Below are 144,179 nucleotides of genomic sequence, written 5' to 3' on the forward strand. Positions count from 1 at the left end.
TCCTGGTCCCTGTGAGGGGCGAGCCTGAGCTCTGACATTTTTGTTATTCCCCTGCTCAGAAATGTGAGCGCACATGTGTTTCGAGTTAACTCCCAGATAGACAGGAGCGCAGTGCGCATGCCCCGGCGTCCTTCGGGCCGGGCCTGAGCTCGGGGGCTTTGGATATGTGCGGGGTTATCAAGGAGTCTCCCCAACTCACTTAAAATGAGTAAAGCGGGGTGCAGCAGTGTTGGGGTGCAGAGAGAGTGGAAGACGAATAGAAGAACTTTGCGTTAGAAGTTTTAGGTAATTCACAGAAATATTTGTCTAACCACAATCTCCCGCGCTGATTGGAGGGAGGGAAGAGACATAAAGAGAGATAAATCTGACTGTCTCAGAGTGTCTCTTGCAGGCTGTGATCTATTTTCAATGGCCTCTCTGTGGGGAGGGGTTTGGGGGGAGAGAGAGAGAGATCTGTGTCTGTCCCAGAGTGTCTCTTGGAGGCTGTGATCTGCTTTCAATGCCTCTCTGTGGGGAGGTGGGTGGGGGTGAGAGAGAGATCTGTGTCTGTCTCAGAGTTTCTCTTGTCGCTCCCTTTCTGTGTGTTGCGGGCCTCTGTCTTTTTAGGTGTTTTAGTCTGTCTCTTTCTGTGTCTGTCTCAGAGTGTCTCTTCCTACTCTCGTAGTGGAGGTTATATGGCTCTGTCTTTTTTTGTACTCTCCTCAATCTCTCACTACACCATCCTTTCACTGCTGCACTCTCTCCTCAGCCTCTCCCTGCACCATCCTTTCACTGACGCACTCTCTCCTCAGCCTCTCCCTCCACTGTCCCTTCACTGATGCACTCTCCTCAGCCTCTCCCTGCACCGTCCCTTCACTGATGCACTCTGTTCAGCCCCCCATTGCATCGTCCCTTCACTGCTGCACTTTCCTCAGCCTCTCACTGCACCATCCCTTCCCTGCTGCACTCTCCTCAACCTCTCACTGCAGCACTCTCTCCTCAGCCTCTTCCTGCACCGTCCCTTCACTGATGCACTCTCTGTTCAGCCCCCCATTGCATCGTCCCTTCACTGCTGCACTTTCCTCAGCCTCTCACTGCAACATCGCTTCACTGCAGCACTCTCTCCTCAGCCTCTCCCTGCGCCATCGCTTCACTCTCTGCTCAGCCCCCCCATCCAGGCTGCAGCCCTCACTCCTCCACTGCACCATCACTCACTGCTGCACTCTCTCTCAGCCTCTCACGGTACTGTCCCTTCACTGCTGCACTCTCCTCAGACTCTCTCTCTACCCCGTACCTTCACTACTGCACTCTCTCCTCAGCCTCTCCCTGCACCGTCCCTTCACTGATGCACTCTCTCCACAGCCCCTCCCCGCACCGTCCCTTCACTGCTGCACTCTCTGCTCAGCCTCTCCCTGCACCGTCCATTCACTGATGCACTCTCTGCTCAGCCTCCCATTGCACCGTCCCTTCACTGCTGCACTCTCTTCAGCCTCTCCCTGCACCGTCCCTTCACTTGTGCACTCCTCAGTCTCTCACTGCAACATCCCTTCACTGCTGCACTCTCTTCAGCCTCTCCCTGCACCATCCCTTTACTAATGCACTCTCTCCTTAGCCTCTCCTTGCACAGTCCCTTCACTGCTGCACTCTCCTCAGCCTCTCACTGCACGGTCACTTCACTGCTGCACTCACTCCTCCTCCCCACTGCACCGTCCCTTCACTGCTGTACTCTCCTCAGCCTCTCACTGCATTATCCCTTCACTGCTACACTCTCTCCTCAGTCCCACTGCACCGTCCCTTCACTGCTGCACTCTATGCTCAGCCCCCCACTGCACCGTCCTTTTACTGCTGCACTCTCTGCTCAGCCCCCACTGCACCGTCCTTTTACTGCTGCACTCTCCTCAGCTTCTCCCTGCACCGTCCCTTCACTGCTACACTCTCTGCTCAGCCTCTCCCTGCACTGTCCCTTCACTGATGCACTCTCCTCAGCCTCTCCCTGCACTGTCCCTTCACTGCTGCACTCTCGTCAGCCTTTCCTTGCACCGTCCCTTCACTGATGCACTCTGCTCAGCCCCCCATTGCATCGTCCCTTCATTGCTGCACTTTCTGCTCAGCCCCGCCCCCCATCCAGGCTGCAGCCCTCACTCCTCCACTGCACCATCACTCACTGCTGCACTTTCTCCTCAGCCTCTTATGGTACCGTCCCTTCACTGATGCACTCTCCTCAGCCTCTCACTGCACCATCCCTTCACTCTCTCCTCAGCTCCACTATACCGTCCCTACTACCTCACTCTCTCTATCACTACCTCACTCTCTCTTTCACTAACTCACTATCTCTCACACTACTACACTATCTCTCATTCACTCTCTCTCTACCTCAATCTCTACCTCACTACTCAACTCTCTTTCTCACAGCATCACAATATCACTACCACAGGAACTATATCTCTCTAACACACTACTTCACAACGTAACTCTCTCTATCTCACTACCTCACTCTCTCTACATCACTACCTAACTCTATCTATTACTATCTCACTATCTCATTCTCACTGCCTCACTATATCACGACACACTCTCTCAAAAATTCACAACTCTCTCACTACCTCACAACTTCACTCTCTCTCTCTAACTCACTGCTTCACTCTCTCTATCTCACTACCTCACACTCTCTCTATATACTACCTCACTATTTCTATCTCACTATCTCTCTCTCACTATATCACGACACACTCTCTGTAAAGTTCACTACATCACTCTCTCACTACCCCACAACTTCACTCTCTCTATCTCACTACCGCACTCTCTCTCTCTCTCAAATACACTAACTCACTTTTACTCTCTCATACACTACCTCACTCTAGCTCACTACTTCACAACATTGCTCTGTTTCTATCTCAATACAGCACAACAACTCTCACCCTCACTACCTCATTCTTTCACGACCTCTTTATCTCACTACCTCACAAACTCACTCACTACCTCAATCACTCTCTCTCTCACTACCTCACTCTTTCTATCTCACTAACTCACTTTCACTCTCTCTTTCACTACCTCTTTCTCTATCTCACTACAGCACAACATCACTCTATGCTTATATCTCACTACCTCACAACATCCCTCTCACTACCTCACTCTTTACTACCTCACTCTCTATCTCACTACCTCACTCTCTCTCACTACCTCACTCTCTCTATTTCAGTACCTCACTCGCTCTCTCTATCTCACTACCTCACTCTCTCTCTGCTAATGCAATAGGTATCACATATGCAAAAAACAAAGCTAATGCCAATACAAATGACAATGCCATTTATTTAGGGATACAAAAAAGATAAAAAAAATAATGAGCAATTCTAATAGCTCTACCTATAATATTGCCGAGACCATTGCATTGTAAATGCTTGTTTTGCATGGTACACATGTTTATTGTCAGAACTGTAGGTTTTACACATGATGCGCAAGGAGGGTGGTGGTATACACAACGTTTTATTGTGTGAATCCTCTATTCACCATTTTCAAGTATATATAAGCTCCCACCACTTTCCCTTGCAACCACTCATTCTCCAGGCATTTGCGATTCAAGTGTGTGCTAGATATGACCTGGTCACAAAAATGCTCACAAGACCCCAGTGCACATGCATATCTACACACTTTCTGTAAGTCATGCCATGACTGACCAAGTGGTTTCAGAGTTCCTGCAAAATATTTCTGCTCCAAACTAAGGCTTACATGCCAAAATGCTACAAGGCCTGAGGAAATGGAAAAATTATATGAACTAACGGTAGCCCAAAAATTAGCATCCATGCAGGATTAATATCATGCACAGGTGTACTTGTGACAACCTTTACCATGGATCCAACATACATGTTCCAATTAGAGCAGGGGAGGAATTGAACAGTTTATCCTGAGTGCACACATCAAAGACATAATTTCAGATTCAAAACAAACATTTTTGAATTTATAAATTAATGTAACATTATTTATTTATTGAAATATAATGAAATAACTTTTAATTAATTTTGAACATCACTTTTAATAATTATTAATGCAAAATAAATTTTTCTTTTACTTTAGGTGGAAATTTATTTTTTAATTTAAAGTTCAGAAAAAAACATTTAACATATCTAAATTAAAGGATTAATCCAGAATTAATTTAATACGGCTGCATTATTTTGTTCTACATTTAAAATAAATATATACAATGAATATACGTTAACATTTTAAATAAAAATATTGCTATTAATTTCTTATAAAATTGAAATGTTTTTCATTGTCCCTATACTTTACAGTAGGGAGATCTGCACCCTAACTGTGGCCTCTTCCTGTGGTAAACTATAGATAAAAGTAAAAAAAAGTTCATTTAACAAAAAATATATAGTAAAGATATTTTTATGTCAAATATTACATCATTTCATAAATTTAAATGTAGAATAAAAAGCCATAGCAATACAAACCTAATTTTGAATTAAATGTTTATTCAAATAAATTAAACTAAATAAAATGTATTTTTCTAAGGTTTAAGTTAAGAAATAAATTCATACCTGAAGTGAAATGTTTTTATTGTGCATTAGTAATCATTGAATGTGAGGTAAAGGACAAATCAAAATAATGTAAATATTTTTTATTCAAGTTATTGTTACAATAATTTATACATTAAAACATTGTTAAATAATTTTTATTTATATTTATGTATATTTTAAAATTTTTACATAATGTAATATTTATTTCCTATGGGGTTTTATTCTAACTCTCTGCCACCATTATTTTCCATTGGGTGATGTTGCCGTAGCAGTGGTTGGCCATGCATGGTGCCGCACTTACTCCATCTCTGAGCTGGAGAAATGTACTATTGTTTTAGATCACTTTTTGGTCATAGTCATTTTAGAAGTGCAGTTTGTGAATAGCAACAGGCTTACTCTTCCGTGGGTGAGTTCTTGTCCCTCCCTAAACCCTTTCCTCATTACACCTCCCTAAGGCTCTCCCTTTAAGCCCTCGATCAAGATGTCGGATGGACCTGAGTCCGTCCGACATCGTTTGTGAACTGGGACCGAATGACCTACTGTTATCAGTCTCAACCCAGCAATTAGGATGCAACTGAACACTTTTCGGTTACATTTCTATTCTTTACAATGGGAGCATGCATTCTGACCAGAATCAAGGTGCCTGCCACTGGGTGTAGGGATCAACAGGGGGGCACCATAGGTGCCCTGTTGCCCCCTAGGCCACCATCAGGAGGCCGTGCACCCATGGGGCCCTGCTGGGGCCCCCCAAATGGGATTACTACAGTCTTTCTGTGTTGGAAAGGCCGGCACAGAAAGGCTGTGGGAATCTGCCATTGTAATCCCTCAGGCAGAAAGAGCCACCCAAGGGATTACTGGAGGCTTTCTGAATGGCAGACGGGCTCTCTGAGCCCGTTGGCAGCCATTCTGAAATCTGATTCGGATTCCTTTCAAAATAGGTTGGTCGAAAAGGAATCTGAACAGCCAATTACGATGCCGTTCGGCATCGTAATTGGGCTCTAAGTAGTAAGTATGCCTCTTTGGGAAATAGTCCCACACCCCAGGCCGGTACCTTGAGCTAATTTGTTGGTTTGTTAACAAAAGAAAACTTGAATGGATAATGTAGAAAGGTGGGACACAGGAACAGAGAACCATAGTGGTGGGTAGACACGGGCCTGAGTGGTGAGCATTTGGGAAGTGATTATAGTGTGCACATTTTTGATAGCCAATTGAAAAGAATACAAGAAAGGCTATCTTGAAAGAAAATCCAACAGCATTTTCTAAGCTGGAGAAATTACCAATTTTTTACATTTGATGGCACAAATTGTCATATTCCAAGTGTGATATCACGAGGTTAAATATATAGCACAATATAGTTCACGCAAAACAGGTGAAAAGAGGAAAGCTTACTTCAATAGGTAAAACACAATTTCCTCTTCCTCAATCCTAATGATCGGTTCATTATTTAGAGTTAATATAGTCATGTGTGCTGCCAATCTCAAATACCACTAATATGTCTCCGTTAAAAATTTATAAAAATTATGTCTCTATTATTTACTCTACTTGATTGCATAACATACTGGCTCACCTGTACCTTGAATTGATACATTGGCATCTTTCTAGAAGAACCCACTGACCTCAGAATGTCCTTTTGTTTTGTGGGAATTTACATTTCTCAGACTTTTGCATACAGAGGGGCAGATTTCTCAAACATTCATGTAACAAAGCAAGACACCTTGCTGCGCTGCACTACATGAAAGGAAGGTGGCAGGAATGCCCCATATTTAACATTATTTGGCGCATTCCTGTCCTCTCCTTTCACTGGTGCACAATGTACTGCCTTGCGCCAACACAGGCACCCATGCGCCATGGTGCAAGGGTGCCTGCGTCGTAGGCAGGATTGTTTATGTGCAGGAAGGGGCACTTTCCTGCCAAAAAACAATCATCAGAGGCATTTTCCTCTTTCTGAGTGTTCTGCAGAATGCAGCACAAATAGAAAAGGAAAATAAGCTGGAGAAATAAAGATAGTTCTCCTTGTTGAACCTAGCTTTGGACGTAAATTTTTAAAGCATTCTCCGGTTTAGCAGAGCTGGTAAATATGGGAATGCACCAAAATCCATGGGTGGATGTGTGGTTACAGCCCCACTACACCCATGGCACACCTTCCCAAGGCAGAGTACCGCAAGGCAACAACTTGTCCTGCCACGCGTTATTCCAGATTTACTAAGCAATGCAGAGCCACACATGGTGGTCTTCCGTTGCTTGGTAAATCTGGCTTAGGGATTGCGTTGCCCTTGCTATAGCCTGCTTGATGCAAGGGCAACACAATTCTTTGATAAATCTGGCACAAACAGTCGAACTACTATTGCCCCATTTTCTGGCTTTAAGTGGTTTTCTAGTTATTGTGAGTAGACTAAGATGCCAACCTGATAGACCACAACAAATAGATCAGAGTAGTCTCTAGTGTCTCTGTAGGAAGGTAGGATCCTTCTGCATGGCTACCTCCACTTCTTGCCTGGTGCTAAGCTGTTTTTGACTAGTTTGACTGGGATCCTGCTAATCAGGACCCCAGTCTCTCTGCTTTCTCCCTTAAATTGCTGTGGTCAGTATTAGGTACATTCCAGATTGGATACTGGGGTACCTAGTACATGGTATCAAGGTACCCATGGCATAGGTACCCCAGAGGTTCCCTATGGGCTGAAGCATGGATTATGCCACCCATTGGAGACCATTCAAAATGCAACTACAGGCCTTCCATTACTGCCTCTGTAAGCTGGTGCTAGCACCACTTATGAAAGATATTGGTTTCTTATATCTAGGGTCACTACACTTAATGTCACCCCTATAGCACGCCATGTCAATCCTGAAGGCAGGGTTCTTGGTTCTAAGTGTGAGGGTGCCCCTGCATGAGCAGGACACCCCTACAGCACATGGAGTCCATTCTCCCAGGTTGTAAGTGAAGCAGCCATATACCATATAGAGGGGCACGTGATGACCATCTCAAAATTGTCTGCAACAAATCCTATCACGTTTGATATCAAACATGTTGGAATAATACCCCCACACTGGAAACGGTGTGGGTAGTATGATTCCAAGCACTGGAAGAGCCCTCCGTTAAACTCTCAGTGCTCCCGGTAACAGTTTTCTAGACCCGGACAGCACAACATGGCTGCTTCCGACCAGAGACACAATTCTGTCCGCCTCCTGCTGTGCCAAACTCGAGCAGGGGAAGGCAGAACAATAGGTATTCTGTCACAGGGGGGTATGACCACCTCTCAAACCAGATTTAGTGTATTGGGACCGGGTGGGTGCGCTTGCCAGCGCCAATTAGTCTCAGTTATTGGCTCCTGCTCTGGCACAAAACTAGAGAAAGGACATGGGAGTAACTTCCTTTCTATCCAAACCCTCCCCTGGGAGGCACCTCTGAATCGTGCCAATCCTTTCTTAAGGGTACTTAAGGGCTTACCTGTGGGTGGGTCCCTAGATTCTTCGTGGGACATGATTCATTTCAGACACCACTTCAACTTCTACCGTCTGGGTACTCTGGACTTCGCTGGACTTCGTTTGGGCTCGACTTCATCCCCCTTTCAGTCTGCTGCATCGTCTGTGCACCATACAGGAACCATCCAAGGCCTGTGGGCATCCAAGACACCTGAAGGACTCTCCCTTGAAGTGAAGGAGTCACTTCCCTGCATATGCAAGCACTGCAACTAAGCTGACCGTTCTGCTGATCCTGAGCTCCTACGGACTCCAAAAGATTTAACAACACAGGTGGTGGTTCTCCACAGCTCTTGAGGCCTGCCCTGCCCGCACACCAAGTTTGAGGCCAGTATCCCTCATGGGAGCCCAAGGGAACCGAACCCCTGTGCACCGCGTTGCCTCGCTGTTGCAAAGGCTTGTTGACTTCCTTCCACCAAGAACTTCAGGCTCCAAGTAGCCCCTACCTCAGGCATCTCCAGTGACCAGAATCTTCGTCCACAACCAATTGCTTGCACCGTGGTCCGCATCTTTTGGTGAGCTGCTTGAGGTACTCTTGCGACTCCAGTGCCTCCAGCCTGTGGGTCCTGTTGAGGGTCTAGACTGTATCTCACACCAAGGGCCAAAAGGAAGTATATACTACCCAGACTGTACTGTACTACTTCCGAAATAGCTAGCCTCACACAGTGTACAGGGTAGTAAAGAAAAGAGAAATGGTGGGGCACTGCAAGTGTTTGAAATAGAACCCTCACTCACCCTAGGGTGACATGCTTAATCATAGGGTCCCCTCCACACACTGGGACCGTAAGGTTCCCAGTGTGGGCTACGACTTTCCCGCAGGAAAGGAGCAGTTGTGTACTGTAGCATGTAAAGTACTAGTACCTGCGGGGCAGAGTGAAGGGAAGAATGCTAAAGAAATGAGTGTATTTGAAACTGTTGAGGGTCACCTTTCTTTCTTTTGGACTCCCGGATTGCTCAGGGCATGCCCTGATACCCCTGCCTGTGGTGAGTCCCCTGGAACTTGCTGGTCCCGACATTGCAGCTTCTTCGACTTCTAGGTTGTTTGCAGTTGCTAAGGCTTGTTGGTGCTACGGACAGACACCGACCCCTCAGCACTCGACACCTGACGTGGAACAGAGTCAAGGTCACAATCAACTCTCCTGCAACACCAGACATAGGTGGGCATTTTTATTCCAGGTCACTCCGGAGTGACATAGACTTTTTCCCCTCTGCTTGCAGGTACTTCTCATCCTGAATCCACCTTCGGATTCCACCGGACACTTCCTCCTTCTCCAGCAGCGGCACTTTCCTGAAGTCCTCCATTGGGTTTGACGGCGGTTTCCGACACCACTTCACACCTATACACCCGGCTTCCCTGGTGTAGGTAACGTGGGTACTAGGGTATCCATTGGTGTGGTAGCTCTCCAACCTTCTGTCTTCCATGGGGTTTCTTCTGTCAAAAATCAATGCCCTGTGGGTTTATTTTGAGCATTCAGATCCACACTATCATGCATACACATTATTATCAACCATACACTAATTGCATCACCAGCCTTAATCTTTTATCAAAATCAATAAAATAAAATAAAATTTTTACACATATATAAAAAGTGAGTTTTAGAAAAATGTATAGGCACTAATAGTAGAGCAGAAGCTCACACCTCCACCTTAGACGAATTGTGTGGGGTAAATGTGGACTGGACAGCCACCTGTTGAGGAGGAGTCATGATCCCCCTATTCCATTGATGACTTAAATTTCGGATTGTGTTGGGAGATCGTTTATGGTTGTTCTAAGCCTGAAGAAGGTGGTCTATCAATTCATGCCACCGAAACGTGTCGCTTTGCTTTGAAAAGGGCACCCAAGAGACTACCTGGTTCTACCAGGAGAAAGCAATTTTTGGAAGAGTGCTGAACCAGGGTTATTGAGTTCAGTTTCATACACTTGGTGTGCGCAGTTTGAATCTCCATTTATGTGATGTTTATTACCATATTGTAATATTTTCATATGTGGTTATTTTTAAATCATGTTTTAACCAATGTTGGCATTAAAAGTGTAGTAAACGTATATGCATTTTTCTGAGACTCAATTTTTTATATATGTGTAAAAAATGTTTTTATTTTATTGATTTTGATAAAGAATACAAGCAAAAATTAAAAATATTGTATTTTTCATAACACATTCCTTTGGTTTCCATTTAAGGCTGGTGATGCAATTAGTGTATCGGTGATATTAATATGTATGCATGATAGTGTGGATCTAGATGCTCAAAATAAACCGAAAGGGAATTGATTTTTGACAGAAGTGTCTATTTGGTGTCCTTTCCCTTTGGGGAGGAGGACCCCTCTCCTTTCTTTGTGATTTCATGAGGTTTCTTCAGGGTCCAATGGGAAGGGTCCTTAATCTTTAAGACTGCAACCGCGACTTACACGTTGATTTGTATGGAGAACGCGATTGTGTTCCCACACTGCACGCTAGCTCCGTGGTTCTACTAGTCTCTCAACTTGGGTGATTCCTTGAGTCTCGAGTACTTCTACATCCTCTGGACATTGTCTTGGCATGAGTATATGGTTAGTCCCCCTTGGGGTCCACTGTTTATTCTGTGCTATTCACGTGATTTTAGGCAAAGTATTGTGTGCATTGTGTTTATCTGCAGGTAGGAGATATCTAAACGTGTTAGAGAGTAATATATAATAAATACATATTTTTTTAAATACCTTTTATGTTTCTTTTTCATTTAATCTATACATATAAGATTGCATTCTGGTAAAACAAGCTGCATTATGCTCCTTCTGGACTAAGGCTGAAGGCTGCTCACCACAGCTACCACTTAGAGAGCTTTCTAACGTTGTCTAAGACCTCTTAAATCACCATAAGGGTTGTCTGGACTGGTGCAGGGTGCCCACTTACATTAGCGAGCACCATATGCCAGGCCTGTCTCTCACAGTCTCCAACAAGTCAAATCCAGCCTACTGGTAGCTCACAGACACCTTCAGAACAGCTTACAGCCTTGAGTTCGTTTTAAATGCACACAGAATCACATTTTCCAAATAAAGTTAAGAAGGCTATGTTTATTTTACATTACTATCTTCAGGCTGCAGATAGCAGGGCCTGATAATGAGCAGTGCTGGAGTCAGATTTATGACCCAGGTCACATAGGTGAAGAATTGAATCACTGAGGTATTTAAATCTTAAATAAAAGTCCTTGACAAGTCAATATTGGAGTATAAGAACACAATTATATTTCTGAATGCTTTTAAATGGGATAAAATTAAAATGAAGCTTTAACTTAATGATTGAGTTAATTCTTCATTTAGATTTTATCCCATTTCAATGTGTTGCATTCACAAACGGCAGGCCTCTTGATCCCAGTAGCCAGTAGACACTGTGCCATATTTAGAACTGAAAATACTGTCCTTTCTTTCAACTGGTTCTATGAAACATTGAGTCAATTAATTTTTCTGCACTTTTAATTAAGCCAATTAAGTCTTAGGGCCCGATTACGATGCCATAGGAAACGGCTCCAAACCTCGGTCAAAGCCGTTCCTAGGGCATCACAATCTCCTGTTTGGAATAATTTCCGACTGAACCATTTTGATGCAGTTGGTCGGAAATTAATCCAAACAGGATTTCCAAATGACTTACAATGGGCTCGGAAAGCCCATCTGCCATTCGGAAAGGGGCCTGTAATCCCAAGGGTGGCTCTTTCCGCCCGAGAGATTACGATGGCAGATTCCTACAGCCTTTCTGTGCTGGCCTTGTCGGCACAGAAAGGCTGTGGGAATCTGAATTTAGGGGCCCCCATGGGTGCAAGGCCGCTGGATGGCAGCCTACCCTGTTGGTCCCTGCACCCCATGGCAGGCACCTTGAGCTGCCTGCCATGGGGTGCAGTGATGAACTGCACCTCAGTTCTTTACAATGAGAGCATGCAGTCCAGTCGGAATGCATGCTCCCATTGTAAAGAATAGGATTGTGACCAAACAGTGTTCGGTTGCATCCTACTTGCTGGGTTGGGACTGACAACAGGAGGTCGGTCCCAGTTTTCAAACGATGTCAGATGGACTCAAGTCCGTCCGACATCATTATCGGGCCCTAGATATTTTATCAAGTATGTTTCTTCACTTTAAATTCCTCCTTTAAACAAATGGCTGTTTTTTTATGTTACAAATATGGCACTGTGTCTACAGGCCACTGGGTGCAAGATGCCTATTATTTGTAAATTTGACACTTTGAAATGGGACAAAATTTAAACTCTTATCTCTTCAGTTTAATTTTCTCCCATTCCAAAGTGTTGCATTTACACAAAGCAGGTATCTTGCTCCCAGTGGCTGGTAGACACAGTGTCATATTTATAATAGAAAAATACAGACATTTTTTAGTGGGAGAAATTTAAATTGCAGATAAAATGTTTCATATTAACATTTTTTGCAGGACATTTTTCTACACTTTAAATTTCTCCCATTTAAAAAATGCTTGTATGTTTGTGTTATACGTGTGACAGTGACACATATGGCAAAACATATGTCCTGTGCCACAAGTACATACAACACACATATCCCATTCATACGCACACATTCATACATTCCCTAAAGACCACGCTCTCCCTGACACACATGGCAGCCCTGTCATAGGGCCCCTGGTCAAAGTATTTTGTTCAAACCCTAGTCTCTGGCTCTATGGACATTAGGCTTAGATTTGATGAAAATAAGTGTGTGGGTGTCTGGTAACACTGCACGAGTGGCTTGGCCTTCAGTAGCTTGCAATGATTTTCAGTAATCAAAATTAGCTGCCACTACAGAAAAGGTTGTAGACTCTGCTCTAGAAAGATCATCATGAACTCTCTAGAATGCCACTACTACATTAAAAAGACCACAGTGCGCATATTTATACTGAAAGGACTTACTCTTGTACTAATTTGTTTCTGATCATCTCCTTAACATTTGCTTGGCTACAAACTCTTTGAATGTGTATATTTTAGACCAGTGTAGTACCTAGTTCTTGTACCAGTAATTCAGCAACTATAGTTTGTAACATTAAAATACGGGTGGCATATTTCTTCTCACAATGAAGGGCAGAGCAGAAGATAAACTCTGAATAATCTGCTTGTCTTTAATCTTATTCAATTACAGTTAAAGAATGGGATTTTCCACAAAATAATTTACTGCAACATTCAAGGAGTGTAACATTCATGGGGAAGATGTGGGGCAAACTTGCCTGCCTCCCTACCATTAAATAAAACAATGTATTTTTAATATGCCTTTGGAATGAGCACTTTTGTCATTCGATATTGCTTTACAAATGTGCTGTTCTTTGGATGTACAGGACACCACAGATATTTTTTCCAGGATGACTGTCATGATTTCACTGTTTTGAAATGAAAATAGGAACCTGACCTACCCAACTAAGGGGGTCATTAGGATGATGGGCGGACTAATCGGGGTAAGGGACCGCCCACCAAAGGGCGGGGGTCCCGTGGGGGGTATTAGGATGAGCATACCACAGTGGTGGGCGCATCATACATGTTTAACATTGCGGCGGGCGGTGTTTACACCAGCACCAGCCGCAATATTAAAAATGTTTGTGATGCATTTGCATAGACAAAGCGGCAGGCACCGCGAGGTGCCTGCCGCATTGTGTATGCAAATGCAGGGGGGTACTACAGGTACCCCCCACGTGAACCCCCCCACCTCAGCTTCACCAAGGGGTCCTGCAACGAACCCCCAAAGTGAAGACCGCATGCTTTTCCGTGGCGGCATTGGCGCCACGGAAAGGCATCTGACGAATCACATCCTGATATGGCTGGCGGCGTTTGATAGATACCGCCACCATATAAACCCTTTTGTGTCCCGGCTGCAAGGCAACCGGGGCAGAAAAGCGGCGGACGGTCCTTCCGTCCGCCACAGACCCCCCAGCAATGGTAATATGGCAGGGGTCATTGCAGCAAGGATGGCGGGCGGATCGGCCCCGCCAGGCCAACGGTGGCTACTTTAAATAGATTGCACTCAAATATTTACAGAAAGTGTGTAGACATGAAATAATTGACTTTGGGTCTGAAAACCACCAGTTTTTGATGGTTTCCAAAGACATTTTTGGTAGTAAAATGGAAGCCCTCAATACTTGACTTCTTTGAGCTAATGTAGTGCTTCTTATCCTGGGGTCCGTGACGTCTACTCAGGGGTCTGCAACTCTCTTATAAAATTAAATAATGTTAAAAGTATTCAATTAAAATTAATAAACTATATAGAAATATGGAAAAAAAACATTGAAAATGTGAGAAAAAAATCTACATTTGATTACGAATAGGGCTCCTGGTTTTATAGTATTTATTTTTTGACATTTCAGTCTGTATTTATTCATATTTATTTTTTACTAATTTCATCTGTATTTATCCTTATTTATTTTGGGTTTTTATGGAAAATGAAGCTGAATTTGTATATTTCCATATTTACTTAACTGGTAAATATGCACTCATGCTTGGATGCCTACCATATTTCAATGCTGTAACCCAGTGGTTCCCAAACTTTTGACTCCTGAGGACCCCCATTGACTCACCACTGGAAGCCGGGGACCCCCCAGCAAGTTGTATGATTTAAATTTCAAAGATTAAAAGAGTAATTTGAAAAAAATAAACACATGTGCACACAAAAAAATAATTGAATTACTAGGGATTTTAGTATTTTATATTGAAAGAGTTTGCAAAAAATGAAAATTTTAATGGGAAGGTTGGTGCTGCATCTCTGTGATTACCTTTTAGCCCCTTCGCTGCTAGGCCTTTTCCCTCCTGTGCTAAGCCTTTTTTTGGCTATATGGGGTAGTGCGTGCTTAGGCACCTGTAACTTTTTGACCACATAAGGTATCCACACCAAATTTGCGTCCTTTTCTTCCAACATCATGGGGATTCTAAAGGTACCCAGGGTTTGTGGATTCGCCTGGGGGGTCCCAGAAATTAGCCAAAATGCAGCTAAATTTAGTTTTTGGGGGGAAAATGGGCTGCAAATGAAAGCTTCTAGGTTTTTCCCTGCAAATGGTATCAAAAAAGGGTTTGTAGAGCTGAAATCACCATTTTTAGGGAATGGCAGACTTTTGTCGGTAAACCAACATTTTTTACACAGTTTTGACTTTTCTTGGGACATAGCCTATTTTTGCTATTTTTTGTGCTTTCAACCTCCTTCCAGTTAATGGTAGAAATGGGTAAGAAAGCAATAATGTATCCTGGAAAGCTATACATTTTAGAAAAGTAGACAAAATTCTAAATTCAGCAAGGGGTCATTTGTGTAGATTCATCAAGGTTTCTTTCTAGAACCTAACAGTTAAATATAGGAAAAATTGAAAATTAGTTGAAAAAATCAGCTTTTTGTGTCAAAGTTTTTACCTGTAACTTCTTCTAATTATGACAGCTCTTTGAAAGCAATATACTGTTACATCTGCCGGAACTTACTGGTTGTAGGGATATATAGAACTTGTAGGTTCACCAAGGACCCGAAGAACCCAGAGTCAAAAACTGAGCAGAAATTTGCAGTGGCATTTTATTATGTACCGGGTATATAGCAATTATTGTGGGAAAAAGTATACATGGAAAAATTGGTGTGAAAGAAATCTATGTATTTCTGAAATGGGAACAAATTATAGAGTTTAGAAACAGTAGATATTTGCATATTTTCGAAATTTGGAATACTCATACTAGCATGAGCCTTATCGGTCATTTTTCAAAATGACTTATTTTTTACACAATGTCTTTCATTTGGAAGGCAGAAATGCATCAATAGGTAATAACAGTTGCTTTACAAACCTGAATTACCCTAAGTCTCCCGATAAAAATGGTACCTCACTTGTATGGATAGGCATAGTGCCAAGACAGGAAATGGCTCAAAACCCAACGTGAACACACCACATTTTCACAATGAAAATGACCCTTTTTTTGGCATAGTGTCTAGCGGTAGTTTTTTAACCCTAGCTCTGCCGGCACCTAAGGAAACCTAGCAAAACTATACATTTTTAAAAACTAGACACCCAGGGGAATCCAGGATGGGGCGATTTGACTGCCTCCCACCAGGAATCTGTTACCCAGAATCCCTTGCAAACCTAAAGAAATTGTCAAAAAAAAACATTTTACCCACATTTCTGTGCTGGAAAGTTCTGGAATCTGCGTGGATCCACAAATTTCCACGCAACCCGCGTTCCCAAAAGTCTTCCGAGAAAAATGGTACCTCACTTGTGTGGGTCGGCCTAGTGCCCGCGACAGGAAACGGCGCAAAATGCAATGTGGTCACATCTCAATTTTGCAGTGAAAAATGACCCTTTTTTTGGCAAAGTGCCTAGATGTAGTTTTTAAACCCTAGCTCTGCCGGCACCTAGGAAAACCTAGCAAACCTATACATTTTTTAAAACTAAATACGCAAGGGAATCCAGAATGGGGTGATTTGACTGCCTTCCACCAGGGTTCTGTTACCTAGAATCCCTTGCAAACCTAAAAACATTGTCAAAAAAACAAATTTTTCCCACATTTCTGTAGTGGAAAGTTCTGGAATCTGCGTGGATCCACAAATTTCCACCCAACCCGTGTTCCCCAAAGTCTTCCGGAAAAAATGGTACCTCAATTGTTTGGGTTTGCCTAGTGCCCGCGACAGGAAACTGCGCAAAACTCAACGTTGTCACACCTCAATTTCACAGTGAAAAATGACCCTTTTTTGGCTGAGTGCCTAGCTGTCATTTTTTAACCCTAGCTCTGCCGGCACCTAGGGAAACCTAGCAAACCTATACATTTTGAAAACTAGACACCCAGGGGAATCCAGGATGGGGTGACTTGACTGCCTCCCACCAAGTTCTGTTACCCAGAATCCCTTGCAAACCTAAAATATTGTCCAAAAAAACTAATTTTCCCCACGTTTCCGTGGTGGAAAGTTCTGGAATCCACAATTTTCTTACCACCCAGAGTTCCCCCAGGTTTCTTGATAAAAATGGTACCTCACTTGCATGGGTGGGTCAAGGACCTGGGACAGTCAAAGGCCCAAAACCTATTGAAGCGGCATCAAAATTACCTATCACAAACCAACCTGGTTTTGCATGGGGGTCCCATGATTTTTTGGCCCGGGGCTCGGCAGCCATCTAGGGAATCCTACTGAGCCCACACATATCTGTAAACTAGACACCCCGGGGAGTCCAACAAGGCATGGCTTGCCTGGGACCCCCATCATTCTCCTACTCAGAATCCCCTACAAACCTCAAATGTTGCCTAAAATGTCATTTTTCTCACATTTCTGTGTGGGAAAGTTCTGGAATCTGCGTGTATCCACAAATTTCCTCCCACCCAGCGTTCCCCCATATCTCCCGATAAAAATGGTACCTCACTTGTGTGGGTAGGTATTGTGGCTGCAACAGGAAATGTCCCAAATCATACTGTGGAGACGTCAAAATTACCTATAGCAAAACTACCTGAGATTTTGGCCCAGGCTCAGCGGCCATGTTGGGAACATTTTTAAAACTAGACACCCGGGTGAGTCCAATGAGTATGGCTTGCGTGGATCTCCCAACATTTTCCTACCCAGAATGCCACGGAAACCTCAAATTTAGCTGAAAAAAACATTTTCCCCCTATTTTTGGGTAGAATCACCAAGCGCCAGTACAAACACACTGCCAGCCAAGCGCCAGTACAAACACACCGCCAGCCAAGTGCCAATCAAAACACACCGCCAGCCAAGCGCCAATCAAAACACACCGCCAGCCAAACGCCAATCAAAACACACCACCAGCCAAGCGCCCGTCCACTCACACCGCCAGCCAAGCGCCAGTCCACGCACACCGCCAGCCAAGCGCCAGTACAAACACATCGCCAGCCAAGCGCCAATCAAAACACACCGCCAGCCAAACAACAATCAAAACACACTGCCAGCCAAGCACCAGTTCAAACACACCGCCAGCCAAGCGCCAGTCCAAACACACAGCCAGCCAAGCGCCAGTCCACGCACACTGCAGCCAAGTGCCAATCCAAACACAACACCAGCTAAGCGCCAATCAAAAGACACCATCAGTCAAGCGCCAGTCCACGCACACCGCCAGCCAAGCGCCAGTCCAAACACACCGCCAGCCAAGCGCTAGTACAAACACACCGCCAGCCAAGCACCAGTCCATGCACACCGCCAGCCAAGTGCCAATCCAAACACACCGCCAGCCAAGCGCCAGACCACGCACACCGCCAGACAGGTGCCACTACACGCACACCACCATCACATTTAGGAGTTTTTTTTATATAAATAAGAAAACACAAAAAATTGCAAACAGATACAAATCTACTAACACAAAATCTGCAACTAAACACACTACCCAAAATGCCAACCTTGAAACTGAACAAAAAATATTAAACAGTAGAGGCCAGGCTTCACTTTACCACTCATGGATGCTCCCAAAAATTATTTTGCGTGTGGTACATTCTAAAACAAGGAGGCACACACAGACCGGGATTAGAAGGACACTTGGGGCAGTACATATGAGTCTCCTTCCGCATACCTCTTCACCAACAGACTCTACATCTCCTACTGGGAAAGTCTTTTGAGGGTGTGGGAGGAATGTGATCAGCAAGTGGCGATCTTTCAATTTAGCAACATCCTCCCCCACTCCAACTCTAGGAACACTTGCCTGATCCACTAAAACAAGGCAGCCTATTACAGACTCCTGAAACTTAGTAAAAGTCATCTTTGAATCAGGACAAGAATCCTGGAACACAACAAAAGCACTGATGGCTTCCTTAGCAAGCCCATCAAAAAAGTGAAACCCAAGAACTTATTCATCTCTTCCAGATTTGTGGGAGTCTACCGGGTTGCTCTAGAGTAGGGCTTAAGGCTGGCACTGTTGACCCTAAAAAACTGTCCGGCATACAAAGTCTGCTCAACAATCACTGCCAAAAATGCATCATCCATAAACAACTGAAAAAAATGTATCGGCAAAAAGTTTTCAGTATTCACTCTACATCCTGGGACACCATTAAAGTCTGTCAATGCCGGCTGCACCATCCCTGAGGCAACCCAGACGCAGCACTTTCAACGGGAAGCCTTGCAGCCCCATGCTGCAGCCCAGATGCCTCTCGCCGCACTATACCAACGGGAAGCCTTGCATCCCCAGATGCCTCTTGCCGCACTACACCAACGGGAAGCCTTGCAGCCCCAGGCTGCAGCCCAGATGCCTCTTGCTGCACTACACCAAAGGGAAGCCTTGCAGCCCCAGGCTGTAGCCCAGATGCCTCTTGCCGCACTATCGGCACATCAACGTCCTACTCTAACACAGGCACTTCATCTGCACTAAGAGTCGCTTCATTCGCACAGACAGTAGCTTCATCATCCGATGATGCCATGTGGAGATTAAACTCACTGCCTGAATCTTCCCCTCCCACCTCTGCCTCGGAATCAGAGTCAGTCTCTGGACCATGTTCAGAGGAATACTCAAAAAGCATACCAGCAACCTGCTGAGCAGTAATCCTGCAGCTAGCCATTGTCCTTACTAAGAAAGGAAACTGCACAAACAAGTCAACAACAACCAACACTGTGCAAAATAAGTAAGTAAAAAAAGTGTACCTTTATCACAAAGATCAATATACTCAAAAACTATACGATTCACTTGCAAGAGATCGCTACACTCACCAGCACCTATTCTGCAGAGAGACAGCAAAAACGATATCCCACGATATGCACTTTTGTGCATTTTCAAAGTTTCATGTTGCGCACACACATGTGCACAGATCAATTTCAGGGGTGCAACAGGGTGTCCTTTGGATACTCCTGCACCCTTGAAATCGCATTCTCAATTTGCAATTTGCTAATTGCGGTTCGCAAATTGAGAATGTCTTCCCATTCATTCCTATGGTCCTCTAGGCCCATAGGAATGAATGAGGAGGTATTCCTTAACTGTGACTCGCAATTTGCGAGTCACAAATAAGGAATTTGAAGAATTAGCTATTTTTTGAGCGAGTTCTTCTTGCATAGCATTTTGCGATTCCTTATTTTTCGCTAATAAGGAATCGCAAAATGGATGCTTGATGCATCTGGGGGTATATCATTACCCAATTGGTCAATCTGCCAGATGGGCATTCTAATAGGGCTGTGCAAAAATGGAGTGAACTTGCCCAAAGGATTGGGTGAGCTTGTCCGAGGGCGTGGCAGAAAAGAGCAGACAGAAATATGCCCCCATTGCAAAAGAAGTAAATCCCTGGTGCCTAGTAGGGTTTTCTGCCCCCCTCCCGCCTAGGGCAAAAAGGCCACAAAAAAAGGGGCAGATCTGTCCCCAGGAGGGGCAGAAAAAACATTAATCAAATTTATCAAAAAAATCTGCCCCCTGGGAGCCCAAGGGGTTGCTTCCATTTTAATTTCAAATAAGTCCCTGGTGTCTAGTGGGGTATTCTGCCCCCCCTGGGGGCAGATGGGCTAAATACACGTGCCGATCTGCCCCAAGGGCAGAATACACATTCAAAAAATGAGGCCCCTGGAAGCGACCCTTCCGCAAGGGGTCACTTGCAAAGATCTGTGGTTCTAGGGGGCTTTTCTGCCCCCCCCACCCTGGGGCCAGAATTGCCAAAAAACCAATACAAACCGTTCCCGGGGGGGGGGCGGGGGGGAAGGGCAGAAAATACTTTTACATATTTAAAAAAAAATTAGGGGCCTGGAAGCGACCCTTCCCCAAGGGGTCGCTTCCGTTTTTATAAATAAAAAATCCCTGGCTGTAGTGGGCTTTTCTGCCCCCCCCCCCCCCCGGCCAGAAACGCCAAACAACCAAGGCGATGTGGTCCCAGTGGGGCAGAAAAGTCTTTAAATTATTTGCCCTCTTTAGGAAGCGACCCTTGCCCAAGGGGCCCCTTCCTTTAGCTAATACAAGGGCTCCCTGGTGTCTAGTGGGATATAGGCCAAATACATGGGTAGATCTTCCCGGGGGGGGGGGGGGGGTGGGGGGGGGTTGGCAGAGTACAAATTTAAAAAAAATTAGGGGCCTAAAAGCTAACCATCCCCAAGGGGCCGCTTCAGTTTTTATAAATAAAAAATCCCTGGCTCTAGTGGGCTTTTTTGCCCCCCCTCCCGGGGCCAGAAACGCCAAAATGCAAAAACCGAGACGATCTGGCCCCAAGGGGGGCAGAAAAATCTTTAAATGATGTGACCTCTTTAGGAAGAGACCCTTGGCTAAGGGGTCGCTTCCATTTCAACAAAAAAGCATCCCTGGTGCCTAGTGGGGGCATTCCTGCTGCACAATCGCGACGCTGTGCGCGATCGTACTGCGGAATGCCCTGTATTGAGATATCAGGGGAGAGGAAGCGCTTCCCCCAGGGGTTGTGCTCATGACGGAGCGGTTCCGTCATGAGAACAGCCCAACCGATGCTCCTGACCGAACCCCTCCGTTGTGAGCATCGAAGGGGTTAAATGGTTACTTTTATTTCGCAGTACAAGGCTCTTGCTCCTGGCAGGGCAAGAGTGGAACCCCAAAGCAGCCCTGGCAAATGTTTTCAGACCTGTCCCCATATAGTGCACAGCAAGTGCAGTGAGTGAGGCTGATTTAGGATACAATGGTGCATTCTACAACACATTTATCATTATATATACATTATATATTGAATTGTATTAGCTTTTAAAGAATAGTAAACGATGACCTTACTATGCACCAGGATACAACAATCTTTGTTGGGGTTCTTCAATGATTCCCTTAGTATCACCCTTCAACAGTGCCTCTCATTTCTCCATAGCACATCTATCACATGTATTTCATTTGTTTTATAGCATCTCTCATACCATTGTAGGATTTCAGAGCACTTTACATCACACACAAATAGAGACAATAAATCATATTTGTAAATCAGTGTAGAGAAAATGTTATAAAAAGCAAAGGGGACTACAAGGTGTAGGATTCACATGTCATTCATACTGGTAGGCATTTTTAAAGAGTGCTTGGTATGGAAAAGCACAAACTCAGGATTCAGAACCCAACACAGTGGTTAGCATTGACTTTAACAATAAAAATGTATTTCCACCCAAATAAACCCCTTTAGCAGTATCAGGATAATGAAAGACTGGGAAAACGCATATATTACTAACTTGTACCATGCAGTGTGTAAGTAGCTCTTTGATGAGAGTTTATAGGTCACTGTGCAAGATTATGATTGTCTCTTATGAACTGAAGAGTAACAAAAGAATCTCTGTGATAAAAGAAGTTAAATGAGCTGACCTATGCACATAAAATACTGTTTTTTACAATGCATGGTACGTATTCTTTGCAGCAGGCTTATTAACCCTCTGCGCTACATTAGATAAGTCAAACCTGCCACTGGACAAAACTTTCATCTCTCTCCAGCAGGTACACTAATCACTGGTGTTATCTTGACACTTATTGTTGCTCAAAAACTGGTAATTCTACAAGGAATTTTGGAGTGCTTTAAAACTGCTGCCTGAGGACCTCCTGGGAATGTGTCACGGAGCCTGGGGGCCCACTGACCCCAGTTTGGGAAACACTGCTGTAAACACCAGCAGATGATACATTAATGCGTTTATAAGAAAATACGCAAATTTCAGTATTAAGATTGTGTATATCTACTGCTTTTAAAGCCTTTTTACTAAAATTTGTTTCAGTTTTAGCCCCCTTACCTACCAATCCACACAGCTATTGGCCTGGCAGTCATGGCAGACAGTATTTTGAATAACTCAAAAAAACAACTCAATTTCTGTTTTTATCCACATTTAACCCCTTGTGTGATGACGACGGCTCCCGACCGTCCGACGTTACGGTGGGTGTGTGCTGACGACGGGCGCAGGCCGTCCAAATCCTGCCCAATAATTAAAACCCACGAACAGCGCAAACATTTCCGCAGCGCGGAAGGGGTTAAAAATACAGACAAGAAAATAAATGTTTTCTGTCTGTATTTATCTACAGAAATTAGTAAAAACAGAGAGCCTTAATTATGAATTACACAAAATATTTCAAAATGTGAACATCTGTTTGGTGTGTACTTGTTTTCGTACCTTTGTTAATTGCTTCAGGTCCAAATCATAGAAATTGCTTTGGCTGGGTGTCCCCCGGCTTCCAATAATGACTCAGTGGGGGTCCCCAGATACCAATAATGAATCAGAGTGGGTCCACAAATGTCAAAAGGTTAAGAACCACTGCTCTAAGTACTCTTTAAATATAACTTTATTTATTTTGGTCTAAGTTTGACTTAGCATTCAATACATGGTATTCATCAGCCTGTAAAGAGTTTAAAATCCTACCAACTGAGATTTCTTTCTGGGAAATAGTCTTGATCATTGCAAACTGTTGGACCCACAGGTAGTAGAACAATGGTGGAATTTAAAACAATATTGAGCAGTTTGCTCTGCTAACTAAATCCTTTTCTACAGGTATTTTCATGTGACTTTAGGGCACAGATTCGTGTATGTGATGGAGTTTCCCATGACTATACAAAAATGAACTTGGTTCCTAACAATGTACATATAACACAAATCATGCTGTATGCAGATAAGAAAAATATCTTGTATGGTTCAGTAAATTGTTTGCCTTGTTTCTAAGCATCAAACTTGCTGACAACTGCCAGAAAATGAGTCTCTCTCAATTTTATTAAGCAAACTGTTTTAAACTCATCAGCAGGAAACTGCAATCAAAAACTTCAGCATGCATATGAGGACCAGCTCAGCAGCAGGTTATTTACACTTTGCAAGGACTGTTTAGCTTACACTTTTAACCTTAATTGGGCTCAGATAGGAAATCCATCATCAGAGTTCATGTGTCTCTAGCACACAAAAGCATAACAGATCTAGGGCACACGCGAACTGAGCCAACATTATTACAATGTACTAATGTCACGGTGGGTTATGCAAACAAATTGCAACTATTCTGTCTCCAAGTCTGCCAGGGTTCCCTTAAACGAACTTTCATGATGAAGCCTATGCAATGTTGCCACAGGTCAGCACAAATAGTAGCAGTTCTCGACACTCCTGCATAACTATGCACCAGTGGTTTCACAGACATGCCTCTGCATCACTTATACATTGTCCAGAGCAATTCCATTAGCAGAAATAGGCGCACTCTGTCCTTTCTAAACTAAAGTCAAATTCTAGTTTATGAACTCAGCAGCCGGTAAGTATTCACTTTGGTCATCAACATGGTCTCCGAGTACTATAGATGGGAGCACCGGACAGTGTTGTCTTTTTTAGATCAAAGCCAAAAAGACAGCTCAGCTGTCCGGTTTGCTAAAAACATCCTGGTGACATTCTGAAAGCTTCGCTCCAAATGCATGCCACTCATTGCTTACCATTGGATTTGTAACTCACATTTGCTTGCTTTCTATTTGCTGGCTTTATTTGTTTGAGGCTGACCAGCTCTAGTTTGCCCCTCCCATGCAGCATAGCCCATTTATTATATTCTTCCATGAATGCTCACTTTCTGTAAACAGACCTTTAAATATTGTTCTTATCACATTTGCTGTGTGTAAGAAGCTGGCCTGGTATATGATGTCCACTTATGTAAGTGGGAACCCTGCACCGGTCCAGACAACCCTTATGGTGATTTAAGAGGTCTTAGACAACCTTAGAAAGCTCTCTAAGTGGTAGCTGTGGAGAGCAGCCTTCAGGCTTAGTCCAGAAGGAGTGTAAAGCAGCTTGTTTTACGAGAATGCAATCTTATAGCATAGATTAAGTGAAAAAGAACCACACAAGGTATTTATAAAACAATTTATTTATTATATAATACTCTCTAAAACATACAAATATCTCCTACCTGGAGACATACACAATGCATAGAAATTAAGTAAATAGCACGAAATACAAAGGGGCCCGAGGGGACCAAACGATATACTAAGAAAGTGGTATAAGAACCACAACTCGGATCAAGACAAGGTCAAGAGGACGTAGAAGTGCTGGGGACCCAAGGAACCACCCACAGTGAGTGACTAGTAACCCCACGGAGAACATGTGCAGTGTACAAATCAATGTGTAAATCGCTATTGTAATTTTAAAGATTAAGGACCCGTCCCAGTGGACCCTGAAGAAACCCAGTGGAATACAAAAGGTTGGAGGGCCACCCCACCCATGGATACCCCAAGACCCACATTACCTGCACCAGGGAAGCCAGGTGCATAGGTGTGAAGTGGTGTCAGAAACCACAGTCAAACCCAATGGAGGACTTCATGAAAGTGCCACTGCTGAAGAAGGAGAAAGTGTCAGATGGAATTCGAAGGTGGATTCTAGTTAATAGGTACCTGCAATCAAAGGGGACAGTGTCTATGTCGCTCAGGAGGGACCAGAATATATAGAAGACTAATGCCCACTAATGTGGAAAGTTGCAGGAGAGTTGACGAGGACCTTGACTCCGCAGAGATGAGGACCAGGCAACACTGAGGAATGTCAAGGCGACGCTTTCCTCAGGATCTGTCGTGAAGTTATAAAGACCCACCTCTCGATACCTCCAATTCCGAATGTAATTACTACACAGAATCTTGGAGTGATCAAGCGGGGGGGAAAAGGGAGTTAGGAAGGGGACAGCAGGGAAGGAGATCTGGAAAGGAAAAGTTAGTAACAACACATTCCGTAAATCTAAATTGGCTTTGGAACCTAGAGCCAAAGCTGAATTATTCTGCAAAAACCTGTTGCTTAATCACAGACACTGAAGATACATTAGACTTCTTGATAATAAATACCAAATCTTTCACAACAACCTTTTCACCATATTGTTATTCTCTTGTGAATAGCGACAAAACATTCTTATCATAATTTTGTTATTCTCTTGTGAATTGCGACAGATTCTCTTTAAGCAAAAACAAAACTCACTCCTTAGTAAATAACCTCTTTACCAAAACTCTGTGAGCAAACCAATACAAAATCACACTGCTATATTTGTCTTCAGATATAGCTAAAACTCCTCTTGACCTTTTCTCCCTAAAGACATTTCAAAGAAAGAGTTGCGCAAAAACAAACAGTTTTAAAAATGAATGCACGCGCTTTCACATACTTTGCACTTTTAAGTTAAACATCTCTTGCCAGCAACAAGATGTAAACGCAGTTTTCAAAGAGCAAAATATATCAATGATTTCACACTTCTGTGCTTTTAATTATTCCTCATTACATAAACTATTAGTTTTATCAAATATGAATCAAGAAAGTATACTCAAAGGACTTTAGCGCCGAGAACTAGGATTGATAAGTCCTACCTGTAGAGTACGACCTACTCTACTACCTTTGAAGGACAAACGTCCCCGAAATGGCTCTTCCAACCGATGACCTTGCACAAGGAGCAAGCTGGATACTGACACGCCCCTTGGAAACGATCCTCAAGGCCTCCGATGGAATCCTTCGTCAAAAACAGCTGGGACTCTGCAAATGGGAGAGGGAGCAAGAAGAGAACACAGCCACTCCCCAGACGATTCCAGAATAGTGAGCACAGGAGACAGGGCGCGGTCGCGTAAGCCAACGTGCTTACGGCGCCCACGTTTGCGACCGGGCTACCAAACCTCACGCATTACGCGTGAGCATGCCAAACCTCACTCATTACGCGTGAGCATGCCAAACCTCACTCATTACGCGTGAGCATGCGAAACTTCACGCATTAGGCGGAAACATAGCAAACAGCAGCCAAAGGACAGGAAAACCTGCACAAACCTACAAACAGGGATGCAACCTAACAGCACAAGCAGGTTTAAAGCACATCAGCCACCAACGCCCTCCCAAAGAGGACTGATGCATTTTGCCACAAGGGCAACTCCGAATGCAGAGTGGGGCGGGCCCTAGACCACAAGCCACCCTAGCCCTGACATTACACCCCCCTCCCAAGAGTGGTCTAGGGCCCGGCTTTAGAGGGTGGAGGAGGTGGAAACGGCGCACCAAGCGTGGGGCATGAACATTCGCAGCCGGCTCCCAGGAATCATTTTCAGCACCGTATCCCTTCCAGGAGACAAGATACCACAACCTGGAACCCCGACGTCTAGAATCCAAAATGTCTCGCACCTCATACTCCCAATTACCATGAACCAAAATCGGAGCTGGACGGGGAGCCAGATTCTGAGTAGCAGGTTTAAGGAGGGAAGTATGAAACACTGGATGAATTCTTAGAGACTTAGGCAACAACAACTTGAATGTCACAGGGTTCACCTGTCGAAGAACTGGGTAAGGACCAATGTACTTAGGTTGAAACATGCTTTTGTGCTTGAAGTTCAAGTTCTTGGTAGACAACCAAACTTTATCCCCAGGGGCATACACAGGACCTGAACGATGTTTTTTGTCATATTGCTCTTTGTATTTCTTCTTGCTTTGCAACAAGCGCTCCTGAATTTGACGGTGAATAGCTTGCATGAGTTGTACAGAGTCTCTAACTGCTGGTACACCACCATCATCTTTAGCCATAGTCAATGGTATGGCGTTAGGTTCATAGCCATAGAGTGCCTGGAACGGAGAGGAACCGGTTGATGAATGTGGCGAAGTGTTATACGCAAATTCAGCAATCCAAAGCAAATCCAACCAAGATTTCTTAGAGTCCGTAACATAACACCTCAAGTATTGTTTCAAAGTTTGGTTCAGTCTTTCAGTCTGCCCATCAGTTTGGGGGTGATAACTAGTGGACATGTTGGAGGTGATGTGTAGATCTTTACACCATTGCTGCCAGAATTTGGAAGAGAATTGAGACCCTCGATCCGAAAGCAATACTGAAGGCAGTCCATGTAAGCGCACCACATGTCGCAGAAATATTTGTGCTAACTGTCCCGCAGTGGGTAGCTGTTTACAAGGGATGAAATGAGCATATTTGGTTAAACTGTCCACAACCACTAGAATTACAGTATGGTGTTGAATTGGTGGTAGATCAGTAATGAAGTCCAAAGAAATATGTTTCCATGGTTCAGTTGGTGTCGGTAGAACCTGTAGAAAACCTTTAGGCTTAGTGTGATCGGATTTAAATCTTGCACAGATCTCACAATCATTAGCCATTTTCAGCACATCCTTTTGCAGCGTTGGCCACCAAAACATCTTTTGTATTTTCTCCACAGTCTTCCGAGGGCCTGGATGCCCGGCCATAGGATGTGAATGTAACCAGTTAAACACAGTTTCTTGTAATTGCAAAGAGGGCAGATAAACTTGTTTTCCATGGAAAGGTATCCCTTCTTTGATGGTTTGGTTAGCATTGGAGTTCAACCATGATTTCCACAGAGAAGAAGGAAAGTTTTCATGAATATTCTCCAAAAATTGGTCTGCCGAAAGTACATTAATTACTTTGCCTGGATCGATTATTGGTTGAGGAGTTCCTTCAAAGCGATGCAAAGAAGAGTCTTTTCTGGACAGGGCATCAGCTTTCTTGTTGTCTTGGCCTGGACGGAAGGTAATTATGAAGTCATATTCGGCAAAGAACATCATCCACCTGAGTTGTCTCGGGGTCAACATTCTGGCTGAGCTCATAAACTGTAAATTTCTATGATCAGTGTACACGGTTACAGTAAATTTCGCTCCCATTATGTAATGTCTCCATTCTTTAAAGGCTTCTAGAATAGCTAATAGTTCTTTTTCAGCTATTACATAATTTTGCTCTGCGGGATTTAATTTTCGAGACATATAAGCAACCGGATGCATTTGTCCAGTGGTGTGATGTCTTTGAGAGAGGATGGCTGCTATAGCTACATCAGAGGCGTCAGCTTCAATGATAAAGGGTTCCTCCACATTGGGATGCATGAGAACTGGAGCTTCAGTAAAGGCCTTTTTTAACTTCTGGAATGCAAGTTCAGCTTCTGTGGACCATTCAAAGTTCACCTTCTTTCTCAACAATCGTGTGATGGGAGCTACTACAGCAGAAAAGTGATCAATGAAGCGGCGGTAAAAGTTTGCAAATCCCTAAAAGCACTGAATGTCTCGAACAGATGTCGGAGTGGGCCAATCAGCAACAGCCTTGATCTTTCTGTCTGTCATTTTCATGCCAGTTGGAGTGAGGAGGACTCCTAAAAATTCAACTTCATGAACATGGAAATCACATTTAGATAATTTGCAGTACAAATTATGAGATTGCAGGGTGCTCAAAACCTTTTTGACGTGACCTTCATGTTCAGATTCAGAATCTGAGTAGATCAAAATATCGTCTATATAGACAATAACAAAGAGATCTAGAAACTCTTTCAAGGCATCATTCAAAAAAAACTGAAAAGCAGCTGGTGCATTGCACAGCCCGAATGGCATCACCAAGTACTCAAACAATCCATATCGGGTTTTGAAAGCAGTCTTCCATTCATCCCCTTGCCTGATACGAACCAAATGGTAGGCTCCTCTGAGGTCCAACTTAGTGTAGATTTTTGCCTTTTTAACTTGGTCCAATAGAACAGGGATGAGAGGCAATGGGTACTTATTTTTGACTGTGATTTTGTTCAACGCCCTATAATCGATGCAAGCCCTCAATTCCCCATTAGCTTTCGGAATGAAAAATAAAGGAGACGCTGCCGGAGACTTGGAGGGGCGGATGAATCCATTTTCAAGATATTGATCGAGATATTGTCTTAGATGTTGATTCTCTTTTTCAGATAAAGCATAAATGCGACAATTTGGTACACTAGATCCAGGTACAAGATCGATTTGACAGTCATAGCTTCGATGAGGAGGAAGGATGGCTGCCTTAGCTTCACTGAAAACTTCTGCGAAGTCCTTGTAAACTTTTGGTAACAATGTTTCTTTTTCCTCAGCTGTAGCCAATTGACTCAGAATTGGTTTTGAGGTATTGAGACAAGACGAATGACAAAAATCAGATAGGAAAACCAGTTCTCTCTTTCGCCAATCTATGGTTGGATTGTGTAAGCAAAGCCAAGGCATTCCTAAAATGAAACCATACTGGGGTGCTTGGATCACATCAAACTGAAGCTCTTCCTTATGTACTTGTTGCTTAGCATCTTCGCAGAACAGAGAAACTTTAGATGTTTGCATGGTTACTGGACCTCCAGCTAGAATTTTTCCATCCACAGCTTGCACTATTTCTGGAGTCTCTTTTTGTTCACAGATGATTCCTAAACGCTGGGCTGTTTCTAAATCTACAAAATTTCCTGTAGCTCCAGAATCGACTAAAACTTCCATTTGGCATGTTTCATGAATTAACCTGATTTGTACAGCTAACCTGAAGTGAGCTTTGTAGTTAGAAACGCATGAGTTCACAGAAGGGAAGGCAATAGTACCCAAGAGATCTCCCTTCAAACATCTTGGGCCAGTTAGTTTTCCGATTTTGGATCTGTTTTTTCCAGAGCAGCTGATTTACTAGAGTTAGGAAATTTTCCCTTTGGTTTCGTTAAACAGTCCTTCACGAAGTGACCTTTTCGGCCACAATAAAGGCATTGTCCATTCTTTCGACGATTATCTTTCTCATCTTTAGACAATGGTTGTCTTAAAGTTCCTATTTCCATTGGCTCTGAACCAGTTTCAGAATTTGCAAATTGAGGCCTAGATTTAGCTTCTGATCTCCAACTTGGTTTATCCGTTCTTTTTTTATCTGATCTCCGTTCAGAGAGTCTATGGTCTAAGCGCAGCGTAAGATTAATCAATTCAGAGCAAATTACAGGTTGGGGATCAATTTGTGCCAGAACATCTTTTAGATCGTCCTTTAAACCTTGATAAAAGAGAGCTGCTCTTTTTTCCTCTGGCCAAGAAGTTTCAGCGATTAATCTGTTGAAATGAGACAGATAAGAAACAAGGTCCCTATTGCCTTGTTTCAATTGAAGTAGTTCTCGATCAGCGGACAGAGTAACAGTTCTGCGATCAAAAACTTTTTCAAATTCCTCCACAAATCGTTTCCAATTGTAAAGCAAAGTGTCATCTTGTCTGACCAAAGGAACTGCCCAGTTTGCGGCATCTCCGGTCAAGTAGGAAATTAAAAACGCAATTTTAGACTGTGGGGTTGGAAACGCAGTAGGTCTACAAGCAAAATGCAACTCGATCTGAGTCAAAAAAATTTGCACCTTGGAGGGGTCCCCAGAAAAACGTTCAGGAGCTGCCAAAGGAATTTGAGGGGGCACAGTAACAGCTATGTTTGTATTTCCCCTACTAACACCAGTTTCTTGAACCTCTTCCGGAAGGGGAGTATTCTGTAATTGAATATTTTCTACTTTAGCTGCTAACAAAGCAGTTACATCCATGGTTTCCTTTAAATCTGCTTGAATACGCATGATTGCAGACATTAAGTCATTGATGGTGGTCATTATGACTTCACGTACAGACCAGGAGGAAAAAATAATTCGTGGGCTCACTATTCTGTCAAGGCGACGCTTTCCTCAGGATCTGTCGTGAAGTTATAAAGACCCACCTCTCGATACCTCCAATTCCGAATGTAATTACTACACAGAATCTTGGAGTGATCAAGCGGGGGGGAAAAGGGAGTTAGGAAGGGGACAGCAGGGAAGGAGATCTGGAAAGGAAAAGTTAGTAACAACACATTCCGTAAATCTAAATTGGCTTTGGAACCTAGAGCCAAAGCTGAATTATTCTGCAAAAACCTGTTGCTTAATCACAGACACTGAAGATACATTAGACTTCTTGATAATAAATACCAAATCTTTCACAACAACCTTTTCACCATATTGTTATTCTCTTGTGAATAGCGACAAAACATTCTTATCATAATTTTGTTATTCTCTTGTGAATTGCGACAGATTCTCTTTAAGCAAAAACAAAACTCACTCCTTAGTAAATAACCTCTTTACCAAAACTCTGTGAGCAAACCAATACAAAATCACACTGCTATATTTGTCTTCAGATATAGCTAAAACTCCTCTTGACCTTTTCTCCCTAAAGACATTTCAAAGAAAGAGTTGCGCAAAAACAAACAGTTTTAAAAATGAATGCACGCGCTTTCACATACTTTGCACTTTTAAGTTAAACATCTCTTGCCAGCAACAAGATGTAAACGCAGTTTTCAAAGAGCAAAATATATCAATGATTTCACACTTCTGTGCTTTTAATTATTCCTCATTACATAAACTATTAGTTTTATCAAATATGAATCAAGAAAGTATACTCAAAGGACTTTAGCGCCGAGAACTAGGATTGATAAGTCCTACCTGTAGAGTACGACCTACTCTACTACCTTTGAAGGACAAACGTCCCCGAAATGGCTCTTCCAACCGATGACCTTGCACAAGGAGCAAGCTGGATACTGACACGCCCCTTGGAAACGATCCTCAAGGCCTCCGATGGAATCCTTCGTCAAAAACAGCTGGGACTCTGCAAATGGGAGAGGGAGCAAGAAGAGAACACAGCCACTCCCCAGACGATTCCAGAATAGTGAGCACAGGAGACAGGGCGCGGTCGCGTAAGCCAACGTGCTTACGGCGCCCACGTTTGCGACCGGGCTACCAAACCTCACGCATTACGCGTGAGCATGCCAAACCTCACTCATTACGCGTGAGCATGCCAAACCTCACTCATTACGCGTGAGCATGCGAAACTTCACGCATTAGGCGGAAACATAGCAAACAGCAGCCAAAGGACAGGAAAACCTGCACAAACCTACAAACAGGGATGCAACCTAACAGCACAAGCAGGTTTAAAGCACATCAGCCACCAACGCCCTCCCAAAGAGGACTGATGCATTTTGCCACAAGGGCAACTCCGAATGCAGAGTGGGGCGGGCCCTAGACCACAAGCCACCCTAGCCCTGACAGGAAGACCAAAAGCCATGCACGAGCTGTACCACGTCTTATGTCGAGTGCTGAGGGTTCAGTGTCCGGTAGGATACCCAACAAGCCTTGGCAAATGCAACCAGCACAGAAGTCAAAGAAGATGCAATGTCGGGACCAGAAAGGTCCAGGGGACTCACCAACAAGCGGGAGAGTCAAGGTAGGCCCAAACAATCAGGGGAGCCAAAAACAAGCAAAGATGACCCTCAACAGGACCCACAGGCCGGATGCACTGGAGTCGCAAGAGGAACTCGAGCAGTTCACCAAAAGATGGCGGCCACGGTGCAAATGACGCATGTGGACGGAGACTTTGGTCACTGGAGATGCTGGAGTTTGGGGCTACTTGGAGCCCAAAGATCTTGGTGGAATTAAGCCAACAAGTGTTTGTAACAGCAAGTCAACGGCGTGCACAGGGGGTTCTGTTCCTGTCACTCCCACGAGGGATACTGGCCTCAAACTTGGTGAGAGGGCAGGGTAGGCCTTGAGAGGTGTGGAGAACCACCACCTGTGTTGCAGAACATTTCGGAGTCTGTAGGAGTTCAGGATCAGCAGACCGGTCAGCTTGGTTGCAGTGCCTGCAGATGCAGGGAATGGACTCCTTCACTTCAAGGGAGATTCCTTTGAGTGTCTTGGATGCCCACAGGCCTTGGAAGGTTCCTTTATGGTGCACAGGCACAGAAGATGCAGCAGACTGAAAGGGGGATGAAGTCAAGCCCAAACGAAGCCCAGAGCGCCCAGACAGTAGAAGAAGTTGTGTCTAAATTGAATCTTGTCCCACGACGAATCTAGGGACCCACCCACAGGAAAGCCCTTAAGTACCCTATGGGTTGGGACAATTCAGGGGACCCTCTCAGGGAAGGGTCTGGACAGGGTGGTAACTCATGTCCTTTGTCCAGTTTCGCCCCAGAGTGGGAGCCAACGTCTCCCAGAGCTGATTTGAACTGGACTATGCATGGGGACACCAAATGTGCTCCTCATGCACACAGAGTTCTGCTGGCAAGCACACCCACCCAGCCCCAATACACTAAATCCTGTCTGGGAGGCAGTCACACCACCCTGTGACCGAATGCCTATTGTTCTGCCTTCCCTTGATCGAGCTTGGCTCAGCAGCAGGAGGGCAGAAATGTGTCCCTGGTCGGCAGCAACCATATTTTGCTGTCCGGGACTAGAAGGCTGGTAGCAGGAACACCAGGGACCCAACAAAGCTCAGTTCTGAGGGGTGGAATCATACCTCCCACGCGGTTACTAGTGTGGGGGTATGATTCCAACATGTTTGACACCAAACACAATAGGGTTTGTTTCAGCCGTTTTAGAGTTGGTCATCACGTGGTCACAGAATGCCACTCTATGTCGTAAATGGCTGCTGCACTGAAAACCCAGAAGAATGGACTCCTTAGGCTGCAGGGGTGCTCTGCTCATGCAGTGGCACCCTCTGACTTAGAACCAAGCACCCTGCCTTCAGGATTGTAAAGACCTGTATCTATAGGATTGTAAAGACCTATATCATAAATAAGTGGTGCATGTACCAACTTACACAGGCTGCAATGGCAGGCCTGTAGTTCCATTTTGCATGGCATCTCATATGTGGCATAATACAGGCTTCAGCCCATAGGAGGCCTCTGGGTTACCTATTCCCTGGGTACATGGGTACCATTTACTAGGGACTAACAAAGTTACCCCAGTATCCAATCTGGAATGTACCTAGGTACATAGCATAACAATTTAAGGAGAAAGCAGATAGACTGGAGTCCCGATTAGCATGATCACAGTCAAACTAGTCAAAAACAGTATCACATTTAGCAAAAGGTTAGGGTAAGCATAAGAAGCAGATCCTACTTTTCTACACAACCCCCCACCAAACGTAAGGGGATGAGACTAATCTTGCCCAGTTGAGTCTTCATTTTCTAAATGGAAATTTTTGGAGTGTCCATCTGCATTGGAATGGTTACTCCCAGGTCTATATTCCACTGAACAGGCCATCCCCGGTAGGGAAATGGACCACCTCAAAAGTTTAGGAATTTCACTCTTTTTTAGCCATAGGAGGGGTTTATGGTCTGTCTGAACAATTAAGTGAGTCCCAAACAGGTATGGCTTCAGATTTTTCAGGACTCAGACCACAGCAAAGTCTTCCCTCTCTATAGCTGACCAACGTTTCTCTCAGGGGGTCAACCTTTTGCTGAGAAAAGCTACTGGTTGATCCTAACCCTCTGCATTAAGTTGACTACACAGCCCTTACCCCCAACTTAGATGCATCTGTTTGGACAATAAATTGCTTGGAGTAGTCAGGACTCTGCAGAATTTGAGCAGTACACATGGCCTGCTTGAGATCATCAAATGCCTTCAGACAGCTAACTGTCCACTGAACCTTCTAGGGCATTCTTTTCGATTTAAGATCATTGATGGGAGTCACTAAAGACCCATATCCTTTAACAAATCTTCTGTAATACCCAGTCAGGCCCAAGAAACCTCTGATAGAGTCTGGGTAGTTAGAGCAACCCAGTGCATTATGGTCTGGATTCTGCTCTGTAGTGGTTGAAATTGGTCTCCACCCACAAGGTGGCCCAGGTACACAACCTTGCTGTGCCCTATCTGGCGCTTAGTAGCCTTGATAGTGAGGCCTGTTTTCTGCAGTCTCCAAAACTTTCTTCAGAGGGACCAGGCGATCCTCCCAGGTTGAGCTAAAGACAGCTAGATCATCCAGATTTGCTGCACCATAGGCTTCCAGGCCTGTAAGGACTTTGTTCACCAATGTTTGGAATAAGGCGGGTGCATTCTTCAAACCAAAGGGCATCACAATAAATTGAAAATGCCCAATAGGGGTTGAAAATGCAGTTTTTGGTTTGGTATCCTCAGCTTGTCTAATTTGACAATAGCCAGCACTGATGTCAAGTGTGCTCAAGAACTTGGGCTGAGGCCAAAGTATCTATCAGCTCATCTGCTCTAGGAATTGGATAAGCATCAGTCCTAGTGACTGCATTGAGCCCCCTGTAGTCTACCCAAAAGCTGATCTCTCTTTTATCACCATGGGTGTGAGGTTTGGGTATCAGGACCACTGACTAGCCCAAGGGCTATCTGGGGGTTCACTTACTCCCAATTCCAGCATCTTTTGGACCTCTGTCCTGATGCAATCTCTGCTATGGTCAGGCTGCCTGTGAATCTTATTTTTAACAGGTAGACTCTCACCTGTGTCCACTTCATGGGTACACCAGGTGGTCTGACTAGAAGTCAGAGAGAACATGTGCCTGTATCGATTGATGACCTTCCTGCAATCAATCTGCTGTTGGTCAGTGAGGCTGCCTGCCAAAGCTACACCATCAACTGACCCATCATCAGGGTTCTGCGAGAGATCAGGGAGCGGGTCACTCTTCTTCCTGTCCCTCATCAGTTGCCATGAGCAAGCCCATGTCAGCCCTGTCTACAGAAGGTTTAAAAAACAAAAGAAGAGAGGTTGAAGTCTCTTATAAGCCACTTAGATGGAGCCGAACGACTCGTGGAGTTCGCACCCTATTTGGGTTTGAAAAGAAAGCCCTCACACACCGACCTGGTCAGTGTCATGCTTCATCATCGGGCCCCACCGAAGAGACCTAATGCCTCTTCGGTGTGCTGCGACGCCAGGAGACTGCGGAGCTGGTTGTGTGAAGTGGGTGTGTTGTGAGGTTAGCTTAAAATTAAAAGTGTCTAAAGGGTATCTAAAAAAAGTTTATTAATGATCCCTAGGACACAGGTAAAAGGTTCTATGTGTCTGAATTTTAGTGCCAAAGGTAATGGATGGTTAAATTCAGATTTAATTTAGTCAACATGTTTCAGCCTTAGGGGTGGTTTTAATTTACCTAGGCATTCGTCAGGACAATGATAAACCCCGGCGGTATGGACTCTCTAATCGACCACCCTAACCTGGGGGCGTGAAAGTGAAAAATTAATAAAAAAGTGATAAAGTGCATAAAAATGGAAGAGAGGGGTGCTCATTCCAAAAAAATCACCCCTAGTTATGGAGTATATCAGCACTTTAAAGTATGGCGCTATCTGCACCATGGGTCTCAGGAGGGGGGTTGGAGTGTCCCTGGCACATTGCCATCAGCACTCGCAGCCCGCTTGTACACCTAGTACTTCCTCAAACCGGACCCCGACCATCGTCGGGGTCCGGTTTGAGGAAGTACTAGGTGTACAAGCGGGCTGCGAGTGCTGATGGCGATGTGCCAGGGACACTCCAACCCCCCTCCTGAGACCCATGGTGCAGATAGCGCCATACTTTAAAGTGCTGATATACTCCATAACTAGGGGTGATTTTTTTGGAATGAGCACCCCGCTCTTCCATTTTTATGCACTTTATCACTTTATTAATTTTTCACTTTCACGCCCCCAGGTTAGGGTGGACGATTAGAAAGTCCATACCGCCGGGGTTTATCATTGTCCTGACGAATGCCTAGGCAAATTAAAACCACCCCCTAAGGCTGAAACATGTTGACTAAATTAAATCTGAATTTAACCATCCATTACCTTTGGCACTAAAATTCAGACACATAGAACCTTTTACCTGTGTCCTAGGGATCATTAATAAACTTTTTTTAGATACCCTTTAGACACTTTTAATTTTAAGCTAACCTCACAACAAACCCACTTCACACAACCAGCTCCGCAGTCTCCTGGCGTCGCAGCACACCGAAGAGGCATTAGGTCTCTTCGGTGGGGCCCGATGATGAAGCATGACACTGACCAGGTCGGTGTGTGAGGGCTTTCTTTTCAAACCCAAATAGGGTGCGAACTCCACGAGTCGTTCGGCTCCATCTAAGTGGCTTATAAGAGACTTCAACCTCTCTTCTTTTGTTTATCGCATATAATTGGGGACTAAGAGAGTGTTCCTGAACTTCCCTATCTCTCCCATTGTTATCCTGTACAGAAGGTTTAACCCAGTTAACGTGGAGCACCCTGTGCGAGCTCCTAGGCGTCCCAAGGTCCACCAAGTAGATGACCTCACCTTTCTGCTCAAGTATAATATGGGGTCCACTCCGTTTGTCTTGGAGAGCTTCTGGGGCCACAAGCTACAATACCCAGACTTTCTGCCCTGGCTGATAAACAGTCAGAACAGCCTTTTGGCCATTTCAAGCTTTCTGTAATTCTTGACTTGCCTTAAGAATTTTGCTGGCCTTCTTCATGTACTCAACCATCCTGGAGCGGAGACCCAGTACATAGTCCACAATGTCTTGTTAAGGTGGTTTGAGAGGTAACTCCTTTCCCTCCTTCACTAAACACAGGGGACCCCTAACTTGATTCCCGATCAGAAATTCAAAAGGGCTGTAGCCAAGCCCCTTATGTGGGACTTCTCTGTAGGAAAAAAGAAGGTAGGGCAACAGAACATTCCATTTTCGCCTAAGCTGTTCATGCCTTTGAGGGTTTTGTTGAACCTTTCAACTAACCCATTGCATTGTAGGTGATAGGGTGTGGTGAACTTATAGTTCACTCCAAACTCCTTCCACATTGCAGTGATATAACTTAACATGAAGTTAGTAGCCTTGTTGGTTAAGACCTCATTAGGGAAACCCACCCTGGAAAATATTCCCAGTAGGTCCCTGGCCACCACAGGGGCTGTGGTGGTTCTAATGGGTATTGCTTCTGGATACCTAGTGGCATGGTCCACCACTACTAGTATCTAACGGTGTCCAGATGTTGTAGGTTCATGAGACCAATGATATCAACCCCAACCCTTTCAAACGGAACCCCTACCACTGGTAGTGGTATATGGGGGGGCCTTTGTGGTACCACCTGACTTACCGCTGGCTTGGCATGTGGTACAGGAGCGACAAAACTCCTTGGTGTCCTCAGACATGTGAGGCCAGTGAAAGTGAGCGGCAAGCCTGTCCCAAGTCTTACTTTGGCCTAGGTGTCCTGCCAAGGGAATGTCATGTGCCAAGGTGAGTAGGAAGCCCCTAAACTTCAGAGAAACCTCCTGATGCAACCAGGCTTGGGGTCTCTACCCTCTGAGTATAGGAGCCCCTCATCCCACTAGATCCTGTGGGATTCACGGATATTCCCAGCAGCTTGCTGTCCGAGGGGTTCAAGAGAGGGGCAGGTTTGCTGCTCCAAACTCAAGTCTGCCCTGGCAGGGGCCCCTGACCCCAATAACTCAACCTGATCAGGTTCAAGTTAATCTGAGGCAGTTCCTTCACATGGACTAAGAAAATCTCCATCAGGAGACTGATCCTCATTCTGAGTCTGGGGAAAAGTCACAGTCTTACCCCTCTTGCTCCTTCTCTTGGAAGGCACCTGGTCCATTGCTCTAGGCCCTGTTCTGTTAGTCCGTTTTGCCTGTGACTTGGTCACCGCAAACACAGCTGCAGAGATGCCCAGCATTGCTGCATGAGCCCTAAGTTCCACTTCAGCCCAGGCTGAAGTCTACAAATCATTTCCCAACAACATTCCACTGGTAGGTCTGAGCTAACCACAACTTTCTTAGGGCCAGTTACACCACCCCAGCTGAAATGAACAACTGCCAAGGAATGGTAAGTCGTGACATAGGCTGCAGTCTGTATTTGCCCATATTGCCAGGACTGCCAAAAATGGTGGCAATATCCATGCCACCATCACAGACCAGCATAGCCTGAGCTGGAGTTCTGTTTACAGAGATAGCACCAAGGTTTTGTTTTGCCATTACCTTCGTTGGATTGTGACTCCCTTATCTGGAATTGAAATGATGGCCTTCTGGTGCTAGCTTTCATGAAATAACCATCATCACCAGCACATAAGTTACAGCTGAGGCGGTCAATTGAATACGACTTTCGCCCAAACAGCGAAACGTATAGACATAAAAGGAAAAACGGCACAGTATTCTCCATCTGCCTAATTCAAAAATACCCCACAATTATCCCCCAAAATACTTCAAAGGTTTTTGCTGCTTTGCCTTTCATGCATGTTGCTTGCTAGGGTCAGGAAAAGATTAAGAGCAGTGCACTTTGTAAGCCTTAGGAGATTATAATCATATCAAATTTGCATCATCAACGAGGAGTAAGGGTAGCATTTTGAAATACCGCCTAATTTTTGATTCAGACAGTAATTCAGATGCCCATTTCTAGCCTAAACTCAGTTTTGCCTTGACAGGCACTTGTCCGTTTATGAAAGGTACCCTGTACATGGTTATACATGGTGATGTTGGAAAAAGTAGTCATAGCAGTTGCAGAGGCAAGACATTCAGGCACAAGGCTCTCTTACTCTGTCCAAATATGAAAGAACGTCCCATTTGGGCATTCTAAAGAACTATGGTACATGTCTGATCATGAAAATGTCATCCCCCTTGTGGGGGTTGTCTCCTCAATGCACAGCAAAATGTTTGTTGTTTCCATTAAATCATTTAAAACACGTTGGTCTGATTTCATAGATTGAATGTATTCATTTTAAATGTTGTTTTGCAATCCACATTGAGTCAAACTGAAGATGGTGGGACTGAAAATTCCAAAATTATATTCCAAATTGGTCGTCCCAATCACTCCTCGCCAAGCAAGAAGTAATCTTTGAACCTGTACACCGAAGTTCAATATTCCCCTGATGAAGGGCTCCCAGTAGCCCGAAATGCATTGGGACGACCAATTTGGAATATAATTTTGGAATTTTCAGTCCCACCATCTTCAGTTTGAATCTATATGGATTGCAAAACAACATTTAAAATGAATAAATTCAATCTATGGAATCAACGTGTTTCAAACATTAAATGTAAACAATGAATATTTCGCTGTGCATTGAGGGGACCCCCTCCCCCCCCTAAATGAAGGTCTATTTTCATTAGTTACTCACGCCCAATGATCAGTGAGCGATACCCGATCTGCACACAAAGTTACGAATTTCAATCTAAAAGAGTAAAAGTCAACATTCAGAATTCAGATGTGAATGAACCACTGCCTTGCACATGTCTGGTCATCTCACTTATGCATAAGCACTGTAGAGTCTGCGCTTATCAAAGAAGGTAGTTAAGCTATGTTCATTCTGTAGCGAAATCAAGGAGTTTGTAACCTGCTTGGAAAAAGCTTGTGTTTACGCCAGACTTCAAAAGGCACCAGTAGAAAGCTGGCTTGCAATCAAGTTCACTAGCATTTAGGTGGAAGTCAGTAAGAGCTAGAAGCCTCAGGGAGTAACAGAACAGCAAATGGGTTGAACTCCAAAGCAAGTGTGCATGGGACAGAAAGCAGCAACTATGCAAACAAGCAAGTCTATGCTCTTTACCAAGAAGAACTATAGAGTTAAGAGTAGTAGTGTCAGAAACGGGAAAGAAAGAGCTTCAGAATAAATACTAGATTAGAACATCACTTGCAAAGAAGGGGTAACGGCTGGAAGTTTTTTTATATTCTGGTTACGTTGAAGTTTATTAGAACGCTCAGTGCCAGCTTCTTCTCCCAGGAGCAAACAAATACCATTGGAAAATATACATATTTCAAGCTCCTGTCTGCTTGAGTTGTGACACAACCATGGATTACTTTTTCACATATTCCTTAACAACGAGGACAGAACGACGAATGTGTCTGAACCAAGCATTCCATTTACAACGAAAATCTTTACAATAACTTGCCTTAGGGGCTGCTGGACTTTGGAACAGTATAATTTATTATTCCCACTCCAGTCAACTTAACAGTAGGGATAGCAATGGACTTTAAAATCCAACGCTGGTTGACCGAATGTATGTCGTCGTAACAACTTATGTTGTAAATGTAATGTATGGTTCAGACGCATTCATTATTCCGCCCGCGATGCAAAGGCAACGTATTGTTCGGTTGCCATTGTTTTTGCCATTTCCTGTCTGCATGTGCATGCTCTTGAATGCTTAAACGACAGAATGAGGATCTTGGATGCTGCCGACACATATTCATGTCGCTCCGAAACGTGATCTCTCCCTTCTCAATGTATCTGCTTTGGAAATTGATAAAATGTCCCTCGAATGTGAACGGAATTGAGAAAATACAGAATATCCACTATAAAAAGAAGTTGTATGTATGAGCAGAGTACGACAGTGCATTAAATCTTGCTGGCCTTGGAAGCCATTTGCTCTGCAGCAGGACTAAACATCGATGGCAGGTCTTTTTTTAATCTGCCAAGCAATACAATACAAGTGAAATGGCAATAGGAGTCCTAGCTTTGTCTTTTGCATCGGGGGTCTAGCAACTTTTATATAAGACGTTCAGGTAGAGACTTCTGACATACTCAAAAGGCATTTTCCGATACCTAGATTTCCATACTGAAGACTTCATGCAGAAGGTGGCCATGGTGACACTGATGCCACAAAACACTGACGTGTTTTGTTAGGGGTTTAGCATTTTTTAAGGTGGGGTTAGACTTTTTGGGAGATAGGGATATACATTTTATGGGTTTTTTTCGTCAATAATTTCATAACTATCAAACTGAATTGTTAATAACATTCACCAGTGTTTTTTCATTTACATTTTTTTGGGAAAGATTTCAAATGAGTGTCGCAGTCATTTTAACATACAAACCTTAATTTTGAAATGAGCCTTCATAGCTTGTAAAAAATAAAAATAAAAGAATTGTCAAAGCCTGGTGGTGGCTGCCAGCCTTTTGTTTTTTTCAAGTCTTGTTTTCTCATATGTAATGGTTTTTGTATAATATCATTGTTGGGCGAACTCCCTGGCACCTGTCAATATAAACAAACATTCGCTGGAAGAAAAAAAACTTGTTGGGGGTCTTATAGAGCATACATTGCCTCAGCAGTCCCTGGCACTGAAGGAAACTTCTTTGTGCGCCAATGTCTTCCTTGTGAAAGAGCAGAATGCTCACAATTAATTTAGCCACAGGAGCCAGGCTGTGTGCGGTAGTGCGCAGAAGTAACATGTGGAAGACACAACTGCAGACAATGGTATGAAAAAAGCTGGCTGAAAGGCCTTATAAGTGAGTATAATATAAACGTTTAGTAAACTCAAAAGGCCTTGGTTAATAACAAAACCAAAACAGACCTAACAAGAAAATAAATCTTAGTAGAAAGGCTGAATTCCTCTGAAAACTGTCCCACAAGAAGGGCGGGAATTTACCCAACATACTTAACTGGACAGTTACTGAAGATGAGGCAGGGAGAAGCGTGGTCGGGTGACTTGCGTCCTTGCCTTTTGTGGCCCAATGGAGCCAGAGCGTTAGGCATAGGGTAGTTCATCGCAGATTCAAACACAATCGACATGGAATACATATTTTGCCCGAGAGAGACCGGCCACTATCAATAACAGTGAAATGGAAACACCGACACTTCCTTGTGTGTAATAAACATAATTTGATTTAAACTATGCTTTTGCAAATAATGTAAAGACTGGCTGTTTCAAAGGTTCACGTATGTCATTTCACAACATATCTGGTTTTGCCTAGCCCAATCTAACTATAGCCCTTACGTTTTTCTTAACCCACCTTTTTCAGTATTGGCGTTCCAAGTTAGGTAACATTCTTTCATACATGTGATGATAGAAATTATTTGCATGCATTGCTGAGCAAGGTGGGTGCTGCGAGAGAGCAGTGCATTGCACAAACCTCCACCCTAAAGCCACAGACTGTGTACACGCCCATTAACAACGATGCCTTCCAGCAATATGGGAACCCTAAATGTTTCACACCCTATTTGGAATGCAAAATTGTAGAAAAAAATGCTTAGAAATACAAAAAGCAGTACAGGATGAGGCAAGCTTCCGATTCAGCAATCGAGGTAGACACAAGCTCGGTGGAACAAAAACACAGGCTGGGACACATTTCGTGTACGTTGTGCAATACAAGTGTTCTTTCAGGTGAAATGATTCTGTAATCCATTTATACCCATATGCTTTCTGCATTTATGAGCAAGTACTTCATTACAAATGATGCAGCTTTTGCTAGTCCTTTTTTCTCTTTCATTGCACATTATACCCCTTCACGCCTTGCTTTTCCCTATCCGTTCAAACGCTGTCCATCTATTGGTGCTCAGCATCTTTACTCGCACTAGTCCTACCCTACTTTCCGCATTCCCCCCTCCAAAAAAAGAACATTTGGCTTAATTTTTTTACCACTGCAAGCACTACCTCTTATTGCAGCTTTGTCAGCATTCTTCAGATCTCTGAAATCAAATCATTTTTGCTGTGATTTTTCAGTTGTCCGTTTTTCACAGTCTCAAGTACTTTATTTCAGGTTGTTTTTGTTTTCCCCTACTCTTTCGAGCATGCCACCATTTTCCTAGAAGGTATGATTGTTTTGCATAGAATCTGCTTTCACTAGTTCACAACACGAACTATTCTGTAGCCTCTGCAGAGGGTTCGTCTTTAGATAACTACACACCACACAGTTCCTTCTAATGATTTCAATTTCTAATTCTTCCAGACCTATCTATTGCCTTTGCCTGCTACAACATTTTTATTTCACGCTTAAGGAGAGAGTGTTTCTTGGAGTTCTCTAACCTACTTATTGGCCGACTACAAAAACTTGCGTTTCAAAGACATCCAGAACGTCAGCAGTTTGTGATGAATTGGAACTGTAAAAGAGTAGTGTTCCATACAGATGAGGTTAGGACTGAAAAGCTCCCACCACCAAGCTTCTGCCTTTTAAACCTAGAAAATGGCTTCAGATCTCTTCTTTTGGATCAGTCTATGATGGATACTGTCTTCCATTTCGACTGTGTTTCTTGTCTGATCATTCTTTCTATTCAGTACTCGGACCTCTTCAATGTTCTTGAGACCATAAAGTACTCCATTTGGCATCCTGACCACACAGACCTAAAAAACAGTTTGTCCCAGAAGAGACAGCAGCCTGACTTGAAAGAGTTGACATACACACCTATTATAACCATCTTGTACTTTCAGCATGTGTAGTTACATTCTCTGTTCCACCACTCCAGCGATCGAGGATCCGCAGCTCTTTTAAACTTTATCCACTTACCAGTCAACAAGCACGTCTCAAGTTCTTTGTTATTATTTATTATTATTTGTTCAATATACTTTCTGTCATTAACATGGGAGTATTCCGGGCATGACTGTTCAACCAGGCCCACTGCACACCAACCCGTCTGATTAGGTTTTCTGAAGATATGTGGTCAATACAGAATAACAGATATGATGAGCAATGCGGGATTTTGGTGGGTGAGCATATCAGGGTAATTTGGGAGATAGATCTAAAGATCAGGAAGGTAAATACCTGCTTTTATCCTAGCAATACTCAGGAGAACCTCTATGTGTAGGCACTCAAAATAGACAAAACATGCTCAAGTTACCATTAGAATACATTTAAGACCATTTCAAGGAAAATAGTACGTTTATGCTGTACACGCAAATAAATAAGTGACATTAAATATTTTGAATCCGGTTATTTTGAGTGCTAGGGGCAAAGTTTTGTATGTTATCTCGGTAAAAAGCTATCTGTGTGTGAACGTTTGTAAACCATGCTTGGGAAAACCCCATAGATCATAATTTGGCATCCCCTTGACATTATATCTGTGTGCACTGGCAAACAATCGACCTGTTACATACGACACAATCCTGAGATACTCCATGACCAATTCCATGTCTCAAATTTCCAATTTCGAGGCCCAGCGTGGAATATTATTGGTCAATGCACTGACAATTTTCTGGTTTAAGCCTTCCAGAATCCTTACACTTTTTTATATATTCATCGCTAGGGCATCAACTTCTCATCTCTAATGCTTACACGTTCACGCCTCATGTCTGAACAATTTAATTCCGATTTTCTTTTTTGTATTTTGAAAACTTAAGTGTGCTTAAAGAACGGTATTGGCATTTTAGGGCTAGCTAAAGTACACTAGTCAGGCAGGTTCTTGGATAACACTGGTGTCATATCACATTAAGGAGTTGGCTGAATTGAACGGACTAGATTAGGTGAACGTCATGAATCACACACGTACTAATTTGTCACCAAAGAATTAACTTAAAAGCAGACGTGCATTCGATGAAAATATGGACACAAAGGCCTAAAACTAAAAGTGCATTTAGTTTTTTCCTTTGCAATATTAAAATAGGACGTTTACACTTCCTTCTCTCTAATTAAAGTATTTATATAGGTCGGACGTACTCTATTCAACATACATAAACCAAAGTTTCAAAAATCCACAATTTTGTCCACTTTGTAGCAGATGCCGGGCGGTCATCTCACTAGAGATAGTAATGAAGCTAATTCACTGCACTAGATCGACAAGCGGAAGGCAATAAACAGAACAAGCATTAAACATGCAACAGGTTTCGTCTTCCTAAAAGTTAAAGCATTTTTTTTTGCCAATTGTGTTTGTTTTTAGGAATGTTTTTATTATTGTGCTAGCATTGTGCAACGTACATAAAATGCATATGTATGCATGCATTTAGATGTTGCGTTATTTAGCTATGCAGTTGTATTGTATGTTGTAGCGTGTAGTAGAGTTAGTAGTAGAGTAGCAGAGTAGTAGAGAGTGAGTAGCAGAGAGTGAGTAGCAGAGAGTGAGTAGCAGAGAGTGAGTAGCAGAGAGTGAGTAGCAGAGAGTGAGTAGCAGAGAGTGAGTAGCAGAGAGCGTGTAGCAGAGAGTGTAGCAGAGAGCGTGTAGCAGAGAGCGTGTAGCAGAAAGCGTGTAGTAGAAAGCGTGTAGTAGAAAGCATGTAGTAGAAAGCGTGTAGTAGAAAGCGTGTAGTAGAAAGCGTGTAGTAGAAAGCGTGTAGTAGAAAGCGTGTAGTAGAAAGTGTGTAGTAAAAAGTGTGTAGTAAGTGTGTAGTAAAGTGTAGTAAAAAAAGTGTGTAGTAAAAAGTGTGTAGTAGAGTGTGTAGAGTGTAGTAGAATAGCAGGTAGAGAGTAGTAGTGTGAGTAGTTAAGCGAATAGAGTGGGAGGTAGAGAGCGAGTAGTAGAGCCAGTAGAAGAGCGAGGAGTAGAGAGAGGAGTAGAGAGCGAGGAGTAGAGAGCGAGGAGTACAGTGAGTGGTAGAAAGTAGAGTAGAAGAGAAGACAACACGGAAAACGCGATGGGTAGAGGTGTACAGTAAACTGCGGGAGAGGGAGTGTGGGTGGGTGACAAAATAATGTCACAGAACCGTAATGAAGAAGACTGGAACATTGCCTGCCGTCTCCCACATGCAATAAAGGAACGATTGCATGTCAGGAGCTTGCGCCCTCGCTGCTCTCCACACTGAACACCGCAGACTTGTGTGTTTCTCTGACTCATACTTTTTTAAAATTATTATTTGTATTCTTTGAAGCGGCAAACACAGATGAATATCAGTTGTTCTGCCTCCTCCCAACACGTTTTCTCTGGCCGCAGTACGCTGCTCTTTGCCTAAGGAGGGGCCCTTTGTGAGGGCGCGAGGGGAGACAGGAGGAGGTGGCGAGGGTGGGAGTGTAGCAGCTGGACTATAAAATGGTATAGAAGCTGAAGAGTGGTGGTGATCGAATGTTCACCAATAAACTTCCAGTCGATTTGAGGCCAGACGTTCTAACAAAGCCTGTCAAACTGTCTGATATTTTCCAAGCAATTACAAGTTTGCAAGTGCTGGCGGGCTTCCCTCCAGCTGGGAAATCACTGCAGAGAGATAACTGTACAAATTTGACCTCGAGGCAGCAGCATTGGTGGTCCGGATGGACAGCAAAACAACCAGAAGGATTTTATTTTAAAAAAGAGATTGAGCCCTCTGGACTTGTGCTGTAAAATAAAGACGGTTGCAAACATTGGCACTGAGCGCCTGCACATGCTCTTTGCGTAGTGCGAAAGCCCATCCACAAACATATAGTAAGAAGTAGGGTGGAGGGAAGGCTCCTCCCCAGAGTGTGAAGAAATAAAGAAAGGACATGGGTATAATGGGAGCAAACACACGAAAGAAGGTATTTATCATCTTTCGCACAGATGGCGGGCGGTAGGTCAGGAGCGCCCACCACCTTCCCTGATGGGGGCCACGGGAGATGCCTTGTGATATTCTGTGGTGAGTTAGGTAGCGACTCGTGGTCACAGTGGGAGTGTTCATTGAAGTGAAAACCATATTCTCGTACCGCTAGTATATCGCATTAGTGGCCGATCCACGGTCCTACCGGTTTTATGAAGGTTGACATCTAGGTGGGCTATTTTTCAAGAGCAGGGCCCATTGGACGGTTGGAGGGTGGATTTGTACGATTTTTTTTGTCAGTGGGGGCTTCAGATAGTGAGGACTGACAGTGGGCCGCCTGGTTGGTTCTTAATGTGAACCTGTTAGTGGGAGGGCATTGGCGCCATTGCAACACCTCAGGAGCTTTGAATGCAAAGAAGCTGCACACAGCGCCGCTGGCCTCTTACTGTGACCATCCCTCTGCTGCAGGGTACTTAATCTTGTCAGCCCTAGCAGTGCCCGCAGCGCCCTCCTCAGACCCCTTCAACATCTCCCATGCCCGCATGGAACCGGAGCAGCGCCCGGCTTGCAGGACACCATCTCAGTGCCCAAAATTTCTTTAGGAAAACGTGTGGACTTGACTATTAACGTGTGCTATTAAAGCCCACACACCCCTAAAAAACAAGGAAAGAAAGCACACACACCAAAAAAACGCTCTCCAGTCAACCGCTTAAAGCGTGATGCAAAAATAAACATGCGGCCTGCTTTCCTGTAGTCGTGACAATTTCTTGTCTTTATGGGGCCATGTGTTTCAAACACATGGCCCCATAAAGATAACATACCTTTAACGACAGGAGGAAGGCAGACAAGCCAGTCCAAGTGGGACGGCTCAAAAAGAGAAAAGTCTACGTAAGACAAAAGTCTTTCCAAATGCCTGGCGAAAGTTTAGCATAAACGGTGACGCCGGCCAATGGGAAATAGGGGCGTTCTTAAAGCCCGATACTCAAGCTCCCCCTAAAACATAAAATCTCACCAGGGAGACTTCGCAGCCGAGACCTAAAAACACTGATGATTTCCACAGCGCCATGGATATACACACTCTCCCACATTGTATTTGCTTAAAACATCAAAAGAGAACAAACTATACCCATTTAAAGGTTTTCCAATTCCCAATGACCTTGTGATGAAAATTGTAAAATTATAAATTATGGTTAAAGCTAATGCCTTTATTGTCTTACATTTGAATCTCAATTTTTAGGTTTTTGGCTAAATGTATCCACATCTATTTTTGTTCTGTAAAAAGAAAAGTTACAACTAGTAATATTTCACATTAATTTGTAGGAAAACGTATCTTGTGCTAAGATGCTTGTAGAATTGATATGCTATATCAGGTAGCCATTTACAAGACAACAGTACATTTTAATTTGATAGATACACATGGTGATTTTATTTTATTTCTACAGAGCTCAAAACCAGAAGTATCCTAGGACTTTTAGTAGAAATACGGTTGTGCAAACTGCCGGGTTAAAGAGCACTGGAAATTAAAGTTCTCTATAGCTGTGTGAACTAGCTTCCACTGCCAACAATATGCGAAGAACCTCCTTTTGCTGTAAATAAGTTATACCTCTGCAAAACTGTGGATAGTCATCCTGGCAGGATAACACGCAAGAAGAATCCAGAAGATTATTTCGGTTAAACAAATACGTTTACCTCAAAACTCTTTCCAAACACCTATAGAGCTCAGCTGTAAAAAACTTAGCAGTTGGCTTTGGCAAGGATTAATGGCACTTGCATGCATATGCATTGAAACACATGGCCAGAAATATCAGAACAAGAGGGCGATAACAAGGAGGAGCTCAAAATTAAAGAGTTTTCCTCAAGAAAGCTTGGATAGATATAAAACACACAAGCAGCACACTGTGAGCGGTACACACACAAGTCAGGAAGGAAGTCATCAAATCAAAAACATACAACTGAGATAATCAGCAAAGCTATTCAGTCATGGGCAAGGAGCCAATTCAAAGCCCATACTAAAATATATTTTATGCATTGGAAAAAATTAGTTTTGCAAACAAAGCTGGCTGTAGCGGAGACTTAAATAATGCAAGCTTTTACTCTAAAGTGAAGATGAGGGGGCAGATAATTAGATTGAAGGGTAAATGGCAATAGGATATTTGAATAGCTGCAGGATAACGCTACATACAAGCCTACTTCCGATTTGTTGGCCACCTTTCCAGAACGTCAATCTGCCTAGAAGGCTTAGTGATAACATAAGGTATTTATCACAAACAACTGTTTTTTTTTTCACTTTTTATAAATAAAAGAATGGAAAAATTTTAATGTACTTGGATATCGGGGAAATGGAAAACGGTGAGCGTAAGAAGATGACAAAAGTTAGTTACCACAGTGCTGCCAAGTATCACGCATCAGGCGTTAGACTAACGCATTTCAGTGGTTTGGTCCGCATCACCGCACTGAAATGCATTGTCACGCATAATAGTTATAGCGCCTTGGCTGTAAAGCCATTAGTGCTGCTATATTGACTAAACAAAGCTGGAGTAGCTGGTAACGCCGCTCACAGCAATGGGCTTGGGGATGGCTGAGCTAGAAGCTGCTAGCTGGCGACTAGTGCTACAATCTATCATTAGGAATATGATTGACGTCATAGGCGCAGGAGCCGCGTAACGTTATGTCCTGCTGAATGAAATTACGTTTTTGGGACGCAGGCTGCCCTGTGCGAGAGTGTGCAGTTCTGCCTGTGCCATCCGCCATCCATAGAGTATGTTACAGATTGCATTACAACACATTGTTCATTGCACTGCTTTCGTGGTGTTGAATTTGTGGTGAGATTCTAATTAAAACTAAGTTTACTTGAAAATAAGATCTGCAAAGGCAGGTTTTGGCTCTGTTGCGCTTGGCTCGCTGGCTGCAGTAGTGCAGCGATATTCACGCGACATGACAACAATGTGTCCATTTGCAGAGACAGGACTTCGCTATCGGTGAGCGGGAAAGCAGCTTGCAGTTATGTTTTAGAAGTTGAGTTTGGCAGCCAACCGCTGCTCGTACTTCCACCAGTGCCTCCCCTCTCGTCATGATGCCTCACGACTGAACCGGCTGGAGACTCGTGTTGCAGCCGAGGCTCACATTAATTCTCAGTAATATCGGACCTTTTTGGAAATATGTTTACCTTTACAGCATCAACCTGTATGTAAACTCACTCTCCTCGGGCTGAGCTGACAGTGACTGTGACCGGCTGCAGGAGACTGGTCACGGGCCGTGGTTCACAATAACTGACACTCAGGTCTCATATCCTTCTTGTGCTGCAGGCCTTGCCTGTTTGTGTTCTGCCAAAGGCACAATTTCATGAGCGACCCAGGACTGCCACGAGTCGTGAAAGGAGTTATAAATTATGATTCGGACCGTTGGAGACTTGCTTAGGCTGGCAGTTAAATCTGCAGGAGAGCTAGGCATTCACCGTACTCCACTGAGCCTACGGTATGGTATGCCTGCATTCCCACCCCAGGTAAGATGCTTGTTTACAGCCATCTGACAGTGCGTGTTTTTTTCCAGCTGTGTGTACATTAAAAAAAAAAATTAGAACCTTAGCAACATATTCGCATAAAATACAAAATATCAAACTTCTGGTGGCTCATCCTTTGCACGTAGAAGTGGCCACAATCTTTTTCAAGCTCACAGATGCGCTCAACCGCTGCTACGTAAAAATTATTGTGTACAATTAAGCAATCAAACCGGGGTTGTTGTTACACTTCTTATGAACGGAGAAGATTCACGCACTTCTATAAATCACATTGGTTTATCTTGAGACAGAAAGGGAGGAGAAGGTCAAGGGGAGTAAAGAATGAGACAATGGAGTGTGGACATGAGAGAGGGAGAGAAACAAAACGAGGAATGGAAGGAGTGAGTGGCAAGGAGGGGGAGACTATAAGAGGGCGAGACTGGGTATTAACAGTGAAGGCTCTCAGGTTCAACTTGTGAATCCTCTGTGGTTCACAGGATCAGGTCTGATAGGCAACTGTTTGATGGTTTCAGGCTATTGCAGTTCCCTCAAATCCCCTTTAAACCACCACCTGTAACTAAAGGGTGTAATTCACTCGTATAAAGTGTCACTCATAAGCCTTGAAATGTCACACAAACCCACTGCACACTTCGGAATGTCACACATAAGCCAACAAAACCTTGGCATCTATGTTACCATACTATCTCTTGCTCAGTCTTGCAATGGTGTTTAGACTGGTATGTGTGCTATTCAATGATTTATGGTAAAAAGACTATTTTACACAACACGGTTTCCAAAGAGGATTGAAAAATAAACAATATTAATGTATTTAAATAACTTTTTTAAAAATAATTTAAACACGAACGAAGGAAAGGAACTGCTCATAATTCAACTATTAAAAAGAGCATGTACACTCCTACAGGATTAACTGCATTAGAATTCCATTCGAATTTCACTATTAAATGTGCCCGCTGTCCTCCATGTGAAAGTTTGCTAGGGAGGTGAGGGAGAAGCTGTAGTGTAATTTAATTTCTGATCTACAATACAAAAGAGAATTTATAGGTTCAAGACTTTTATGCTGTTAATCCCTGGAAGGCACGACCAACTTTGCCCCCATTTTCATCCAGGGTCACTTTCACTTAGTCCCGTAAATAAACTGGTACTGATGCCTGGAAGGAGCGCATTGTGCATCAATTGGCTGAAGAGGAACTGGAGCACGAGGCACCTGACTGGAGACAAAGCGTCCAAATTACCCAAGTGACTTATTGCCAGGGCAACTGGAATTTTACGAATGTGTGACTGGCCAGTATTTCACAGAATTATGGAGTTGCTGTATTTGCCACATAATTCATCGTCTGCTGCATAATCTGCAGCTTTTAAACAAACAAACAAATCTAGCCTGTACGGTTCAAAAGTTACTAGATACTGCAAAAAGTGTTCCTGAGCAGTTGGAGGCTCTTTACAAAGGTAGACTGGTCGCATTTCTGTTGCTTATTGCTAAATTTGAATGTTACACGGCTACTAGTGAGGTGCAACCTACGCCCAGACTGTGTTAAAAGTGTAAAAAGGAAAAAGAAAAAAAAGACAAAATAATGAAGTAATACTATCACAAATGTGCTGCATAAAGTTGAATAATTTAGTCAACCCTGCTGCATAATTTGGCCCACCCTTGCCACATAATTCCAGTGACGCTTGTGACGCTACTTATTGCCCAAGTCACTACATGTTGCCCTTTCAACTTTTTTACTTTACATTACAAGCTTCTAAAAGTAGTGTTTCCTTAAATAAAGGCATCGAACATGTCCCCATTTTTTTCTAGCTGGTCGTACATGTTTACAAGTATTTTAATGCATTATAGAACTAATAAATCAGTCTTCAGGCAAGATTATTTTCATTCCTGAGAAAAGGAACAGCGTCAAAGCTTGGTGTCACTTAAAGCTCGTTTTTAAAATGGGAAAAAGGCACTGGGTAGAATGGCTGTGAATTAGCAGCGATTTCACTGTTAGTTCTACTGAAATGATAACATGGCATTTCCATGCATCTCCTGACTCAAAGTCCCTGCCAACCACACCCACAACCCCCTTTGACTGCCCCCACGGTGAAACTGGCGGCCATTTTACTTATTGTTTCAGTTTTGCTGTCGAGAAAAACTGCTCTTTTAAGATATGGGTTAATAATGAATGCTTTGGATTCATCAGAGGACACGGTTATATTCTTTTCAGAAGCTGTACATCCATCTCATGCTAATATGACAGACGAATTTTAGGGGAATTTATAATGTGCACTAATATCCAACAGAACGAGGAGTCCCCAGGCCTTGCTGTGTTTATACCTTGGAACTGTTGGTAACAGATATGGCCAATAAACTGAAGTCGGTTGAGCGCCACACAAAATAAATTCTTGAAAGACTGTAAGAATGCAGCATAACAAAGGGGTATTATGATTACCCACAAGACAAAGATACAATTCTAACCCTGATCAACACCATTTTGGACATCCGTTGGCAGCACTATTGCTAGGGGTTTTTATCATTTTATGTCTTGCACAGACTAAGCTCCAAGAGAAAGAACCAATACTTTGCAAAAAAAATAGACAGCCTCATTATTTCCACACAAAACATAGCGCCTCTAAAACCACCCTCTACACTGACTACATTCTGCATTCCTTTTGAGAAGTGACTGTTGGCCTCAAAATAAACAAAATGTTATTGCCTCTAGCAACTGGACTTCCTGCTTCCATACTGCAAAGGAATTGCAATTTTCAGTTTCCAAAACATCACTCTTCATCAACGTTGCAGGAGGATAACTTTCTAAAAGTTTGATTAGTCTGTCCAACCCATGATTTCACGCTGTGCCAACACAAATATGAACGTCTTACAAGGCCAGCCAGTTCGCCCAATTCTTACTTGGTAAATTGCTCTAGTCTAGACTACTTATTTCTAGATTTGTCCTTGTTCTTATGCCCAGAGTACTCTTGCGGCAAGCATTTTTCAGTTCTGGTATCAAAAAGGAAAATAATATTTTCATAGGAGACCCAGAACATACCAAAAGTGTCTTTTCTGGTACTACTCGATCGGTTCATGACAAGGCATGCTCTCTCTTAAGCTCAACATTATTACGACGGCGAAGCCTTAGGAGAAAAGGGCACTTCAGATGGATGTAACTCACCCTCGAACTGTAAAAGTAGTTACGAAAGGGAGCAACTTACATTTTCATTTAACACCTTCATCACAATTGAATCCAAGTACAGTTAAAATTAATGAGGAGTAATCTATACGCTTCTCATGAAAGATCATGACCACACCAACAATTTTGGCAAAACGGGTGTATTTCCCTAGTGTTAAAAATAAGGCTTTCGTCAGCTAACGGGCACATTTCAAAACCGTGGTAATTCTATAGTTTCATAGATTCAGAACTTGATAAAAACGGATCTAAATAAATGAGCCAAAATACAATTTTCAATTGCAAACCATCTCTTCTTTCCTCGTTGAATTTTGTCATTGTGAACTCATGAATTACTCCGCAGCAGAGGTTCTCTCTGTGATGCCATCTCGAGTACCAAAATACCAGACATTTGTAACTTGCAGAGGATTGCCTTAATGCATTTAGGGAGCCCGAAAATAAAAAAAATGGCTTTTGGAGTCAGAACACACTTATTGGCTTGGTTCAATAAATCTGTAAACTTTTCGGTGTTCTGTGGAAAATAATTTAATTAATAACATTATTCATAATCAGTAAATAAGTACAACATAACCCCTCTTGGGTCACTTTATCCAATTTCCCCCATTATATTAAAGATATGCGTGGAAGGTGGGATTGTAGTCATACCAGATGGGGAGAAAAAAAGTAATTAGATTACAACTTTTCAAAAGCAAATAGTGTTTGGAATCGCACACTGGATCTAACAAGACCCATCTTCTGTTGAACAAGTCTTTTTGAAGTTGCCGAAAGCATGTTTCATTTGGTTTTCAAATACATGACACCCTCTTGGAATGCTAGGTGCATTCCAGTTATCAGGGATACAATACCTTTTGCACACGCACACTTGCAGCTACCACAATACTGTTCAAGTGGTGATCAGACATACTGCATGTTGTTAACGAGCAAAGAGCAGTTGTTCTAAAATCAGTAATTCAGACAAGTTTCAGATTTCATTTGAATTACTGATTCTAACCAACGGGAAGCCTAGAACTGTTTTACATGTAACGTAAACAAAATACATAATAGGTTACATATATTATGAACAAAAAAAATGTTAGGATTCTGTAAATACAAACCACTTACCCTTCAGTTGCATGGCTAATAAGAATGTTACCAGCACAGATTGAAGGAATAAGATTATGATTAATCATTATGCATCATGAGAGGATGCATCTATACCATCAGGTTGGGCCATGCTCAGCGATTTGCACTTTCTTCAACATTTGGCGGCTGTATAAACACGATTTTTGTTTTACTAAATAATAAAAAAAATGAATAAACAAATGTTCAACTGTCCTGGTCCAGACACGCCTTTTGCCATCCTTGGGAACAGTGTATCTTACCCACCGACAGACTGTTAATGGCCCAAAAAGCAAAAATACCAATCTCAAAAAACAGAAAATAATTGCTGCATGTGGTCCCGTCAAAAACCTCTCGTACAGATTCCACTATCTGAAAACAAACTTAAGTTACCAAGAGATTCCCAAGCCATACGACCTCGATCACCTCACTAACAGTATGTCACAGATCAGAGTATTTTACATAGCAGTTGCCAAGCAGTAATTCACAGCACATTGACACACCAACAAATTAGAGGAACTCATTCAGAAGTAACAACTATCTGACCCAGGACAGACTACAGAGCAGCCAATCTGATAAACTAAATCTCGGGACAGTCAACCAGCATGACCCACAGAGCAGGCACACGCATACTGAATAACTCCCGGCAGCCAGTCAGAGAAAATCAAAGAGCATTGACAATCAAGCGCAGTAACGCCCAGCCACACAGTGGCAGACAAAACAGTCATCTGTTCAGAACAGAAGTACAAAAGTAGAAAACAGACAAGAATGCAATAACTACATACAAAACAGTCACAGTCGTCCCCACAAGACAGACAGTGCAGAAACAACTACCACGGAAGGTTGTTCACAGTCACTGTAATAAAAGCGTAGAATGAAAGTACGATGAGAGGAAGTCTGTGTCTGAAGTCATAAAAAAAAAATGAAGAAGGAATTCACGGGTGGTCAACAGGGTAGAATAAGAAGTTAAGGGCGTGAATGAACAGTAACTTTTATCCAAGAAAGGTCTGGAGTCGTGAGTGGTTGAGAACCACCATAGAATAGGTTTGTCGCATCTGCACACAAATGAGAAAGTTAGGCAGAAAGGAGAGCACATCTCAGTGGCAACTGAATAAACTGGACTGCATTTTAAACTCAACTATGATAGAAGAAGAACGCACCCGCTGTACATTTTCTGCCACGTGTTACACTCCCGATGGCAGATATGCAAGCCGGGGCAGTTGCATAAAAATTTGGCAGGGCAACACACGAGTTTGCAGAAACAGTGCAGAAAGAGGGCCTTTTCCTTTCTTTATTGAAGAATAGAACAAGTGAGTGATTCATAGGTCTTCCAGCAACAGCTCCCCGAAATTGGGAAAGAGAATGAAAGTTCAGGGAGGGATCGGGAGGCACTGGGTAAGCTATAGCTGAGAAGGAGCATCATGAAAGGAGATCAAGCTGGACTCCTGGCTGCCCATAGCCTTCTCTGGTAGCAGTGGGCTGGTGGGTTTGCTACTAGCGCCTTCATCCTCCTCCTCTTCCATGTTAGGCCATGAGGATTGGTCATCAACGCGTTGCAACCGCTCATTCAATGCCTTCAGGGCCAGCTGCCTAGAGAACAGAAAGACGAGGCACAGTTAAAACCTATGGAAACTTCTTAATGAAAAAAATTAGCAAATTCCTGGTCTACAGTAGCAATTAGACACTATCAACTACATTTTCTAGTATTATGGTTGAACTCAAAATGTCCTTTTAGACAAGGTTTACTAAAGCCGACCAGGTCATACATCCAGATTCTTGGGATCGTGCAGGAAGTCCACACTCAATGGTTTACATCTTAAATTAGCAGAGTTAACCTCCAAAGAACATGTTTTTACAAGGAAAACTGTCTTACACAAATACAGCACTGGTTTATATAAGTAACATGTGAAAAACATGAAGCACTTTGGCTAACATCTCAAGAAAAATATGGGCGAGACCATGTTCGCCAAGAAATTAATATTTTGAGACAACTTCACTACATGTCTCCATGCACACAGAGCTTATAAGCCACTTTTCAGGTAAATCAAGTAAACAAGATTCTGCAGGCTCATGTTAGAAATTGAAGGTATTGCCCTGGGCTTGCCTCGTCCAGGAAACGAACCTCAAAACATAGAATTCGCCATTAGGTTTCACTCTCAGGTCAAACTGCGAATACATGTCACAGAGGCTAAAGAGCAAGCTCCTTAGGCTGCATATATTTTACAGGTTTATGCAGCCGATGGTCCAACTAAGGCCACACAAATCTTTAGACCATGAATCTACAAATCAACTGTTTTAGGTTTTCAGCTCACAGGAGGAGCGTATTGCACTCGTTCGATGCGACACCAGCGGTGCAAATATGATCTTTGCGAAGAAAAACCCTCAGGCACTTTTGATAGCTCGCAAATCCTCCCAAGCCATACTAGTCACAAGACATTCTTTAAAGAACTGGCACAACAAGCCTGACAAAACACTGGAAATAAGCAAGCAGCCAAATTAGGGCTAAACTATGTGGTTTGGCCAGGTATGGCTGAATGAGTCATTATGGGCCGCGTGGTGCCTGGCATGCAAATACAAGGTGGCGCCAGGATATCTCTTCTCGAAAGGCATGAGTGGTCAGGACTAAACTTTGCACAGATGAACTTTGTTCGGATTGAGGAGTTCTAAAGCTAATGATCGGGAGAACTGTGAAACGTAACTATTTACATACCAAAAGTGTTCCGCTTACAGTATTGTCGGGTTGAGGAAGGCCTGTGCAGAACCAGCTGCCACACTGTGTAGCTTTGGGCAGACAATTGTTATCGACCTGTGAATCTTAAACGAGGGCACCGCATGCACATTTGGCTGGCTTAGGTACTTAACATATCCTATTACAGAGACAGAATACATACCCCTTAGTTAATGAGGGGAGATCTCCAGCCATATTTCATTGCCTGTAGTGGCCCGTCTGATGATTAATTTTATTTTTAACAATCGGGAGGTTATATCCAAGTTTTAGAAACCTCACTGACCACAACTGTTCAGTCATGTTCCTAAGAGCCATAACTTCTTTAGACACCAGGACATGAGCATGTAACAAATACAGAATACATGTATTTCAAAGCCTTTTGCAGGGAACACGTGCTTTTCAAGTTCTATCCTGCGTAGATTAAGGCCACTGCAGCCTTTTTTTAACTAACTGTATTTCATGCTGGTCTGTCCCTTCTCAAGTTAAAATAGGAGGATACATTTAGAACATAACTTTGCGGTTTAACGGTCCCAGAAAAGAAAGTATGGACCTTTGATGTTTACATATGCTTTTGGAATTATTTGTTCTAAATTACACATCCTTTCTAGAGCGGTCACTTTTTAGTCCTGGTGTTTTTATTTTATGGCTATTAGATCTTACTCCTCTACTACAGTGCTCAGTCGTTCATACATAATGTCTTATCAGCATTAACATCTGAAATGTTTCCATTACTGGCACATTCTTTCAACTATATTTTCATTTGATTTGAGTAATGTAGGTACAGGAAAGTCAGATGTATTAAGAACAAAAAGTGCCCACCCCGTCAATTTCCTTTCAGAAGGATTGCATTTAAATACATTTTAGGTCAACCTGAAAAACAGCCATGGACCCAGCACTCGTGAAACTCCATTGGACACCCTAAACATATAACAGTTGCCTGTCTCACTGATTCGGTCATTAGGTTTCGCCTAGACAGCACATGCGCCGTCTCTCCGAGACATTTTCTATAGCTTACCATTTGCTAGTGTCAGCGTTGCTTTCATTTTCTTCATCCTGTTTGTCTTGGCATGTCTGCATCATGTCGTCTTTTTGTGATTGGCCCTCCCCTGGAACATTGACTAAGTACTTGTGTCCTTACAATGTTCCAGTTTTTAGAGCTAATTTGTTAGGGGGGGGGGGGGGGGGGGAGCGGGAGTCAAGCACTCCATGAGTGCATGTGTTTTCAGTCTGTCTCCCATATCCCCATCCATGTAGCTTCTATTCCCGCCCACCAGCTTCCATTATATGTTGCTTCTTCCCCTCCCACACCCCTGCCCAACAATGTAAACAAATCAGCTCATATATGTCAGCCAATAGGTCCTTTGCTGTGGCATAGAATACACATATCCTTGTACTGTTAAGGGTGATTGAGTCTGCGTGCCTTCAAAACAAAGACAGCTGCTGCATTATAGAAAAATATTATTTCTACTGCGTTCTACTTTGTCCAAAACACTGTGTTCACCAATGCAGTGCCTCTGTACTGGGGTGGCGAAGTGAGCTAAAGAACATTGATGTTCAACCCAGATCTGTGACTGGGGGTGAGTGTCTGAGAAGTTTCAGCGCCCGTCCGTCATCTCCTTGTGTTTGCCTCTGTAAAACATTGACAGAACCCACAAGAGTGGATTGTCTTCAGAGATCAAGGACCCCGTAGAACTTGAACAGAGGCTACTACGTAGGCCTTTGACTGCATTTCTCCAAGTTACTCCATTCTACACTACGCCACTCCATTCTATGCCAAGCCACTGGTTTGTTTTTGCCAGGCACAACTATGGAATTGCCAGCAACACTTCATTTTGATCTTCAATATTCTGTCCCTTGGAGAGGAATTAGCTCCAAAGGTCACCAACAGAACATTAGATGTGGGAACTAACGTTTCCAAGGCTTGCTTTCCTCAATCTAAAGAATGAATAGCAATCACACATTGAAATGTTTTTCCCTGCTCGCACTAGAGTGTTACTTCACCCTAAAACTAGCAAGTACTGGCTTTATTACAAATATGTACCAGGGAACAATGCAGACTGACATGTGGGCACATACAAAATGTATCTAGGCAAGAATACATAAAAGTGAACTCACAGATACCATAAACGGGTACATAACCACACATATATTGACAGCTTAGGTATGGATATACAGATAAAATACAAATAAGTGCACCAAATATCAGGGCGAAGCACATGGAAAAAGAATACTATGCCAGTCTAGAGTTCTCACACGAACGCAGACAATAAATGCTATTGTCAATAAACTTGAAAGGCCAATCCAGTCCTTTCTTGGCCCATTTTGAAAAGGACATTTATACAGCATTCAATTGTGAAAATCAACAACAGCATTATCCGAAACTTTACAGCTTCATGGTATTACATTTCACTATTAACTATCACTGACATTCATCGTCTACACTCCCAATGATAAAATCCAGAACAGACTCGCCGTTCCTGCCCTAAAATGTACTAAGTATTCTCAGTGACTGTTCGAGAAACTCTCACATTCATCTATTGGGCCCAATACACCTATAAAGTAAAACACCTCCACGAGCCCAAGCACAGCATCACGTGGCAGTGCCTCAATCTCCACACAAATGGGGAAGTGACTGAATTTGGACGACCAACCGCCCTGACCTTTTCCTATGTTTCCATGTTTCACAACAAGGGAGGAGCAGCTTGGAGAGATTTCAAATCTTTTGACAATAAATCTGCTGCCTCTGAGGGTGACTGAAAGTCCCCAGGCCAATTCGTCAGTTACTCTTGACAGTTTTGGAAGAGGGCGTTCTTTCAAAATCATGATCTCTAAAAGAAAAAAAAATGCTTACTTTAGACAATTCCCCCTAAAATGAAGATATGATCCTACAGATTACTCATCATCCTCGCAACACCCTTTGCTCTTTCTTTTTTGTCCTTTCTAGAATATGGAAAAATGGCCAACACACATGACGTATCATTCTTTTGCAATCAATCTCTTCTTCCATAGCCTAAGCCAACTCTTCTTCGCCCAACCACTTAATTATTTTGTATACTGAGGCTAGCACATCAGGTTGCTAGCCTAGTGAAGATGCTCCAAGTGCACAGCACAGTGCATGGTACTATTTCAAATCCCGGCATAGTTGACTCTGCTTTTCATTAGTCTGAAGTTGATATTTTGTTTAGAAACCTTGTCAGCTGCAAATAGAATGATTTGAAATCAGCTGTATCCGGAATGAAACAATGTATAAAAAGAGCTATTTTGACAAAAGTGTATTTTAATTTACCTTGTGGAATTTCGATAAACTTCAGGTATACATAAGCGGCATTCATTTATGTTCGCCACAGCCACTGTTGAGAGCAAAGTGAAGATCGTGAAACATTGCCTCCACCATCTTGCGTAGCAAGGGCCTCTGCGCGCGCGTAAGCAGCAACCATTTTAGATATTGCAGCCATTTCATTCACTGCTAGTCACCTATGATTCACCCTGACCTCGCAATCATCCCCAGCACCCTGACTAAGCATGACCAAACATACTGGGGATAAAAAACCTTGTCCTCGTGACAAAGCCCCGGAGCCACTTCCCGCCCTAAACCCATTTGTCCTTTTATCCTCTGCATATGAGCAAGGACTGCTGATAACCTCCCTGACCGCACCTGGCTGCTTAATCCGGTCTCGGGCACTAACCGATCCCTGCAGACATAGTTTATTGCCCCCACACGGCAGGACTTGTAGCACTAACAAAAGTCTGATTTAATCAATAGCACTTAACTCTCAGGTCAGACCGATCCCACACACTTTTAGATCCTGTTGGAATGTCCAGCTGCAAGATAGCCATCATCTGTTAGATTTAGGACGGGGGCGACAGCTGCTGGGTCTGTGTGGGAACCTGCTGGAAGCAGGGATTCCAAGGATGTTCGAATATGCAATAAAGTGATGCCAGGAATGTTTTACCCTGTAATAAAATAAAAAAAAACTAGTATAAAAGGCCATGCCACAGAGATGCAGTTAGAGCACCTCCTGAAGACATTGTGTGTCCGAATTGACGTGCTCTCCTCTGGAGCAATAAACCTGTTCTTTGCTTTCCAGTTTCCAGCGTCTGCCTCTTTTTTTTGATAGGTAACAACGAAGTGAATTATAGGTGTTTCACACCAAGCAGCTTTGGTATTTACAAGAGAATTGCTGCTTTTTCACAATTGGCGTCCCAACGTGGCACCCATCAGAGACACGTGGGTCCGGTAGAGAGGTCACAATGACGGAGTGAACATCTAAATGATTGGAGTGCACCTGCCCGAAAAAGACCCTCGTCTGGGCTGCCGATCAACCTGAACTTCACCGGTTCCGAACGGACCTCTCTTGAGTGACCTGCGGTCCTGACTGGGATCCCACAGGAGTGCTGCAGTAAAATTGGAGTAAGAGGACGATCAGGCGCTGGAAGGGGAAGGCGAAGAACTGTCCACATGGTCCGGGTAAGGTTGTGTAGGACGTTTATTGTCTGATTGATTGTCTGATTGTCTTGGAATTGTTTGGATTGAATACTAGTATTACGCTCTTTTTGGTTCTTTGGTCCTTAGGAAATTTGGTTCTTTTTGAGACATTCCCTGCTTGCACACAGGAATATATTCTCTCTCTTTGCAGACAGCGAAGGATAGGTAGTGCGGACCTTTGTCCACAATGGTTTGAGATTTTTTATTGACCGCTAATACGTCATGCCTATGTTCTCCCCACTGATTGGTAATTGGTTCAGCCCGGACCATTTATTAGAGGTCAGTCATCCGGCTCCACCGGAGGGCACCCCTAATAAAAAGGACATTTATGTGAAAAACGGATTAATCGCTGAAGCTTATAGCAAACTATGGCATAAAACTCACTAGGAAAAATAGAGAAAATCAGTAGGCCACTGATGGGATCTTTCGACCCAGCTAAAATGGAAGCACTGGGAATAGCCCTTCACAAGAAACATGGAATTAGCATCGTAAAATATTGATTGGTAGTTTTTGAACAATGGTTACTATTTGCAAATAGTAAAGGACAGGTAATGCAAACTTCTTGTCTGAATTTAGGATTAATTGAGAGCTTTGTTTTGACCGATATCCATCCTGCCTGTTTTTTCTGAAGTTATTGAAAAATGGTTAAGCCTGGATCGTTTGTTGAATAAAAAGTATGGTATTTGTCCCATAATTTATGACTTGTTGTGGAACAAATACGCGAAGAAGAAACTCGAATTTAAATGGCCAGTAAAATGAGTAACTTGTTTTGTCTATATTACAGTTGTAAGGTTCCCAAGGAAGTACATTAGCCCGAAATTGGTTAGCTGTGAACCCCAAGTGCATTCTGGTTCTTGGAGTCCTAAACCTCGTAATCTTTGTTTTGCACCCCACATGTCTAAGAGGAGTTTTTCAAGCGCTCCTGAGCCTCACCAGGGGAATGCCATCCAGTCTAACATTAGGCAGAAATGAGTTATAAACGTATTAAGTAAAAAGGAGAGAAAAATCTTCTCTAAACATATTTGCCTGCATGGCCAAAGCCAGGGTTCGAAAAACATCGCAAGAAAGCTCGTTTTAAATGTTAGCATTTGATGTCCTTGCACAAGTTATATGATTAGAATGAGCATCTGTAGGAAAGTCCTGCTCTGTTTTAACCTCTCGTAACCTCCTAAAGCAGCGGTCATCTGTTTAGATTATATATGGGAAAACCTTTCTAGGCACTGTATTTTAGCAGTCAGGCACAAATGCATATTACCGGTTTTTAGAAAGGCACAGTTTCTTTTGTGTATTATAGATTGGTATGCCTTACACAAACATTTCAGGCATGGCCTAGTCCGTGTTTACGGACCCCATGAAACAGGTCTGCCAGCCTTGGCAATTACGAATCTGATTTTCTGGCACAGCTGTGTCCCCGCATTATCGAACTAGAACTGCGCTGTGCCCCCGCGTTATCGAACTAGAGCTGCACTGTGTCCTCCACCCGCCCGCAAAACTGATCTCCATGCAGACATTAGACAAGTCTGTTAGTGGTCTTACCGTGTAGCAAAAATGCATACCATTGGAAACACAAATGCGCCCAATGAAACTCTCCACCTCCTATAGTTTCCCTGCTTCGCGAATAGGAACAGCCCCAGGCCACTGTAGATTGTTTTCTTTAGTGAAAGCATTGATCCATCACCCCCCTCACCTTATACTGAGTACCTCTGGCATCTGACCCTTTCTCCACACACGGGACTGCATCCCAGGAAATAAGTCACAAGGGGTGTCGCTCGCAGCCGTTCACGAAGTGCTGAGACCCTTTTGCTTATTCCCCTGAAATTTCTAATCTTGGAGTGACTTTGCCCTTTTTATTTGCAGCCTGGGCTAAGTGAGAGACCTTGATTCCGTTATTGACTTGCTGACTGGGGCTGCAGAGAGAAGAACATTGGGAGGCAGCGGGACTGCGACGACCAGAAGGCAGTGCGTGTGATTGGACGCAGCTGGTACTCTTCCCGCCTACTACCTTTCTCTATTTACCCACGCCCACACCCGCAGGATGCGCGCGGGCGGACGCCGGGCGAAGCCCGGGCAAAGGGCGGGCCGTCTGTGGCCGTCCGGGGCTGGCCAAGGCTGGGCTGGGACACCCCACTAACATCTGCTCTGGGATACCAAAAGTAAGAACACTGTAATTCACAACTATTTCGTGTTATTGAGCTATCAGCAGTTTCAACTATAGCCCGTGCATATAGCGTAATTATTAGCATCAAACTGTGACGTCCATCTAAGTACTCCCATTCCCCTGTTGCATTTGCCGTTTTCAATTTTTGTTTTATCATTTGAAGTTTTTAAAGGGAGCATGAGTTTACGTACCAGTATAGGAAGGACATCTTTGGTGGGTGGCTTTGTCAGGGAGACCTTAGACAGTTTTATTACCAGGGCGGCTTCTGAATTAGAAAAGGAAATAGCCATGACGGAAAAACGCCTCTCCCTGGAACTTATGCAGAAAAAGCGTTCATCCCTGGGCACTATTAAATCAGCAGTCACTCCCCCAAGGCATAGAACAGAAAATGACCAACTTCAAGGGATTTGGGTTCCCCCGCAGTCACAACAAATCCGAATACTTTCATCTGAGTCAAATAGAAATAACTCCTCACTAGAAACATCATTAGACATTTCTTATGAGGTAGAACCACCTGCAAGGTCTGATAGGTCCCCTTTGAAAGACAAAACGTGTATTAAAGATAGAGGGCCCAGGCTCTACCACAAAAAAAAGAAAGCGTGGGAGGGATAGTAAGGGTGGTAGAAGTGCTAAAACATCAAAAACATCTCAAAGCCCCGTAGGGAACGCACGATCAATTGCAAGTAATGCTGTGCCACAGCAACATCTCTCACCTTCCCTCTCCATCAAAGATTTAATGGCGAATATGGAGCAATTGTTCAAATCATTAATATTGCCATTGATAGAGAGAGAGTCAAAAGAATGGGTGATTTATTGGGGTCCATAGAAAAGGAAATGGTAAAGCATACAGAATTGATCAGTGATCCAGCTCCATCTAGACAAACAGAATCTAGCAACAATATTCTATCAGGGCACACACTGGCTCCCAAATTACATAACAGGGACCCATTGCCTGTACAAGATCAGAATATCTTGGCTCCCTATCGTACGGATAAAGGTCCCATTACTATCAGGGGGAAAAGAACGGAAGGGCAGGTTAATAAACAGGGACTCCCCCAACAACCGCTACTGGTTCCCCTCCCCCTAATAATCGTCGAAGAGAAAACCAGGAAATAATAGACTTGCCACTTGAGGCTGTACTTTACGTTGTGGTTTTGACTGGGGTCCCGGAATTAGCAGAGGAAAAATCAGAGGACCATCAACAGCTAAAAAACAAAGTGGTACATTGGCTGTGCAAAAATAGGCCTTTACCTTCAAACTTAAATGGAGAAATCCTCAACGTAAGGAGACTGGGTTGGGTGTGGAATCGACCTAAGGACATACGGGGGGATGTGATTATCATCAATTTCAGGGACCGAAGAGTAGTAAGACATATTGGTGACTGGTATACTGTGGGAGGTAGGGAGGAAATTTCTACACATGATTCAAGTTATTTTTACCCACAATCACTGCTGTCACACTCTCCAAGTTCCTGTGCCCCACATGGGCCTAGTACAGAATGCCTTGGTTTTAGCATCCCCACCTTTTATCACTTTTCCACACTTTCTGGGTTGGAAGGAGTTGATTGACTCCTTAATCAGGCAATTGGGGATAACTTTAATCTTAAACAGCCCCCATTTCCAGAACTTCCAATGGTTGGCACGACAGGTAATCAGTCATACCTAACGCCGGTTGACACTTCGTCACTGGAATCTAATTGCATAGAAACTGTGATAGATAGTGTTGCAACCGGCGGCAAAGACTTTACGTCTTTTGGTGCCGTTCCATCCACTATTGCCCTAGAAAAGACGGTGGAACCTGGTATGACCAAGGATCAGATAGTTTGGACTACTATATCATCGGACAATATTATAGCTATTGAACGTCCCTTGATAAAGTTTCTTTTTTGGAATATAGCCGGCAATCGCCCAAAGGTAGAAGATGGCACTCGGTTGAATTTTTTTAGAGAATCATAACATAATTTGTCTTCAGGAGACTTGGTCCACCACCGAAATTCACTTGGTTGGCTATAAAACCTATTTTTCTCCGGCACTAGCTGTATCATCTGGCAGGGCCAAAGGTGGTTTAAGTATATTTATAGCAAACACATTAGGGGGGTGACAATAACACCAGTAGAACTGGAAGTAAACCACCAGTTACTTAGTCTTTGCTTTAATAGCAATGACACTGTTCTCCTGCTAAATTTTTACAATAACCTATTAGAAGGAGAATTGCTGAAGGTTCTGCGCAGACTGCGTCATAAACTATCTTCCTTGATGAGGGGCTATGGGTCTAAGGAAGGGGCAGCCATTATCTGGGGGGGGGGGGATTTTACCTAACACCCATGTCAACATAGCTATAGTAACCTGTGCGGGATAGTGGATGAAAATGAAGAACCTATAGTCCACTTCCTCCATTCGAGTATTGGAAATTATTTAAATGAAAGTCTTTCAGATTTGGATCTCGTAATCGCTAATAAAAAGAAGCTTACTGGCCAGCTGCTGGACCCAACATTCCCTGGGAGGGCGAGTCAGACTACGATAGACTTTATTTTGATATCAAATACTTTGGCCAACCGTGTTATTCGTTTTGCTGTACTGATTAATACATTAAGAGATCATTGTGCCCTTAGTTTAGAATTTCGCTCATTCTACCAGCACACCATGCAAACTATAGTTAGTGCATTAAGACAAAACACTCTGCATTTGGGCAGAACAAATGGGTTTTCTCTAAAATGGGAGAAAGTTGATCCCTTAGATATAACAAGGAAAGTCATAAAAATAGCTTACCCCTCAACTGTCAAATGTTCAGACTTGCTTGCATCTAACGAGGAAGTTTTAAGCAATTTCAGGGTGGTTTAAAAACAATAAATGAATCACTTCTGCTAAAGCCAAAAAACAGCCAATTAAAGAAAGCAGGGTAGTTCAATCGCAGATGTACAACAGCACACTCCAAATTAAAAATAGCCCTACACTAACAGAGTGGCACAGGAAATAGCAAGCCTTAGGAGGGAATATGGCATTGCACTAAAGGAGAGGAAGTCCGAATTAAAACAGGCTTTATGGGATCAATTACATAAAAGCTGTACCGATAAAAACAGTGCAGCGTTTTGGTCAGTGATTAAATCCCCTTTTTTAGCCGATTTTAAAAATTCACCCACCTTAGATGGGCTATCGACGAATCAGCCTGGGTGGCACATTTTTCCAAGATTTTTGAGAAAGGTTTAGCTGATACGGGAGAAGATTTAGGTTCCACTATTATGTTCCCCGAATCAAGTTACCCAATCACATTAGAAATCGCCATCAATGAGGTACTCCAGGCCTTAAAAGCCAGTAAAATCGGCAAGGCCCCAGGACCAGACGGGGTCCCTATAGATCTATTTAAATCAAATTTAGATCTGTGGGCCCTAATGCTGACTAGGGTACTTAAGGCAGCAACAGAGGTGGGTTTACTGGACTCTTGGACAAAATCAATTATGGTCCCTATCTTCAAGAAAGGAGACCGCCAGGAGGTATCCTGCTATCGTCCGATCTCATTGCTGGATTCCTTGGGCAAAGTGGCTGGAAGAGTTGTCCTTGAGCGTCTCCATCAATGGGCAGACGATGGCAGGGTCCTCTCGGACCTCCAATTTGGGTTTCGTGAGGGACTTGGAACAGTTGAACAGGCCTTAAATTTGACCATGCTATTGGGTAAATATGTATGTGCGAAGTCAGGCAGACTGTACATGGTATAGGTCGATCTGTCTGCAGCTTTCAACTGTGTTTCCCATGCTAAACTCTGGTCCGTACTAATAGCAATGGGGGTTGATTTACCATTGGTGGATTTCTTGCGAGAATTATACTCCCATGCCTCTGCTAGGGTGAGGTTCGGGGTAAAGGGTGAGCTGTCAGCGCCATTTAGGGTAGAGCGAGGAGTTCAGCAAGGCTGTGTCCTGTCCCCCTTTCTTTTTACACTATACACCAATGGCTTGGAGATGGCCATGTTGAAGGGGGCCCAGGACCTTCCACAAATAAAAAACTGCCCTATACCCGCTCTGCTCTACGCGGATGACGCTGTGATACTGGCCCTCACCCCTCGTGAACTCCAGAAGGCGTTTGATAGATACTCCGAATTCATGGGAAAGCTGGACTTACACATAAATATTAAAAAAACTTTTGTAATGATAGCAGGACCAGGGAAAAAAAGTGGTAAAAGATATCTATCTTAACAAGGAGGAAAAACTCGCAACCACAGATCAATACCCATATCCGGTAATTATTATTGACCAAAAATTAAACTGGAAACCTGCAATTGAGGCCAGAAAACTCCATATTATGAGAGCCATCGCGGCCCTCAAATTTTTCACAAAAATTGGGAAAGAGGCCGCCGGTGGAATTGCTAAAGATCTATAGAGCCAAATGCCAGTCAATAGCCCTATTCGGGGCCGGAGTATGGGGGTACGCAAATACCAGTGCTTTACAAGTGGCTGAGAATGCCTAAGATTTCTTTTAACGGTACCAAAGAGTGTGTCTACTTTTTCATGTCACACGGAATTGGGGATTCCTCATTTGTCAGATCTAGCCAAAATTCAACCACTTCTTCTCTGGCATCGAATTTGGTCATCAGAAAAAAATGTGTTCACGCAGCAAATAATCACAAACAGTATGTCTTTGGATTATTCACACAAAATTGGATGGCTGTCCTATATAAAGAAATTTCTTCACAATTTAGGACTAGGAAAAAACTATTTAGTCCCATGTTCGATTCCGGAAATACAGAGGAAGACACTAAAAGCGATGTCTCTTATACATTTAGAGGAATTACGAATCACCAAAGAAGCTATTAAAACTTCTGTCCAACACTCTATGGCCATTCAAATTACATTTTCAATTCAGCCATATCTGACGCACGATTTTACAATTTTTTAGAGATTTCTCCTGACAAGGTTCAGGCTAAATCTCCTACACCGTTTGGTTGCCTTCCCAACAAAAAATAATTGGGATCTAGTACTACCACCTTGTCCGTGTGATGAGATGTCTACTCAGGCAACCATTCATACTTTCTTTTTCTGTAAATATTATAACGGCCATAGAAAGATCTGGTTGATCCCCCTACTAAAACATATGGGCATTAGAAGATGCCGCCCAGCTTTGTTAGTTCTGCAGTTTTTAGAGGAGGAATGGACATCGAAGTATATAGTTAAATTCTTGAAATGTATTTTTAGGCATCGATTGAATCTGTAAAAATTACTTTTATAATTAGTCGCTCTGGCAAAAACTGAATCCCTATGCAAATGTGAAATAGTGAGGAGTCTCCTATGTTGTATTTTTGATAATGATAATGTATTGAATTGTAAACCTTTTTAAACATTAATTATGAAATGATTTTTATCTGTGAAATTGCTTTTTATACATGACAAAAACCGAATAAAGAACTATTCATTCATTCATTCAAGTCAGATACATGGTATGTAAAAAATATTTTCGTTATAACGTGCATTGATGTGCTTTAAATGCTGCCCCCCCTCCCCCTCTTTTCTTTAGGTTACATCGGAGTTTCAGCTGAAGAATGGAGAAGGCCTAAGCGCACTGTATTCCATGCGAAAAATGGGCTAGAACTGTGAGATAGTACGTTGTATGCAGAGGCTATCTCTGGGGGGTGAAATATTTGTATAGTATGAATGCGTGTGTGTCATGTGCGCCTGAATCGATATGAGAACGCTTTTGTACGACTGAGGTGTTGATCGAGTAGTCAATAGGATGCGAAAAATAGACCTGAACACGGTGCCCACATGCGAAAGACGAATAGCATTTTTTTTTAAAATAGCACATTCCTTACTAGAAACGGGTCTCTGAAGCCAGTGAATGGGAGGGTAATCTACATCAGGGGCTTGAGGGATTATCCATAATCGGACTCAGAAATTCAAAATCAACAACGCTTTTTCCAGACCTGTCCCAGTAACACTAGGTGTCCCGCAAGGATCAGCCTTATCCCCTACACTGTTCAATCTAGTCATGGAGCCACTCACCGCACTGCTTCATGCCTCTAATGTGCAATTCACATGTATGCTGACGACACCCAACTCTACCTCAAACTACAATCCCCGGATGACATCAAACTTCTCAACTTAACGCTTAAGGACACACAGACATGGCTGGCAGAGAAGCATCTCAAACTTAATGCTCTAAAAACTGAGTTCTTACTAATAGCTCCCCCGGCCAAAATCCACATTGCTCAGGATTGGCTTAAACACCTCAATGCATTCAATGTCCAAGCTATCATTGTAGACTCAGAAAAATCTTTAGGTATAACCCTCGACTCCAATCTCAATATGCAACGACATATCAGCAATGCAACGAAGGGAGCTAATTTCCAAATCAACACCTTGTGGAAGCTGAAACCCTTCCTCCCAGCCAAAGACTTCCGAACTGCGGTCCAAGCGCTAGTTATCCCTCGGATTGATTATGGAAGCACTGCCCTCTGAGGCCTCCCCCTATCTACAACCGCACCATTAAGAGCCTCTATCAATGCTGCAGCAAGACTCATCACTGGATCCAAAAAACGCTCACACATCTCTCCCGACTTAAAATCTCAGAACTGGCGACCCTTCGAAGCCAGAATACACCTGAAAATCGTGTGCATTACTCATAAGGCCTTACACCACAATTCGCCCAGTTACATTGCTCAGAAATTGACAATCTCAGGAGGTTCAAGAACAACAAGAAGCGCACAAACTCTCCTTCTGAAAATTCCACAAGATAAAAAACATAACAAACGCTCCTTCTCAGGGATGGCTCCCAGGATTTGGAATGCCCTCCCTCCAGAAACAAGACTTATCTCATCCACTGCATCCTTAAAAAAGGAAGTCAAATCGATCCTCTTGGCTAAATTCACTTGAACATAAACTTTAGATATACTATTTAACTGTTTTTCTTTCCCCTGTATTACATTGTTTTATCTTTTCATATCTATGTAAAGCGCTCTGATATCTGTTAAGGATCTTGTTCGCGCTATACAAAACCTTGAAAATAAATAAATAAATAAATATTGCAGTACAAAGAGCCCGACTCCAACCGATATCCCAAGTGTGCAACCTTTTCTAGGAACGCTTTTAGACCAAAGTAATGCACACCAGTGAGTTGATTTATGTACTGACCAAATAGAGAAGTGAAGAGTCCCCCGGGTTGGGGTTCATCCAAATCCTCCTCCACCCAGAAGTTAGACATATTGTTGTGTTTTAGATTTACCCCTTCTTCTTCCATCCACGTAGAAAGATAAGAACTGTACCGTTGCACATCTGACTGGCATCCCTCCTTTACACCTATACCTCCACTTGGACTATCGATGCTAGATGTTGGGGGACCCCGCCGTGAGTATCAGTGCGACTGGGCTAGTGTCCGACCAATTAAAGGGAGTAAGTATTTTCAAAATAGGTCGCCTGCTTAAATGATCGACTGTTATGAAGGAGGGAAGGAATGAGCCTGACCCAGAGTAAAATTGAATGAAATTTTGAGATGCGCGACGTGCATGAAAAAGTCTTTGTCCGAAATAACTTTGTGTTTTGTCTTCGGTTTTTGTACTTGGTGCATGTACTGTCGCGTCCTATTCGGTATTTGTGTGTATGTAAACTATGCATTCATGTTTTTCCTTGGCTTGTGTGTTTAATATGAAAATCGTCCTGTACTTTTCTATGTTGTACGTGTACTGAATAGCCTATTATTGTACATGCACACTCTCTCTCTCTCGCTCTGTGTCGTACGTGTACTGAATAGCCTATTGTTGCACTTGCTCTCTCTCTCTCTTTTGAGCCTACCTACGCTGTCCGGGAATGACCATGCTGGGATCAATTCCGTATGACAACTGTGTGGACTCACTCTTAGCCGTTCACTTCACAGAATGCTGTGAATTTGCTTTTGAATAAATGACGACACTGTACCTCACCGGTACACGTCTAATTGGCTTTAAAATAAGACAGTGTTTGAACAAATTGACAGAGACGAAATACCATATTTTGCCATTTTACTACCCCTCCTTTCTGTAAAATGATGGAATCTTAATGGGCTGAAAATGAAAGGATGGGTAAGACGACTGATGCCCCCTAATCGGACCCTTAAAAGGGAGTTATATGTCAGTGGCGTTTTGTTTTAGATATCTTAGTAGCACCACCATCATCGTTCATGTTACTGCACACATTACACATAAGTAGAGTGACCAAAACGTCCCCGTTTTGCCAGGATGGTCCCAGTTTTGTACCAGCTGTCCCAGAAACATTGCAAGAAATGTATCTTATGTCCCGGTTTATAAAGATAATCGACAAAAATTGGTGGGAGGTGTTTTCCTTGTTCTTCGAAACAGGGATAGTTAACCATTGTTTCCAGGAAACAATTTGATTAGCAGGCAAGCCGCCATGTTTAAAAATAGCAACTTATTTATGTTCCTACTGACTGTTCTGTAACTCTCTGCTAAGGAACGCGCTCATCATTGAAGTAAGATCGTAGTCCTTCCAATTCTGTGAAATGTCTCGGTTGTTTTGACTTCAAGACGCTGGTCACCCTACATATAAGTTGTATGGACACCGCAAGTCCTTCATTAACTAATGAAGTAGCTAGGTTGTAAAGAATAATGCAGAAACAAGAATGATGTTTATAAAAAATGATTTGAACTAAATTGAAAGGAATGTTGTAGTAAGCCCTGCTGAATGGGTACTGAAGTCAAAATGTTTAGTTAAAAGTAAGGAACACTGACAGGTTGGAACAATGCTTAGCCTGTGTAATTTATGGTTAACAATAGCTAGGAAGGGTACCTGTATGCCCATGATAATAGCACATCACACTTTTTGTAGTTAGCAAACCTTGAAGAAAATATAGCTCAACAGGATTTCGTTTATAACGACAAGTCTCTGCCGGAGGAGCCGGTTCGAATTTGACAGACTATATAATTGATAGATATTAGATTTCTTGCCACAATCACAAACTTAAAAGGAATGGACACCGAAGATAAAAATTATGGTGGAAATTCATAGAAATGCTTGCAGACCAACACAACAGCAATGGTTCATGAGTAAATAATATGCACAGATCTAAGGATTAAGAGTATCCATGCTATCGTCATTTTTTGAGTAACCAATAAATATTTCCCCAGCTACTTGGGGTTGGGAGAGAAATGGAATTGCGTAAACGTCTTCCCCTGCAAGTTCTCTAAAAAAATTGTCTTATACTTATTACTAGATTGAAAATATCATACAGTTTTCGGAAGAGAGGGGTCGGACGCCACGTACAGCCTGGCTGCAGATCATGCGACACCCATGACCACGACCAAGGTGGAGCTGCAGAGCAAAGAGAGATGCTGGACGAGCCACCATTCCCAACAATGAAAATGAAAGAAAGAAGGGCTGTCCAGAAGCCCCCAACCTGTTGATCCACCTGTGCCGGAAGTCCAAGCCCATTGAGCCTAATTGGTGGGCTCACTCGCTTGAAATTTCTGCCCCCCTTGGTCCATTTCAGATCTGACGCCACTCCACCCTCTCTTCCCATGATCTCCCCAAACACCCCCCCCCCCTTTTCATATGGGGTTCTTGTAATTGACTTGATGAAGAAATACGGCATAAAGATAGAATAGGGTTAGTAGGGATGGACTTCACGGACCAAGAATAGGGTGCGGGTACCCTGTCTAAGGTACCAGCGATAGATTAGTTAGGGAACAGGGCAAAAAGAACTGTGGTCCAAGAGCAAGAACGACCACGCCCTGCAACGCGGAATCTGGATCAGAGCTGGACGCATAGCTCCACCGAAAGAAGAGAACAACGGGAGCCTACCAGTGATGGCTCGCTGTAAAAGACACTGGAAAGAAGAGCCTTTTGAACATTATCCCTCCCTGACCATCACTGAAATTAGTTTGAATTTCTCTCCCAATCACCTCGTATAGATTATGCCCCAATTGGACAAGAAAAAGATTTTCCTTTGAAACCTTACATCGGTCGCTTTTACTGTGTATGAATAAGTAACGAAGAAATATAGAAGAAAAAGTAAACTATGTATAATGATAATTGTAGAATGCCAGTTGTCCTCATGAATATGCTTTTAGTTTGGATCCTCATGGAGTCTAGACCTCAAATAATGCACTTAATGGTCCTTATCCTACCCAAACAATTTGTATGATAACATTTTTTTGTATTAGAATGAATGAATTTACTGAATCATCTAAGAATTATGCTCATCTCCAGGTCTAAACTTAGGGTACGACAAATGTCATTTTGTATGCACTGTCTCCCCGCTTGTTACAAAACTGTTTGTATTGACAGGAAAATTGTTTTCATCTGCCTGTAAAACATATAGGCCACCAAAGACCGCAATGGACAGCCCAACTGCATACTTAGCTTTTGTGTATAATAATGTACAGGTTGACATCATCACAACAGATATGAACAGAAATGAACTAACTTATGATACAAACTGTGGAAATCGATAAACTTTAGGTATACATAAGCGGCGTTCATTTATGTTCGCCACAGCCACTGTTGAGAGCAAAGTGAAGATCGTGAAACATTGCCTGCACCATCTTGCGTAGCAAGGGCCTCTGCATGCGCGTAAGCAGCAACCATTTTAGATATTGCAGCCATTTAATTCACTGCTAGTCACCTATGATTCACCCTGACCTCACAATCATCCCCAGCACCCTAAGCATGACCAAACCTACTGGGGTTATAAAACTTTGTCCTAATGACAAAGCCCCAGAGCCTCTTCCCACCCTAAACCCATTTGTCCTTTCATCCTCTGCACATGAGCAAGGCCTGCTGATAACCTCCCTGACCACACCTGGCTGCTCAATCCGGTCTCAGGCACTAACCGACCTCTGCAGACAGTTTATTGCCCCCACACGCCAGGACTTGGAGCACTAACAATTAATCAATAGCACGAACTCTCAGATCTGACCGATCCCACACATTTAGATCCTGTCGGAATGTCCAGCTGCAAGATAGCAATCATCTGTTAGATTTGAGAGGGGGGACGACAGCTGCTGGGTCTGTGCGGAAACCTGCTGGAGGCAGGGATTCCAAGGATGTTTGAATATGCAATAAAGTGATGCCAGGAATGTTTTACCCTGTAATAAAATAACAAGAACTAGTATAAAAGGCCATGCCACAGAGATGAAGTTAGAGCACCTCCTGAAGACATTCTGTGTGTCCGAATGGACGTGCTCTCCTCTAGAGCAATAAACCTGTTCTTTGCTTTTCAGTTACCAGCGCCTGCCTCTTTATTTGATAGGTAACAACAAAGTGAATTAGAGGTGTTTTGCACCAAGCAGCTTTGGTATTTACAAGAGAATTGCTGCTTTTTCACAACCTGAGAAACTCTATTTTATGTACACCAAAACTGAACAATTATTCTACTCAACACAAATCACTATTGAAGAGATTTCTGATAGAAATCGCTCAATCTCTGCATACTTCATTCTAGAGGTGAACCCACATATTCAACCATGTTACACGAGTAGCAGATAGTACGTACCTTTGTGCATATACACATCAACAAACAGGATGGCACATAAGCTGATGTATGTACAATTGAAGAAGAGGGATAGGAATTACACACAGGCCGACACATAAAAGCAGAAACTCAACCATGTACAAAAGGTAATTCATGTAGCAAAAAGCGCTAAAAAATGGGACATAATCGCTTGGGTTGTAAAAGTGTGCCCTAGGAGTGTGTTATCTTGCAGGATCCGACTGCTGTTTCAAATTACCATCCTCTCTTGCCTTTGGTCCTGGGCTGGAGAAGGAAGGAGATTGTTACTGTCGCCTCAATCCTGTCCTGGACTCTCATCTGTACACCAAAGACATTGCTTAGCAGCTCTGTGCACTTAACGCTCCTGGCAGTACTGGGGTGTAGATGTTACCTGCAGCCTTGCAAAGCAGTTTCACTTTCACCAGAAGAAACAAAGTATTGATGAGAGTTTAATTGAGAAACATAAATTATGTCAGAAGCTAAGTACATTGTAAGTCACTGGATCCCAAACTTTTTTGACCTGCTGCTCCCTTGACCTATTGCCTGCTGGCCGCGGCTCCCCACTATGTTACTTTTTTGTGTGTGTGTGGAGGGGGGTGTAAGTCCGCCCTCGCGAGTACTTCCCTTTTTCTCCCTGAAAATAAATGGGATGAAGGTATTATAATCATATACGCAGAGTGTTTCATATTACTAAGGTGGAGTCTCTAATAAAATATTCCTAGTTACACTTCTTTGTCCATGCCTTTACTAGAGAACCTACTCAAACTTTTTTATATCCAACTTAAAGTACTAGAGAGCATCCCTAAACATTTAGACCTCATTACCAAAGTGTTTCTGTGCTTGAATATTTGCATGCGCTTCCATTTCTGCCCATGTCAAACGTGCCAATACTCCTGTCTCAGGAAGTTGACTCACTATTTTTTAAACCAAATACAGCTTTGTTTTAGCTGTTGCCTCTATAAAATTGCCACCACTTCAAAGCAAGCCAAATCAATTCCTCATATATATATTTTTTTTAAACGTCCCCCTTTCTTGCTTACAAATTTTGGCATTATGCCATATATGGTGTATTTCTTTCCTGTGCTCATGGGGAGAGCAGGTCTGTCTGGAAATGTGTGTGTACTGGAGGAAGTGTGTACTGGAGGAAATGTGTACTGGAGTACCTATGGTTCAAGTACACGTCAATACTTAATAACACTAAGGGCCTGATTACGACTTAAGCGGTGGAGCTGGGTGAGCCCGCCGTCGCACCGCCAAAGCTGTGGTCAGCCCGCATGCCAGATTATGAGTTTCTCCTCTCTGGTAGGCTGGTTTCTGGCATTCCCTTAGCGCTGCCTCAAAAGATGCACACGGCAATGGGAACGCCAAAAACAGTTCTTGCATGACATGAAGTGAGAAGTCCATGCCGTGCAGGAACTGCGTCCCTATGCAGAGACGGCACAGGGGGCCTTGCAGGGCCCCTTTGCTTCCTCTCTGCCACAGTGTTAATGGAGTAGGAACCTCCATGACACTGCCGGCAGAGAAGAAACTGGTAATATGCTTGGCGGGACAGCGGTGGTCCGGCCAAGCATATTGCGGCCTCCTGACCGCCGCAAAACTGCCAGGAAGGCGGCTGCAGTGGGGCAATGGCAGTCCGACCACCCTAATTGTAATAGGGCGGTCGGGGGTCCGCTGCCATCGGGAGTACGCCGCCACCATCACAAGTCTGGTGGTTCATGGACTACCACACTCGTAATCGGCCCCTTAGTTTGCTTGAGAGACAGGACACTTTACTTTCCTGATAACTTGAATTGGTGTAAAATGCATTTGGAAAAAAACTAAACTATGAACGAGTCTAACAAAAGAAATCAGGCGGCTTCCACTTACTTTGACATGCCATCAATTAAGCACAACGTTTCCAGTTTTAGGCATGTCACTTACAAATCACCTACATCATGTGTTTAGGTCTAAATAGTTTAATTGCAGCCAATAAACCATTCAACATCAAATGAGTTAAAGTGCTTGGTGTGCGGCTCCCCTGGCTAGTTTTGACGGCGCACCAGGGCGCACAGATTGGGAGCCACTGCAGCTGACCACCAGCGATATCAATAAAATAAAAAGAACGGGTGGGAGTGGTCCACCCTGGCATCAGCCATTCCCTACGACAAAATGATCCCAAAAGCCTTCTGCCTATGCTTGGGGGGGGGGGGGCATGGGAAGGGAAGGGAAAATGAGATTACCCCATATGTCAACCTCCTGCACCTCAAGGGGTATAGAAAGCAGACTGGACATCAGGGATAAGATATTATAAACAAAAAAAAGTGTGGACGCAGGTGATCCTCTTAGCCACACAAATGGGGTACCTTTTTAATTGGGACATGTATGAGAATTTGAGGATCCACTCACAGAAATGGGAGGAAAATAGGCAATGTCAGCTTAAGTTTGAAGGGCATTTGATGTAAGAAAATAAAGGGATTCACGCAAATCACATCACCCTAAACTCACCTGGATGTCCAGTTTTCAGAAATGTCTAGTTTTTCTAGATTTCTTATAGAAGGGCAAGCAGGGCCCAAATACAGCAGCCACCCACATGGCTAAAATGTTGATGAAATTTCGAAGACTGATACCTTAGCGGAGCAAACCTTCTGATAATGCCACATATGGACAAAAAAAAAAAAAACATAACTCCTCCTTACACACTTTTTCCTCTTTTTTCAAGAAAACCAAAATTGAAGGCTTAAGCACCCCAAACATAAAACAAGCATTTGCAATGCAATAGGTCTCGCATTAAGTTTGAGCTATTGGCATTGCGAAATATTGCAACACCAATTGCAACAAAAGTCTATAAATTGTAGGCCAAAAAAATGTGCATTTTTTTTGTAGCAATGGTGGCATGCTGCGCTTTAGATGAAAATGTTTAAAAGTAAAGTTGATCTGTCTGTTCTTTGTATGATGATTTCCATGTAGTTCTACTAATGTGAATTTTTCGTCCATATCAAGATGATTTCCCATATGGGTTCACTATTGTGGTGAATTTTCTTTGTAGCACTTGCTTTTACAATTGAACACGGTCTATGTGTTCTTTATATTGCATTACAACAGTTTTGCCGCTCGTATTGTTGGTAGTTCCCAACCAGCGCATTCATTCGCTTTTTTTGCACACTTCAGGGTATAACTTTTCAATCTTGGTCTGTTTCTCTTTTCACACCGTTTTATTCACTTTGTGGCATTTTCTGTTTGGATGTACTTGACATTGTCTTTTGCACTGCTTTAAGATGACCGCCACGGTTTTTATCGTTGATAGTCCCTTGTTTATGTTGGCGAATGCCTTTTTCTATGGGTTTCATGCCGCACTGCTAGTTGCGGCTGCTGGCGTTTGAGCATTCACTGTGTTACCGATTCACAGTCTCCTCGTACGGTAAGCGTTTTTGTGGTTTGCCGACGAGATTTTTGGTATTTGAGCTGGTTCCCGCCATCTGAATCCACCAGTGATTTTATTATGGTTTTTACAGGATTCCTGCATTTTGCTATTTGCTCCGAATCAGCCTAGAGTTGCTGAACGACCCACCTGGTTTTCTAGCAACCAGCATCTTCAGTTGCTAGTGAGTGTACAGCTTTCGCATTCCCTTTAAGGCTATGTCCCCCAGTGGAGCCAGTGGTAACCAGTTTGCTTCGTTTTTTAGGGAGTTTCCTGACTAACAGTACCGATACTTCTGTCTTTCAGTAAGTCTCTGGCTTTTTTGTGGTCACCTTTCTGTGGGACCTCAACTTCCATCTGGAGAACAACAACGACCGCAACACCAGCACCCTGCTCTACAACCTCGCCAATCTTGGACTCAAGCAGCTGGTGTCCACCCCCACCCACCTCGCCGGACACACACTCGACGCAGTCTTCTCTTCCAGCACAGACATCGACTTCAGCCACGCCACAGAGCTTCAATGGACGGACCACAGCTGCGTCCACTTCACCTTCAAGAGAACGACGACCCACCACCACCAGCAACAGGCCGCCCGCAGAAGCTGGAACAAGATCACAGCAGACCAGCTCGCCACCTCCCTGAGCCAGCACCCTCCTGCCAGCTCAGCGAACCCCAGCCAGGCCGCCGACAACCTCACGAAGTGGATCAGCATCTGCGCGGACGAGCTCGCCCCGCTGAGGACCCCGCCCAGCAGACCCGGCAGCAAGAAAGCCCCGTGGTTCACCGACGAACTCAAGAGCTCCAAGAAGAACTGCCGAGCCCTCGAGAAAGCCTGGAGAAGGGAACCCACACCGGACAACAGGACCTCCTTCAAGCTCGCCACCCGGAAGCACCACCAGCTGATCCGCGCCGCCAAGAAAACAGCATTCAAGGACCGGTTGGACAACAACGCACACAACTGCAAGGAACTCTTCAACATCGTTAAAGAGCTTTCCAACCCCAGCGCAGGAAACAACGACATCACCCCATCGCAAGACCTCTGCAACTCCCTCGCTTCATACTTCCACAACAAGATCGCGGACATACACAACAGCTTCAACAACCAACCAACGCACACCATGACCAAACAACCACCCCCCACCACCACCCTCCACGCCTGGACCCCGATCAGCACCGATGACACCATCCGCACGATGAACTCCATCCACTCCGGATCACCGACCGACCCCTGCCCTCACCACGTCTTCAACAAGGCCGACGCTGTCATCGCACCCCACCTGCGAGACATCATCAACACATCCTTAGACACCGCCACCTTCCCTGAGAGCTGGAAACACGCCGAACTCAGCGCTCTACTCAAGAAACCAACAGCGGACCCCACCGAACTCAAGAACTACCGCCCCATCTCGCTCCTCCCGTTTCCAGCCAAAGTCATTGAGAAGACCGTCAACAAGCAGATGGCCGCCTTCCTCGAGACGAACGGATCCCTCGACCCCTCACAGTCCGGCTTCCGAGCCAATCACAGCACCGAGACCGCCCTCATCGCCGCCACCGATGACATCCGAGCCCTGATGGACAATGGAGAAACAGCGGCCCTCATCCTCCTAGACCTCTCCGCGGCATTCGACACGGTCTGCCACCGCACCCTAGTACAGCGCCTCAGCAACATCGGAATCCAGGACAAGGCGCTGGAATGGATCATCTCCTTCCTCGACGGAAGAACACAGAGAGTCCGCCTACCACCGTACAAGTCAGAGGCCTCCGAAGTCATCTGCGGCGTCCCTCAAGGATCATCTCTGAGCCCCACCCTCTTCAACGTCTACATGAGCCCCCTCGCGGCCATCGTACGCAAACACAACCTCAGCATAATCTCCTACGCCGACGACACCCAGCTGATCCTCTCCCTGACCAACGACCCCGCCTCCGCCAGAGCCAACCTGCACGAAGGGATGAAAGAGGTAGCCGAGTGGATGACGACCAGCCGCCTGAAACTGAACTCTGACAAGACGGAGGTCCTCATCCTGGGCTCCTCACCCTCCGCCTGGGACGACTCCTGGTGGCCTCCTGCCCTGGGCACTGCACCCAAACCGACAGACCATGCACGCAACCTGGGCTTCATCCTGGACTCCTCCCTCTCCATGACCAGGCAAGTCAACAACGTCTCCTTGGCGTGCTTCAACATCCTACGCATGCTACGGAAGATCTTCTGGTGGATCCCCACCGAGACCAGGAAGACCGTCACCCAGGCCCTCGTCACCAGCCGACTGGACTACGGCAACACCCTCTACGCCGGTACCACCGCCAAGCTCCAGAAGAGACTCCAGCGGATCCAGAACGCCTCAGCCAGACTCATCCTCGACATCCCACGAACCAGCCACATCACCAGACATCTGAGAGACCTTCACTGGCTCCCCGTCAACAAAAGAATCACCTTCCGCCTCCTCACCCACGCACACAAAGCCCTACACGACCAAGGCCCGAGCTACCTCAACAGCCGGATCAACTTCTACGCTCCCAAACGCCACCTTCGATCAGCCAACCACGCCCTCGCCGCCGTCCCCCGCATCCGAAGAGCGACTACAGGAGGAAGGTCCTTCTCCTACCTGGCCGCCAAGACCTGGAACTCCCTCCCGACCGACCTGCGCCTGACCCAAGACCACCTCTCCTTCAGGAAGAAGCTGAAGACCTGGCTGTTCGAGCAGTAGCGGCACCCCCCCCCCCCCCCCCCCAGCGCCTTGAGACCCTACGGGTATGTAGCGCGCACTATAAGTGTCACTGATTGATTGATTGATTTAGTTTCTCTGGTGACCGAGTCTCTTTATCTTTTGCAGATTTCTACGTACTGTTGTCTTTTGAGACCCCACGTATTATCAGTTTATAGCTCAGACTTTCTTATGTTGTGGACCTGGTAGGTCGGCTTATGCGGTTGGTTCTTTCTTTCCTTGACTTGGGTTCACCTAATTGGTGGTCACGCACATTATTTTATGAATTTTTTCACTGGATGAGTTCTTTCCTTCTCTATCCATTTTGGCTATGGACACGAGGCTCACCGTTTCTCTTTCCTTTTATTCTTTTTGCCTGGTTGACACCTACATTAGATAACGCGGCCTCGCCTCTGTACTTGCTGAGTCCCATTCTACATTTGTGTATATCTGAATTTTGTTTTTCTTCTCCATTGTTGTCAGATTCCCCTGATGAAGGGCTATCCAGTAATGCCTGAAATGCACTGGGATTTGTATAGTTTTTGGATGCTGATGTGAAGCTCCTTTGCTCCTATGTTCGACTTGTCGTATCACGAAGAAAGTGAATAAACTTCATTTGGATAAAGTCACCATCGTGCAAATTTTTGGAATCTTATTGTGAACTGCCTTGGTTTCATTTGATGTCATTTTGAGAACTATATATTAATTTGTTTTCTCTGCTAAAAGTTTCTTTCCATCTTTGCTGAAGCGCACTTGCGACGCCCCTGTAGTGCATTGGTTTACCCCAGATATATTTCTGGGTATTTATTGTGTGATATGTTCCAGAAGGCTTGCAGGGCCTCTTACCCATTGCACACATATCTTTGAACTCTACGACTAGCTGTATTTATTTTGATTAGGATTGTTTCCTGAGTGCATTAAGGCTGCTATTCTTTAACTGTTTTAAAAGTAAAGTGTGCCATACTGCGAACGCTACAATAGTTAATTGTGGATGCGTTAACAATTGATGTGTGCACTGATGGCTGGTGGTGTGTGTGCCCGGTAAAAGCGTGCACTAACGACTGCCTGGTGAGTGTGCACTGACGGCTGGTGGTGTGTATGCCTGGTGAAAGCGTGCACTGACGGCTGGCGGTGTGTGTGCGCTGATGGAGTCTGCCTGGTGAGTGTGCACTAACGGCTGGTGGTGTGTGTGCCTGATGAAAGCATGCACTGACGGCCAGTGATGTGTATGCCTGGTAAAAGCGTGCACTGACGGCTGGTGGTGTGTGTGCCTGATGAAAGCATGCACTGACGTCTGGTGGTGTGTGGTGGAAGCGTGCACTGATGGCTGGTGGGGTTTTTGCCCGGCGAAAGCGTGCACTGATGACTGATGGTGTCTGTGCCTGGTGAGTGTGTATTGATGGCCGATGGTGTGTATCCCTGGTGAAAGCGTGCGCGGACGTCTGGTGGTGTGTGTGGTGGAAGTGTTTCTTAATTGGGTGCTTAGAAACGGGAAGCATTCCGAAAGTACACTCATTTAAGGTTGTGATGAAGCAAAACATAATCATGTGCCTTATTTGGTTTCTTGGTTAGCGAGCTTTCACACATGCGAGGGGGCTACTTATTATCGTCAATGGGAAAAGAATGATGTAATTAAAAAAAAAAATCTCGCTCGTCCAGAAAAATGGCACTGCACCAGGAACAACAATTGAAAGTCCTTTAGCGCTACTTTGGTAGAAGGAAGCGCTACGGACTGTGTGTGAAATCCAAGAAAGAGCTCAGAATGCAAAGGCAGAGGGCAGCTAGGCACGCCCCGATATAAGTGGACCCTTCAGCTTGTTCGAACAACGATGGGTCTATAGACTACGCACGGACCTGTATGGGCTGAATGATGTAATCTCCTGGGGTAATCTAAGGTGATACACCTGATGTGTATACCACACATAAAATAGTACTCTTAATAATTTACCAAGTGAAAAAACCTCTTGCAACAGTCTGAGATGAAGTAATCCATGTATACACATAAGGAAGTACCCACATTAACTATATGGAATATGACAATAGTCTGGGGAACTACACTATCAATGGGAAAACTAGCGGTGATACAAATACAAACTGGTTCTCTGCGACACTGCTAATTTGATGAGCCATGAAAAAATAACTAAGGGACTACACTTTCTGTCCCTTTCTACGAATTATCAATTAAGATTGTTCTTTTGAATCACCTCATGGACAACCGTTGATTGTAAGACCCCACACTAATTGACAGAAACGTATCTTTGACCACGTATGAAGGTAATTACACTAAAAGTAAGGGACATACATGTTGCCATTTCAAACAGATTGAAAATAAAGTGTGTTAAAGTTGTCTGGCTTTGAATTTCCCTATTTACCTTGTGAACCTAAATCAACGCGGTGGAACTACCTGTCCCATGATCCTTCGGTACCAGTAATTGCTTACAGGCTGCCCAAACGTGAAACTTCTGGCTACGTGCCATAACAGCGCGTACAGTGCAGCACCTTCATAACATGACATCCAGCCTGCCGCTATCTGTACCACAGCACAGAGCGGGACACAGCATCGGTAACATAGTCGGGCATACCTTTTGACAAAATAAGTGGGTCTGTGGGGCAGTTGATTTTTGGCAAAGCGCCTCTCCTTTACAAGTTAAGGTCGGAAACGGACTGGCATCCATTCCAGACATCGAAGTACCAGAGCGTATTTTTGCATTGTGTGTGAGAATGTGTGTCTCATATGTAGATACAAAACTATGTATGGGCACTTCAATACATTAGTGTGAACTATACATGAGCCCACATGAAGGCAGACACTTATCCTTTCATTCAGCATGACATGTGGTGGATGTTGATCAGGGTTGGTGCATACTTGGTCTTCCTTTTGAAAGAGATCTATGGCAGGATTTTCTGCAATAGCTAGAACCAGGTGATAAACAAGAGGGAGTTGTGTGAGCGTGCGCAGCTGACGTTCACGGCGCGGCGGATGTAAGCGGAGCGGCCGCTTGGCCTTGGAGGCTGCTGGAGCGCGAGGGCAAAGAGTTGGTGGTGGAGCAAGGTGTTGTGCGGGGGGGCACGCGGGCAGCCGAGAGGGAGCCGGAGCCTCAGGAAGACGCGCGGGTGGAACGACGGGGCGCAGTGGCGCCTCCACTGTCGCCAGCCTCAGGACTGGAGTTGCGAGACCTACACAGGTAAGGAGAGCTGCGACCCCAGCGGATGGGACAGATCTGGGTGCTGGGGGGCGGTGGGGTGGATGAGCCCTCAATTGTGCTAGCGGAAGGGAGCACTTTGGGGCATATTGACAGGCCGTGGAGTCGTAACTGCAGGAGGTTTGCAAGGGAGACAGGAGATGGGCACAGCGCGTAACTGGTGAACGCGCGCGTCCCGATACGCAGCCTGCGCATGCCCATCTCCTGTCTCCCTTGAAAGCAGACTCCACTGCTATAGGTCTCGCTGCGACAGCGCTTCGCGCTGCGTCACAGGTGCGAGACCTAAAAAGGGCTTTGCTAGGGGACTAAAAGGTTTTTCAATTTTTTATGCAGTTCCTTTATTTACTAATTTTTGGCAAAATGCCTTAATTTGCGGATACAAAAAAAAGATGAACTAATATGGAAATGGACTGTGCAGCTGTTTCCTTGGCCAGAATACTAACAAAGTGCGCTCCTCCTTGTGCAGCCAGCTGGCTTTTCACTTCAATCCAGGTGCAAATTGGCTATTTGTCAGCTTTCTTCACTCGAATCTCTGAAAGCGCTTCAGTTAGCTATTATATTGCTCTAGTAGTTATCAATATGCGTAATGCACAGAGTAATTTTTTTGCAAGAAACCCGCCCATGCTTTGTAGTCTTTCTTCTTTAATGAAAGCTTACTGTCACAAATCATTTTGGGGATGCAAAAATTGTATTTGTGGCTTTGATTAATCTCTCTCGTGTGAAAGACAGAAGAGGATGAAAAATGGCACAAGCCTACTTCTATTAGTGTGGTATTTCCTTTAAGAAGCGAGCTAGGCCTATTGACAAGTTGCCACAAAAAAAACAAGAGGGCTTCGAAACTCCGCCCACTTCTGACGAAGTGGCGCAGGCCTCGCCCTAAAAACTCCTAAAGTTCCAGAAAACTGACAAATAAACTTCAACATATAACATCTTCTCAGTTATTCCAGTGACAAACTTGTCCTAGCTGTGCTGCTTAAGATTGCTTTGCATTTGCCTTTCAAAATTCAAGGACATATTCAGTTATCATTAGAACAAACATCGAGTTCAATTACCAAAGGACTGATGAGCATAACAAAAGAAAGAAGAACGATGTTATTCAGGATGTGGTTGGAGTACGTATCAAAGTGAGATCAATTAGAAAGAACGGGGATACGAGTGAGAAAGACTTTGGGCAATGCTGAGAGACCCTAGTGGTAAAAGGGAAGAAACTGAGTGCACGGAAACATGCAAGGGACAAAGAGACTACATAGAGAAGTTTTAGAGCTCTCAGAAAGATGAGACAATGAGTCAACAGGAGTGAGCATGGAGCCTAGGAAGAGATAGTATAGGTGGAATGAACAGTGAACAAACACACCAACAAATATTAAATAAAATACAAACTAAAACCTCACACTAGGAAAGTGTTTATAAAGCGATTGTTGGTGTGTGAATGGAATAAATAGGCACTAGGGTATACGTAGCAGTACTTGGGTGTAGGTTATCGATATAGTCTGTGGCTTTTGGTTCTAGTGTACAGACAAGTATATGTGCTATGGTTTAGGTAGGGGCAGAAGTAATAAACATGTGGCATATGTAAAGTGTATATGAACAGACCCCCCAGGATATAGCGGCATGGATTAGCAAATTTAGCGGCACAAATATGGAAATTTAGCGGCAAAAATATGGAAATTTAGCGGCATTCTTGCGGCATTTTATTTAACTCATAATCATTCATTTTCATATTGTAACCTGCCTGAGTGTGACTCTAATGTCCTTAATGCTACCTGAGGCACTATCCAGCGACCTGCTTGTTATCTGATGCCACTACCTACTTCATTGCTGCCTGTCTGCTGTATCTGCCTGCATGCCAGCACCTGCCTGCATTCCAGTTCCTGTGACATCGGTCACTCTTAACTTCAGAGTGCCACCCCTGCTTCATTTCCCTGTTCACTGCCTACCTGTTGGATTTTCTGCCTGCTATCTCCTTCTTTACTGCCTCTCTACTGCATGCCTGTCTGCCTGCGTTACCTGATGCCCACTGCAGCCTGCCTCTGTTGCCATCCTGCCTGCTGTAAACGGTTTGTGAAGAAGAGCGTTTCACTGCATCCATAATTACAGACTGATGCGTTAATTAGAAGGTGCCATTTACCCTGCTGCCTTCATTGCTCATTTTGTCTAAAACTTTCAACCTGATTTTAACCGGACTTAGAGAACAAAACCGGGGTATAAGGAAGAGATCCGTTTGCAGAGCAGATGACACTGAGCCCAGATCGGGGGTGGAAATGTTAACTTGTGACCTTTAACCAGTGAACGGGAGTCTGTTTTCTGCTGTCGCCTTACTGATCTATTTTGCTGGGTGCCCTCGGTAACCTTTGCAGCTCTGGATCGTAAGGAGATTTATGGTTAACTTTTCGGCAGTGTTCTGAATGTTTACTGTGAGCATTTCATTATTTTCTCGAATTATTATTGTTAAATTGCCTCTCTATGTGCACCCAAACACGCAGCCCAGGCCGGGGGCCGGCCGGCCACATCTCCACTGCCCCCCTCCCACCCGGGCAGCCCTCTCCCCTATGTGTGCGGCGGGCCCCCACCAGCGTAGGACGGATGTACCTGTCTTCTGTTCGCCGGCCGGCTTTCCTCCTGGAAGAGTCTTCGTGCTCTCTCCCCCTCTTGGTGTGGTGCTGGTCTTCTCCCTCGCTCGGCCGCCGTCCTCGTCCTCGACCTCCTGGCTCCTTCTCTTCTCTCAACCGCAAATGAATCCTGGGGGGAATGGGAAAATGGGTGCCTCGGGCCTTCTTTTAAGGCGGAAACGGGCGAAAAGACGGCGAACGGGCGGAAACTGCAAATTTCGTGGGCTTTATGCCAAATATCGCGGCATTTCCCGAGATCGGCCGATTTCGCGATTTTTTTGCAAATCGCGAAATCGCGATAAGCTGGAGGGTCTGTATGAAGGAGTAAAGGCACTAAAGTACAGGTGGGGTGGAAACACTAGACATTATGTAAAGGGAGAGGTACTAGGGTATGGTAGGAGCAGAGCAGCGATAGTATAGGCACTAGAGTACAGGTAGAGATGCTAGGATATCAGCAGTTTTAAATGTACTAGGATATTGGCAGGGTAATTAGGTACAGGTAAAGGGACTAGAATATAGGTAGTGGTAGAGTATGGTATGGGAAGAAGTACAGATGGATGGAGAGAGCTATAAATATATCAGGGAATATGCAGGGTAAAAGGACTATGGGATAGGTATAGTGAATCGAATATCGGGGTAAGGGGCAAGAACAGGGAGTAGGTAGAAAGGATACAGGTAGAAGAAGAGGCATAAGAGTATAGCATAGGTAGAAAAACTAGGGTATGGGGATACAGGTAGGAGGAAAGGCATATCAAAAGCACCAAAATTTAACAAATGGATTTTTTTGGGAGCAAATGCACTAAAATCCATGTTATATCCTTTTTTGATGGCTCAACTTATGTACTATTTATCATACCCTTTAAATTAGGAACCTTGGGTATGTTTTTTTTTTAACGGGTGCGCTAAATAGCACACCACCCTCTGGGGCACTTGTAATCGAGCCTTACGTGACTTGGAGATATAACTAGCCCTCCCAAACTCTCTCTTGAACATTAATGGCCAATAATTGACAAGCTGAGGTTGTTCGATCTACATGCGCAAACTATTACCTACACCCTAATAAATGTACACTGCTGTACTGGAAATATTGACCAATGCAAGTATTTTCAAAATAAACAGTTTACATTACACCACATCATTACCGTGCAAAGAAGCATTATAATTTTAATGCAAAACAATTTTCTAAAGCTTCACTGAGACAAACAGAACATTAGCAGCATCGGTGTGAACTTCCTTCACCAAAACAGCAGGCACAGCATATAAAACAGGTCAAACTTATCACACACTAAATAAGTAAAGAACAGCATTGTAAGCATAAGTATAAGCGTCACCAACATAAAATAAGAATATGGAGCATTTGCTTCAGTACATGGGTGAACAGGCGAGTTCCCTCAAAACATGGTTGAAGGGAGTTACTTTGTACAGTAGCATGGAGACGCAGGAAGTTAATTAGCGAGTTGGTGCAAAGGGTTGAGTAAAGAAGGTGTAGGAACGGAGGTACAGGAAATCAAGAGCCAGCTACACGCCCTTGTAGAGGCAGGGGGCACATGGATGGGATGGAAGAAAGTCAGGGAAGCGCAAATGGAAAAGTCACATTTATTGTTTGGTCGCAAAGGGAGGTTGCATGGAAGCACGGACGGTGAAAGGGTAATTGGTGTCGCACATGAGCAACAGTGGAGGTCATGACCACGTATACAAAAGGAGGTACGGAGACATGGGAGACACAGGCGGGTAGAAGGCAGGGGAAAATGTACGAGATGGGAGGCAGCTATGTGTGGGTAAGTCAAGAGAAAACATGGAGGGAAACACAGGGAGTACAAACCGGGGTCAAAAGGTGCACAAAGACAAGAAACGTAGCCAAGGAAATTGGGGGTACAAAAGCAACAAGAGAGAGTGGCACAGCTGTTTGGTGCAGAGAGCTGTTTAGGCATGGTGAAGCACAGGCAGGAGGCACTAGTACTTGTGTCACAGGAGGATAAAAAGGAATGGACTGCGAAGGGTAAAACGGAAGGGACATGACTGGAAGGGTCAGTGCAAAGGACAGCAATAAATCTTCAGGGCAACCATGAGCGAATAGCAGAAAAACAAGCATGTGTGGCAACAGATCTCGTATTTACAAGAGTTTGAGCTATTGGCATTGTAAATGACAATAGCTTAAACTCTCAAATACTTTATAAAAGCGCTTATGCCGCGCTTTCATGTCAATAGAGGCCATGTCCCTTCCTTTAGACGAGCTGCGTCAGAAGAAAGATGTGCGGCCACAATTAAAGTAAAAGCATTGTATCGGGCGATTTTACAAAAAAAAAAATAAGCATTTGTTTGTCAAGTTGACAAACAAATGCTTTTTTTTGTAAAAGGGCCCCATGACGAGGTTTCACTTTAATAGCTGCTGCTGCTTCTTTAGACGCGGCTCATCTGAATTAATGTGAAAGCGTGGCATGGGGCGCTTCATAACAAAAGAGACAGCACTGAATAAACAAGCATTTACAATGTAATGGTCTCGGCATTATTAAAGGTAGAGCTATTGGCATTGCTCATGACATTTTTTTTTTAAATCATAAATAAATAGCATTGTCATTTAAATTGCAAATAGCTTAATCGTTAAATAAATTGCATTGTCATTTACAATGCCAATAGCTTAATCGCTCACATAGACATTACCCATTGCATTTACACCCACACATACAGAGCCACCCACACAGTCATTCAGAGCCACCCACACACAGCCACCTACAAAAAAAGCTATCCACACACACACACAGAGCCACACACACATAGAGCCACCTACAAAAAAAGCTATCCACACACACACACAGAGCCACACACACACAGAGCCACACACACACACACACAGAGCCACACAGAGCCACATACACACAGACAGAGCCACATGCACACAGACAGAGCCACATGCACACAGACAGAGCCACATGCACACAGACAGAGCCACATGCACACAGACAGAGCCACACACAGACCCCTAGTGACAGTAAGCACTTCTGAGCCCCCCCGACACAAAATAGGTATTACCTGCTCATTTCAACCTCCCAAATGCCAGATCACACACTTTCAGATATTGTTACAATGTCATATTCGCTGAGCAGGTCATTATCTGTAAAATGGCCTTTTGGGAAATGGCTGAGGAGGAAAAGGATACAATTAAAGGATTCCCCTGTCCCTGGAACACAATCAATAATCTACAGGCTTACACAGCAATGCTCATCGCTGAGGAGATCATTTCACTAGCAAATAAAGTCCTACCCGTCCACCTGGGGCAGACCTGCTGGTGCCCACGCATGAGGAAGGCTCTGTAAATGCCTTTCAATCATGCCAGATAAACAGCTGGATCCTTGAGGCACTCCCTGGAATGTCCTGTCTAACCACAGCAGGGCACAGCACAAAAGCAAGGTCTGTATGTGGGACAGGGGAGCCCAGCTCGCTGTTACTGTGATCAGCATGCCATCTCTGCTACACATTCATTTGTGCTTAAGACTTTTTCCATGGATTATGAAACAGACTTGGAGAGCAGCGCATGCACTGCCCAGGCTCGACCCAAAAACACTCCATGTAGCTGACAATGTGCTCGAAATAAAACTGTATAAGACTTGTGTATTAGGAGTTAATTCTTGCTGTATTTACTTATCAGGGCCGTTTTCCCTTCACAACAAACAGAGAAAATGGTTGAGACACATCATCATTAGAAATCATAACACCAAAAAATGTAGCACAAGTTGTAAGGTGGTAGCTAACATTCTTAATATCAAAACATAGCATCAAGAACATATAATGCAACATAAAACCTAATGTAAAATACAACAGAACATTAACTACACTGCATAACTTTAAATAGAGCACACACCACGTAACAAAGCACAACATATTTACATAACATATAACACAAAATAATACTGTAAAACATAAAACACCACAGCACATTATATCATAGCATGCAATAAACAGAACCTTGGCCAACGCATGATAATAATGTTATAGATTAACTAGGAACTAGGTAGGAGTAGAGCACATAGGGAAATTGAATGTTTCTTTGTGTTTTTTAATGTATTTTTTTATCATCTGCACTTAAGGCAAATTTGACAAAACACATTTTAAGAGGCTTCCACCCTGGGAGAAATGGGGGAGGGTGCGATCTGTGCAGATTTGGGCGATGACGAACTGGAGTGTACGTGAGCTTTGGAGGCTGACATGTAAGGGGTGGGGCTGGCAACGGAGGGGGGTGACCCAGAGAAGAGGTGAGGGGCATGCGGTGTTCTCTGAACCAGGGCAGGAATTTGATGGAGACACATTCTAGCGGCTCAACACCTCTCACCAAATTTCAGCTTTTGGCTATTCATTCCGCCACCACACATATTTGCAGCCCCCCTCAACCGGCTGTGGCAGTGAGAGGCCCGGGATGAACGCACTTGACTGACTGTAATGAGGCTGCGCTGTCGCACCCCCTCTCTACGCAAAGGTTCACAGGCCGCACGGCAGCCTGCAGTCACATTGATTGACCCTGGGCTATTCCTGTCTGATCGCGTTTTAAATCATTTGACATCATAGCCTGCTTGTTCGAGCAGATACGCAGCGCTACAGAGGTCACGGCGCAACTGTCTCTTACCGTTCACTAACTATAGTGCTACATTGCTTATTTACTTATCCATGCAGTTTCAAAACCGGAATGTTTGAGATGTGGACTGGGGGTTGTACTGTTGACAACTCGGTCAAGAGAACCATATTCCAATCTCAGCTTCACCACTGTGCAAAATCTTTGATCCTAAACAGGCCACTACAGCTCACTCATTCAAATCCAGCAGTTTGTCAAAAAAAAAAAAAAAAAAAACAAGTCTGGGCAGGTTCTCACCAAGAACGTTTGAGCGGGAATCCCAAGGGGAGACATTTCGGGGATTAGCGCGATGAATCAGCGAGGTTGCTGAAGGCTAGAAGAAAGGAGGGGGGCGGCAGGGGGGAGGGTGAAACCAAGAGCTGAAGAGCAAACAGGCCCCGCTGTAGGCTGCGTGACGAACCTGCGGCCTTCAGCCAGTACCGCGTCCGTGCTTTGTGCATCGGTGGGCAGGGCGGCACCGAAGCCGACAGAGGGCCAAGCACTTAAACAAGAGAGGAGCGCTCCACACGACCACGTTTCTCCAAGGCGAGGCAGAAATGCCTCGGAGAAACACACGGTCATTTTGCGATTCGGGGCGTGTTTTTACCAGTTGAGTGACGGATGATGTCACGGCTTAAAAACCGCAAAAAACACGCCCCCGAATCGCAAAAAGACGGGGCTTGAACAGAGTGACGCCCCTCTCCTCCAATGGCTGGCCTCCGTTTAGGAAGCCAGCCAATGGAGAAGAGGGACGGGTTCAAACCCCACTGTAGCCAAAACATAAAATCTTGGACTCTGCCCACTGCTTGCGCAGTGTGCCGCAGGCCGAGACCTAAAAAGGGGGAAAAAAAACATGCGGCTGCGTTCGGCATCTGCAAATAAAACAAAGTTGCGGCCGCCACTGTGGCGTGCCGTGGTACTAAAAAATAATATAATAATAATAATAATTAAGTGTTAGAAGAGAGTGGGTCTTGCCTGGAACAGTAGGCAGGTGAAAACCATTGAAAGAATTAGGGCTCGGAGGCTGAAATTAAAGCCTACAGAGTAACAGCACGCGTAACAGGGTGTGTCACCATGGGATGTTACAAAACTAGACAAGGCGGTACTAAGGAGGGACTACTAAGCCTTTTGATCAATGAACAGCCACAGTTTAAAGTGGACAATGTCAAGCCAATTAAAAATATGGGCAGAGAGCGGGCAGAACTTCAAGTCCCTACCTCAATACAGCATATCTCACAGAGCAGTACAGCATATCTCACAGAACAGAGCAGCATGCGCTACCCAGGCTCAACATAAAAAACACACACATGCAGATCAGAGGAGGTAGACAGACCATGCTGCAGTGGTAATTGAAGCCCCCCACAATACGAACAAATTAGAACATAAGTTACATTAGTGCAATCTTACTTATGCATATACAAGATCAGCAGCAATACAAAATCCCATACACAGTCAATGAACATTACAGGCAGCGGCGCAAACCTTTCTCACTTACACAAATGCTAGAATATAGGCAAGCTTCCCTTGTTCTTGAGTGTTCATATTAGATGGCCTCAAAGAGTGTAAACAATATGGCAAAGTCCAAGGTAGAGCAAAAAAGCAAAATTCTAAAGTCAGCAGAAAAGAAGAGTGTGGCAATGGCCTGCTCTCCGATTCTGGAGCACTGCTGCAAGTGCGTGGCGTTGGCATCTGGAGCACTGCTGCAAGTACGTGGCGTTGGCATCTGGATCTCTGACAGCAGACGGTTGTCATTTATTCTTCCTACAGAAAAGTAGCAGTGCAGAGCTCACTGGGTCAATTGCACACTGTTACTTTTGCTTGACTCGCAGGGCATCTGGAACTCCGGCATCTGCAGCGGTGCTCTTGTACCTGTACAGTTATAGGGTTCGCCTGGCACACCCAGCAACCAGATTCTGTCTTCCACTTGTCAGAGAAGTTGAGACTTGAACCACAGGGGCCTTGAGTATCTTGGAGCAGGTATACTCATCCTTGCAGCAACAGAAGAAATATTCTTTGATATAACTCCCATCGAGCTACAGTACTGCAGATATGTGGCCAAAAGTTCTGGCATTGGCTGCTATCCTTTTGGCTTGGTCAATGCTTGTTTTGTTATGGTTTTTGCAAAACAATATTATTCTGAAAGCTGCCACGCCTTGTCAATTTAAAGAACTTCCAAACTGGCCAACAACAATAATCTTTTGGTCTTAAAAAACACGCATTATCATAGTAGTCCCTGGCACAGGAGGGAACTACTTTGGGCCATATTATGATGGCTGTCCGACTGCAACTAGCAGCTTGTTGGTTGCGGTCCAACCGCCATCTGCTGCTGCGGTCCAAACAACGCATTACAATACGTGCAGTAAGAAGGACCAACCGACACTTTACGCTGGAAACTCCTCATAATCCCTTTATGACCGCGGCTCTGCAGTCAGGATTATGATGTTGGTTTCTGACAGCCATTCCATGTAGGCCTTTCCAACATGGAAAGGCTATTGGAAAGCAACGTTTGAGGCCCCCTGGCCCTGCGCATCATGGCCTGGGGGCACGTATGGGCCCCAAAAAACATCCCAGCACCGTTAGGCGCCGACCACATGGTGCAGGGATGTTTGAAAACAATCCATTTTGCAAGGGGAGCTTGTGAACGGGCGTTTGCAGCCTGCCGCACAAGCTCCCATTGGAAAATGTATGTTTCCGACCGCACTATTGGGATGTCGGAACCACCGAACTATGGTCGGGCGGTTCCTTCCCCGTAACGGCGTCTGCTTGACATCATAATCAGGCTCAATGTGTGTGAACAGAGTAGGATGCAGTCACTCACAGTGACATTCGCAAATGACTGAAGTGGGCTGACCTACTGCCCTATGCTTTAGTGGGTCAAACAAAATGGGTGGAAGAAAATGTGAATGACACAATAACATACCATGCATGAAGAGGGGTTGGTCGAAAGTCCCAGGTAGTATATTATACATTAAATGTTAGTCCATTTGAAAGGTCAACGCTAACGACAGGCCTAAAAACTAGCACTGTCAAAGCCAGTCGGCCTGGCGTTGGCAGTCAAATTTTGGCTTTGCAAATATTTGGTAAAACTGTTCAAGGGGACTACTTTGTGTGTAAGTAGATATTGGGCAAGAGCTGGATGCAGTCACTCAGAGAGGTAAGCCAACGGCAAAAATAGGCTGACCCTCTGCCACATGCTACCTTCTGGTGGTGGGATCATAAATGTGAATGACACTACAGACCAATGTATGAAGAGACTGGGCTGAGAGACCCTATAACACTAATTAAAATCAAAAGGTTTGGTTAATGCAGACCTAAAAACGGGGGGGGGGGGGGGGGGTAGCTGTCGTCATTTCAAATTGCAAGCAAAATGGTCATTTACATGAAAGAAAAACTACAAAGAGCCAACCGTTAGCGCTATTACTCTTTTGGCAAACAGGTTTATGCATAAAAAAAAACTTTCCTGAAATTGAAAATACTTCCTCCTATTGATATCAGACTAGTTTATAAACTATGGATATCAGGTAAGGGTCTTTTAGTTTATCCCTTGTACTTATGAGGACAGTATGACACTATTTGCCGCACAAACATTCTGATAGAACAAGAAACCAAGCTGACTACTACACTCCTATATCACTAGAAAGCGGTTTGCTTAGTATATCAAAATGTAGGAGTGTAACTTGTCAATCCAGGGGAAATTGTAAGGGACATTAACCAATGAACAATAGAATGCAATTTTTCATACAAGGGTAGTTACTGGAAATAACAATTTGTTAAATTAAGCTGCACAAAGTGTATTTCAAAGAACACTAAATGCTGGTTTGGGACTCTAAGGAGTGAGAATGGGTAAGGGGATTGAAAGATGGTGCTAGACATCCCAGTGACCCATTAAGCCAAATATGAGCAACGTTTTTTAACCTCTACTTAAAAAAAATGGTGTTTCAGTTCTGACTGTAATAGTTAATAAATTCCAAAGCTGTGCTTATTTTAATAACTACAAACATCTCGTCACACCTCTAAAAACACTACTGCGCTCAAAACACGCTTGGAAATGCCGCAAAACATTTTCCAGTACACTCAGGTTTTATTTTTCAGGCTAACTTCAGAGTGTTTCATGTTATAACCATATGGGTAATATAACCAATGAGACACACCCTTGCCCGCTTAGACTGGTAAAAAAATTCACTGTTCTCCCTGCCTGCTGCATGGCATGACTGCAAAAATAACATTCCTTATGTATGATATGACTTAAAGCGAAAGTGTAAATTGTGTACAATTTTTAAATTATATATATGGTTATTCTAAATTAGACATCTTTGCCTGTCAACTCAAAGTAACATTTTGCTTTTTTCATATACCCTTTTGCATGAAATGATTCAACAAATAATAAGTCTTACAAAAGTATGAACACACTTCACATATAGAGCGGGAATTAAAAGTAATGAATTATAGTACCTTCTCCGCTCAGCATCTTGAGGGTCAGTTCCCGGTAAACTGATAGTGATAGAAGATGGAGCACCAACGTCATATCGCTTCACTGTTTTCCGACAGATGCGCACTTTCACCAAGACACCATGCACCAAGTTGGCAACCAGTCCCACAAGAGGCTGAAGGATCTCTGGGAAGAATGTGGCAAACGCAAAATGATCAGACATGTCTCCACGACCGCGGCTGTGCCTTTGGTAGAAACGCAGGTACACCCAGCTTGACAGCACCCCAAATCCATAGGATGCCAGCAGATTGCTCTCAATCAATGTAGTTAATCGCAAGATAGCCAGTATCAGCAGCAAGAGCATTGGAACTACTTTCATGCGAACTTGTGGGACCTTCAGGACGATGCTATCACCCATGGTTTGTTTGAGAGCCACCATGACCCCTGCGAGAAACCCCAGGACACCATGGATTTGGATATTAAACAGGTATGCCAGATTGAAAGTAGCTACATATGTTAGAAGGTATGAAAAAGCACCCAGGATGCCAACAGAAATGTTCACTACTGCAAAAAAGATTAACAGTTCCAGTGCCCCCCAGAGAGGTTCCAGGAGCCGGCCGGCTACCACCACTGTGGCCAGGCTTACACCTACATCCCAGATGTGCTTTTCCACCACGCCATGCGTAATAAGTGTCCATATCCAGAAGTTGGGTGGGAAAAGGAATCCAGGGGTCACACCTAGTGTGGATACAGTGTCTACCCCGAAGGTGATCAAGTACAATAGGAGAACAGTAGCACAGATCGACTTCACCACTACACTTGTGCTGGCCAGTACAGCCAAGAAGTGCTGTTGAGCGACTGGGAGATATCGGTTCATTCTTTTTTTTCTTAAAAATCAATGTACAAAAAAGGGAAAATGTCATTCGTTACAGCCAGTTTGGAAACTCATGAAAAGTTCTAACAGACGCAGTTAGGATTCCTGGTGTTTCTCCTCTCACAAGGTGTGTTACCCCGAATACATTAGTGTATTACCTCACAATCAAGTTGTGTCTTCAGTTAGTACCACACCTTCTCGACCAACGAACACTGATTCTGTCCGATCCACTGTGGTTCTGCTTCAAACGCAGTTCTCCCGAGGACACTGTTGCCTCGATATCTGTGGCTTGGCACCCTTCAGTTCGCGGTGCACTGCAAAAGTGCAGTCATGTTATTCTCCGTATTGGATAGCATTTGAGGCTTAACTTTTTTCCTCACACAAGAGCGTTCACTATTTCGTTCGTGCAACAGTGGGGGCTGTCAGATTCCCAGCTCGAGATTCCTTAATCTGGGTTGGTGGAAAGGAACTCTGGTCCGGTTAAGCAGGTGAAACGTTTCTAGTAGGGATAGTCAGCAAGAAGGGGTGCCTGTAAGGAGAAGATAACGACATGCATGAGAACGGTGAATCCTGTAAGGAAATATATTGTAGTATCTGGGGAGGTCATCAACTATGTGTGGAATACCAGGCCGACTATCTAACAACTTAACAAATGGTGAAGAAAGCGGAACACCAAGTTAAGACTTACGAGGGAAGTGACGGAAGGGTATGTATTCGGATAAATTGACGAAGTTGAACACTACGGGCGAGGAACTCAATGACTGGGAGTAGTAGTGCTTGTGAAAAATGATCGAGCTCTTGGCAGAGGTGTTGAAATATCTGAACGAAGTGGTAAAAAGCACCTCTGAAGCAAAGTCAACGGGCCTGAAGGCAAGGGTAATTTATAAGATAAAGGGCCCAAATAAAGTACTACAAGGGCAGTGACTACAAGGAAGCGATCCCACACCCTCCCCGGCTGTCCCTCTTCCTTCCTGTCTAGGCCGCTTGTGCTCACCCCGCCGGGCGCAGCTCTTACGTTCCCCGGCGGCAGCGCTCGGGAGAGGCCGGGGCTCGCAGACGTCTTGTTGTGGTGTCAGGGGGACCGGGTGTTCCTCCTGGGCCCCGGCGGAACTCTGGGCCGCCGATAGTCCCTTCTACCACCGTCACTGCCCGCACACAAACAGGGCTCTCCGCGCCTGCGCAAGCCCACTTGTGGCGCTCTGGGAAGTGTAGTCCGATTGTTCTTGACAGAATAGCCTAGACTGCCATCGTCGGCAAAAGACAAGTTCAACGACATAGAAAAGGGACAAGGGAGTCATCGATGTAGTCTATTGAATCCGGCGGACATGTTGATATGGAAACGCATCCTAGAGAAAAAAAATGAATGCTTTTAAAATGTTTGGTACCTGTTTAGACTCGAAAAAGTAATGCCTTTTCCTATCAGGCATCGATAACGCTAGGGATGTTAAAATCAAACAAGTCAGTTAAAAAAAATAACTCGCAAGCGTTTACGCGTCGGTGATCTTTTAATTTTCAATTCAAAAATATGTATCGGAAGACTCCAAAATCGTCATAATTACAAAAATACGTTATTGCGTAACTTGGAAACGATTTAAATCCAAGAGAACAGAGGTTCAGTTATGCTCTTTCTTATGTGTTGCTTTTGGCTGTCTTCTTTTTCACTCATTTTAGGCCAAGTGGATATTAGGCGTGTCAGGAAGTATATACATTAAACCCGCCAAAGAAAATTAGAGAAGGAATTCCGTGGAACTCACCGATCGGAAGTGCATACATGCCAACCCTCCCGATTCAGGCGTGAGACTACCGATTTGAAGGCTAGTCTCCCGCCTCCCGATTTGTACAAGCAAAAACCCGATTCAGCTGACAGGGCTTGATAGCTTGTTAAGTGCTAACTCTTCCAACAAAGAGTGGCGATGCAGGGGCTCTCGAAGGGGTGAAAAACCAACAAAGCGTCATTAACTAGCGTCATTAACTTGGGAATCGTCTTTCAAAAACCTGCGAAGTACTTGGGGGGGGGGCGGGGGAGGGGCTGTTTTAGCCCGGGCTGCCACAGGGGGTGGGGGTGCATGCACTACCAACAACCTGCCAGGCCAGAGCCCAACACTTGCATCACCCTCTCTGCCTGCCGTTATGCTGCATGCTTCTGAAAGGTAAGAAAAAAACGTGCATTTACGTTTCAAATGTTAGATCCTACAGCAGCCACTTCCAAAGCCCATAAATGCCAGTAACCCGATTCAAAGCCCCATTCTCCCGATTTATTTTTTTAAATCTCCCACTTTGCTCTCCTGCAATGTTGGCATGTATGGAAGTGTATGTGGCGACCATTCACGAAAGGAATCTTAGGTGCCAAGTTTTCATTATGCTTATATGTGACATTTCCATTATTTAGCGAGTGGATAAGTGGCATTTATTAATTTAATGTAGTTTTATATAGTGCGAACTTTACTCAAAGGTATCTGAGCGCTTTACAATAGAACAAGGTAAGTTACATAAGGAGAGTTGCACACTAACAAGTTACATATACAATCAGGATTATATACAAAATTAAAGGTGGCAAAATTCGATTAATACAGGTATAGAATACATATTTACAAAGTTGAAAGTTGGATGGCAAAATTCGATGAATACAGGTATAGAATACATAGTTACAAAGTTGAACTCAAGTGAATGCCACTGAGGGTCATGACATTGCAAGCTCAATAGTGATAAAGGCAGTCTTCTAAATTGACCTGGCTTTGATGGGAAGTATCCGGTTAGAAAGCCTTCGATCTATTAAAACGAGTATTCTTTTATGCTTGTATTGCTCCCTTTCCAGACACATTCGTCTTTCGTGTAATGCATTCATGTGAAATCTTGTGTCCATTGGACTTCACAATTGTTTTTCTTATTAACTAATACCATTATGACATTTTTGTCTCCACTGTTCAGGAATATCATGTATCTGTTGCTGGTGTTCTGTATCCTTAATTGAAGATTGTGTTTGTGTAGCATCACCTTCTTTTACGTAAGTTACCGTCCATCCATATATTACAAGAATCACTCTGGACACATCATTAGAAAGATTTGTATGTTATCACTGCAATTGCTATTCATGTGTCACATGTTGTTTTTTATACTGGATACTTTTTTGGCTGAGTACTGCATTATCCAACAGAAAGATTGGTCCATTTTGAGACACATAGGTAACAAATTAGTAAGTCTGAACCTAACGGCGTAAAGGATATTCAAGCTAGTGATATATATTGTTAGACCTTGTCAATTCATGTATCGCGAGAAAATGTATTGTTTGATGTATATGTTTTTAACATTGAAGAGTTGTACCTTATAGTTGTTTTTTTATATATATATTTTCAGGTTATCCGCTGCGACCCTTGAAGAAGGCGTTTTCCGCCGAAACGCGTGTCAAGTTCTTTTTTATTATTATACTTAAGGCACCATCTATGATTTATGGCGTCCTTTTTATTAAACTGTGTTTATTCCCTTTTTAAAAAAAAATTCTGGTGTATTAAATATATTTGTGTTGAGTATTATATGTAAATGTCATGATATTTGTCAAATCACATCATATAGTCTGAATTTTGTTCATGTTCTTATATGATTTTTAATATGTTAATTAAAAGTATATTTATTTTATAAATTATATTTTTGAATATTCCTTTCACTATTGGGTCGGATTAATTGTTTACCTACCAGTTAGACTGCCTAGGATTGTTTTCACATAATTTGATGGGAAGTAAGCCAGTGAAGGGAAAACAGTATGGGTGTGATGTGATCATTTCTTTTGGCCCCATATAAGAAACGTGTCGCTGAATGGAAGATGGAGTTTAGAGGGGAAAAGGTGGGCTTTGGGAAGGCCAACAAGGAGAGAGTTGCAGCAGTTCAATCTGGAGAGAACCAATGATTGGACCAAGATTTTTAAGTCTTGCTCAAGAAAGAAACACCAAACCCCTCCAGAGAAGGCGCAGTGGTAACATGCATGCTTGGTGATGGTATTGATATAGGAATGTGGGTTGAGCCTTTTGTCTAGGATGACGGTTGTTGTCCTTGGGAAAGTTGCTTTGCTACACAGCTTTCAGTAATTTTTGAATTTTATTGCCATATGTGTAACACTTTATTGTGAGTGTAAGAAGCGGTTATGAAAATGTAATCAGGCAGATGGGACAGTTACCCCCTTCTGTGCATTACAGTAGTGTGGAAACTGCATACAAAGCAAACATTTTAAAACTGGACAGTGGGAGATTTTGAAAAAAAGCATTGTGGGAATGTATTTTCCCTGTTGGAGGCAGTTTAAGAAAGGAGACTGATAAAAAAAAGCACCACCTCCTGGGCCGCAACCCAAACACACTCAAAAATGATGCCCACACATTTTGTGGTTGTGACATCCCCTGGCTCCAGAGCAGTCCAGGCACCTTCATTTATCTTGCAAAAAGAACAATTGATGGACAGAATGCAGAACAATGCCATATATTCACCCTAGTATAGACATCTGGGCCTAAATCCATTGTTTTTTTGCTCACCATACCATTCCAGTTTGGACCCAGCAATATGCAAATCAGTCTAGACCCTGCGCCCAAGGAGAACAGTCCAGCCTGAACTGCCAGGCCAGGTCCTCCCTGGACTGGAAACAAGCATCCTAGGACCGGTTTTGGGCTTTCAGTCCTCATTAGTCAGGATAGCTTGACTCCAGTGGCATGGAGAGCACTGGACCCACGTCTGGGCATACCCGTCCCACTCGGGGTGACGTATGCAAAAAGAACAATTGATGGACAGAATGCAGAACAATGTCATACATTCACCCCAGTACAGAGATCTGGGCCTAAATCCATCGTTTTTTTGCTCACCATGCCATTCCAGTTTGAACCGAGCCATATGCAAAACAGTTTTGACCCTGCGCCCGATGGGAACAGTCCAGCCCGAACTGCCAGGCCAGGTCCTCCCTGGACTGGAAACAAGTGTCCTAGGACCCATATCGGGCTTTCAGCCCTCATCAGCCAGGATAGCTTGAATCCAGTGGCATGGAGAGCACAGGACCCACATCTGGGCATACCCTTTCCACTTGGGGTGACAAATCCAAAAAAGCACAATTAATGGACAGAATGCAGAACAATGTCATACATACACCTCAGAACAGAGATCTGGGCCTAAATCCATTTTTTTTTAAACGCCCTTCATTTATCTTGTCTGCCGCTTGGCCATATGAGTGCATGCTTAGCCCCAAATCCCACGTAATGGCCGGATGGCTCACTACATCCCATCCAAACTTTGGACAAATACAATACTTGGCTGACCAGATAACTTAATAAAAAAATGCAAAGGTCTCCAAATCAGAATCACAGTAATATCAGCAACTGAAGGAATGTCAGACACAAGAGAGAGAAAGAGAGAGAAAAAAGACTGAAGGGTGGGGTGGGCAAATAGGTATTACAACAACATGACAGAATACCACCAGGTCCATTGTCTGCCTTTCTAGGTCAGGAACACCGGCTGCCTCATTCGTCACTCCTTATCTCCTGATGCTCACAGCAGATGTAGTCTTGGATTGGCTAACTCTGTTGCTGGTTGGCCCTCAGATTGTATGGATGCCTATGGCTACTCTTTTCTCTGGAAGACGGGACCTCATGATTTTGCCCCATGTGTTTTTCTCTCGATCTACAGGAACAACTCCCACGTAAGCCTTGGTTGCTGGAGAACAGGTGTTCTCAAGTTTGTAGCTCACCCCGCTTGCATCCAACTCGCCTCACTAGCTGTTCTCACAACTTTCCCCCATGACTTCAGGGTAGATTCTTCTGAACCAGGATACATTTCTGGACACTTCGGTATTTCACCTCTTTGCCGTCACTATAGTTCATTTGATGCCTACAATCTCCAAAGGCTCTAGTTTAAATGGAGTCCGAAATTTCCTCCCCGGAGGCGATCTTTCATTACCACATGATCCCCCAACTCTCAAGGCCGGTTCCACTGAATTCCTGTTTCGACCCGCCTTGTCGTTCGTGGCTTTCCTTCTTTCCTGGGCAGTCTTTTCATCAAGGACTGCAGGTTGCCAGGAAGGGCCTGCTGGCAGCAGATCACAGGTTGTCCATCTCATTATTAGGTAACTTGGTACGTACCCTGTCATGCTGGGGGGTGTCTGTCGGTACGCTCTCAAGAACTGATATAAGCAGCTTTTCGGGTCTTCCCCATGATCTACTCCTATCCAGAGTGCCTTGTTGAGCGTCCGCATGAACCTCTCCACCTTGGGGCCATTGAGGTGTAATGCGTCGATGTTGGACATTCAGCTGCTGGAGATAAACCCTAAATTCCTGATCTTGAAATGGAAGCCTGTTGTCTGTTTTGATTTCTTCTGGTATCCCTAGCATGGCGAATGCTGACTTGAGGGCAGGCCTGACATACTCAGAAGCAGTGGATCAGACCAGTTCTACAGCTGGGAATTGGGTGCAACTATCCATGAGGACCATCGTCAGGTAGTTGTCCGAATATCTCCAGAAATTGAGGCTGATGGACAACCACGGTTGAGTGGGAGCATCTTTGGGAACCACAGGTGCTACTGGTGGTTCTAGGCCCTTAATGATGCAGGCCCAGCATTTCTTAACTCGGTCTTCCCCCATTCGATCCATCCTCAGGAACCACATCTTGCTCCTTAAAGTGCCTTCGTTTTCACCATTTTCTGGTGTCCTTGGTGTGCTAGCTCCACGGTGCGAGCCCACTGCTTGTTTGGCAGGACAATTTGATGGCCTTTTAATATCAGTCCTTCCTCGCTTTCGCTGTGTTCATCTCGGCAGTGCCACATGCGTGTTCAGGTTTTCTGTTCTTCTGCCTTCCGCTCCCCGGCTCCGTCAAGGAAGTTCTTCCATTTATGTCTCTTGAGAGCATCGGTCACACGGGTTAAGCAGGTATCTTTCATTGTTGTCTCAGCTATTTCAGCCACTGTCAGCACCCTGGGGCATGCCATTTCAGTGATCGTCCTAACTAGCGCTTCTGACCTGGGATCAACCTCGATTTGAGCACTTGAAGCTTCACTCAGAGGGTGGTGTGGCAAATAGTTTGCGGGGTTGTTCACCTAGGGCCAGTACAATACATCAAATGAGTATTGCTGAAGCTAGATAGCCCATTTTTCGATTTGTGTCAGACCGTTGCTAGCTGATCCTGCAAACAGTGGCACCAGAGGTTTGTGAGCTGTTACACTGGAAGGGGTGGCCACAAAGGTAGAGATGGAAATGTTTACAGGACCAACGAATGGCCAATGTCTCCTTCTCGATCTGCGAGTCTCCACCGCTGACGATGCCCTGCTTGCGTATGCAATGGGGACCCATTCACCTTCTCTTTTGGTCTGCAGTAGCAACGCTCCGAGTTCCACCGGACTTGCATCTGCGATGAGTTCTGTCTTCCGAAAAGGATCACAATAGGCCATAGTGGCACCCTGTAAGAGCGCATTCTTGATATACTTGAATGCCTGTGCAACCTTGTCGTTCCACTTTCAGTTTGCATCTTTGCGAGTTAATACTCTCAGCGGCTTAGCCAATGTGGCCAGGTTTGGAATGAACCGGCAGCAGTAGTTAGCCTTCCTCATAAAACTGCGTATTTCAGAAGGATTGCGAGGAATGGCTGCTACTTTGATGGCTTTTACTTTCTTCGGGTCAACTTGCGAACACCCACTTGAGGATTTGGAGCCAAAGAAGTCAATCTCATTGGTGTTAAACAGACCTTTCTGTTGGTGTAGCATTAGACTGCGCTCCACCAGTTGCTGCATTGAGACCCACAGTCTCATGTGATGCTTCTCCAGAGTTTTTTAGACTATCAGTATGTCATTGCTGACATTAAGGATGCCAGTCAGGCCTGAGAAGTTATTTCTTGTTTCCTCCTGGAATACTTCGGCTGCTGACGATACTCCAAAACGGAGGTGTATAAACCACCGAAACCCCACAGGAGCAGAAAAAATTATGATATACTTACATGATTCCTCCTACATGAGTTGTTGTAATCCGAAACTTAAGTCCAGCTTGGAGAACCATTTGGCTCCATTCAAATCTGCTACAATTTCCTCGATAGTTGGGGTAATATGTCTTTCCCAGCATATGGCCTTTTTCATCAATCTCATGTCCATGCATAGTCTCAATTCACTGGGTTGTTTCGGCTTGAGAGCAATTATGAGTGGTGACACTCAAGTTGTCAGCCCTGTCACAGTCTCAATCACTCCAGTGTGGTCCAGTTGTTCTAGCTCTATTTCGACCTGCGTACGGAGATGAAAGGACATCCTCCTATGCCACAGTGCTACGTGACCCACTGCTTCGTCAATATGCATTTTGACCTGTACACCTTTCATGCACCCCAACCCTTTAAATAGTTCCGGAAACTCTTGTAGTATGTTCTCCAGGTGGGAATGGTGGACCTGTTTCGCAAACACTACTAAGCCAAGGTCTTCGGCTGTATGACAACCTAACATTGTTCTTGTATTTTCCTTAGTCACGTAGAACTTGGCCCTGACTTGATCGCTTTCACTGACTACGTCCACCTCTATGACTCCTCGCACAGGAATGGGAGTTGTACCCCTGTAGGTGTAGATGCTGGCCATTGTTGGCATTGTTTTGGGCCTAGAAGTCAGTTTCTGGAACTGCTCAGGGTCAATAACATTCACTGACACTCCTCTGTCAATGAGGGCTGATATATTTACACCATCCACTTCAATTTAGCACATTGGCAGCGCTCTCCATTTCTAATTGGTCCGCCCCTTAAAGGATATAGTAAAAATGTAATTGTCCTCCTCGTCCTCTTGCTGGTAACCTTGGCCTCAGCGATTTGTTTGCCATCATCCTCACCATCCTGAATGGAGAGTTTACAGATGTTATGGGGCTTTTTTGGCTTTGTCCCAGGTCCTGTCCCAGCAGATACATTGCAGCACATTTTTGCGAAGTTATTGGGTTGACCACACTTCAGGCCTTGTTTCCGTAGTGCGGGGCACCCTCTGGATCAGTGTTGGGCCATTCCACAGCTCCCACATGTCTTGTCAGTGCTCTGGAATGAGCCGCTTGTCTTGGATCTCGCAGAAAGTCGTTGAATTGCCTCAACCTGCTCTTCCTTGACTCTCACCCTGCTCGTATTCAGAGCAGCTCTAAAATTGCGAGCTAGGACGTATTCCATTGCGCCAGCCCTACTGTCTTCCAGCTAATGGAACCTAGCAAGGATCAAAATGTCATCCGATGGGATGCCTGGTTGGCACAGGATCAACTTGCGGAGACTGGATGAATGGCACCCCTGAATAAGTTGAGCTTGGACCTCATCTCACAAAGAAAGTATCTACAGACTTCCCTTCTACCTGATATGCTTGGTTAAGTTTGAATCTCTACTAGTCGGGGTTTGTTTGTGGATCATAGTGTCTGTTTGTGCTGCCACCTCCGCATCATGGTCATCTGATGCCCCTGTGTATGAAAGGTTCTCGAAGAGGTCATACAGTTCGTTCCCACCCATATGTAGCATCTGGGACTGTTTTACTGCTCCATCCGTTTCGCACATCGCGGAGAAGAAATTCTGTAGTCTTCCTATCCATTGGCGCCCTCCCAACACGGCAGTCACAGGATAGGCCAACTGGCTCAAGGGTGGCAATGTCTCCACTGGAGTCTGAACACTTTGGCGCTGTGCAGGTGGCGCAGCAGCTTGCGTGGGGTCAGACATCGCTCCTTGTTACCTTGTATATAGCAAAGCTGATCCATCCAAGTTACCAATTAATTCACCTTTTATGCATGCAGGCGTGCTCACTTACCACACACCCAAACACTGGTATGCCGCCTCCTTCCGTGACCTTAAATCTCCCTGGGCTGGTGAATGTGACCATGATGTCCACCTTGTTATGTTAAAGGTTGGCTGTAAGGGAGGGTCACACAAGCCAAAGAGCAAGAGGAAATGCTTCTCCTACCTACCAGTCCGGTTGGTAGGCCCCGTCGGCAGGCTCAGGTCACAGGTGCACTCCCACGTGCTGCAATGCTCTGCTGCCAGGCTTCTCTGGCACACGCCTGCCTAGCACGGTTCCTCATGGGGCTGTATATTCAACGGGTGCGCTGCCACCCTTAACATTGTGCGGACAGGACAGCTTCACCACGTGTGCATGGCCGTCCGTGCTCTGGCAGGACTCACCTGGACTGACTCCCTTCGACACGGATGCCTCCGTCCCGGCTGGCAGCTCGTTACCACCATTGTCAACACATGGTGAGTAGTGCTCACCACTCATCCCCAATGTAGAAGGTTATGTAGTGACAACTTCCTGGGCTGCATCCCGCACACACTCACATATGATGACTGTACACTTTGTGGTAGTAACGTGCACTGGCCCTAGAGTGGTCCAGGCACCTCTATTTATCTTGTTGGCCACGCCCAGCCGTACGAGTGCATGCATAGCCCCAAATCCCATGTAGTGTCCGGCTAGCTCCCTACAATCCTCCTGAATCGGGTTTGTCGGCATTCTGAAACTGACATAAACCAGCTGCAACGGTTTTGAATAAAGTGGTCATGCAAGGTGACCAATATATTTTCCATCAAATCATTTGTGGCATCATAAAAATATAACCCCATGTCTACATTGAAGTGGGATATCATGAATGGCCAAGATGCTGCTCATGACTTATCACATGAATCGCCACACTGCAAACTTGAGTGGGTAACATTTATTATTTATATGGGCTGAAGGAGACCTACCATTTAAGACATAATCCAGTAGTGTTGAATCGATAGTAGGCAAAATCAAAAACATGACCATCATTCTTTTCTGATCTCATACATGAGAACGGACCCGAATCAGGCATGAGACTCCTGATTCTGGAAGCCAAAAATGGCTTTAGTCAACTATCTCGAACCTGAAATTGCCTCTGCTTCAATAGAAATAAATGGAGAAATCTCCCACTTTCCTGTTCTAAAATGTTGGCATGAATGTGATATATGTAGATACTCAAACCAACCATTTTATGTAAAAGTAGCACCCTAATTGAGAAACGTACTCTTCTAAAACGTTGAACACATTTGGTGTGGCCTTTTTCAACAAATAGTAATATATTTTCTCCTGCTTCTTTGGAAAACATGTACTATAACAAACATACCTTGTACATTATGACATTTACAGAGACTATGGCGTTCATGTTATAATGACTTACTTTAAATATCAATAAACGCATTATCAGCCTTCCCACATAATACACCACTCACCAGGCAGTCTGTCGCCTGAATTAGTAAATTACTTGCTGCATACTGGCGCAGCATTGCCAATCACAATACGCACTGCAGCAGAGAGACAAATGCGCTCAAGACAGTGTGTTTCCTTTCCTGTTGCTGACTCTGCTGTTATAGGCATTGTTGGGAAACAAGCTTGTGCTTGTAGTACTGTCAGTCTTTTGGTTGGGGGAGGGGAGGTCAGTTTTCTCTCTGAACTCAGTTGAGCAGATAGATGGAAAAGTAAAGGAAATATTTGCCAGACAGCGCGGCAAGGGGCTGCATGTGTGCAGTTCATGATTGAAAGAGGAGGGTGAAAATAGGTTACCATGAATGAGAGGCTGTCACTCAAAGACGGACTAAAGCCTAGCTGTCTTTATCTGTTTCCTGATTGGCCTCTTGCTCTTAGTGGACGTCATACTGACTCTGAGTTACAAAGCGTTTAAAATTCTTAAAAGCACTCACCTGAACGCAGCAGACTTGTGTGATTAATCTCTAGCAGTGAGGTGATGCAGTGCATTTTCTAATAAGCATTACTCTGACCTGATGAGTGTGGCACTTGGCAGAGTTAATTTTGAAGGAAGAGCGCTTAAAAATTAGATAATGTATTGATTCTTTGACAATGACTGTTGTCCTTTTGGGCAGTGCTTGCAATGCACATTTGATACTGTAGGTACTCACCATTCAGAGATCCCTTTTGCTACTTATTTGTTTATTTATTGATTTATGCACTTTAAGATAGCACTGAGACTGCCCAGAGATGTTAAAGAGCTTTACAATAAAAATAGATCATTACATAAGAATCAAAAATCAAACCAATAATAGAGATTTTTCCTGGCCTTGGTATCAGAAAGGCTAGATTTTATTAAAGACACGGAGGCAAGTATTATGCCATCTTTTCTTGCTGTTTATTAAATAGAAGGCAATCAAAAACACAAGCAGAATTGAAACTACCAGGAGAAAAATTAAGGAAAGTTTGCAAAGAATTAAGGAAAATATTAGGGGAAAAGGAATTCTATTTGAGAACCCTAGCAAGGATCCAAGGCCTCCTAGCCTCAACGATCCAAGCTATCTACCCAGGCCCGTGTTCTACCCAGCTCTCCAGAGACTCCATGATCTGAGAGAGTTCATTCAGGTGAAAGTGGTTGCTTGATTAATAAAGGATCAAACATGTTCTGACCCAACAGGTCCAAAAGTGATCCATACTCCCTTCTCAATTTGCCCTCCGCAGGCAAATTCTCAAACAGTGAGCCATTGTCTACAGAATAAAAATCTGACGAACAACTTAGCTCTATCTCCGCACTACTGGAAGATTCATTGCAAGCAGCCACCTTGTGCTTACACACTTTGGATCTTTTGGCAACTTCAAATTATGGGCCTTTTTCCTGCCCATCCTTGATGCCCATTACAGCAAACATGCTCTTCCAAGGCAAACCTCTTTTTCTTAGCCAGCGCATCACGGTTGACGCATGTTTTCTCTTGCGCAATGCTTTCTTGGCAGTTCTATAGGCCCCTTCTGCCTCAGGTGCTGACCAAAACTTCTCTTGATCCACATTGGATGATTTTAAAGTCAATAATTCCAGCTTCTTTTCCATCCTTTTTTTTTTATTCCACATTATAATCAAAACAAGAGAATACATATATAAATACATTTAATCTTCACTTTCAAACTTATACTTCCATATAGTCAGCAAAAGGCCCCCAAATATCCTTGCAAATTTTGCGTTTCCTCACCCCTTTAACTGCATATAGACTAAACTCAAGATTAAAAAAACTATACATCCTGTTCCTCCATTGAAAAAAAGATGGAGCTTCCGATTGTAACCAATCAGCAGCAATACATAGCCTTGCTACAGTCATAGCAATACATATTAAATATCGATGTTTAAAACAAGAACCACCCCTCCTAAATTGCAAGTCCGACCCCAACAACATAATTGCTGAAGTTATAACAATCGGTTTACCAATAATATCACTTAGAAATTTTTCGATTTTAGTTATAAAAGTTCTCAAATGACCACAACTAAAGAAAACATGAAGCATATCCGCATTATCTGTCCTGCATCGAAAACATTTCCCATCATGTCCAGTTTTCCATTTAGCCATATATGCCGGGGTATAATATAAATTAAATAAAGTTTTATAACATTGCACACGTAAGTTGGCAGATAATAACAAGGTTTTGATAATATGATATTATAATCTAATGGTACATATTCAACCCCCAAAACTTCAGATCATTTATCAGCTTTTTTCTGTAGATCATCTTTTCTATACACCAGCAGTAACTGATACACCTCCCCAATTTTTGCCTGTCGTTGTGTGGCGTTTATAACTGTATTATAAGTAAGTACAATCCTTTGTCGCATCATAAAATCACGAATTTGCAAATATTTAAAGAATTGTTGTTTCGGTAAATTAAACAATCGGGATAAATCAACATGAGACATTAATACACCATCTGTGCCTATTAAATCCCCCAGTTTCACAATCCCTTGTACACGCCTCCTTATAGCCAGCACATCCCAAAAAATAGGAGGTAAAAGTTTTATGGCATTACTTGGGGTATACCAAGATATTTTCCCCACTTGACAGAGATTTTTGACTTTTTTCCACACATTAAATGCTGATGTTAACACCTTAAACCTCGTCCGTTTAAAGTAGCTTCCATCTACTTCTTTAAATAGACATTTTCTTGCCTCTGATTCTAGCAACATTTGAAAAATTGAAGGAGCCTCTGCCTCATTAAGTATATCTTCTCCGGTCAACATTATCCGCATCCTTAACAAAAAGCATTTGTAAAAATACAAAGCAAAATCAGGCATAGCTAATACCCCCGTTCAATTGGTAACGTTAAAAATCGCATGGCCCTTCTTGGTTTCCCCGTAGCCCAAATAAATTTGGAACAAATAGCCTGCAGTTGTTGGATCTGGAATGTAGTAAATTCTAAAGGAACCGCTCTAATTAAGTACAAAACCTTAGCTAATACATTCATCTTAATTACGTTCACCCTCCCAATAAGAGTAAGATGCAAGCGTGACCATTTATCTAATGAATTTCGAATATTACCTACCAATGAGCCTCAATTAGCATCCAAAATTTCCTGTGTAGATAATCAAATTTTAATACCTAAATATGTCACTTCCTTTTCCACTCAGGTATCATTCATTGCAACAGTCTCTGAATATTTGCGTTTTAATTGCATTTATTTATATCTAGAAGCTTGACCAAAGACTATAGCCATTCGTTCTATCTCTTGTAAAGCCGAATGAGGATCTGAGGAAGTTATCGCTATATCATCCGCATAAGCGACTACTGAATATGGGATGTTATGCACAAAAAATGGTTTAATCAGAGCATTATTGGCCAGTAGCTTAATAAACAGATTAATATAGAGTGCAAATAATAATGGTGAACACGGGCACCCTTGTGGGCCTCCTTGTAAATCTAAAATTGTTATATTAATATTCATATCACCACATAATATAAGCGGTGCACCCCATGATGCTAATTCCAATTCCACATTTTGCGGCAACCCACCTTCCAAATTTATCAGCTAGACATTGTGTCATTGCAACCCAATTCTCTTTGGCTAAAATAGCTACTCCTCTGATCATAGATGATTGCTGTGGAGCGACTATTAGTGAGTAGCCCAAAGTTTCTAATAGCTTTCTCTGTGCCCAGGGTATGTGCGTCTCTTGGAGACAAACTAAATCAGGCTGATTATTACGAAGTTCAGGTGTCACACGATTCCTTTTACTCCAGCTGTTTGGACCAGAGACATTCCTTTTTGAAATTTTTTTATTGACAATCAAGTCAAGGAGATTAACATTTTCCATATACAAAAAGAACAAAGAATAAATCAATTTCAAATTAGTGCAAATTCACATTGAATACAGGTACAGATCAATATACAACAAACAATAGACAAAAAGAAAAAGAGAAACACGAACAAGAGAAAGGGAGGAAGTTCCTGATCCATATAGAGCATTAATAACATCATAAGCACAGAGCATCCATAATCCGTATCAGTGCAAACTTTACTGAAAATTGCCCCAAATCTTAACAAACTTTGCATTTGCTTTTGTTCCTCTGTTCCTGGCAATTGAACCTTCCATTGTATAAATTTTATGAACAAGTGTCCACGACTCGGTCGTATGAGGAGGATTCTGAGAGATCCAAGCCCTCGCTATCACCAGTCTGGCACAAGCCAAGACAATATTTAACAAATCTTTATTGGTAAAGCTAACCGGGTACATAGACAGTAATACAGAAGCTGCAGATAGTGGAAAATTAATCAGTTGATTTTGAATTAAGATATTTTCTATTTCCGACCAATACTTAGTTAATGATGGGCACGAATAGATCATATGTATGAGATCTGCTGCCACCAGACCGCATTTAGGACATTTAGTACGATCGTTACCTAAGTTATTTTGTGACCATTTAGAAATATTTAATGGAGTATAGTACAGGTGATTAATCGTCCTGTACGATTGAAGTTTCAAACTAGAAGACAGGACTACTTTACTAATATTAGCTAAGGCGGCTGAGATATTCTGGGCTGTCACATTAAATCCTAAGCCAGTAGTCAATTTTAGTGTCAATCTATGGGCTTCATCCAACCTATTTTGACTGAGACACTTGTATCCAAACTAATTAATGATTTTCTATTCGCAGAGTAAAAACAAGTCCATATATCTGAGCTGCTAACTTCTTTCAGATTCATTTTACGTATTAGGTAATCCCTAATTTGAATATATTTGTATCGCAGATAGTAGTTTGGGTCTTGCACTTTTGCCAGGAATTGTTTTGAGTCACTACCGAGCATAAATTGATGAAAAAAATATTGGTTGTTAACAGTGAACAGACTACGAAGCCGGCCTAAAAAAGAAGCAAAAAAATAAGCTCTGAAATCAGGAAAATTCAGACCCCCCTTTTCAAGTGGAAGTTTTAATATTGACATAGACCTTCGAGACTTCTTGTAGCCCCAAATAAAGCTACTAAGAATACCGTCTAATTAAAAAATATATATATATATTAACGCGACAAGGAATGGAACGGAAGAAATATAAAAATTTCGGCAAGATGTTCATCTTGATCACGTTCATACGACCTAGGAGGTTTAGCGGAATCTTATGCCATTTTTTCAAAAGAGTGGTCACTTCTTTTAATAAAGGATCATAATTTAATGCATTTATTTCAGCAATCTTAGATGATATCTTTACCCCTAGATATACTGCAGACTGGCAGAGTCCTTGAACTGGTGAGTTGGCCTGATAATTCATAATAACTTGAGTTTTATTTATATTTAATTTATAGCCAGAAATGGCCCCAAAGTTATTGGCTTCTTCCGTTATCCCTACTAGTGCGTCCACCACATTAGTGGTATAGGTAGCTAGATCATCCTCATATGCTGTGATTTTAAGAATTTTGCCTTCATGCCGGATAGGCACAATCTTGACTTGAGCTTGCAAAGCATTAATAAATGGCTCCATAGAAAGAGCGAAAAGCAGGGGTGATAACGGGCATCGCTGCCGCGTCCCCCGTAAAATTGAAAAAGTTGATGAGAGTGCCCCAGCATAGTATAGCTAATTTTTGCATTAGGATCCCTATATAATGCCTGTATACTTCTCAAAAAACGCCCTCTAAAACCAAATTGCTTCAAGACTCCCCACAAATAATCCCACCCCACTCGGTCGAACGCCTTCTCTGCATCTAAAAGTATCATACCGAGTGGGGTGAGATTAGTTGCAGCCACGTCGAAGGCAGTAATAGCCATGTTGACATGTGTGGCGGTGTCCCTCCCAACAACAAAGCCATGCTGTTGATCATTTACAAGTTGTGGCATGAGAGGGGCCATTCGCATTGCTAAGAGTTTAGAATAAGCTTTAGCGTTGGCATTTATCAGAGATATTGGTTGATAAGACCCACACTCCACAGGTGTTTTTTTGTTTTTTTAAAGAACATAATTTTGGCTGTCTCCCAAGAGTCCGGGGCCTTCCCTGTAGCACCAATTACATTAATTACCGAACAAAGAAGTGGTAGGATTTCATCCGCGCAGATTTTATATAGCTCCATGGGGAGTGTATCCTCACCAGCCGCCTTATTAAATGGAAGACAGGTGACAGCAAGGCGAAGCTCTGTTAATGTGACCTCCTCCTTTAATTGATCGATACATTCCTGTTCTAAATGTGCTCCTACAGGCAGATTCTTATTGATATAGGATTGTATCTGATCCTCCGTACCTCTACACTCAGGGGTATATACATTTTCATAGTATGAAACAAATTGTCCCAATATTTGTGCCGGTTAAGTTTATAAAATATCATTGGGGCCCTTGATGGATTCAATTAGGGTTGTTGCGCGATCATCAGCAACTTTGTAGGCCAAGAGCTTCCCTACTCTATCCCCACATTCATATTGGGAAAGTTTATATTTAACAATTGTTTGACTATTTTTCTCCCTAAGTGAACTTTTAAAAGCTGAGCGCAGAGTAACAAGTTTAGTTTCTAACTGAGCAATGCCTTGCGCGCTCATCTCGTCAGCTCTGAGATTATCAGCTAATTGTTTCTCAAGTAGTAAAATATTAGCTAGGGTTGCCTTAGTCTCTTTCTTACACACTGTATTTTGTTTAAATACATTTTGCTGCGCAAGTCCCCTAATTGAAGCTTTACAAGCGTCCCAAACTGATAGAAGAGTAGCAGTGTTGATGTTGATTTCAATAAATTCTTCAATAGGCTCCTTAAGCTTAGCTACAAATACTGAATCTGTGAGCAGATATCTAGGAAACGTAAAAGGTCTAAGTTCTGGTGCCCTTTGGACTATGTTAAATATGAGAAGTATAGGAATATGATCGGATGAGACCCTTGGGAAGATCTCCATGTGCCCTGAATCAATAATTTCATCTGACCCCCAGCCTGGTCTATTCGTGAGCACCGTTTATGAGGTGGGGAGTAGTAAGTGTATCCAGGTATGCCGGGATATAGATTCCGCCATACATCTTTAACATTATGTATCCTTGCTTGTTCTAAGATTGCGGCCCTGGTTTTACGCATGCGTCGAAATATGCCTCTCTTTGTAACATCCTGATCATAGTCTAACACACAATTAAAATCCCCCATCAAGATGAGTTAACCCTCCCATGCAAGTAATTCCATGTTTAGCTAGTCAAAGATATGTGGCTCATCAGTATTTGGCCCATAAATAGCACAAAAAACATATTTACAGTTTCCAGCTGCAATTGAGTAATTGCCCAACGACCCCCCATTATCCGCAGCAGATTTAATCACTTCTACGCGTAATTGTCGCTTCTTCAGAATTGCCACACCCTGAATAGGAGCATTTAAAGTAGTACACACCACAATCTCATATCCCAGTTGGCCCAATAGCTTCTTGTCCTTAAAGCAAATATGCGTTTCCGTTAACAAAACCAAGTATGGACCATATATTTTCAATTACTCATACACCAACTTTCTTTTATTTTTGTTATTCAGGCCTGAAACGTTCCAGGCTAAACATCTAAAATGCAGCATGCTAAATAATTACAAAATCACAGCGATCTGCACCTTTCCTTAAATTCAGCCTCATTACTAGTCTATAAACTACAAAGTCAATCGCCCTTAAACTTGTCTTGTCCTTTTCTATTTTTTTCTCCTTTCCCCCGCTGTCCCTTCCCCTCAACACCCTCTCCCCCTAAACCTAGCCCCCAACCCTTACAACACCCAATCCCAGTATCTACCTGGAAGCCTACCCCTATCTTCTGCTGCCGCTCAAAGTGCAGACAGTCAGAGAGGTCTCCCCGAGATCCCCATTCCTCCGTATTAACCTCATACGTGAAAATCAAAAATCACAAACTAAAGGAAGGTACCCTAGTGGATTACAATAAGCATTAATAATTAATCTTAAATTTCTTTCCTTTCACTTCTCATCCTCCCCTCTCCCCCTCACTCTCTCTTCTTCCCTTCCTTCGCCTATCCTTTTTTAAGTATTTGATTCCATTTTTGCAAGGAGTTGCTCAGCCTCCTTTACATCAGTGAAAAAGTAAGTATGTCCAGATTTCATAACTTTGAGACGAGCAGGTTCTTGAAGGTACACCGTTGCCCCCGAGATTTAAAAGGATCAATCAGTTTGCGCAACCCCCATCTTTTGTCCATGGTAATCTTGCTAAGGTCAGATTTAACAAAAAAAGTTACCTTATCTAGTGTCACAGGAGTATTTGGTCTAGCTTTGATTGAGACCGCTTGTTTTAGCAGATAGTTGCCGAAGTAAATCATAATTGGTCGTGGATATTTACTCTCTTTGTTTCTTGAAATTATAGGCAATCTGTGTACCCGCTGGAGTTGGGAATCCCAATCCCAGTCGGACAGGTCCGGAAATGCCCTTTGGAATAGTTTAACCAAATAAGCCCTGGCATCTGAGCCCTCTGACCCCTGGGTATTCCAAAAAGTCTCAAGTTCTGTCGCCTCTGCCTATTTTCCAATTCTTCCACTTTATTCTGTAGGGACCCTATTTCTTCATTGTGTTGACCTGTTAGGGCCGTAGTAGTAACTAGCGTCTCCTCCACTTCGACAACCCTCTGTTGTAATTCTTCAATCTCCTTTGTAACCCCGTTCAATTTGTTAGTAACTACCTGCAAACAGTTATGCACCTTACTATTATCTTCTCTTAGTTGAAGAAAATGTTGTTGAGCCTCTTGACGATGTATCATTAAAGTTTTTAGAATTAAATCCAGGGAAGAAGTATCGGAGGATGCCTTGGGAGATTAGGGGGATGTAGAAATTACCCCAAAAGATAAGCTGTATACCAATGCACACATAAACCTATGTTAAATACAAGATACTCTGTTACAGTCACTGAACACACCATCTTTTTGCCTCCCTAGATAGATTGTAATTTTTTTTTAACTGACCCTTCAGTTGTGAAAAAATGAGTACGTTCTTTGTAGATTACCTTCAATTTTGCCGATTCAGCGAAAAAGACTGCGCCCCCTTGCCCTGAAATTGAGAGATTAACTCACATAGCTGCCATCTTAATTCCACTGTGAATCTACAAAAATCAGGTTGGACAAAAAATTCAAAATCACCCCCAGACCTTTTCCTATAAGAGCGAGCAAGCTGGAAAACCTCTTCCCTTGCCAGAAAGCTAATAAGCGATATAAGAAAGGTCCTGGGTTTTTCTTTTAAAGGATCTGCATTTGGGAAACTACGTCTAGTGAAGGGAAAGCGGTGTGCTCTTTCAACCTCACAATCCCAATCCCATTTAGACAACTCTGGGAAAGCCTTTTTAAATAATTCCCCAATGAAGCACCAAGGATCTTGCCCTTCTTTTCCTTCTGGAATCCGAAGAATACGCAGATTGTTCCTTCTTGCCCGATTCTCAATATCGGCTAACTTCCAAGCTGTATCATCCCTAACAGCCTGCAAAGAAGCAGTCGCTGTCTTTTGTTGAATTAACTTGTCCTCTAAAGTAGAGATCCGTGTTTCAGCCTCATTGAACCGAGCAACAAAGTCCGACTGAGATTTCGACATTCTACGCACTGAATTCTGTAGTTTCCTGCAAATATTCTGTGTTCTTTGATTCTCCTCCCTCGTTTCCGTGCGAAAGGACATTATGGACTGATAAATTAGGGAAAGAGAAATATATTCTTCAGGGATTGTGGACGTTGTTGTCTGAGCCAAACCTGCTACATTTGATCTGCCCTCCATCAGCGTCAAGTTCAGCTTCTTACGGACAGTGTCAGTTTGATCGATCTGACGTAGTAAACTGCTGTGGTCACTGCCCTCAGTTACGCTCATTTGGGCGGCATATTGACGTACTAGGTCCTCACATGATGACATAGATTGTTCAGATAAAGAATAATAAAGAATAATAGTCCCCAGAGTCTGCATCATGAGATTGAGCCCCAATCATACTTGTTAAACTAGCTCCTGCCCCCTCCAAATTGATCAAAGATGTTGCAATACCATCTTGATTACTCATTGCTTGCCCCAAAGAGCCTGATGCTAATATCTTCCCCACACGGGTGATTGCCTCGTTTACTGTTAGAATCGAGGCCGTTGCAATTGCCTGATCATTTTGAATTTCACTCATGTCTTTTACAACAGGTGGGGGTAGTGAGGGCCCTTGATCATGTATAACCGGCCCTTCTTCTAAAGATAAAGATAATGGTGGCAAGGACAGGAGGGGCTGTTGCTGTTTCCCACGTCGTCTCTCCTTACTGGCCAAGAAAATAGCAGGTATTTTTTTTTGCCTCTTGTGAAGCTTTCCCCTTTTCAATTTTATCTACCATTTTATCCCGCTCTGCATTTGCTGAGACTTTCTGATAATCCGCTCCGCTCACCTCTGGAGCGCCTGTCCCGGCACCCCTGCCTGCTCCGGCACCCCTTTTCTCCTCCGCGGTCACTGCACCATCTGTAGCTTCTGGGTCTTGAGGAGGAGCCGAATTATCCGGGGCCCGGGATCTCCCGCGCCCGCCCTTCGGTGGCATAGTTTCACTGCTCCGCTACGCACACCGCAGTTTTCAATTGCTTTCACTCCACCCTCACCGCCGTTCACACCACCACCACCGAAAGGTGATTCACTGCTCGTGCTCTGGGGACGAATGCACCTCACTCCCACAAGTTGAAGTTTAGGAGAACTCGTCAAGAATCAGCAGTGCGAGTAACTGCCGTTAGGACGCCACCAGTTTCAGAGCAGGGTCTCCGGAGAAGAAAACAGAAGCACCGGGGCTTTCACTGCGGTAACGAAACAACACGCTGTAACATTGTATTGCGTGGGTTTTCAAATCTCAAAGCTGCAACTTTGTATCCATGAAGCAGTAAGAATCGTTTAGACGGGAGCAGCAAGAAACGCCGTCTTACACGTCCGCAGTCGGGGGCGCCATCTTGCCTGTCTTTTCCATCCTAAGGTACATCTTAGTAGTAAACTTTTCTATAGCTTTATTGAGCTTCTCCTCCAAAGAAAGCTCTAAAGATTCTTCACCCTGTTCCATACTGACTTGACCGACATTTGTCATATAGAAGACGTTCAATCAAGTCCTACTGAAACACTGCACACACAGTATAAAAATGAAAGAAATTTGTCCTCAAACATATATTAGCACCAAACTTAAAATATGCTACCTCCAGAAAAAAACAGTCCTTATCAAGTGGAGCTAAATCCTCTACCCCCGATTACAACGAAACACTGAATTAACTGTAAAAGACAGTTATCTCAGATTATTGAATCCCTGTTTTTTTTCTTCATTTAACTCTGGTTTAACTTATCGAACAGTTAATGTTTACAGATCAGCTATTGCCGTGGGTCATTCTCTAGTGGATGGTGTTTCTGTGGGCCAGAACTTGCTAAATAAAAATATAAAGAGAAGCATGCCGGTACTTGTGAGACGTTAGCCTCGTATATGATGTCCACTAGTTCTAGTGGGCACCCTGCACCAGTCTAATCGACCCTTATTGATGGTGGTTGTAAAGTCAACCTTATAGAAAGCTATCCTAGGGGTAGCAGTGGAGAGCAGTCTTCAGGCTAAGACTTCAGAGAGCGAATTAAGCGAGTTGTTTTTACCAATTATAATCCCTTGAGTACCAAATGAAAGCACACAACACAAGGTATATATCAAATATATATGTATTTATTCTAAACACAACCCCTCTGCACTTCTTTATGAGGTCAGAGGTAAAAGTACAATACAAGTTACTTAATTAGCATACAATAAGTTGCACAGTATGCGTTTTGCTCTAGGGGCCTCACAAACCATATACTAAAATAGTGGTATAAGAACCACCTCAGAATTAGAAAGCAGGCCTGGGGCCTGTGGAATCACTGGGGCTACTCTAAACAGCCAAAGGTTAGGATGTAGAAGGCCCACTGGAGATGCATGCAGTGTCTAAACACAGCTGCGGGTTACCATTGACTTTCTATGGGAAACAAACAAGTACAAATTTACAATTTAAGGACACTTCTAAATGAACTACAATGGAACCCTTTTAGACTTAGAAACTAGGAGGGCCAATACCCTCAAGACTACCAGAGTACTCATGTTACCTCACACACGGAAGCCGGGTGCATAGGTCTCTTTTGGTGTCGGCTTTCGTCGTTGATTCAATGGAGATCTGCAAAGAAGTGCTGCAGGCAACCAGAGAAAAAGTGCCGGGTGGATCCAAGGGTGGATCGAAGATCTGTAGAACCTGAAAGCAGAAGGGACAAAGTCTGGGCCACTTGCAAGTGACCAGGATGGCGATAGAAAGATGCCACCAGATGTCGGGTGATTTCAGGTGAAAATGTGAAGTTTGTCTCTTCAGCCACAGGGACCAGGAGGCGTCAATGACCAGAAGCTGGATTTGTGCTGTCCCACGAAGGATATAGTTGGCAAACGCAACCCACGCAGGATGTCGAGATGGGCTTCGGTGCAGACCAGCAAGGTCTGTGGAACTTCTCCTTTGCAAATGTTCAACGGACACTTTTGAGCACTTCTGAGATGTTTAATACTGTGGGGTGAGAACCTATTCTCTCATAACAATTCCTGAGGTCGTTTATAGAGTTAGAATGAACTTGATCTTCATCCTCACTGAATCTCCACCCTTGGAGGTCGAGTACATACTTCTCTTAAACCTCATCATAGTCTTTCTGGAGCTCCTCCTCTCCATAATCAATTTTGTGAATGTCCATGTCTTGTGTGTTGCTCAGGATGCCCATCACCATTGTATCCATGTCTGGCGTGCAGCTCAGGACACCCATCTCCATTGTGCCGCATCGGACAACTCTCTCTTTTGTGAAGCATATGACACCTCTCTTTTTTGTGCCGCATAGGACATCATTCCTCCACTGTGCCGCATCGTACACCTCTCTCTTTTGTTCTGCATAGGACACCATTCCCTTTTTGAGGTGTTTGGGGCTACTTTATAAGGGTAAAGACCTTTTCTCAATATGAGTTTTCTACTGTCTTCCTTCATTCATACCTCCTTTATCCCCACAATCGGAAACTCCCTCAGAAATAGGCCATCAATCACTGTCAGAACCAGTCTTAGCTTTCTTGAAGAGCATTACTTGCCTAGAATACACTTATAATGCTTCTCATGTTGGAATAATTACTTAAATATCTCCTCATTAACTTTCCCCTCTGGGATCTCAGGAGATGCCCTTTTTTTCTTGGGCATACTTAAATAAGGCATAGGCTTATAGGCTTTCCTTCTTGGGCATAATGTAAAAAAAGGTGCATGTTTATAAAAAAAATATGCGCAAGTTATAGGCTTAAGGTAAACCTAAATGAATAAACTCTCCAACATAGAAAGGGCCTTTTAACTGAAAGCTTAAAAGGAATACGCCCTGTAAATTGGCTTTTATGAATATTCACCATATCTAATCACCAATGTATTCTATGGAAGTAAAAGAGATTAATCCCCTAGTGCAACAAAGTTGCAGGATGTCGCCTGTGATGCTGGCATCGATTAGCTGCTTGCCTGGATAGTTGGAAGTTATGATTTGAAGGCAAGTTTTCAGGTTTTCCAAGCGTTTCATATAAGAGGTATGCAGACGCTATCTGTCTATATGAGTAATTAAACAAATAGACATTTCACTAGCACTTACTAATAAGTACTTATTACCATCTAAAGGAACGTTTTAGAAACCTTAGAATAAAGAAAGATTAGGGAAAAAACAGTACCTTTCTACTCCTAAGCCTTATAATGATAACCTCGTTTTGGACTTCTCAAGCGTGTTTCAAATGATTTTGGAACTCGCTTGTGATATTCCACTTTTCTTCTTGCTATGGAGAGTCTGTTGTAAGACATATAAGAGGAACGTCCTCTGGTACAGTCAGGGATTTTGAACTATCTTGCATAGAAAGTATCAGGAGATCTTCCCAGATTTGAGGGTCCTGGAACACTTTAGTGGTATATAAAAAATTGAAGAATTTGGTTACCTTGGTGCATGAAAATGAACGTGGATCTATCAGAAGGTCCTACCAAAACTCAAACTTATCCCTGAAACACATCTCCTACAAACTTACAGTATTACTCTGCCTGGTATCCTTTAGGTGAACCTCAGACGTGAAGGCCTTAGATGTCACTAGCAAGGCTTACCAACCTGAAGGGGTTTGCTTTCACCTTAAAAGAAGAGCCAAAACTATTTCATTCTCGATCTTCTACCCTAACTTTCCTCAAAATGAGAGACTGTGAGTGGTAAAGAGTTTGAAAGAATACAGGAAGAGAACTGAAAGTATGAGAGGTACCACTGCACAATTGTTGATTTCACACAAAAGACCCAATAAACCAGTTTCTTCACCTACTATAGAAAGATGGGTGAAAGAAGTAATGATTGAGAGAAACGTGGATACATCTATCTTTGGGCCACACTCTCTTAGGTGTGGGTCAGCTTCCAAAGCCTTTTATCTTAGAAGGAGGTGTATAAGACATCCTTAGGACGGCAGACTGGTCAAATGAAAGTATGTTAAAAATGTTATTTTAAACCAATCACAAGCGTGATCGATAATGTACTAAACACACTTTGAACTTGCATAATGTTAGTCTCTGTGTCATGCCATTAAATGTAGATTTTCACAGCCTGACCTGAGGCGGAAGCCGGGTTCTGGAGGTACGCTATCTCGCTTTTAAATTGTGTAAACTGCTTTTAATTGTTGAATCGATAACATGAAAAAGCATACCTGAGCATTGTATTTAGCCTTCCTACCACGCAGCCGATTGAGCGCTGCTGTGGCAATTGTTTGTTGTCATCTCAGCGGCCGCCATCGCAGGCGTGCTCGCTAGCCACGCCCCATTGAGGCCACGCCCCTTCCTTTTCCTTCATCATGTGCCTGGGCAGGAAGCGCAGCGGACGAGCGCAGCGGGAGCGCCTAAGGCAAGCCCGTCTGCGGCCTTCCGCGCCTGGACGGGCCCAGGGACCAGGCATAATGAAGAATTCATTAGGTACTCCTCCCTAGAGTTGCACTCTCTTCACAACCCCGCTCTTCAACCCCTCGACCCGACCACTCACGCCCGCCTCAAGGCAAGCAACATTCTTTCTCACCATCACTCACAGGAACCGGCCCCTATCTTATCTTTAAGCTCTAAAAACAATAAGCCCCCCCCTAAACTTAATCTCCGGACCCTCCGATGTCTCTATCTTAACACCAGATCCCTGGTCAAACACCAACTAGATATATTCCTGCTCCTGAAAGCGGATAGCCCTGACATACTTTTTGTCACTGAGACATGGCTCACTACAGACTCCCTGCCAGATATACTCTTGGCCTTACCATCAGATTATTACATCCTGTCTGCAAATAGAAAATCAGGAAAAGCCGGAGGAGGTGTTGCCGCTATCATTCATAAACACCTTACGTTTACCACCTTACCTCCCCTAGACTTACCAGATACGGATAACCTAGTCATCAAATCCGACACCGAGACAGGCACCAAGGCGCTAGCATTGATATACCGGCCACCCACATCTATGCCTTCCTTCCCTGCCTCCTTGTCTGAGCAAATAGCAGGTCTAGTCGTCGACTATGACAAGGTCATGGTCACAGGAGATTTCAATTACTGGTACAACAACTCGGAAGCTGGGCCTCACGCCACAGAACTTTTCGAACTCCTCTCCAATTTAAACCTCCACCAACATGTCTTGATCCCCACCCATGAAAAAGGACATATCCTAGACCACATCTGGTCTCGCAACATTTCTACCTCTTGTCCTACGGCCTCACCATGCATATGGTCTGACCACCACTTATTGCAATTCTCTATTACCATTCAGGGTCACCTAAACAACCAAGCGCCCCCGGGAGGGTTGGTCAGGAAATGGAGATCCCTAAACCTTCAAGATTTCCTCTCCACCCTGACCAACTCCATCCCTACCCAGGGACCAGACATCAATCTGATGGACAAAGCACATACCGAATGGCTCTCCTCTGCATGCAATGAACATGCTCCCCTCACCAAGTTCTCCCGCGCCCGTCGCATGGACGCCCACAAATGGTTTTCCGCTGACCTAAAAAAGCAGAAACTAGAACTCTGTCAACTAGAAAGGAAGTGGAGACATGGCTACCACGCCACAGACAGAGCACTATACAAGACAGCCCGCAAAAATTACAACGACTCTATCCTATCTGCCAAAGCCTCCTTCTTTTCAGATAAAATCTCTAACGCAAAAAACAAATCACAGGAAATCTTCAGAGTCGTCAACGACCTATGCAATGACGCCAGAACCTCTACCTCTCAACCTGCTTCACAAACGATGTGTAACCTGCTTAACGACTTCTTCAAGGAGAAGATTGACATCATAAAAAACAGCATTCAAACCAATCATGCTGTAGCAGACGACCCGGACATCTGTAGAAATCCTAACACCCTTCAGGACATCCCCCCCATTGACCCACCCAAATTACTGGAGCTAATGAACCGAGTAAAATCGGGTTCACCCAACGATCCCTGCCCCCCGCATATTCTGAAAGAAGTCTATGCTGCACTCCCCCAGGGCATACTCCCTATTCTGAACACCTCCCTATCACGAGGAATAGTACCCGATTCCTTCAAAAATGCCACCCTGGTCCCTCTTATCAAGAAACCAGGTGCCGATCCCTCCAACCTCTCTAACTACCGCCCCATTTCCCTTCTCCCTTACTGTGCAAAGCTACTGGAAGCTTACGTAACCAGCTGCTTATCCAACTTCATCGAAACATCAGGTTATTTGGAACCCAACCAAGCGGGATTTCGCCAGGCACACTCCACCGAGGCGGTGATCCTCGCCGTGCAGAACACCCTAAGGACCAATGCCGACAATGGAATCCATCAGGCCCTCGTACTGCTCGACCTATCGGCCGCGTTCGACACGGTGGACCATACCATACTATTACACCGTGTCGAACAAGCCGACCTCAGCGGCGCGGCTCTCTCTTGGATCAAGTCCTTCCTGACGGACAGATCCCAGGCTGTAAAGCTGGAGAACTTCACAGCCCCCACACTCCCAACCACCTGCGGTGTCCCACAGGGCTCCTCACTGTCTCCCCTTCTTTTTAATCTTTATCTCAAACCCCTACTGCACTCCCTGAAAAACAGAAAAGTCATTATATTTAACTACGCAGACGATTTGCAGCTGGTATTTCCCCTCAACTCCCCGGACTCCGTTGAGGAATTCCAAAAGACCATGCTGCACATTCAGAGCTGGATGGATCGGAACCACCTTAAGCTAAACCCAGGAAAGACTGAGTTAGTACTCCCTAGCAACAGCGCACTCAGTTGGGGGCCCCACTTTTGGCCATCCTCGTTGGGCACACCCCCATCCCCCTCCCAGTCAGCCAAAAGCCTTGGGGTCACTCTTAGCGCCGATCTCTCACTGAAGACCCAGGTCGGAACCGTGATCTCCTCCTGCTTCTTTCAGTTAAGAAAGATTAAAAAAATCGCTCATCTGCTGACCCATTCTGCTCTCATCCAGGTGGTGCTCGCACTGGTTCTCTCGCGGTTAGATTTCTCCAACTCTACCTACTTGGGCCTCCCCCTCACCATCGCTAAACGCCTGCAGATTGCTCAAAATCAAGCAGCCAGATTAATATTCAAGAGCAATCGCAGGAAGTCAGCCAAACCTTTGTTGGCCTCCCTCCATTGGCTTCCCATCACCCATCGGATCACTTTTAAGACAGGCTGCATAATTTTCAAGGCTCTTCACGGAAAGAGCCCCAGGTTCGTCAACCAACTCATTAACAAACATGAACCTACCCGCGAGCTTCGCTCTACCCATCTGTCCCTCCTCACGGTGCCGACTTTTAAAAAGAAACGACTCGGCGGATCCAGCTTTGCATATCTCGCCCCAAAGACCTGGAACTCATTGCCCTTGTCCATCCGGAGCTGTACCAAGCTGACAGAGTTCAGGCGAGCCTTGAAGACCTGGCTATTCAAACAAGCGTACGGTTAGAGCAATACACCATCTGCCCCCTCACTTACCATCTACCATCTGTTTTCTTCAGCGCCATGAAACCCCTGGGTGACCGTGCGCTTAACAAATTCCGTATAGATAGATAGATAGATAGATAGAAAATCTGGATTTTATTAAAGAAACTGAGGCTAAGATTATCCCTCCACATAAGATTGTAACCTACCCTAATTACATTCAATATATTACGTAATCTTTTTGTTTCTCTCTTCCACAATAAGAAGTTACCTCTAGTTGGAATTACTACTGAAAAAACGCTATCGGCAGAATTTAGAACTATTTTTGATTCTTAGAAATTATCTTGTTTGCAGCATCGCAAGAAGGAAGATGGCTGCTCGTGGGGGGACTTTATAAGCAACCTACATGAATATTTTATCTTTAAAAGAATAGTGGAATTTGGTGTGACAGTACATTTGTATTAGTAATTCCACTCATAATTTAGGGCTTGCAGTCTAGTCATTCCCGACAAATACAATAATGGTCTTCTTTAGTTTTGTTGACTCAGCATTCTCTTTGTCAAAAACCTCCATAAAAATATTTGAAGAAAACTATTGAAACACTGAAACATTAAAATGAGATAAGCAGAAAGAAAGGAAATAGCCGGAAGGGCAGAGGGTGTAGCTTTGAAAAGAGGGTGGGAAAGAAAAGTACATATGGAGAGGAAGCGGGAACGAAGTAGCGATTCATTAAATTTGAATTCATTGATCTGCTACACCAACGATGCGCGAGGACACACCATTGGTGTAACCAGGCACTTTATAAATGGTATATGGCTATGGAATTTTTGTGCTCATGTTTTATAATTGAGTCTGGTTTAAGAAGCCCAATGTAAGAAGTAGGTTGGGCAACAAGTACTGTTTTTGCCATAGCATTCCACCCACCTGCTAGATGTCTTTATTTAACATTCCTCTTTGTCTGCATCTGTCAAGACCACCAGGCTTGGCCAGCAACCCACCTGTTTTATTCTCTTTGTACCTCATTTTGTTTGCCTTATTTTGGGTTGTTTCTTCCATGAGCCCATTAGGAAGGCAATGACTCCCTCTGTGATGTCCTGGATTCTGCCTGACAATAGGTAATGAGATGTGTGAGAAGTTGGCCCGATATGCAGCGTTCGCTATTCTAGCGACCACTATGTATCGTTCCAAACGACCCTTATGGTGATTGGTTGCAAGTCAACCTTAGACCAGCTATCCTAGTAGCGTGGATACGAGCAGTCTTCGGGCTAAACTCTAGAGGGCGTGTTAAGCCAGCTGTAATACCATCACATACCCCTTGAACACCAAGTGAAAGGACACCACACAAGTGTTATGAAAATAAACAGTATATTTATTATAATCACAACAGCCCTGTACTCTTTATGAGGACAGGGTACTAAGCACAGAACAAAAGCTCTTAGAAAATACTTCAAGTGCACAGTTAAAACAAGTGCCCGAGGGCACGGAAAGTTTAGTGGTCTCGGGTGGACCCGATAAGGCAAGTCGGAAGCGAGGGACTCGGGACCCTAGAGTAAGGAGGCTATGCAGGCACCGAAATGCCGAAGTTACCTAGCCACGAGGGCTGCGGCTGCACAAGTCTTACAGGCGTCGGGGTCTTCGCTGACGAGCCAGGAGCCGGAAGAAAAGGAGTTGCTGGCCGGCGACCAGTGATGAATAGTTCGTAGAGATCCAAGCCTGGATCAGTGATCGTTGATACCTGAAAGCAGAGGGGACCAAGTTCGTACTACTAGCCAGTAGTCAGAGGGTACCAGGAAGGCACCGGTTGGCCGTCACCTCGACTAGGTGAGTGGGCGACGCTAGGCTCTGCAGTCTCACGGACCAGGAGGCGTTGTTGGCGACCCGGATGGAGGTGCGAGCTGTCCCACGAAGGTTGATGCTGTCGGCGTCGCTGGGCCCAGGATTGGGGCAACAAGCCTTGGCAGATCTCAGGGCCACGTGGTGGGCCTAAGATGGCGTCTTGAGTGGACCAGGAGGGTCCGGGGTGCTCTTCTCGAAAAAGGGAGCAAGGGCCGATCTGGAGCAACCAGACCAGCAGCGTTGGTTGTCGGATGTCGTCAAAGAAGGACACAAGCCAGCGGCTAGTGACCAGACAACGTGTTGAGCAGCGAGCAGAAGGGCCCCACGCAGATTGTGGAGATGCTGGGGGACTGCACTTCGGTGCTAGAGCTACTCAGGGTCGGGGCTTCTCGGACCCCAGAGCACTCACCAGAGAATTGCTTCGATGGTCGTGCTGATTAAGAAAGCGTGCAGGTTTTGAGGATGGCCGGTCCCTCGAGGTCTCGTCGCACCCACAGATCTCAGCTGAGCTGACGACGTGGGTAGAGGTCAGAGGTGCCAGGGAAGCCGGTTCTCGTCGAGCTGGGCCGTCGGATCCTTGAGGAAGGACTTGCAGCAAACCGCAGAGTTCTTAGGTGGTGCCTGCGGATGCAGGGTGACTACTCCTTAGCCACAAGGGAGAAATCTTGAGAAGAGTCTCGAAGTCCTTTCGTAGAAAGTATTCTTGATTCAAAGATGATCTGATTTGGAAGGGTCCCCGCTCCGGCCTTTATCCTAAAGAAAGGGGCGGGTACATGACTAGGTCCTGCCCTAAGGGTGGGACCAGGAAGGGGGGTAGTTACACCCCTCTCCCCCTGCTGGACTTTCCCCAGGTCAGGGGCTGCGTGCCCCTGGAACTGGTTCTAGCCGGCAGATGCGTAGTGAGCACCGGGGTGCCACTCCGCAGTCACCTTCTTGCAAAGCCCTACCTACCCAGCATACACAAACCCTGTCTTGGACGGTGCGAACACCGCCCTTGACAGGAAACCCTTTGTCCAAGCTCTCCTCGCTGGAAGGACTCCCAGCAGCAGGAGGTCAGACTCGTGTCTGTGGTGGCAGCGTCCATTTTGTGGAGCTGAGGCTTCAGTTAACTTTAACCGGGGTTCACAGTTACGTACATGTCGTGTCCCTCTAGAAGGGCGGAATGCTAACCTCATCTCCAGAATTGGTGAGGGGGCAGCATCCCGATTCGTATGACACCTTACTCGACATGTCTTGATAACGCGATACCGAAGTTACCGATATGATACGCGTTATCATGGAACAGCCATTGGGTCTTGGTTCCGCAAGCTGCAACCGGGCTCGGCTCGTGCCAGAGCCCAATTCACACGATTCCATGCACTCTGCCTTCAGGATTGTCAAGGCCTGCCATAGGAGTGACTGAGAGGAACTCGGGTGTCCATTTTAAGGTTAGGTATAGGGATACTACACCTACAGCAACGGGCGAGTACGCCACGTGGCCCCAGCTGTCGTGCAGCCAGTTGTGTCAGATTTAGATGGCCATCCAGGGGTGGCATAATACATGCTTCAGCCCCTGGTAGGCCCTGGGTACACCGATGCCCTGAGTTACAGGGTCTGACAGGGTGGCCCAGTTCCAATTGGAAATGTACCTAAGGCACATAGAATCCATTTTAGAGAGAGAGCAGTAGGCCTGGGGTCCTGATTGGCAGGGCCCCAGGTCAACTAAGTCGGAAAACCAGCAAAACACCAGGCAAAAAGTCGGGGGTAACCATAGTCAGGTGGTACCTTCCTACACAACCCCCCCCCCCCCCAAACGAAAGGAGATAAGGCTATCCTTGTCCAGGTAAGCCTCTATTACCTAAGTGGCCATATAAGGAAGGACCCGCTCTGGCTTGGTTTCCCCCTGTGTCATGGTCCACTAGGCAACCCCTCACCCTAAGGGTGTCTGAGGGTCTCCACCATAGGGAATCTCTGTCTCTGGTGTGTCTTGGGAAAGAAAAAGGCTGATGCTGGGATGGAGTGCTGAAGTGAGGCTCCTCTACCTTTGGGCTCAACTTCCTCCAATCACCATCCATCATGTGTGCCTTTCTTTCTTTAGCTGAGATGCACTGAGCTCTCAGGGTCAGCCTCTGGCTACCTAAAGCTGTAGGCTGAGTCCCTCTGTTTGGCTTACTGGAGGGACAGGTCAGGTCTGGGGTTTTAAGGCCCCATGTTTGGCTGTGCCCAACAGTGTCCAGCTGTGGGAGGTCCCTAACTACTTTTAAGGGGGATCCCTCAGGAGTCTGATTTCTTTTCACTTGGCTAGGTTTAACAGCTTCAGTGATCCTAACCTGCTGATTAAGGAGTTCTTCTGGACAGGGGGCCTTTTGGGGTCCACCACTGGCCTCCCTGACCTCTTCAGCCCTGGGCTGACTGAGGCAGGGTAGAGAGGGGCAGGTTACCTGCTCCAGACTGGGTCCCACCTGGGAAGGGTCCACTGTCATCAGGGGCTCTGCCAGGCTAGGCCTGACTACCTCTGGGGCAGTTCCTTCACCAGGGGTAGAGTCAGTTCCCTGAGGAGGCTGGCTCTCACCTAGTGTCTGGGAGGGGGAAGACTTTTCTTCCTCCTCAATGCTCTCTGTCTGAGTGGAGTGATCCATTGTTTCAGGCTTCACAACACTATTATCGGTCTGAGTTTGAGCTGTGGCCATCACAGCTCCACCAACATTTTCAGGAAGGGACTCAGTTTGGGTTTGGGCTGTGACCATCACAGCCTTGCCAACCTGTTCAGGAAAGGCATCTTTCTGGGATAGGGCTGTGACTGGCACAGCCCTCCTGACCTGTTCGGGGAGGACTTCTGGGACTGGGGCTGTGGCTATCACTGCCCCACTAACCTTACCATGGAGGTTTACCATTTTAAAATGGGTTTCTTGCTCTATCTCAGCCCAGGCTGAGGTCTCTAAATCATTCCCCAGTAGGCAATCTACAGGCAAGTTTGGTGACACTGCCACTCTCTTGTGACCAGTGATACCTCCCCAGCTGAGATTTACCACTGCTATGGGATGATCTCTCTGCACTCCATCAATGTTCACTACCTGGTATGTGGCACCAGGCATAAGTTGCCTTGAGGGGACTAGGCTCTCTCAGCCACCATGGTGATGCTAGCCCCTGTGTCTCGGTAGGCCTCAACATTTGAACCATTGATGAGGGGCTCCTGTCTGTACCTGCCCAAAGTGTTGGGACAGGCTGTGAAGTTGGCAAACCCCATGCCAGTCTCACAGACAAGAGTATCTAAGTCAGGGGACCTGGTTAGGCCAGAGTCCCCAGGCACTCCCAAAGAAAATGCACCCAGATTCTTGGGGGCACTCCCACCACCTGGGGGATTACTACTAGTAGTAACAGGAGGCTGGGAAGCTTTATTTGGGGGTATGTTCTCCTTATTGTTGTTGGCCTTGGGACAACTGCTGTCAGTTTTGTAATGGCCCACCTGTTTGCAGGTGTGACAATAGGGTTTCTTTTGGGTTTTGGGAGAAGTTGGGGACCCACCCTTTTCAGAGGAATTTTGGGGCCCTGTGGTTTGATCAGAAGATTTATTCCCACCCTTCTCTTGAGGCTTGGTTGATTCCTTCTTTTGGTCACCACCCTGGTTCTTCGGCCTGACCCTGGTTCTGACCCATTTGTCTGCCCTCTTACCCAATTCTTGTGGAGAGGTCAGATCAGAGTCTACCAGGTGTTGGTGTAATAACTGGTTCTGACAATTACTTAAGATTTGCTCTCTCATAATTAGATTATACAATCCTTTAAAATCAGTAACCTTACTTCCCAGTAGCCAGCCTTCAAAAGCCTTAGTGGCACAATCAACAAAGTCAGTCCAATCCTGAGACTGAGTTTTCTGGGTGTCTCTGAACATCAACCTGTACTGTTCAGTGGTTAAACCAAACCCATCAATCAGTGTATTCTTCAGGACTTGGTAATTGTTAGCATCCTCAGCTCTAGTAGTGAGGAGCTTATCTCTACCTTTACCTTCAAAGGAGAGCCACAAGATAGCTGCCCACTGACTCTGGGGAACACCCTGCACAGTGCAGGCCCTCTCCAAAGCAGTAATCCATTTGTGGATGTCATCCCCTTGTTTAAAGGGGGGCACTATCTTATTCAGGTGCTTTGTATCAAAACTCCTTTCCCTATTGCTAGGTATATTGCTGCCACCAGTGGGTTTTGACCCACTCAATTCTTGCTCTCTCGCAAAGGCAAGTCTTTCTTTGGCCAGGGCAAGTTCTTCCCTTTCAATCCTCAGATTGACTTCCCTTTCCTTGGCTTCATAGATTCTCCTCTGAGGGGAAGTCATCCCTCTTCGAGCAGAGCCTCGAGAGCCATTGGTTCGAGCAGATCTGTTAGAGCCTCTCGACAGAGACCTAACTCGTCCGTTCCCAATGTTAAGCTGGCCCGAGAGAGGGCCCAGGGGTCCCCTAGTACCAATCTCGTGCCGGCTTAAGTTGTCCTGAGTTAGCTGACTAACTATGACTGGACCTTCGTCTGCCTCGTCCCCAGATGTCTCTGGTTCCTCGTCCTCCTCTTCGCCCTCGGCGGAGAGATGGATAAGGTCAGGGTCACCTCGGGTTCCCTCGAGGGGAGGCATCCCCATTTCTGGATGAGAAGGGTCGGTGTTACCCGCCCTCCTAGCATCATAAGTCTCCAAGAGACCAATCAGAAACGGAATGGTAGGGTTTGCACCCTGTTTTAACTTCCGAGATGTACAGATCTGTCGCATCTCGTGGAAGCTAAGTGCAGCATATCTGGAGGTGACCTGTGGAAGGTCGACTGACACAAGGGGAGACTCAGAGTTTCCTCCTTTGTCTGACATGCTGCTTCTAGTGTGGTGTAAGTGATGCACCTACCTACACTATATGTTTACCTACTGATCCCTTGCTAAGAGTTGTAGCCAAGGTGTGCTAAGCCTTGAGGAGCTGCAACAGCTGGTTCAGTAGAACTCAGAGTATTCTAAGCTAAGTTATATGTACCTGGAGTACTTATGTGATCTTTCACAAGATATTCTTAGGATACGCGTGGTAAAACAACAGCAAGCTCAAATCCCAACCGCTGCTCACCAATGTGAGAAGTTGGCCCAATATGCAGCGTTCGCTATTCTAGCGACCACTATGTATCGTTCCAAACGACCCTTATGGTGATTGGTTGCAAGTCAACCTTAGACCAGCTATCCTAGTAGCGTGGATACGAGCAGTCTTCGGGCTAAACTCTAGAGGGCGTGTTAAGCCAGCTGTAATACCATCACATACCCCTTGAACACCAAGTGAAAGGACACCACACAAGTGTTATGAAAATAAACAGTATATTTATTAGAATCACAACAGCCCTGTACTCTTTATGAGGACAGGGTACTAAGCACAGAACAAAAGCTCTTAGAAAATACTTCAAGTGCACAGTTAAAACAAGTGCCCGAGGGCACGGAAAGTTTAGTGGTCTCGGGCGGACCCGATAAGGCAAGTCAGAAGCGAGGGACTCGGGACCCTAGAGTAAGGAGGCTATGCAGGCACCGAAATGCCGAAGTTACCTAGCCACGAGGGCTGCGGCTGCACAAGTCTTACAGGCGTCGGGGTCTTCGCTGACGAGCCAGGAGCCGGAAGAAAAGGAGTTGCTGGCCGGCGACCAGTGATGAATAGTTCGTAGAGATCCAAGCCTGGATCAGTGATCGTTGATACCTGAAAGCAGAGGGGACCAAGTTCGTACTACTAGCCAGTAGTCAGAGGGTACCAGGAAGGCACCGGTTGGCCGTCACCTTGACTAGGTGAGTGGGCGACGCTAGGCTCTGCAGTCTCACGGACCAGGAGGCGTTGTCGGCGACCCGGATGGAGGTGCGAGCTGTCCCACAAAGGTTGATGCTGTCGGCGTCGCTGGGCCCAGGATTGGGGCAACAAGCCTTGGCAGATCTCAGGGCCATGTGGTGGGCCTAAGATGGCGTCTTGAGTGGACCAGGAGGGTCCGGGGTGCTCTTCTCGAAAAAGGGAGCAAGGGCCGATCTGGAGCAACCAGACCAGCAGCGTTGGTTGTCGGATGTCGTCAAAGAAGGACACAAGCCAGCGGCTAGTGACCAGACAACGTGTTGAGCAGCGAGCAGAAGGGCCCCACGCAGATCGTGGAGATGCTGGGAGACTGCACTTCGGTGCTAGAGCTACTCAGGGTCGGGGCTTCTCGGACCCCAGAGCACTCACCAGAGAATTGCTTCGATGGTCGTGCTGATTAAGAAAGCGTGCAGGTTTTGAGGATGGCCGGTCCCTCGAGGTCTCGTCGCACCCACAGATCTCAGCTGAGCTGACGACGTGGGTAGAGGTCAGAGGTGCCAGGGAAGCCGGTTCTCGTCAAGCTGGGCCGTCGGATCCTTGAGGAAGGACTTGCAGCAAACCGCAGAGTTCTTAGGTGGTGCCTGCGGATGCAGGGTGACTACTCCTTAGCCACAAGGGAGAAATCTTGAGAAGAGTCTCGAAGTCCTTTCGTAGAAAGTATTCTTGATTCAAAGATGATCTGATTTGGAAGGGTCCCCGCTCTGACCTTTATCCTAAAGAAAGGGGCGGGTACATGACTAGGTCCTGCCCTAAGGGTGGGACCAGGAAGGGGGGTAGTTACACCCCTCTCCCCCTGCTGGACTTTCCCCAGGTCAGGGGCTGCGTGCCCCTGGAACTGGTTCTAGCCGGCAGATGCGTAGTGAGCACCGGGGTGCCACTCAGCAGTCACCTTCTTGCAAAGCCCTACCTACCCAGAATACAAAAACCCTGTCTGGGACGGTGCGAACACCGCCCTTGACAGGAAACCCTTTGTCCAAGCTCTCCTCGCTGGAAGGACTCCCAGCAGCAGGAGGTCAGACTCGTGTCTGTGGTGGCAGCGTCCATTTTGTGGAGCTGAGGCTTCAGTTAACTTTAACCGGGGTTCACAGTTACGTACATGTCGTGTCCCTCTAGAAGGGTGGAATGCTAACCTCATCGCCAGAATTGGTGAGGGGGCAGCATCCCGATTCGTATGACACCTTACTCGACATGTCTTGATAACGCGATACCGAAGTTACCGATATGATACGCGTTATCATGGAACAGCCATTGGGTCTTGGTTCCGCAAGCTGCAACCGGGCTCGGCTCGTGCCAGAGCCCAATTCACACGGTTCCATGCACTCTGCCTTCAGGATTGTCAAGGCCTGCCATAGGAGTGACTGAGAGGAACTCGGGTGTCCATTTTAAGGTTAGGTATAGGGATACTACACCTACAGCAACGGGCGAGTACGCCACATGGCCCCAGCTGTCGTGCAGCCAGTTGTGTCAGATTTAGATGGCCATCCAGGGGTGGCATAATACATGCTTCAGCCCCTGGTAGGCCCTGGGTACACCGATGCCCTGAGTTACAGGGTCTGACAGGGTGGCCCAGTTCCAATTGGAAATGTACATAAGGCACATGGAATCCATTTTAGAGAGAGAGCAGTAGGCCTGGGGTCCTGATTGGCAGGGCCCCAGGTCAACTAAGTCGGAAAACCAGCAAAACACCAGGTAAAAAGTCGGGGGTAACCATAGTCAGGTAGTACCTTCCTACACGATGCATATCCTAAACTCTTGCCAATAATCAGACTGCGTCCCAGCAGAGACTGCTGATCTGTAGTAGATAAAAGCTGTATAACTAAGGCCCCTTACAAATTGATTTACTAGGAACATAGCTACTTCAACTATAGGACCTTCTGATAGATCCACGTCCCCTTTCATGCACAAAGGTAACCAAATTCTTCAAATTCTTATATACCACTAACGGGTTCCTGGACCCTCACATCTGGGAAGATGTAATACTTTCCATGCAAGATAGTTCAAAGTCCCTGACTGTATCAGAGGAAGTTTCTCTTATATGACTGACAACAGACCCTCCATAGCAGGAAGAAAAGTAGAATGTCACAAGCGAGTTCCAAAATCATTTGAAATCACGCTTAAGAAGTCCAAAACGGGGTTATCAGTATAAACGAGCATCTCTTTTGTCTCACTTTCTGAAGGACTCCCTCAGTTATTACAAACGGTGGAAATGCGTAACCGTTTGTTCCCTTCCAGCTCTGAATAAATGCATGCACCACTAGGGCTTCTGGCTCTGACATCCGACCGTAATAGTTTGTTCAGTTGAAATGTCAGTCTGCTCACAAAAAAGGGACTACCTGCAGAGGACCTCAAAACTGAGCTAATTCCCTGAAACAAACCTTGTTCAGTCTTAACTCGCTGTACCATCCCTCCTAGATAAGTTGGCTTCAACCCCCGATCTAGATACAAAAGTGGTAGCCTTTATCGCTAAAAGCAGAAAAAACCCTAGGAAAGGCCTTGACAAAGGCCTGAAACCCTGCCAAGACCACCTCCTTGACATTACTGGGCCGCTAACAAAGATGTTTGAGATGGCCGAAGTGACAGTAAGCCCCTCCAGTTTCTCCTCCATAGATTTTCCTGAAGGTTCAAGGGACATGGTATCAGGTATGAACCTCGACAGTACCCGGTAGCCGGGTCGGAATTAGAACCGACTGAGAGCACCTAGCCATTGTGGCAATAGCTTTGGAACCGCTGCCCGCGGTAGCCCTGATGAAGTCGCGGGCTACTAGCCCTGACGAAACACGTGTTGACTGGGCGTGGTAGATAAAATCTGAATTGAAGAAAAACTTCTATCAAGACTACTTCCACATTGTTTTTCTATTGGTTGTGTTGTTTGATTACCAACAGCATTTACTCTGTAAAAGGCGACGTGTGCACAGATACCTGCTGTATCAATTATGTTTGGATCTTGGTCCTAATTGGAGGTTAAGGTTCTTCCTCCTATCTGGGGCACCCTCAAAATAGTGGTTAGAAATTATAAATAACGTCACATATGGAGGTGCCAGTTGTGGATCGGCAATCAAAAAAAACCTGGTCCGTTATCTTCAAAATGTTATACTGTGTTTGCTACTTGCTGGTGTTAATGGTATGACCTCAGATTACTTCCCTTTACATAGGTGTCCGACAAGGTTGTCCTTTATCCCCTCTATTATTTGTTTTAGCCTTAGAACCCTTTCTTACTAAGATCCGTTAGGATGATAATATATCTGGTTTTCATTTTGGTTCTCATCAGGTTAAACTTTCGGTTTATGCTGATGACATCCTTTTCTATTGCTCCGATCCCTCCTCTTCTCTACCTCCCTTTCTGCAGCTAGTCTCTTCTTTTTCCGCTGTTTCCGGTTGCAGGAAGTCCATATTTTCTCTATTGAAGGTTGACCCATCCCCCTAAAGTAGTGTTGGCCACTCCTCCATTGTATCAGAGACACTCGCGCTGCTCAGTGTGCTGGGCTAACAACCAGTGTCCCAGTCCTCACTTCCAGCTGCTTGGTCCCCCTATCTGCAGCGCGTCTGGAGACGCCGGTTTGCAGTAACCACGTGTGTCCATATTTGATGGATTGCCATTCGACAACAAATGCGCCGCTTCTCGGGGAATCAGCGGCGGTCCAGGTATGTGCCACAGTACCTCAGAACACTGAAGGAAGGGCACCCTTGCGTAGCGGTGGCTACATGCTAATATACAAAAACAATCCGCTTCCATGAAAGAAGGTAAGGGGACACAGTGGGACTGAGAATTCACCGTTTATTAATTGGCATTACGCATTTCGGCGATGTTTGGCTCATCAGATGCCTCGGGTGCAGGAAGTCCATATTTTCTCTATTGAAGGTTGGCCCATCCCTCTAAAGTAGTGTTGGCCACTACTCCATCGTATCAGAGACACTCACGCTGGTCAGTGTTTATTTCCAAAGACCACAGCAACCAGCATGCAGTTTGTTCGTTTAAGCAGATTGCCTCCGTCAGCCCTATTTTTCAATAACTTCTAGTAAGGGGCTGATGAAAGATGCAATGAAGGTTGAACCCCTGTATTGTGCTGGGCTAACAACCAGTGTCCCAGTCCTCACTTCCAGCGCTTGGTCCCTGTATCTGCAGCGCGTCTGGAGACGCCTGTTTGCAGTAACCACGTCTGTCCATATTTGATGGATTGCCATTCGACAACAAATGCGCCGTTTCTCGGGGAATCAGCGGCGGTCCAGGTAAGTGTCACAGTACCTCGGAACACTGAAGGAAGGGCCCCTTGCATAGCGGTGGCTCCACGCTAATATACAAAAACAATTCGCTTCCATGAAAGAAGATAAGGGGACACAGCGGGACTGAGAATACACCGTTTATTAATTGGCATTACGCGTTTCGGCGATGTTTGCCTCATCAGATGCCTCGGGTGCAGGAAGTCCATATTTTCTGTATTGAAGGTTGGCCCATCCCCCTAAAGTAGTGTTGGCCACTCTTCCATCGTATCAGAGACACTCGCGTTGCTCAGTGTTTATTTCCAAAGACTACAGTAACCAGCATGCAGTTTGTTCGTTTAAGCAGAGTGCCTTCGTCAGCCCTATTTTTCAAAACCTTCAAGTAAGGGGCTGATGAAAGATGCGATGAAGGTAGAACCCCTGTATTGTGCTGAGCTAACAACCAGTGTCCCAGTCCTCACTTCCAGCCGCTTGGTCCACGTATCTGCAGCGCGTCTGGAGACGCCGGTTTGCAGTAAACACGTCTGTCCATATTTGATGGATTGCCATTCGACAACAAATGCGTCGCTTCTCGGGGAATCAGCGGTATATATACTTCCCCTTCCTTACCCTTCCTCTTATATTTAAAACAGACAGGTATGCATAGTGTCTTAGGTCCTTTTTTAATCCGGAAAGGGGTGGTTTTTCTGTCAATATATCTCTTGAAGCGAGGTTGGACCAGAGGTATTCCTACCTCTATGCATCCGATACGACACAGTGTTTTCTCAAGGTTCCCTAAGGCCATGAAAAATGCCTTTATACAAGATCAGCCTTTTTTGAAAAGACCAATCCTCCTGTGGGACCCCTCGGGACAGAGTGGCTTCTTTTAAGCCGAAGCAGCACCCGCTGCCATAGCAACAGAAACAAACACCCCACGGGAAGAACAGCTTTCTCCTCGCAGAGGGCGCACATTGGCTCCACAGCAACAAGGCCTGAAAGGACGTGGTGAATCACCCGTTTTATGGGCCTTTTTCCTGCTTGTTTGTAGTGCCAAAGGCACTGTCTGTGTCACCGCCACAGCGTGATGTCAGTGGGTTTGAAGTTTTCGGCTTCTTTGTCCTTTAGGCGGGCCTTCCCCTGCATCCCTTTTTTGGGGGGTTTTATATGCCCCAACGCGCCCTTCAGCGTGTCTTGTGTCAGCAATTGGCCAACCTTTTTTCGAGAGGACCTCCAGTTTTTTGTTAATTGTATCATCCAGTGACCCCATTACCTTGTCTAGGGCCTTATTAATAAGCCTCTCCAGTTTCTCCTCCATAGAGTTACCTGAAGTTAAGTTGGCTTCAACCCCAGACCTAGATACAAAAGTGGTGGCCTTTATCGCTAAAAGCAGAAAAAACCCTAGGAAAGGTCTTGACAAAGGCATGAAACCCTGCCAAGACCGCCTCCTTGACATTACTGGGCCGCTAACGAAGATGTTTGAGATGGCCGAAGTGACAGTAAGCCCCTCCAGTTTCTCCTCCATAGATTTTCCTGAAGGTTCAAGGAACATGGTATCAGGTAGGACTATATGGAATTATAGGGCTCTGTTGCAAGGAAGCATCTGTTCTAGCAGTTGGTTATTAGAAAACAAAACGATCCACCGCTAGGAGGTTTGCTGTGAGCCAAGAAATAAAAAGCATACACAGTATATGTTAAAATACCCATCACACACCAAAAGGGCCCTTGGTGTCATGCTTCATCATCGGGGTCTTCCCGCCCCGCTACGGGACGGGGCGTGCTACGACTGGAGAAAGTCTCCTACTGTTAAGCTCAGGTATTGTGACCTGTTGAGGGAAAAAGGGGGTGGAGACACTACATAACATAACTCACACATAAAACAGAAAACACACACTCTATATCGTGAAGATCTGAGTAGATAGTATTGAACTGAAAAACATGGCATTTGTTTCTCCGATACACCCTTTTTAATAATACCATCCTATGACTAATAAAAAAAAATTAAATTCATAAGGCCAGGTATTTTTTAATTTCACTTTTCCATTCACCCCTGACCCTACTTCATTCACTCAAATACACCTCACATAGCACTTACAAATGAAAAGTGCTCCAGCGTAGTCGCCAGTCGTAGCACGCCCCGTCCCGCAGCTGGGCGGTAAGAACCCGATGATGAAGCATGACACCAAGGGCCCTTTTGGTGTGTGAGGGGTATTTTAACAAATACTGTGTATGCCTTTTATTTCTTGGCTCACAGCAAACCTCCTAGAGGTGGATCTTTTTATTTTCTAATACCATTGCATGGAGGAGGGTGCATCTACCACAGTGCTCTCTAGCACTACCTCTTCACTCCCTCTTTTTTGATTTTTGACTAGCCGTTGGTTAGACTACAACTTCCTAGAATTCAATTAGGTTGCCCAACTGGTTAAAATGGTTGACTTGGGGGGGTCTTGCTAGTTTAGAAATTGGCATCATTCACCTGGCACGGGCGGTGACCGGCCTGAGGACGATGCGAAGCTGAACCCATCGTAGCTCCTGATATTGCTTCCCGGGCAGCTGCAAGCCCCTTGTACCTCCTAGACTGTCGTCGTTTGTAATTGCTTTTGTCTGATGCTTAATAAAAAGACTATTTTGAAAAAATGGTTGGTCTCTTGTTTCTTATGTTTGAGCCGAATGTAATAAAATGGCCACCAGATGTTCTTAAGGGCTTTTCCTATCATAGACACAGTGAAGTAAAAAATAAGACTACCAGGGGAGGAGGAGGAGCTACGACAGCAAGCAAGATGGCCGCATAGTCTCCCGGCTCCGCTGACCTCCGTCTTTCGCTCGAAGATCCTGTCATTTATCCTGATATTCCGCCCCATATCCGTGTCTATGAACTAATCTGCAGTCCGATGGAGCAATCCCGAGACTTTTCCGACATTGTGGAGTGGAATAATGTCGAGGTTTGATTTGAGGCCTAACCCAGTCTGGAAGCCGGGGTCTCGAGTGCTGGTCCAGCCGGGTCCTAGTTGAACAACAGCGGACCGGTGAGGGCGGCAGGGTCCGGTCCATGGAACTTTCGACATCTTTTGGATTGCTTTGCTGCCGATCTGCTGGCTGGTCTTGTATCGAAGGTGAGGAGACGAGTGACGTCCGAGACGGTGTGGCAGGGGTCCCTGACCCGGAAGCCTAGCTTTTGCATCGCCGGTGCCTTTGGGTTGGAGACTTGGCGCGCGCTAACGCATGTTGACGATCTGTCCCTCACGGTTCATTCCTGCTCCGGCTAATCTTCCCCCGGGGAGGGCGACTCTCCGAGGGGATCACTATGCCTGATGTTATGCGAAACGCGGCGGAGCGGGCTAAGTGCGGCCCGTCATTGCGGTCAGTGCTGGCAGCCCTCGAGGCACTTCAGGTGACTATGGAGGCCCAGGTCTGGAAACTGATGTCGGCAGCGGATGGACTTTTAAGATCGGGACCGGACCCTGACTCGTTGCCCGGGACCCGGCGGCCAGCTCTACTCCCGATAGACACCCCAGCAGTGCATTCAGACCCGATGCATGGAGCTGTGCCTGCCCCTATAGAAGTGGAACTGATCGAACATGCTGAGATCTGCGTATCAACTATATGGTCGGAATCTTTGGTTTCGCTACCAGCGGAACACTTAACTGCTGTTCCCACTCTGGAAACTTTTGGTCGGAACTTTGAACTGTTTTGGATTGTGTCGCACCCCCTTCCCAGCTGGTCCATCAAGATGGCGGATGGGACAGTGTCTGGCCTTGGAGTTGGGGAGGGGCATCGTTGGAACCGGCCATCTACTTTGGGATTTGCCATCCTTTCTCCATCTAACAGACTATATTTCGGCAACTTCTGTGTATATTTTGACAATTTGACGATGGGGCTCTACTTATCGGAGGGAATCAGCAAATTTGATCGATGGGGTCAAGGCTGAGACTGTTGTTCTGGGTTTCACACTGTGGTTTCATCGGTAACGGGATTGCTTTACTAGGTTAACGGAGACCGGGCGGGGTTTATAGTTTCCTCCAGTGCAATTTTCCATTGTGTTCTGCTCGATTGTGTCAGCTTTGTGGGGGATTCTTTGTTAAGGCGGTAGGGGGAGACTCCATTTCTACTTTTAGTGTAGGGGTTTAGTTCTTCTTTATTTCTCTTTGTTCTTTCTATATTTCGGGTTTCAGTTATTTGGGGCGACAGGCACGCTGCTAGGGGGATAGGCCGTAGTCATCTGCAGGGGTGCAGGGTGGGGGGTTGGGGGGAGGGGATTTTTTTGTTTTGCCTTTATTGTTTCTATGGCCTTTTTTCTCTTTCGTATCCTTCCTTTTGCCTTTTCTTTTCTTTCTTCCTTTTTTTGGGTCAGCGTAGTAGGTCCACTCTTCAGTCAATTATCGATTTTTCTTATCTGTGCCTATACTATTCACGGTATTTCAGTATCATTGGGCGGGCGCTTACCTGGTGCGAACTATGACTGTATGCTTGTTTATCCTGAACTGTATGCCTTAGCACCACTGTCCTAAATGAGATCGATCTAACTGTGGAAATCCTACTATTTTGCCCGCCCTTTCCGCGACTCTGTGATATTGTATGGCACCTGATCCTTCTATTTTTATATTGTAAAATGGAGCCTTTAGAATCCTGTCATTCGCATGGTATGCTTAATAGCCAGTTTTAACCGAATTTATGGTACTTTCGCTTCCTGGGCTGCCGAGCCGTGTCCTAACTGACTTGCTGTGATGAAACTGATTAGCGGCCGGCCCTGGTGGTTGTAGGCGGGAAACATCACTTACAACGCAACTTTTACAACGACATACCATTACAACGGAACTTTTACAATGCAAAAACTTTTACAACGCATGTATTTACAACGCATTTTTTTTACAACGCAGGTACCTTTACAACGCATACCATTACAACGTAAGTATTGGTAAGTATATAATTATATTTTAAATGTTATATGCTTGGGGTAAAGGGGTATTTTTAGGGTTCAGGGTCAGTTTTTAGTTTTTGGGTAAAGGGGTATTTTTGGGGTTCAGGGTCAGTTTTTAGTTTTTGGGTAAAGGGGTATTTTTAGGGTTCAGGGTCAGTTTTTAGTTTTTGGGTAAAGGGGTATTTTTGGGGTTCAGGGTCAGTTTTTGGGTAAAGGGGTATTTTTGGGGTTCAGGGTCAGTTTTTAGTTTTTGGGTAAAGGGGTATTTTTGGGGTTCAGGGTCAGTTTTTAGTTTTTGGGTAAAGGGGTATTTTTAGGGTTCAGGGTCAGTTTTTAGCTTTTGGGTAAAGGGGTATTTTTGGGGTTCAGGGTCAGTTTTTAGTTTTTGGGTAAAGGGGTATTTTTAGGGTTCAGGGTCAGTTTTTAGTTTTTGGGTAAAGGGGTATTTTTGGGGTTCAGGGTCAGTTTTTAGTTTTTGGGTAAAGGGGTATTTTTGGGGTTCAGGGTCAGTTTTTAGTTTTTGGGTAAAGGGGTATTTTTAGGGT

At 44.5% G+C, this 144,179-nt stretch overlaps 1 protein-coding gene across 2 annotated transcripts; it reads right to left on the reverse strand.

The window, feature by feature from the left end:
* Positions 1-54,560: 54,560 nt before the first annotated feature.
* On the reverse strand, positions 54,561-99,053 carry TMEM115 (transmembrane protein 115). 2 transcript variants are annotated; one of them, XM_086938810.1, is made up of 3 exons: positions 98,796-99,053; positions 96,951-98,330; positions 54,561-56,739 (listed from the first exon to the last, which is right to left on the reverse strand). In XM_086938810.1, exons 2-3 carry the CDS (start codon positions 97,802-97,804, stop codon positions 56,550-56,552), a joined length of 1,044 nt encoding a protein of 347 aa, XP_086794936.1. In that variant the 5' UTR covers positions 97,805-98,330; positions 98,796-99,053; the 3' UTR covers positions 54,561-56,549. The 2 variants fall into 2 exon arrangements, with proteins under 2 accessions (XP_086794936.1, XP_086794937.1); XM_086938811.1 differs by having other exon boundaries at positions 98,817-99,011.
* Positions 99,054-144,179: the final 45,126 nt, after the last annotated feature.

Source organism: Lissotriton vulgaris, chromosome 9 (assembly GCF_964263255.1).
Source record: "Lissotriton vulgaris chromosome 9, aLisVul1.2, whole genome shotgun sequence".
Lineage (NCBI taxonomy): Eukaryota > Metazoa > Chordata > Amphibia > Caudata > Salamandridae > Lissotriton > Lissotriton vulgaris.

Excerpts from the sequence above, each read along its gene's own strand:
- TMEM115 (XM_086938810.1), bottom strand. The coding sequence starts at position 97,804 with ATGAACCGATATCTCCCAGTCGCTCAACAGCACTTCTTGGCTGTACTG. Across the intron at positions 56,740-96,950 it reads CAAGATGCTGAGCGGAGAAG|GCAGCTGGCCCTGAAGGCAT; the intron begins GTACTATAATTC and ends TCTGTTCTCTAG.